This window comes from Amia ocellicauda, chromosome 11, assembly GCF_036373705.1.
Source record: "Amia ocellicauda isolate fAmiCal2 chromosome 11, fAmiCal2.hap1, whole genome shotgun sequence".
In the NCBI taxonomy this organism is placed as follows: domain Eukaryota; kingdom Metazoa; phylum Chordata; class Actinopteri; order Amiiformes; family Amiidae; genus Amia; species Amia ocellicauda.
The window spans coordinates 20,406,894-20,551,072 of record NC_089860.1 but is presented as its reverse complement, the minus strand read 5'-3'; the positions used below and the strand labels follow the sequence as shown (position 1 = coordinate 20,551,072).

The 144,179-nt window shown below is 36.8% G+C and overlaps 2 protein-coding genes across 4 annotated transcripts; one reads left to right on the top strand and one right to left on the bottom strand.

The window, feature by feature from the left end:
• Positions 1-66,116: 66,116 nt before the first annotated feature.
• On the bottom strand, positions 66,117-123,712 carry kctd16b (potassium channel tetramerization domain containing 16b). Its single transcript, XM_066716295.1, has 2 exons — positions 121,937-123,712; positions 66,117-66,568 (listed from the first exon to the last, which is right to left on the bottom strand). The coding sequence occupies exons 1-2, from the start codon at positions 122,778-122,780 to the stop codon at positions 66,117-66,119; spliced, it is 1,296 nt and encodes a 431-aa protein (XP_066572392.1). The 5' UTR covers positions 122,781-123,712.
• A 14,305-nt stretch (positions 123,713-138,017) lies between these two features.
• On the top strand, positions 138,018-143,869 carry yipf5 (Yip1 domain family, member 5). 3 transcript variants are annotated; one of them, XM_066716853.1, is made up of 7 exons: positions 138,018-138,123; positions 138,792-138,884; positions 139,110-139,193; positions 139,482-139,654; positions 140,046-140,191; positions 141,107-141,288; positions 141,815-143,869. In XM_066716853.1, the coding sequence occupies exons 3-7, from the start codon at positions 139,120-139,122 to the stop codon at positions 141,975-141,977; spliced, it is 738 nt and encodes a 245-aa protein (XP_066572950.1). In that variant the 5' UTR covers positions 138,018-138,123; positions 138,792-138,884; positions 139,110-139,119; the 3' UTR covers positions 141,978-143,869. The 3 variants fall into 3 exon arrangements, with proteins under 3 accessions (XP_066572950.1, XP_066572948.1, XP_066572949.1); XM_066716851.1 differs by having other exon boundaries at positions 138,019-138,123; positions 139,110-139,229; XM_066716852.1 differs by having other exon boundaries at positions 138,043-138,123; positions 138,795-138,884; positions 139,110-139,229.
• Positions 143,870-144,179: the final 310 nt, after the last annotated feature.

The window sequence follows — 144,179 nt, the reverse complement described above, 5'->3', positions numbered from 1 at the left end:
ACAAGTACTGTCTGAAAAGATGTGTCTTGAGTAAGCGCTGGAAGGAGGTCAAGGATTCTGCTATTTTGACTTCAGTGAGAAGGTCATTCCACCATTTAGGGGCCAGGGATGAGAAGGAGCGACTCTGGAGGAAGGAGAGTGGAGAGGAGGCAGAGTTAGTCTTCTGGCACTGGAGGAGTGCAGTGGTCTGTAGGGGATGTATGGAGAGACGAGTGACTGAAGGTAGCTTGGTGCAGTGTGGTCGAGACAGTGGTAGGTGAGGGTCAATGTCTTGAACTGAATGTGTGCCGCTATCGGGACCCAGTGGAGGGAGCGGAGCAGTGGAGTAGCCTGTGCGAATCGGAGTCAGAGAGACACCAGACGAGCCACAGAGTTCTGGATGAGCTGGAACGGCAGGTAGTAGATGCAGGCAGGCCGGCCAGGAGGGAGTTGCAGTCGTCCAGGCGGGAGAGGACCAGTGACTGGACAAGCAGCTGAGTCGAGTAGTCGGTGAGGAAGGGACGGATCCGGCGTATGTTGCTCAGGAAGAATCTGCAGGTGCGTGTCAGCGTGGTGATGTGCTGGGTGTAGGAGAGCGCAGGATCGAGGATGACTCCTAGATTTTTAGCGGAAAAAGAAGGAGAGAGTGTGGTGGATTTCAAAGGGATCGAGATGAGAGATCAGCAGAAGGTGAGGAAGAGTGGGGGAAAAAGAGGACATCTGATTTGGAGAGGTTGAGCTTGAGGTGGTGCGAGTGCATCCAGGCGGAGATAGCAGACAAGCAGGAAGAGATGCGAGAGGGGATGAAAGGGTCAGAAGAGGGAAAAGACAGGAAGATCTGGGCATCATCTGCGTGGAAGTGGTAAGAGAAACCATGGGATGTGATGAGGGGGCCCAGGAAGCGAGTGTAGGGAGAGATCAAGAGGGGGCCCAGGATGGAGCCTTCGAGTTTGCCTGTGAGGAGAGGTTGGGGGGTGGATGAGGAGCCTCGCCATGTCACCTGATTGGTCCGGTCGCTGAGGTAGGAGGAGAACCAGGTGAGAGCAGTCCCAGAGATTCCAAGATCAGCGAGGCAGGAGCGGAGGATGGAGTGATCGATGGTGTCAAATGCTGCAGAGAGATCAAGGAGGATGAGGACTGAGGAGAGGGAGGCGCCCGAGCACAGCTGAGGGAGTCAGTGACTGCCAGGAGAGCCGTCTCAGTGGAGTGAGCTGTGCGGAAGCCGGATTGCAGAAGATATGAACCCTCTGCTCTCATTCGCCCCCTGCACCTCCCACCTGGTTCTCTGCTCCCTGTATAAACCCCTCACTAACACTCAGTCATCATGAAGTTTTGTCAGTGTTCACTACAATTCCAAGCATTCTCCCCATGCCTTGTCTCAGCCTTGTCTTAGCCTTGTCTCAGCCTTGACCTTCCGCTTGACATCCCGACCACGACTTTTCTCTTTCCTTGATTGCCTGTTTGCCTGATCGCCTGACCCTTGCCCGTGACCACGACCTCGTCTTTACCTTACCACCAATTGCCCTGTCCTGCCGATTATCCCACCCCCGCCTGTCTTGACCATCCCAAAAGCACGGCAACTGGGTTCCCCCTAACAATAATTAGATTTAGATAATTAGATAATTAGAATGACTCAGGGAAATTCCTGAACCCTTTCTAGAATATCAAAGTGGCTTTCCCCAAAGATTCACAAAGAGAACAGCATTGTGACAGACTGCAGTTCACCAATGCATTGATTGTGTGGTCAACCTTCTTGTCTTACTTGGACAGGAACTGATTTTGTTATTTCATTGTTGTTTTTTTGTTAGTTTTCTTTGCCATACAGTCACTCATTTTATAGGATTTCCAGGTTGTGGGTCTTTTGTTGCAAGTCTATGTCTATGTCAGACCTCATATTAACAAACTACAGATATGGCGGAATTACAATTCTTAAAAAGTGGAAAAAAAGTTAAAAATTGCATGTTAACTTCACTGAAGCTGCCTACAGACCATTGTGCATTTCCTCTCATTGCTTGCTGATTAAATAAAGAAAAGAGTGTGCAGGTAGGTCAAATGATGTTATTGAACGTGATGGATAGATGGATGAAAGGGCGAATACACCTTACAGGGAACCCTGAGTCCCGGAGAACTGTCTTCGAACCCTATGAGATGCACACATATAGAACCGCACACACACACTCACACAATGTTAATAGGTTTCCCGATTAATGAGGTTTTGTTGTACTCTGATAAGGAGAAAACAATCTGTAAACCAAAGCACATTTAGGGAGTGGGATTTGCAGTGGCAAAAATGTCAAATGATAAATGATGTAGCAACCTAATGGCTGGAATTATTTCTCAGAATAAAGCCTCTGCATTCTATCATATCAGTACTTCTTAGGATCTTGAGAAATAAATAAATAAAACTCTCCTGAAGACAGTGAATGGGTAAATAGACAAAGGCATTGATGTGCTTTTTCTCATTTATAAGGATTACATTCTCATGTTTGTGTATTGATAAATCCGTGTCTAAATTGACACTGTTGTTTAAAGAACAATCATACCGCATAAATTGAGATTAATGCAATCTTTAGAAACTTCATTACACCTCCAGATTGCACCCTCTGTCGCCCTTATTATCAGTTTTTCTGGAACAATAATATAAGCCCTTTGCTGTAACAGTGGAGCCGTAATGATATATGACATAATTATATTTTTAGTATGCAGTCATGACTACAATTTAGTTCATGTCAAGGAAGCTAAATTATTTAGAAAGCCTAGCTAATTACAAATCATTTATTGGGCAAATTAATTGTTACTCATGAATCTACAACATGAATCTCTCTGAAGTAAAGACAGGTATTTCTAATTATGTGGTTTAAAGAATTTAAGTAACAGGCTGCTTGAAAACATTTAATTACGATACTAGTAAGACATTTAAAGTTTACATGGTTTTGATAGGCCAAGTGATGAGTGTTTTCTTCTTCTTATATATATATAGTGGTATGTCTATGTGTGTTTACATTATGAAATCAAAACTTTGCAAAATATTTTCTCCTGTAGTGAACTTGCTAAGCACTGCAAACATTGGCAAGCCAACAGGGGGGGTATTATGTTGATCCAGTGAATCCAGAGAAATAAAATCGAATTCTATAAAATCTCTTCTGCCTGCACTGGGAGCAATTTGAATCCTAGAAAAGCACTTGATGCTTGATTGCACTCAGCAAGAATGGCTTCGGTCTTTCCTTTTTCATGGCATATAACACTGAATTTCTTTTCTGCTTGTCTTATCTCTGAGCACATGCTGGTAAACAATATAAAGTTAGGGATTCAAAAGAAATTTGCTACTGGCTTGAAAAAAACACATTTATTTTCAAACCATTGCAAACTGTTCTAAGGAATTAAGGGTGTATATTGTACAGGGCAATCACTTGCAAGAGAACGTAAAATTGCTGTGGTAATTTTTTAAAGTTAAAGAACAGCTTTACATAATTCTTCACCTAGGAACAAACAGTGTTCAGTCAAAAACCAATCGAGAAATTGTATAATTCAAATCTATGAAGCTTAAAAGCTATGTATATTACGTGTATGTTTTTATTTATATATATATATATATATATATATCCCCCCCCGCAAAAAAAAGAATACATTCACTCTTGTGCATTCTGAATACATTTTTCAATATGTTGCCCCTCTTCTGTTTTTGAGTGACATGCTACGGGTAACTTATTCAGATGCCTTTTTTCCATTCAACAAAATGCATAATGTTCTCTGGAGAATGTGACCCCAAGCACTGGTGCTCAGATGTCCCACATGACTTTCCTCAAAGCGTGAGTGTCTGTGTCATAATGCTAGCCTGTAGCTGCAGTTCATATTTAGTATGTCTGATGCAGTCTATTTTTTCTCCCTTTCTTTTTTTTCTTTTTCTTTTTTTACTAAGGAACAGACACCAGCATATAGCCTTGTGATGTGGCGATTGAGATTTTCATGCAGCAACAGGGCTCTTGGCACACAGTGGCTAGCAGTGCAAGGCACAGACTACACTAAATATAGCTTTTTCAGTCAAAGTCAATGTTTGCCTGGAAAGAAAATGGAATTAAAAAAAATATATGCCTTCCAAGTAAAATTAATTGTTGAAAAAAATTTGAATAAGGATTGTTGATTTTGAAACTCAATTTCAGGACCTGTACAATTTATTCATGCTTTGAAAATAATTCCTGCTTGATGTACTTGAGTTGCAGTGCACTGCTTTTGTTAAGACCATTTCCATCATAATAGCAACTCAATTTAATGAACTCTGTTCATCAGCCCAGACCTTTGAATAGTTCATTTCCTGAGGGCAAATAAAATACATTCTTAACATTTCATAACAGTCAAGAAGAAAAGTACTTTGATGTGCAAAATCTCCATGTTACTTTCTGAAGTATCCGTATTCATATGTAATCAGGAAAGCCTAGAACATTATAACTTCCTAAGGACTTCTTAATATAAATTGCTTTTCATAAAAGCATTTGTTCTTTTGTCAGATTTCATGTGTAGATACTTTATATTTTAAAACAAATGTCCTAAAATCTCAATATGTTGCACATATTTGGATATTATGGAAAATGTTCTAGATCCAAAACATGCCAAGATGAAAATCCCTATTCTTCAGAATAAAGAACTGTATTATGGAGAATCTAATATACACTGAAAATTAAAACATGCTATTGAGGATTTTGGCATTATACTAGTACTACTACTATTACAAATATATATATATATATATATATATATATATATATATATATATATATGAACTGAATTACTGAATTTGAAGTAGGTGTGTCACTCAGTTCTATTTTTTTTGTTTTGTTTATCAAACTTAACAAGTCAGTTGAGAGAGGGTCATATGAAATGTTTTTTTAATTAAATATGCTTGTTAATATTTTATAAACCTTAATAGTCTATACTGTCAAAATGAAGTACCCTTTCAGCATGCACCTAGGTTTGAAAGGACATTTTGCATCTTTAAAAGCAAACAAGCCATTATAAATTTGTCATTGTTTGTGGCGGAGTGTTGTGTGTTTCGAAAGGCGTGTATGATTAGAATATACTGGCCGAACTTTGACGGTGTAGCCGGCATGATAGATGATGTATTAAAAACATAATTTGGATCTGCATAGACTATTCTCTTCCAAAGTGGTTCATATTCAATGCCATCTGTTTTCAAAAAGGGAGATTCGCTTTAGATCTGTGAACTGATCAGAACAGTTATAGTGGATGTAACGTGGATGCGAAGATGGCAGCTTCCAACCCTTACATTATCTGAGACAACATACAGATCTCTGGGAATGCCAGGTCCCTGCTGTGCATCTCGGTTCTTCATGGAAGGGTCTGTAGGCTCTTGTAAGGTCTGTACCTGTATTTCATTTAGGACATTTCCACAATACCAATGCACTAAATACACACACCAGCATCTAAGTAGTATGCATAGGCCCTCGGGTGATAAGTGGATGAAAGCAGTTTTATTCTATGTGTGCTTAGCATCTTTTGTTAAAAAAAAAAAAAAATACATGTCTCCTAATTGTTACACTGTAAGAAACATGCTATTTTTAACTCCCACGCATGTTGCATTGAAACAAATCTTATTATACCTATGATAATACAAGAATTATACTTGGAATATACTTAGTTCAGTGTTACATCATCTGCGTTAGTCAAGTCATCCACATTGTCACTCTGGGTAAGGGCTTCTGCTAATAAATAAATGAATAATAGTATATCTTCTACATATTCATTTATTTTTTTAATTGAAACATTTTTGAAAAGGATCTGTCTATCTCAAATCAAACGTCCACATCTCTTCTGATGGAAAAGACAAGTTAAGCTACTAAGCTATTACTGTCTAAGGTTTCAGTATGGCTTAAAATTGAACAATTAAATGGTGAAATGATCATTTACCTTGGAAAAAAAAAAAAGAAACAGCCAAACTGCACAGCCCATTACTCACAGAAATCACAAGAGGAACAAAAGTTAATGCAGCCCGAAAGAGAATGTACTACATTTATACATCTTTTAAGGTGTTTGATGCACAGAAATGGTTGCAGTGATGTGTTTAAGAATAAAAAAATCACATGACCTTGAGAAATTGCAGTCAATACTGGTGAGTATTAATTTGTATTATTTATCAGGGATTAAAAGCAGGAGAAAGACGAACAGGTTGCTGAGGAGAAAGAGAGAGAAGGTCTGTTTCATGATACAACTTGAGTGATATACACCTAATGCCTTCGATGATAATTTTTTCAGCTTTTGCCTCCGGGTCTGTTTAAAGGCATCACGGATTGCTGGGCTGCAACATTGTGGCCTGGGAGAGAGGAATAAAACTAGCATGCACTGAAACAGATTAGTCTGCCGGGGAAATGTGCAGTAACATGCACCACTTCACAGCACTTGCCCACCTCTCACACAGGGAAGTTAACATCTTAAATCTTACAACCAGTTGCTGTGGGGTCTCTGACTGATATAATTGAATCCCTCCTTTGTGAGTCCCTGCTTAGAGGTTTTAACAGTTGTTGGCTATTTTGTTATTAACATGCTAATTAAGCATGAAAATGTACTGTAAATTGAAACGAGAATTATGGAAATGACCATAATACAAAGAGAGAGCCCCAAGGGAAATCTGGCACTGCTAATTGCAGATTACACCCCTTTTAAAACTAGGTAACCTCCTATATGGAGACACTGAATGCTTGACAATACACCTCTGAAGGTTTGATCCAATTCAGAAACGCATTTCAGAATCATATTAAATGTTTAGTGCCGTCTTATATTCTGATGTAAGTGATTCGAATTAAACATTTACTTTCTTCTTCTTTTTTAACTGCAGGAGACGATAAAAAATATTTTAACAGGTCATCCGAGACATGTATTTCAATTATAGTTTGACTGCTAACTCATTATTGCTTACTTTATTATTCCAGAGCTCATATTAAATAGAGCAAGGTAGATTATATAATTGCCCTTACTTGTTCCCGAAACTGATTATAGACAAAGCTAGTTAAAAGCTTTTCCCCCCTGAAGCCACATAAATATATATCTCAATACAATTTAAATCATCCATCTTAGTCATCATTTGAAGATTGCAGAACATAGAAATATGTTTTTTCAAGCACATACTACAATCTGTTACAATCTGAATTTGTATATATCGCATGTGTATTCATTTCAGGACCCTGTTTATTGTCATGATAAAAAAAGGACTTATTGCTGAACTGAATATTCTGGGTGACAGAAAAATAATCGGCCTGTGAATGTATACCAAGGGAAGCTGGTAGATTGGCTGTGTTGTATCATTCAGAATAGTAATGAGAACGTCAACTCAAGTGGGTCCACGATGTCAAGTTCAGCGATTTGAATGCCACTAGAAAAGAAAAATAAATAAACTGAAAATGGAGATGCAGCTTTGAAGTCAAAATAGGCATGTAAAGGAATACGTTTTTTTTTTATTGTGGCTTAACCATCCTAATTTCTGCTGCTTGATCAGTTTAAATGGCACATAAAGTTGTCACAATTCACCCACACGATCTTAGCCTCACTTTCCCAAATTGCCCCTTCCGTACCTCCAGTGACAGGAGGTGAGTAGAAATCTTGTCACAGACCGCCTTTTAATGTTTGTAAGCAGTCAGGAATGCAGGAAGGCATATCTGCAAAGAAAGGAAATTTACTGACCCAAATGTAAGTTAACTGGTGTCTGCTATCAAATACCTTTCAAGCATTAGATCAGATCTGGTGTTAAAACAGGAAATGTATTTTAGCACATAAAAAATAGGCTGTTCATTTTCTACTCTCTCTCTCTCTCTCTCTCTCTTAGATATATATGGTTCATAAAGTCGTTAGGAAAGTCAAAAGATAGCAATTTTTCATTGAAATTCAAGGCTGAAAGCTAATTGGCTAAAAACAGGCCTGTAATTCAAGCAAATGTCACTGCAGACCACAGGATGACAAATGTAGTCTTCCTTTTAAGGGACCGGGCTTCCCAACAATGGAGATAGAATCTACAACATCAGTAATGAGTCAAATATAAAATGCACCGTTACTTAACAAACAACATCTGTCAGAATGTATAATTCATTCACCATTATACATTATGTAGCTACAGTACGGTGTGTGAGAAGTTATTTACTGTGTGAGAAGTTATCTCTGCACAATGTGTAATTATGTTGAAAAGAATGATAAGTGGGGATAAGTTTAGGTTTGTGAATAATATTTGAGGAAGTTAGTTTCCAACAGAGATACTAAGCTGATGACTTACATGAGTCACACTGCTCCAATAATAAAAGAACAACAACAACAACTCAATTATAATTTATTTGGTGAAAGTGTACACCACCCAGATTCCATAAACGAGGGAAATGTCTGTTTACATAATAATGAGCAAAACACAGGAGAACTTAATCGCATCCCCAGATGTAAAGAACCTCGACCACAAAGTTTTGTAGAACTGAGATCAGGCAAGTCTTTGATTTAGCAAGCCTCTTCTCTGTAGCTGCTATCAGTTAAGCTAAATGATCCAAAACCCAAATCCACAGAGATATGAACTATGTGCAATTATCCCTGTTAATTCTCTGTTTTTAACAGTAAACTGTCAATATCCATCAAAGGTAACACTGACCTATGGTGACACACCGCAGATCAATGCGTCGATCCTGCCCTGAGCTGTTGCTCAAGCTAAGGGCAGGATCGACAATTTAACACATCATTAACTGTTTTAGATTCCCTTTTATGTATAGATCTAAAACATACATACATCAGCTCCATAAAGATTTCCAACCTGTAGCATTTATGGGAAGAGTAATGTGTACATGTAGGCTGACCCCTCCTCCACACACACACACACATACATTTTTTATAGTCATGTGATCAATACAAAATTTCAAAAATGTCTCATCATCTCCAAAATTTGAAATGTGAAAGAAAGACATTAATCACACAAAACAGACAAGTGATTAACATTACTGGAAAATTACCTTAAAGCCCATGAACATGCCTGGAAAGCCTTTGGTGAGACTGGCTGGACGAAGGCACAGGGCTAAATGAGATTATAGTGATCTCCCCGGCCTTATCTTTGTGCATGGTTTCATTTAGTGCCTGTCAAACTGGAGATAAATTGAAATCCGCTGGTTTGGAGAGATTTAGCCATGCCCACATATCATTGTCTACACAGGTGTCACAAGGTATTTACATCTGAAGAAAGTTTGAGTGGGGGCTGGTTGGGTGGAGGAACAGGGATGCAACCAAGTGTGACAAAAGCTGCTGGCAGGGCTGATGTGAGTGTGGAAACGTAAACCTGCAAGAGCCTCCTGGCCTGTTCTGTGTGGGATTAAAGGCAAGGCTACTGTTCATTTGTCTTAATTAGGCATTGCCACCATGAATACTATAGCTGTCTATCCATACAGAGGAGTAATGGATAAAATAGTTAAAGACACCTATAGCCATTCCTGATAGTTTGTACACATCTTTGCACAAAGGGCTAACACTGCCTTCAAAATGTTGTCAGACTTCGGCCCACCTAGAGTAAAAGTAAACTGGGGAGGGAAGGAGAATCAGCCAGAAGGGTTTTACACTTGCAATTGGTAGGTCATCTCAGGTCAAGGTACTACCTAATGTACTGATTCTATTGGCTGCCACAAAGAGGCAGTTTTTTTTTTTTTAATGAATTCCAGATTTTCCAGGGTGTGTTTCTATGTAATGTTGGAAGTGGTAATAGAAATCTTCTCTCACTGCTAAGTATTAGGCGTCACAAAATGCAGGATCCCAACAGGCAACACGGTCATTTCCATACTGAAAACAATCAACAATAAACCATGAATTTAAAACGAAAACGGTACATCATGTTGTCACTGTCACTCTCCAATTAATACAAACCCTTTGCAATTACTTACATTTTGTGCTAAAATGTGATTGATGGCGTTGAAAATGAGTCCACATTAAGATGACAGTGAAATTAGTTTAGATTAATGAATGAACTATGATTTAGATTTTGTCTGAATGTTTCATTAACAACATTCACAAATTCCTGCATTTGCTACTCACTTTTTGTTCTGTGAATTTAAGTAACAGCTCCTCCATTTGACTCTTAAACCTGAGTCTCTAGTGATGCAGTGTGAGGAGTCCTGTAGGTCGTACGCATAATAAAATAAGCTTCAATCTACATGATCAGCATCTTATACTTTTAAATGTCAGTTCAATTACAGTTCATATATATATGTGTGTGTGAGAGGGGGGTAATTGGTAGCAATAGCGGCTGAAATGTAGTCAGATTTTCCACCATCCCCTTATAAGGTCATACAGTTAACTGACATCAGTTAATACTAGCTTAGCATCACCAGAAAACAATATTAAGATTTCAACAACAGCAGTTACCTTAGCTTCTATACTTATGAATATTATTACTATGTAATTATATATAATAAAGAAAATCATAATAAAAACTATTGGTTTGGGTGAACTGTGCTACAATAATCCTGATCATTCTACATTCATAGGGAATTTATATGCCCATATAAGTAACATATAAATGGAGCTTTCTGAATGATCCTATCCATTTCATTTTATATTTGAAAGCTTTTAATTTTTGCTTCAGTGCATCAATTAGTTCTGCACAGCACAAGGATAGTTTCATAACTATTTAATATGACCATATAAATTCTTCACTTCAAAATGCAATAACGAGAAAATAAGGAGAGTGTTGCGAAGCTTTAAATATATTCATTTTTTGTAAAGCAATACATGCATTAAATTATTACATATGCTTGAATATGCTTTCTTTTAATTGAGATGCTTTCCCCAAGAGATATGACATTAAATCATACTAATGCAGTCGCATAATTTACCAAATTAAATTGTGGATACATTTCATTTGAATCATTAGAGTATAATTATATATATTTTTTGAATTACCATTTTTCCTCTTGAAGTGCATGACTGCATTATTATGACTTTAATAGTCACAGATGTTTCATATCTCAACTTTACACACCTGGGATGTTTTGTGTTACCTGGCCATAAAAGACTACTATCATAATACTGCAAAACACATGGGTAAGCTATTAAATATGCTTTTCATTAGGCACTTTGTATGATTTTAAAGGCTTTTAACAGATAGTATGTCTGAGGAGCTCTAAATGACAAATGTGATCATAAAACAGCATTCACACTATTACCCTTGTGATCCCTGAAATGACTCTCTGAACCATCTATACTTTAGTCAATGAAAGTCATCCCGTTTAGAAAAATAGATATTTAATTGTGGTCTTCATTACCACAAAGAAATACCAAACACCAGCTAATAATGATATTAAAGATTTTTCAGTATTAAATACAGTGGTCTATTTCCCTGGTCAAGATTATTTAACATTAGTCACTCAAACTTCTGAAACACCTGGGTTACTGTTGATAACCCCCCAATTTTGTCAGTAGTATTTATCCATCTAACCATTATCCATATATTCTGGTAGGCAATTGTAAGTACTATAGTAATAACAACCAAACAATTGTACTTCCAGAATATTGTTTTGAAAGGTTAACTAAATAATGACAAGGGAATTTAATTGCTGGTTTAGAAACAAATGGCACCAATACTGGTACATGCAGGAGACTCAAAATGAGTTTTGAGGGAGCATTGCAAGTTACCAACAAGAACTGTGATTTTCCACCCCTACCTAAATTATCGGCCTATATCTCTGCTGCTTTCTGTTCAGGCTAGGATTTAATTGAGAAAAGCATGGCACTCTTGAAAGCGTATGAAAAGCCCCGACAGTATGACAGTGCTTCACTCTCACCTTCGCTGAGAATGCCCTGGTGAACCCAAATACTGTTGCTGGACTGAGTCACCCTCTGGTTGGATGTCCATTTACAAAACACTTTGCCTGTCAATTCGTTGGCGGGGAAAGGCAAATCGCAGTGCTCTTTCTTCCAGAAGAAGAGGCTTGGAACTGGGTGCTTCGCTTCTCTTCCTCCATCCCAGCTTTGTAAGTGCTGCTGACAGGGTGCAGTAAAGCAGCTGCAGGGGAACGAAAATGCACACAGGCTTTCAGCGCTCAAAGCTGTGCTGCCCAAATGTTAGGAATGTACATGGTCTGAACAGCACCTTGTGCAGTGGCTGGACTGAATTACCCTGCTCGTATTTCAGACACTTAAGACTTGTTTGCCCCCTGGCCTTCATTGGAAATGGCAGACTGCCACTGTTTATGCTTTAGGATATAGCTTCCCCTGAAGCTGGTCTTGTGGAAGAACTTTAATCTCTATGTTCTGCTAGGACATCTAGTCTCATCACACGGGGTGCTGCAAAGTAATAATGGGACAGTTTTTTGGAGTAAACACAATATACTGTCTCTGTGGCATTGAAGTGTATACAGTACCAGGGCATCTACTGTGCCCTATATGCTTTGCTTTTATTATTTATTGTACAGTGTTTTTATTCCCCCCACCCCAAAGGAACTGATGGTTGAATTTGTTTTGCCATTGATTGATTTAAATACCCACTGAGGATCTTAACATCTGCTATATTTTTGTAAGGCTTTTCTCAAGTACTATGATTTTAGCCTGGCCCCTCCAGAGGCAACCCCAACAAATGCCGTCTGCGCCCCCCCCGCTAGCGTGAAGGAAACCCTGTCAGCACCCACCCACCTCTTGCGTGAAAGATATACCATCAGCACCCCCCCGTTAGTGTGAACGACATACCGCCGCCCCCCACGGCCCCCCCCACCCCGTTAGCATGAATGAAATACCATCAGCACCCCCACCACCCACACCCCACGTTAGCTGAAATATTATAGAAACCCCCCTGGTGCCACCCCAAGATTTTCAGTGGCCCCATCTGGCCACCCCTAAGAAAATATTCTGGGGGCGCCACTGACTATTTTATCTAACAGAATCAAAATTCAAATGTATTTTATATCTGCATATGAAAGAGGTTCATGTTTGACACGTTTGGGTATTCATGTGAAATATTTGTTGCTTTCTTAAATCTCTGCTGCTGTGATTTCTGTTGGCCTTTCTCATTTTATTTTTTGTAGTGATGATATGTTTTTATTTAATGATTAATACATCTCTTTGAGAATTGATATTAGTTTTCAAAGTTCAAAAATAAAGTTTACAGAGATGCGGAATAATAAATATGAACAATGTCACTTACCTCTGAGTAACTGCAAACAATACATAGACTGACTTCATATCCTGACCACATCATAGAATGTGTTTTGTTTGTTTGTTTATTTGTTTGTTTGAGGGAACAAAATATTTTCTGTTATTTATTTGTACTATGGTGATGGTTATCAAACACAACTTAAACTACTCAGTGCGAAAAGACAAATCAAATCGCATGTACAAACACTGAAACAAATTCAGTTGTTCATCCACAGTAAAGAATGAGGGACTAGGCGAGATAGATTTGTACAAAACTCAACTGTCATTTTTTAAAGTCAAGATGGTCTTAGAAACTATACATGTGAGAGCAAGTTGTGTTCCAGCTATTAAGTGTATGCTTTAAAATAACATTAAATTGGTTTGTGTTGTATCTAAAGAACACTTTGTATATTACTAAAGTAAAAGTCCATTAAACTTGGTCCACCCAACCAAATATTCTGTTCTTGCATGGGAAGAACTGGGGAAAGAAAAAATCCATGGGAAATTAATTTAATGTAATAAACTGAACAGTGTAGTGCCATGTTCATAGTCAGACACCATTGTTCCACAGGTAACGGAAGTGTTTTCTTCATTTTGCCTGTGCTCCAAGACAGGAGGCTTGTTGTCAATTAAAAAGTAAGAGGGTACTCAAATGTTTTCATATATTTTGCTTGATTTGGTTCTTGATATTACTCTTGCGCACAGAAACCTGCATAATGTATGTTTGCACAGCTTTTAGGTCCCTTTCAATATTCACTTTCTTCTCATCCTGTGGTTTTCAATGCACTCATTCCTCTTGGGCCTGGGTTACACTTCACCACATAAAAACAAACTATTCCATCCCATATTCAGCACAGTCTCTCTCCTCTTTGAAAGGCGCTGAAGCCTCACGGTTAAATTACACCCACTGTGCAAGCCAACAAGCATGTAGTGCATTAACTCCTACTCACCGACTCCAAACTTAATTCATTTCAAAATGAACAGAAAGCCGCAGACAGTGGAATAGTCATTGATAACCTGATAAAGGGTCTGGATGGCAGAGGTAAATGTATCCTGCATTTCTTCCCAGTACTGTATTAGTACCCTCCTCTTGTGTCCGAATTCAAGACCAATGGACCAGGCTGTGTGCGTCTCTGAAGTCTGAACATTTTTTGATCTTCACAATGCTTTCATTAATATTCACTTGACAACCTGAAGAAGTGTCTGAGGATGTTGAGTGGAACATGTACAGTAGATACATGCAAATGTTCTCCTGGTGGTTCAATACTTGGGAATTTCCAAAGCGAGACACGGTAACACTTTATTTGCTATATATGTTGTTATTTTTCCCTGTGGTGTTTTTTGTTATTTGGACAAGAGTGTTTGGTTGTGTTCCCACACAGTCACATGATGCCCAAGGCTTGGTTCCATCTCTGTATTTCTATTGGCGGTTTTAGTTTCCCATGGAACAACACACATATCCTAGGCGGTCAGATCCTTTCTTCAGTTACATCCATGACTGTTCTTATTCCTTAAACAATTGAAAGGGTGCAAACATAAAAGAGGACACATCGCCAGTTGCTAACATTATTGTGTGTGAGTCTCTTGCCCCGCACCTCTCTCATTCTCTCTTGAAGATTGTTGTTTTACTGCACAAATCACAATCTTTGTTTTATCTTATATAATGAAGCTTATAATGTTCAATTCAATTAAAGCCATTAAATCTGAAGGCTTATGTAGACCAATTCATTGAGCCTGTTCCTACGTCTACAAGTTCACTCAGTTTGAATTGAAGAGTTATATGTATATAAAAATAAAAATAAAACCCTCCCGACTCTCACATGGGTGCCTATTTACTTTACTAGTAGCAAATATACTTCTACTTCATCATATTCTTTATTTGCTGACTATGAGGGCTAATTAAGTGAAGGCATTTAACATGTAGATTTAATGTGATGCATTTACGTTATGAAACTCAATTTGAAGAGCACTAAAGCTAATTTATAACACTTTTTAAAAGAGGTTCAATTAAATTAAAAGACCAATACAAAATTCTATTGGTATTCAATTGGTGAATGGTATAAGTTATGTATGACAAATCAATTTGTTTCATGAAATGCTCATAAACTATCAATTTATTCTGAGACATGTCTAAGATTCAAATTAATTTACTGCTCCTCAGCTTCAAGCGTGTTGTGAGGCTTTGAATTATCCACACCCTTTAACATCTCTGTTTGATTATGCAGCACTGCCATGTCCTTCATAGGAGCTCTTTTGTTTGGAGCGTTGTCCCCCCGTCCCCCCCAGAACCTCAAGTCACAAACTGGGAAACTAGGCACCGGATGTATTGTCCAATTATTGTAAAATAAAGTGTAATCAAATCGAAAATAAGCATATGATTTTCTTTCCACATAACTAGAAAATCCTTAGGTCTGAATTCAACCAATCAAAACTACTGTACATAACAAACCAGATACTTGATGCTTCCTTCTGGTTTACAAAATACTTTCTGATCTAACTTTTAATAAGTTGACCCACTTCTTAGGAGATTGAATGTAATTTTGCTCCATTAACCATTTGCTGGTAGACTTGAATGTTTGCAAAGTCCCTTTGCGACCAAGCTTGAGCTTCTTTGCACCAAATTTATTGTCTAAAATATCCTGGTTTATTGAAGAATCCATTAATCCTTTAGTTCTAACAAGGCCACCAAACAGCCCCACTGGGTTAACTTCCAACTCAATATAGGATTCACTAAATCAGCCATTTACTGCACCTCATCAAGGCTCTGAGTGAATGTAGAGGTAACTCGTCACACATACAAACACACCAGGAATGATAGACATATGAACATTGTTCCCCCCCTTTTTTAATGTATTCTGTACATTTAAATGGAAAAGGACATAAATGTACAGGCATAGAGAGACATTCTCTTTGAAGCAAAATGTTTTATCACCATCTTTTCATTTCACCCATTTTATTTTATGCAGTAGAACATGACTGAGAAAACAAACGTCTTCTTGAAAGAGATTAGCCGCCGATGTGTTTGAATCAAAGCAGCCACTCCTTTCAGTTTTCATTATTCAACAAAGGGAAACATGGATTTGCTTGTAGACAGAACTCTTTGTTGGCATCTTGTATTATTATCCCCATTAAGAACCAGAACTCTGTTATTCTGTTGAACATTTTAACTAATTTGTGTGTTTGGTGTATCAGCAATTCTGGAAGTAATCTCTGCCACGCTATGTCTTTATTCAGAATGACTGTCCGTTGTAATGTTACTCACAATGGCAGCTAACCTTTACAATTCAAAATTTGTACAAAAACACTGAAGGAAAAACTAAAAAATATGATATTGTGGTGTAACTGTAACATTGTGCTGCTTTAGGCAGTTGTGTGTATATTGTCTGTGGTCAATGGAGCATTTTAAAGGTGACTAAATTAACCTGGATTTAATGTATTAAGGGAAGAGAAACAGGAATGCTTGATACTCACCTGCACCTGTGCTTTCCACAAAGATCATGCCAGTTCTGCAGAACAAGTAATAAAACTCTTTGCATTGTAATTACCTTGCATGATAAATGTGTATTGGAAATCAATGTCAGTCCATGTGAAAAGCTACATCTGAAAAGAATGAAAAAGAACTCGAGAGGATGAGATGAATGAAGATTCAAATGTTACAAAGTAACAAGTAAAGACAAACATTGACAGACACAGATAAAGCAACTTTTCAATATGTCTAATACTATTTATTGTTGAATCTGGGCATTTATAAATAACAATGCTCTCAGATGTTTAAATCATGGTACATTATTTAGTTTTAGTTTTAGTTAATTTTAAAAGAACATTTTCTCTATCTGATTTTTTCTAAGGATCCAATTTACCAGATTAAGTAGGCAAACATAACAATGATAGGAGAAACAAATAGTCTGGCAAAGAAATCATTAGAAAGAGCGTTTTTAAAATGCTTTTGGGGAAAATGCTATTACATTTGCTACGGCCACTTGTTATGGTGTATATTGTATCAGTGAAGCTGCTGGAAAAAACCTAAATCACAAAGTTTCATCTCCATAGCTCTGCAGTTGATTTCATGTTATGCAGGGTTATTATGTAGTGCTATAAATCTCATGCTTCACAAATGTCAGTTACTCTCAATATTCAATTTTTTCCGCAGGTACTAAGCAAACAATACCTATTTATATTTCTCTTTCTGTGATGAGTTTAAAATTGGTGCTTTACATTGACAGATGCATTAATAGGATTTTAAATGTGTTACAGGTTCTCCTTCCCTATCAACGACTCTTGTTTGCCATGCAAAATGCAATGTTGCCTGTTTCATTAAAGTAGTCCTTCTTGTCTGACATATCTCCGTGCTGGCAACTTGGATAGACATCTTAAAAGCAAATTGCAATCGAAATTCTGAGCAGGATGAGATGCGAATTAGCTAGCTGTCTAGTGCAGTTCCATTTATCTCAAAATGTCAGCAGTCTGTGAAAGAAATTTTGATAGGGAGGCATCTGCTGTTCCAGATTAAAGAATTAGTGGGAAGAGAATTGAAAAGGGACAGGGAGTTTTTGAATAATGGTGCATATCAAAAAGGGGCAGTGGAATTTCTGGCAGGTTCAAGTGTATATACCGCAACAAAGGACCACCTTTCACAGCTGACATCTTGGAAGCAGCATATGATTTTCTTTTTACCTGATCAATTGTGATGCACTTGTGCAGAAGTGATTCCCTAAATGTTTATAAGATTTAATACCGAGTATTTACAATACAAATGGTTTATTACGGATTCTTCCTCGTGTGAAACCCTAGCCTCCAAAATCAGTCTCCTGCAGTTTTTTTTTTTTATATATATTTTTTAACCAGGAAGATTTATTTAAGATATTAGAAATAACTTTCATTCTTATCAGGGGCTTTGACATTTATGCATTGTCAGTTTTCATTCTAGAAGTGAACAATCTCACTTGACAATGCTCTCTCCTGCTTTGATCAAGTGTTGCCCATCAAAACTTCTTCGAACTAAATACTTCATCCCACATCTAAGGAAAAGTGTAAGGCTTCAAATCCACAGCATTAACTGCTTAGATTTTCAGAGCATGTCAAAAGTACAATGATTCTAATGATTAATGTTTCATGTTAGACATTTTTAGAAAAGCTGTTAGAAAATGACTGATAAAATTACAACATTTTGGAATACTAAGTATATAGCACAGAAAAGACAGCACAGTATATTTTATTGTATTATAAAAATATATATAGTTTAATTTTTATCTTTTTTATGCAGGGCAAAGTATTTAAACTTAGTAACCTTAAACACCAGAGTGGCCAAGGTTATTTTAAATAAAAAAACTATGCAGACGTAACCCCTCTGTAAAATCAGTACAGGGATACGCCTCCTGCATTGGTTAGTTTTGGCATAGAGAGCTTATTGCTCTATTGGGTGGACCTGTATGGTGCAAAGTGCTTGGCACTATCAATAACAATCATTGTATTTGTAAAATAAAATCACCACAATGAAGATATTTAATATTTTTCTACATTAAAATGTTCATAGGTAAAGCATGGACTAGTTTAGACATTAATATACCAAGAAGTAGACATTTCTGTACTCTTATTTCAAGATGCTGAAAATGTACAGTACAGGTTTGAAAATTTGTTTACTCAGAGGTTATCATGCAATTACAACTAAGGTCTAAAGATGCTAGACTCTGTGAATCTTATTTGTGATACATTAATCTGCAAATTTTGATTGCAGAACAAAAATTGCTTTCCAATAAATAAATTCAAGAGTCTTGCAGATATTATTTATTTATGTATGAATAACAAAGAAACAAATATATAATATACATTTCCAAATATGCCTAAATTAAGTACTGCACTAATCTGCACAACATTGACACAATGTAATTCCAGACCCACGCAGTTCTTATTACCTATTAGCATCAGGTCTATGCTGTATCAAGTTATGGAATGGAAAGATTTGTTGACTTTGATAGTGAATTATCCATATAGGAAAGAAATTGAATTCAGTGTAATGAATGACGTGTTCTATTGTAATTAATGCCCACACACACACACACACACACACACACACATATATATATAGCTTGAATTTTATTTAAAGTCCTTTTAATAAAAACTCTAGTTGCAGCATTACAGAGAGACCTGGGGACACAGCAGCCACCTCAGTGTGACAATCTCTAATAGCCTTCACAGAGCCCTTCCATTTAGAAACAGCTCAGAGCCATTCCCTGTGGGCTATCTAAAAAAACAGTGGAGAGGAGAGGGATGTTTGGGCATGGGCGGCATTAATAAAGCCTCCCATAGCTGTCATTCACCCTTTAGTCCTCTGATCTGATCATCAATCAATTGTTCATTGGGAATTCATAGGAAATGTCATGTCAATTCTCCGATAGCATAGAAAGATTGTGTACATTATTGAATACATCTTAAACAATGTGTGAGCTCGATCAGTTTATAATATGACATCATATTAGTTATCAAATACACTAATTCATCTCGGCTTGGGCTTCTTAGCACCACCTTGTGGAATGTCTGCTCCTGATGAGTTTTAAATGGAAAGGAGTTTGAAATCAAAACCTCCTGCTGCTTTAAATTATACATCTGCAGAACTAAACTAAATTAAACTTTAAGATGAATTAGATTAGTGGGGTTTAAGTGTGTGTCAATATGCAGTTAAATGACCAGAAGAGGCCTTTCTCGTATATTAGATGTTTCAAAACATTCTGATGGGACTGGAAAAGGGAAACACAGCTGCATTAGAAAGGTAACCCTCCTGTTTTAAATAGTTTTCCTCTGACATCCATGAATGGCTCAAAGGACAATTTGTTAACAAGCAGGAATGAATCCGGTGCAGTGGAGTGCAGTTAGAGCTCATCTGACTTGAGATATCCAGTAATAAATTGCATCAGATGTTGAGTGTTTCAATGCAATGGTTAAAATAACTAACAATCCAGACAATCCAGTCCTAGAATTGTATTATTTATATTGTATGACTGCCAGAATGAATGATTTCTTACATATTTTCAATCCAGCTGTATCAAGGTCTACAGAAGCAAGGTCTGCCAGAGAATACTTGTGATTTCCCTTTTTATTTAATGTAGGCCTTCCTTTTCTAAATGGCTAGTACTTATTAGACAATCTTCTCTCTCTGATAGCTACAGAGAATAGCTTTTTTTCTTTACATAAGTCAGTAACAATTGAGTGATTAAAATTCTTATCCTCAGCAGCTCAAAATCTGAATTTGTGATGGAAGTAAAACAAAACAAAAAAACTTCCCTGACCTGGAGTTGAACTCACCCCTGAGCAGACTGCTTATTTATCCTCAGTATTGGCTTTGAGGGGGGGGGGGGAGTTAATTGGCATTCATTAATACGGCAAGCAATGTGGTTCAGATCATCTGTTACGTGACATTCTAGAGTATACGTTAATGAAATATTGCAATGTGAAACATAACATGTTAAACACCTAAACAAGTGCCAAAAAATAATATTTCTTTTTAAGAAGATATAATGTGAAGCTTAATATAAATCTTTGACATGCAGAGTACAATGTATTTATTTCATATTCTTTCCATATTTATTTATTTATTTATTTATTTATTTATTTATTGAAAATTCAATAAAGTTTCCACCTAGAATAAAAAGTCTCTTACTGGTTTCTTAAAGGTTTCTTAGTGGTTGGCAAATAGATCATGAATATGTTTTCTGCAATGCACAAAAATAACTGCTAACTCTTGCAATGTTATTACAATTTGGAATGGCTGTATCTCAGTTTTATCTTCCTTTTATTGTTGTATTTTGTTTAAAGTAGCAAGAAAGCTGATGGCAAGAATACGTAATAAACCAATCAAGGGCACCATTATAAATCTCAAGTACAGCAAGGGCACAGTGTGCTTTATGAGGCTTTGTGCATGCATATAAATGTATACAAAAATCAATCAAGTACAGAGAGAAAAACAGCTGAGGAGTAATAATTCCTGACTCATTTTAGTAATGCACCACATTCATACTGGGTTGCCAACCAATTTTACTTCCTTAACGTAGTTCTGGCAGCCTTAAAGGGGAACACATTCCTAACATGTTTGTATGCATCTTTACATGTGGCTATAGTGTATAAGTAAGATTTATAGCACTTTTCCAGTGCGGTTCTGTCATTTAAGCAACTTTAAAAATTAAATTTACCAAATAATGGCATATGTCAAACTCTGGCGTGCATGCTCCTTCAGGGTTTCAGGGTGTGAAAAACTGTGTAATATATTCTTGCTTAAGATGCCAATAATATTATTCCCCAATGTTTTACTGTTTTATAATTATTTATTTTTTGGCAGATGTCCTTATCCAGGATACAAGAGAAAATAAAAGTGCAATAATACAGTAGAAAATTTAAAATCAGGTATAATACAATTACAGTTTCAAAATTACTGAAGTGCATAGCTAAAATATACAGGTAAGATAAAATACAAGTCATACATCCTAGATCTAACAGCTAACAAGTGCAGACAAGATCAACTGAAGTTATAGGTAAGAGCTAAAAGGGGCTTTATATAACATTATTGCAACAACAGTAAGACTACTATAACACTCGGTGTGGGAGGCTTATAAGCTTGTTCTTTTCTGTTAATTTACTTCACCAGGAGAGAAGAGATTCACTGGACAGAATTAAATGAAGCAGAGACCAAGGTACAAAGTACTACACCAAGGTGGTCAGTTAGCAAACTTTCAGTTAATTCTTATACCAAATGAAAGTGGACACCTTGTTTTCTAGATCACATGTACAGTGCATCCGGAAAGTATTCACAGCGCTTCACTTTTTCCACATTTTGTTATGTTACAGCCTTATTCCAAAATGGATTAAATTCATTATTTTCCTCAAAATTCTACAAACAATACCCCATAATGACAACGTGAAAGAAGTTTGTTTTTAATAAATTTGCAAAGATTTCAAATAAAAAAATAAAAAAGCACATGTACATAAGTATTCACAGCCTTTGCTCAATACTTTGCTGAAGCACCATTGGCACCAATTACAGCCTCAAGTCTTTTTGAGTATGATGCTACAAGCTTGGCACACCTATTTTTGGGCAGGTTCTCCCATTCTTCTTTGCAGGACCTCTCCAGCTCCATCAGGTTGGATGGGGAGCGTCTGTGCACAGCCATTTTCAGATCTCTCCAGAGATGTTCAATCGGGTTCAAGTCTGGGCTCTGGCTGGGCCACTCAAGGACATTCACAGAGTTGTCCTGTAGCCACTCCTTTGTTATCTTGGCTGTGTGCTTAGGGTCGTTGTCCTGTTGGAAGATGAACCTTCGCCCCAGTCTGAGGTCCAGAGCGCTCTGGACCAGGTTTTCATCAAGGATGTCTCTGTACATTGCTGCATTCATCTTTCCCTCAATCCTGACTAGTCTCCCAGTTCCTGCAGCTGAAAAAAATCCCCACAGCATGATGCTGCCACCACCATGCTTCACTGTAGGGATGGTATTGGCCAGGTGATGAGCGGTGCCTGGTTTCCTCCAGACATGACGCTTGCCATTCAGGCCAAAGAGTTCAATCTTTGTTTCAGAGAATTGCGTTTCTCATGGTCTGAGAGTCCTTCAGGTGGCTTTTGGCAAACTCCAGATGGGCTGTCATGTGCCTTTTACTGAGGAGTGGCTTCCGTCTGGCCACTCTACCATACAGGCCTGATTGGTGGAGTGCTGCAGAGATGGTTGTTCTTCTGGAAGGTTCTCCTCTCTCCACAGAGACACGCTGGAGCTCTGTCAGAGTGACCATCGGGTTCTTGGTCACCTCCCTGACTATAGCCCTTCTCCCCCGATCGCTCAGTTTGGCCAGGTGGCCAGCTCTAGGAAGAGTCCTGGTGGTTCCAAACTTCTTCCATTTACAGATGATGGAGGCCACTGTGCTCATTGGGACCTTCAATGCTGCAGACATTTTTCTGTACCCTTCCCCAGATCTGTGCCTCGATACAATCCTGTCTCAGAGGTCTACAGACAATTCCTTGGACTTCATGGCTTGGTTTATGCTCTGACATGCACTGTTAACTGTGGGACCTTATATAGACAGGTGTGTGCCTTTACAAATCATGTCCAATCAACTGAATTTACCACAGGTGGACTCCAATCAAGTTGTAGAAACATCTCAAGGATGATCAGTGGAAACAGGATGCACCTGAGCTCAATTTTGAGTGTCATGGCAAAGGCTGTGAATACTTATGTACATGTGTTTTTTTTTTTTAATAAATTTGCAAAGATTTCAAACAAACTTCTTTCACGTTGTCATGGGGTATTGGGGTATTGTTTGTAGAATTTTGAGGAAAATAATTAATTTAATCCACATCACAAAATGTGGAAAAAGTGAAGCACTGTGAATACTTTCCGGAAGCACTGTATTAATTGAAATACTGTGATTCGGCAAATCGTCACAAATACACACTTTTCAAGTATTTTTTATTTTTATTAACCTTTCATTCCATTATTTAAGAACAAATTCTACTGCCAGTGATGAGTTACAGTCTGTTATTCTAAGCTGAGTGTTTGCCAATTGCTAATTAAAAGAAAGCAACAATGCTGTGACTGGAGCAATACGTGGAACAGTACTGCATGGAACAGATTTTTTTTCTTTCTCAGTATTTCTGCATTACAACATTTCCAGTCATTCATCTTGGTAATACACATGCTGTCTCCCAAAAGGCATTTCAGTTAAACGATAATCATTTAAGTTAAATCCATCCACCATATGCAGGGAAAATCATTGCCAAGATTGATTACAAATTTTCCAATGCTTAATGACACATAATAACATTGGAAACAATACAACGAAATACAATGACATACCATTTAAAGTGCAAGAACATGTACAGATAAAATAAGGAGCAATAATGAGGAGCATCAAGATGGCGAGCAGATTTGTGCGAATTAGACATTTCCTTTCAGTGCCTACATTTCTTTTAAAATGAAATTATGATTATTTAGCAGGTTTGGTTCTGGTGCTTTTGATCTCTCGTGTGGTTCTCAGACATAAAAATGCAGCTAGAAACATTTTCAATAAAAAGAGAAATCTAGTCTTGTGTGACATCTGAATTTCAGCAAATGGATAGTTTACTACTAAATTATGCATGCAGGAGGATGTCAGAAACTTGCATTCGGCTCCTGCACCCAATACTAACAGAAGACGTTTTCACATAAAGTTAGAGCTTCCAGTTTCCAGCTGACAGAAATTGTTATTCTGTTGCTGTCTCTCATTATAATTTATAAAAATATAATAATATATATATAGATATGTAATGAAGAGAAATGTAAATCTACAATACTATATGTTTCTTTGTAATAGCTTTTAATTTTGTAAATTTTTAATCATTTCTGACCAGCGCATTCTGAAATGTAATGAGATCTGTCAGGCCCGAGTTGTCTCTTTGTATGTGGAATATGAATAGACACTCACATTATCTCTAATGTTGCAGATAGATATTGCTATTATGGGAAAAAGAAAAAGGCTGACATTACCCTCCTTTTCTTCTGGGCAGTGGTCACATTTCATTTTAATGTAGTTAGAGCTATTTGGCACTTTAATCAGCATGGTATCTAAAATACCTTGTTCATTTGTTTCTAGCCTTGCAACTGAAAAGAAAAATCAACCTTGCCCTATCTTTGGTATAACCCATACACCCAAGAACAAGGCAAAATATTTAAGGTCCTGGGATTAAATGTAAAAGTATGTGATAGATCTTGCAGGTGCTTTGATACTTCATATGACCTATTTTCTCTTAACTTTCCATCACATCTAAAACACCTGCCAGCAAATTCTGAAGACATTAAACTGCAATAAAAACGGAATACTGCAATCAAAGCTGAATTCAACCAAACATCCATGCGGTCAATCATTTATTTTAATCTTTTTGTTAATGCAATACAACAAGGTACCATCATTTGGGTGAATGGAAACACAAATTCAAGACAATCAATCAAGGTATGGTTGATGGTGTGAGTGGCTTGAGAATATGAAACCATTTATTAAAAAAACTCAATTTAGGAACTGTAAGCTTTACACTTACTATGATTCCTCATGGTAAACATCGATAAGGTATATGAAATTCCCTTTGAATCCCAACATGTGACCATGAACCGAGTTTTCAAAGCACGTTCATTAGCAGTTGCAAACACAGCTGAGACATGGAGTGATTATTGTATACAGGTGACTGTGGTTTCTAATCTGGTATAAGGACGATCAAGTGGAAATATTGACAGCTTTTCTCATCAAAAAATAAATACCAAAGGTTTGTAGGACTGTTTTTTACTCAGGAGTTAATCATACGCAGACACACTGAAAGAGATTCATACGCTTCCAACGTATAAGGCTCTAAAGCCGACTAGTTAATCTAGGATATGTCAAGTTTGCCGCTCACTCTTCCAGAACATAAAGGCAACGGTTCTCTAAAAGATTAAACATTAATCATTTGCTGACCATTCATCTGGAGATAACTAATGATATCTCAGCAGAAAGCTCCATTTCACACGTTCCAACATTGCAATGCTCATGATAACTGAATGATCTCCACATAACCTACACCAAGCATCTGAGATCTATTTTTCTGAGATACGTTATTTTGCACAGCAGTTGCAATCTCCTATCCTTTTCTCTCTTCCCTTCATATTTAAGAACAGTGTTTACTCATGAACAAATAGGGAAATGTTAGTGAACTCTCTCTCTGAGGAATGTAATCGTACTATATCTCCTTAGAAGAAAGACCAAGCTCTGAATTACTAGGTGTTTATGCTGTTAAAATTTCACTATTCAAAGGCTTATATATTTGTTTATTTTTCTCATACCTGAACTTTGAGGCAGGTTTCCCCTTCACATCTACCATTTTGTTTAATTTTTTATGTACAGGGGGAGAGAAAAACAATGTTTGAAATTGGGTCGTTGAAAACCACGCGTGTTTTTGTGAATTAGCTTCCTGAGCTGCAGAGGAACTGTTTACGTATTTATTATATTTTAGAATGGTTTCAAAGTCCTGTAAATTAGGTTAGGCTCACTTTTATTTCTTCTGTAGTCTGAAGTTGCAGTGAAGAAAATAAATTGTTATTTATTTATTTATTTATTTATTTACGTATTTATTTATTTTCTACCTGGGACCTCACAATAAAAGACACCATGGCCCTGGAGAGCTTTGTTCCAGGGTCTTTGTAGATGAATCAGTAAGCGAGTCTGCCTTTGCTCTCTGCCAGTGGGTGACTGTTTTCCCTCACTATAAGTAGGGTACCTTCAGGATGTCTCATCATCTAAAGACACTTCTCTCATAATATTTCTGAAACTTGTTTTGTTTTATTTTTAATATGTTTATTACTATATTATTATAATTATTATAACTGTGTGTGGTGTGTTGCATTCAATCGCTATGGAATCTTTCATCATTTTGCTGACTTTGATTCTCCTCACTGTGCGTCTCCCTTCTATAATAACTAATAAGTACTGCAAAGGAGAAGTATCAAGAATTCAACTTTGAATCTATTTAAGCAGTGTTCTGCAACTGGCGGCCCAGCAATATTTTTTTGGCCAATTATTTATTTATGTTTTTATTTATTTATTTTTCGTATTTCGGAGTGTCAGCACATCACCCCCCCATACCCCCCCCCCACCCGCTGTTACCAGAGGAAACACCGTCAGGACGCCAACTATTAGCTCAGAACAACATTGGCCAACCTAGTTGAACCCTGTATTAAAGCATGGACTTAAAGTATCTTTTGTTTCCTACAATTTACAAAGGTTTTATCAAATTATGGTTACCGATTCATTAATATAGGTTATATTAACAGTGTATTATGCTGCATTCATGATTTAGTTTTATTTTAACCTTTTAAAGGTGCTTTATGAACTTGTTTATATCTCAGTGACTGGATGTGACTGAATACAAATGTCAAAATTTGTTTCCAATGGCCCCAATAATTCAATTGATCATTACTGCACTCATTCATGTGTTTTTGTCTGCATTACATATGTGCATTTTACATATTGGTTAGAGTTTATCTTCATAAGAGTTTAAGATGTTCGAATTTAACATCCTAGCAGTTCTCCAAAGCCACGTAAAGACAATGATTTAAATATCATAGTACTCCATGTTGATTACATTTTATGCAACTTAATTCAATTATTAAGACATGCAAAAAGGTGAATTGATATGTTTGGGATTTGCCTGTTGTTCAAGTACTGTACTTCCAGAATTTCACACTTAATTTTGTGAAAGAAGTCCTGCAGGATATCTGCAAAAATCGTTATTTGAAACAGGCAAAGGGGGCTAAAAAAATACATCACATCAGCATATCTGTCCAAACACATGTGTTAAAATGATTAACAGTATATGTAAGGACACATTTGTAAGGTTGCATTTGGAGCTATACAGGGGTGGCCCACTTTTTACACATTAAGTACAAATTAATGTTAACAAATGCATAATTACACTGCTCTTATCAGTAAGTAATTATGAGTTCCTACTATGTTAATACACTGTAATTAGGGAAACCTATTGTAAAGTGTTACCAAAATATTTAAAGCAATTGATTTGTATTTTTATTTATTGATTTATTTATCTACCAAAGTAAGGATTTATAATCAACAGCATACTAACTCAGTCCTTGACGTAGCAACAAAGAGGATGGACTACATCAAACATAAATGTCTAAGACACATATTCTGGGTTGTTTTAATCGTTTGTGCAGACATGACATTTTCACGGAAAGGCACAGCACAATCAATCAAATTCTACATGAAAGAGTTGTCCTTTCTGAAGTAAAATCAATACTCTTTATCACCTAGGGGCATATGAAATCCTTGGTGAATAAATGTTCTGGAAAATGCTTTTGCTCCAAAATAACCTACATATTATTAAAGGTTGTTAGATAAATTCAAAGGACTTTTCTTACAATTGGCCTTCCAGGAGAGGCCAGGTTTGGCATTTCTAATATGAGAAATATAAATACTTCATGTTTATTTTATTTACTATTAACAGGACAATAAGAATGTCAGTCATGTTTTCAGTGCACTTTATTTGACTACACTATGATCATTTAGTGAACTACATCAACAAAATTGCTTCCTTTATATTGTCTGTGATGTATATGCATTGTTTTATATATACTTCGCCATAAGCGGTTCTGGTGTAATTGCTTATTCATTTGTAGGAAGATACAATTTTGTAGCAATCTACCTCTGAAGAATTAAACGGCATACAGAGTTGTTTGTGATTTATTGAAGGTGAGAGACAAGTCCATCAATCTAGTGCAAGTCCAATTAGCATCACTGAGAAAACCTTGCAAGAAAATCATGTTAGCCTTGAAGTCTCAAACATTTGAACATGCTACATCCATGGCACATGCAAATGCATGAAAGAAAAATAGCCAGCTGTATGTCTTTCTTTCAATAATACGTGAATTAGGTGCAGGTTAATTAATTAGACACTTTGCTAGTGTCATATGTAATCCATGTCCTGTTAGCAGCATTAATGAACACAAAGGAGATGTGTAGAACAGTAAAGAAATTCCAGGGTGTGTTTTTAGGACATCTGGTGGGTGGGCATGTGTTTCTATGTGTAGAGCCTACCAAACCTGTCAATCACGCATTTATCATCATCTCATCTTATATCCTCTACCCTGACCTGAATTCTTCATGCTTATCAGATGCACAGACCTTCTGAGAGAAAATCAATGGGGTTTATCAAGCAAAATTGTACTTTGCTGCTAGATTCTCCCAGAGAGCTTTGTGTCTTTCTCAGAACTCATTACTATGTTTTGAAATACATTTGTGTGCGTGTATGTTAGTGAATTTATATATATATATATATATACAGTGAGGGAAAAAAGTATTTGATCCACTGCTGATTTTGTACGTTTGCCCACTGACAAAGAAATGATCAGTCTATCATTTTAATGGTAGGTGTATTTTAACAGTGAGAGACAGAATAACAACAAAAAAATCCAGAAAAACGCATTTCAAAAAAGTTATAAATTGATTTTCTCTTAAAGGGAGTGCTCCTAATCTGAGCTCGTTACCTGTATAAAAGACACCTGTCCACAGAAGCAATCAATCAATCAGATTCCAAACTCTCCACCATGGCCAAGACCAAAGAGCTGTCCAAGGATGTCAGGGACAAGATTGTAGACCTACACAAGGCTGGAATGGGCTACAAGACCATCGCCAAGCAGCTTGGTGAGAAGGTGACAACAGTTGGTGCGATTATTCGCAAATGGAAGAAACACAAAATAACTGTCAATCTCCCTCGATCTGGGGCTCCATGCAAGATCTCACCTCGTGGAGTTTGGAGGAGGAGGAATGACCCCAAGAACACCATCCCCACCGTCAAACATGGAGGTGGAAACATTATGCTTTGGGGGGGGTTTTCTGCTAAGGGGACAGGACAACTGCACCGCATCAAAGGGACGATGGACAGGGCCATGTACCATCAAATCTTGGGTGAGAACCTCCTTCCCTCAGCCAGGGCATTGAAAATGGGTCGTGGATGGGTATTCCAGCATGACAATGACCCAAAACACACAGCCAAGGCAACAAAGGAGTGGCTCAAGAAGAAGCACATTAAGGTCCTGGAGTGGCCTAGCCAGTCTCCAGACCTTAATCCCATAGAAAATCTGTGGAGGGAGCTGAAGGTTCGAGTTGCCAAACGTCAGCCTCGAAACCTTAATGACTTGGAGAGGATCTGCAAAGAGGAGTGGGACAAAATCCCTCCTGAGATGTGTGCAAACCTGGTGGCCAACTACAAGAAACATCTGACCTCTGTGATTGCCAACAAGGGTTTTGCCACCAAGTACTGGTAGAGATGGTAGAGTCAGAATTTGGCGTAAACAGAATGAGAACATGGATCCATCATGCCTTGTTACCACTGTGCAGGCTGGTGGTGGTGGTGTAATGGTGTGGGGGATGTTTTCTTGGCACACTTTAGGCCCCTTAGTGCCAATTGGGCATCGTTTAAATGCCACGGCCTACCTGAGCATTGTTTCTGACCATGTCCATCCCTTTATGACCACCATGTACCCATCCTCTGATGGCTACTTCCAGCAGGATAATGCACCATGTCACAAAGGTCGAATCATTTCAAATTGGTTTCTTGAACATGACAATGAATTCACTGTACTAAACTGGCCCCCACAGTCACCAGATCTCAACCCAATAGAGCATCTTTGGGATGTGGTGGAACGGGAGCTTCGTGCCCTGGATGTGCATCCCACAAATCTCCATCGACTGCAAGATGCTATCCTATCAATATGGGCCAACATTTCTAAAGAATGCTTTCAGCACCTTGTTGAATCAATGCCACGTAGAATTAAGGCAGTTCTGAAGGCGAAAGGGGGTCAAACACAGTATTAGTATGGTGTTCCTAATAATCCTTTAGGTGAGTGTATATGTGTATATGTATATATACAGCTCTGAGAGACCACTGTCATTTTCTTAAATCAGCATCTCTACACGTATGGCAGCCATTCCATTCCATTCATATTTTTATTTGGAATTTTGCAGAAATGTTGTCAGTAGTTTATAGAATAAAACAAAAATGTTAATTTTACCCAAACACATACCTATAAACAGTAAAACCAGAGAAACTGATCATTTTGCTCTTATTTGTTTCCAGAGCTGTGTATAGATATATAGATAGATAGATAGATAGATAGATAGATAGATAGATAGATAGATAGATAGATAGATAGATAGATAGATAGATAAATATAATCAATCTCTGGGCATTAATAAAGTTAACATCTGACAAAACATTTAATTACTATTTACTATTATTATAACTCTGTGATATTATTCAAATAGATTACAGAACAGGAATGCCACTCAGGTTCTTTTTTCATTTGGTTGCCAGTTCATTGGTCCATGAATCTCATCAGGCTGTGTCTTGAAGTCTCCAAGGGAATCATCTCTAAATCTGGGAAGCTGAGTAGTTTGTTCAGGACAGCTGCAAACCTTTGTTTAACGCACTGACTCCAATTTTCAGGCCTTAAAGCACCTGTGCTTACTTTCCACTTCACCCTCAGATCCCTGTTTCATAGCTGAGCTCAGAGTAGTCCTTTTCAGCTGACATGTTCAATACCTTTCACAATTTCAGATACTTGATTGAAATCCACCTTGTAATCTCCTCTCTTTAAGATTCGGCTTAACTATTTTAACCCGTTTTATGTATGACATACCTTCCTGAATACAAAAAAATACATTAAAAGTAGAATTAAAGATAAATGGCTAAATCGGTATACAGTTCTTACAAATAATACTTCTTGCATGTTACACTCATAATGCAATGTCTCTCATCTGAATTCTCAGGTCTAACAGGAGCCTGAGTCAAATGTATTGAATAAAGCTCAGAAAAGCTAATAGAAAGCATTAGTGACTTTCATCTTGCTTTCTATTTTCCTTCCTTTGTGATTTCCCAAAGAATAGTTCACTTTTTTTTCAAGTTCCTTTTCCACACTGCCTTTGTCAATTATTTGGGTTTTATCACCATTATTTAAAAATCAACAGCTATTAAAAAGAATGAAAAAATTAGTAATTACATCCTGAAAGAGTTCTGCAGCTGTCAGTATGTTTTAAATTACCTGAACAGAACTCTAATTTAGATTCTGTGTATAGAGCAGTTAAGATCTTAGATAAAATCAATAGCTCATTAACAAATTATCATTTTGCCTACGTGAGCCAGCAGCTGTATACCAAGCCTGTTGATGTAAGATATTGGGGCAGCGCATGACAAGATGTTCTTCAGACAATAAATTGAACATTGACGAGAGACTGAAAAACAAGTGCAGACAACTCAGGCAGACATTTAGAACAACTGGGGGAACTACAGACTAGAACAGCTTGTTATTGGTGTTGGTAGTACTGTTACCGTTATTGTTGGTCAGTTAAATGAAATTGGAGAGGTTTAATACAATATGGTGCAGGGATTAGTGAAAAAGCTTATTTGAATTGCTGTTTACATTCAGTAGCATTTTGGTTCCATGTATTCCCCCTAAAAAAAATATGATATTGGTGACACTTTTAGTGTAGAGGTACACACATTTATAAATGTGTAATAACCAGATTTGTCAAAATAGACATCACTTACTACAAGGTTTCTCACATCCTGTTCTCTGTTAACTCACGGTTAGAAATATTATATAATTGCAATTTATGTACCGTAATATTAAACATTACTATTACATTTTAGGGCTGGCTCGCAGAATGGGACATTAATTGATGGACATTTTACATTATAATTAAAGTTAAAAAATATTATAGCCTCCACTGTATAAAATTTGTATTATTATTTTATTTATTTGCAGACGCCCTTTGCCAGGGTGACTTACAGTTTCCAAAAGACACATTTTCAAAGCATAATGAGTGCAGTAAATACAATCAATACAAAACACAACAAGCACACATTCTAGTACAAATGAGCTAACAAGTGCAAATGTAATAGAGTTAAACCCCAGGATGTGTGAAGGGGTGGGGTAGGGGCAGGAGAAATTACAGTAAATTGAAGTGTTAATAATATATGGGTAATCACGAGTATAGTTTAATTCAAAGTGTGATGTGAAAGATGAGTCGACCCAGAAAACCAGTGCGGAGATAGGATGGCGAGTGCATTGGGTTATACCATATTAAAGTGAAAAATATAATCTGCAAATTGTTCTAAATGAATTACCATAAACACATAGCGTCAACAGAAATATATAAAGAAAGACATATGAAATATATAAATGATGCCCCCTGCATTCAAAACATCAAAACACTCCACAATTTCATTATATAAGTGCCTCGTGGAATATAATGTACAAAAACACATTTCTGTTCTGTAGCTGATAGAACATTACTGCTGATATTACAATACAAACAAACCAGTCTGTAATGACTGCTGTTTTTCAACTCTTCTTTGGTGCTTTGGAACTGGATATGAATTATTGGGGGTGAAAAAAATACTTTATTTCAAGGGCCTGCTTTTGAAATTTGCATTGTACTGTGTAATCCCTGGCAACAGAATGAAGGAAAGACAATCTATGTATGAAACTGAAAGCTAGGAATGTGCTTGAAAATAATACAATCTGAGAGGTTGATGTTAAAGCAAATGTGGTAATTGCAATTGATGATATTGTTATACTGTCTGCGGTCAGTGTAGCCCCACTGTTCAGGAATACACTGAAGTGCTCTTTAATGAAGCTTCTGGCCTCATCTTTAGCTGTCATCGGCTACAGCTCGTCTCATCCTTTGTTTTTCATTTGGCGAAACACACTTACTTTGCTTGCAAGATCATTCAGCCATATCTCCCATTGTTGTTATTAATATCGTAACAGTGCCACATCTGTGCATTAGTATAACAGAACACCAATCTGCAATCAATACATTTAAGTCATCCTCCAAAGACTTAATATGGTATAGGTCGATTTAAGTGATTTAAATCCAGACAGGTTGATAGTCTCCAACGCAGTAGTTTCAAAACTTTGCTAATGCAGTTGCATCTATTCAGTTTAATGACTTCATTTTCTTTTCTTGTTTTCCATTACCCCCCACTACTGTATATGTGCTGCAGTTAAAGGCGTGCTGTGGGAGGAAGATTAATAATGATCTTTCTTGACAGACTGTTAGATTTCCTTTTTCTAATGCTACCTAAATGTGGACTAAAACCATGCATTTTCATGCTAATGCTATTGTTCATATGAAGATGTTGGATCAGCTGGGAAACGCAGTTAATGCTCGTTGTTTTTTGCATGTATTAATCTAGCGGCCACCAGTGCATGTTACACAAGATAGTATGCAAACTAACTCTAAATGATTGTATTAAATAAATCCTAAATGTTTTTATTCTGTACATTTAACTATCAAATATACCACAACACTCAGTCTCCTCACAGAGTTAATAAGGATGACTGTATCCTACTGAACTTTTTGAAGTTGTAGCCACTGTTTGATGTAGACAGCATGCACCTCCGAAAGTTGATCCCTGTTCTAAAAGAAATGAACTTAAGGATTGAATTTCACTTGTAACTTCTGCAGTGTATTATGTATCAGACAATATTTGCTGCTTTTTATTTTCCTACATTTCATACCAGACACAGGACAATCTTATCTTAAACTTTAATAGGAAAATACCCTCTGAATTGTACATGTTGTCAGAAAGGCTTCTTTTGTAAATATTTTGGATAATTGATGAGCATATAATTTCCAAAATCACAAATATTTGATACTATCCTAAGTAGGAAAGATCCACCTTAAATGGTTGTTATGAGCCAGAGCAGTACACTCTGTTATTGCATTGTCATCTTACGCTTGCTTCTCCCAAAGCCACAATGAGGAATGGCTGCTCAACCAAGGAAACCTCATCTGTTATGATGCCTGAAAATAGCTCACATTCTTTAATAAGGTGGGTTTTCTTTGGCTATTACTCTTCCTCAGTGGCATGAAAAAGAGCTCTTGCAGAATGAGCCTTTACTTCACATGATACACATATGACAACTTGGGGAATCACACAGAACTACAATTCTTTAAGTCAGTCTGTTTATTTTTGATTTTTTTTATGTTTGCTTTATAAACAAATTAGTAAGGTAATATGAATACATCAACATAGAAAACATCCTACTTTTTACCACAAAACATAATCAATAAAAATCTGTTTGTTGCCAGCTGAAGGCCACATTAATAATGTGCAGCTGTTCTCATTTCAGACTCAATTTTCACAGAAACTACATAAATATATAACTAGTATATTCTCCTCTCTAGCTCTCTAAACCCCTATTAACACACTCTCAATAAAGCAGACTATGTATATCTGTATATATGTATATATCCAACGAGGTACTGCAATCTTCACAAAATGTGACTTTTCAAGAAAGACACTCTGAATAAATCTTCAGTGCTAATCCCTTTCTGGGGAAACACGGCCAGTCTGGGTTATCAACAGACAAGGGAGAGATGATTATTATAAAACTACATTTTTTCATGATTACCTGAGTAGACAGATTTCTCTTCAGATGTCTCCAGATATTTGATATTTCAAGAGTCGAAGCACACCAAATATATATATATATATATATATATATATATATATATATATATATATATATATATATATATATACATAAAACTGGTATCCATAGCATATTGTTTTAAATACAAAATGTTAGCAGTACAGCCCACACTGGAAGGACCATTTTGTTGTTCTGATAATGCAGTGAGGAGGCAGATAAAGGTTAGGATTTGGAGAAAGAAAAACAAATCTGGCAACCTTTCTCTACTTTTCTATAGTGATTGCATGCTGCTGTCTCCTCCCACTTAATTAGCATCATCTTGCTATCATGTAAATGTGCCATTGAGTGGCTTAGTACCCTTGAAAATGTGTCATCTTTTATTTTGTTTTGTCAGTATGCCATCAGCTATAGGGTTAGGTTTCAGCAGGAAACTCTGCATTACAGTCACTTCAAGAGTTTTTCTCAGTGAGTATTCTTTGAAAACCAGACGCCAAGCCACAGAGGATAATCGTGAACAGGAAAATCAAAGCCCCCATTGCAGAAAATATAATGTGTGCTTTGAGTAATGCAAAACTATAATTTCTTATTCATGAGCCTGCCGACTTCTTGTCAGTTCATCGCTGGTCACTTGGGAGAAGGCCAGGATAAATGACTTGTTCTGACATTTGCTGTGTGATCAGTTACAGATTTGACCTTCTACCAAAGGTTTGGATTGGGTGCTCCAGGGAGTTAAGAAACTGTAAACATGCCTTGTGTGTGTTCTTCTAATATATCTCCTGAAGTATTACTCCATTAAATGTCAGAATGAAGAAATTTCGACATTCTTCTGCCTTCTTTAAAACAGTGCAAGCCAACAAGAAAGCAACACGTTGAAAGGTCATCATCTTAGCAAACATCAACGGCTACTTTGTCTCGCAGCCAAACCCCATCTATCAAAATAACATCAGCAGCAACAATAACAAAATACAAATAAGAAAATGTAGTTTTCATATGGAAAAAAAAAGCAATTAAGACCTTTTTAAGTTTTTCAAATGAATGAAAAATTAGGCAGCTTATTTATACACAGACAATAAATCATGTCATTACTCATCATCCAGCTTTGACTAAATATAGCCATGCAGGCCTTCCGCACGGTTATCAGCCACAGAGCAGTGAGCTTTATCTTGTTAAGCAGCCTGTATTCACTTTTCATCTGTGACAGAAACATGAAAGGGTGGATATTCCATGTTCATTTGCATGCTGAACAACACTCGCTTACTTCATTAGGCTATGCAAGTGACCCCATTGACCTTAGCACATGAAATGAAGGTGGCAAACTTGAGATTATCTGCAGGCTCAGTGAAATAATCATGTCATCTCACAATTATTACAAACAGCCCTTTGGCCTATCGTTACATCTAAGCATTACCATGATTTTAGTAAATCTAACAATGAGAGCTTCAAATCAGAGGCCTTCACATCCAGCAGCCATGAGTTGCGAACAGGGGGCTAATGACATCATGCTTGCCTGCAGGTGTTCAGCACAATGCGTTTGTGCAGATACTGCTTAGCACTGTATGTACAATGCATACTCCTCACTTGGAAGTCATTCCCTTTTCTCCTTGTCCACTTCATTATATTGTTTGTCATTTCACATTTATTCAATTTAAAATCATTGAAGCCCAGCTCTGTAAATTTAACATAAAGAGCGTCCTAAAAAAGCCACATCATTGACTTTTTAATCCAATCAGTAGGAATTGTAAACTGAACCACAAACCATACTTTATTTATTTATTTATTTATTTATTTATTTATTCAGAATTGCCAGTTGTGCTAATGCATCTCGGCTCTTCTCCATGTCCCCCGCCACTACACTTGGGGAGGGTGAGAAAGTATGACCAGGATCCCCCCAGTTCCCACCCATCATTTTACACACTGCAGGCTATACGGTCAATTTCAAACCTAGAAAACAATAGGTCACACAAACCTGATACACATTGTTGATTTGAAGAATACCTGTTTTTGATTCAATGCGTGTTTTAAAAAAATAATATAGGCGGTAAATAATACTCTCACTATCTCCTGCTCACCTTATAATTGCTCTCTGGGGAATACAGAAGACCAGTCAACTCCCAAAAAGCAAACACAAGTACAAAGTATTGAATTTCTCACTAATTACTTACCTTTTAACCTCCAGCAAGTTGGAATCAGATGTTAAAAGCCTGATTCCTGTATAATGAAAGTCTTGTTGAAGCTGAGAAGATTACTAGTGCACAGTATCATTCTTGTAATGCTCTGTACAATTAAATACTTTACTGCAGCATTTCTGAAATCAAATTCAGTTTTATGAACATATACATACGTTGACCAAATTATTTAAACATTCAGCCTCAATAAAGTTGAATGAAAGTCATAGAACTGCATTTGATAGTCACAGTTACTTGGAAGTCACAATTAAAATAAGCAGGGTCTATATTGTTTAGGAGTACAGAACAACCCATTATTTAGATGCATGCCATCATGGGATGGATTCCCGTATTCATTGCATGCTGTGTTTTTATTTTTTCATCCTTGGTTTGTAAGGATCCATAACTATTTTTCTGTTAGGTTTGCAGCAACCAGTGATTATTTTCTGATACATTGCCCAGCAACCCACAATATTTCATTCCCTTCAGTAATACACTTTCTCACTTTAAATTATATGTTATACCTCAGTGTTTAGTAGATGCTACTGCGCTTTCTCCACAGTGATGTTGATTAGCAACTTTGAGCAGTGATTTATTGCTGGTAGACTCTCTGGTCAGAATGACTTAATTGACTTTCTATACTTTTTGCGGCAGTTGGGAAAGAGTGTGTAATGGGGGAAAAATGATGAGACACAGGAGGTTTGATGGTAAATCACATTTCCCTTGAGCTACAAGAGCAGCTACAATTCTTGATATTAGAAGAAATCTAAAGCTCTACCATCCGAACTAAGGAAGTTAAAAAGCTGCTTGAGACCGTAGTCTTGCTTTTCAGTCCCTTAAATAATAATCTTTGTGCTTTTTGTTTTTTTGTGCAATTGTATTTGGAGATAATTTAATTCATTCATTTAATATTGTATTCAAACAACAACATATCCTATTGATGATTACACTGTGAAAGGATGATCTTCATTATCACATCCCTTGCACCTATTATGTGAATCTTAAAGATAAAGAGAGTTTAAATATCTGTAGTACCTGTCAGGACTCTCATCTCATGACCTTCTGCTTGTAAAGCACAGTAGTGATGCTTCTGCTAAAGACGAAGTTCTCTGTAAGTGGACTATTAGTGTGTGTCTACAAGCAGGCACACATCCCAAATGGCTGTTAGGTCAGCAGGGGTTTTCGTTAAAAATCTCCCCTATTCAACCACAGACTGGAACTGCGATCATGCCATGTCTAGGTTATCCTTGTCTTGATCAATTACGGAGATGCAGTGACATGTTGTTTTATTTCCTGGAGTGGGGAAATTCTATCAATGTGAAATAAGTTCTGTACATGTGAACTTTATAATGAATTCATTCTCGAAAGCAGACTCCAGCCAGACCCATTTTCTGATTGTTCTCTCTATGCTGGTCCAGGATTCTCACATAATCTAAACATAGAAGACCAGGGATTTAAAAGAAACAGCCTCTTTCATATTGTCCATTATGGTATGTTGTTTAAATTATATCCAAGATCTCTTAGATATCTTCAATATTGTAGGAAATAAACAAAATAACTAACCTGTATATATAGAAACTGGTATTCCTAAATAATGTTGTATAGAGAGCATATAATAATTCGTAACATTTCCTTCTCAATTTACCCTGCAGCCTTGTAAAAATGTTTTCACTTCAGTGAATGCTATCAAATTAACCCAAAGACCTTAAATTAGTTGTTGTATATTGCCTTTTCAGTTCTGCTTGATACTGTTTACGTTGAAAAACTATGTGCCCATTATGTGAAATTGCATGCATTTGATTTATTTTCTGGAAGTAGCATACTGATTTATGAATAAGAAAAACATTTCTTCATAAGTAGTACAGTGTGCGATGGTTTTCACATGATTGCCTGCACCGCATGATTGACTCCATTTTAGTTACCTAGGGCCAATCTCATGCACGCACTCTGCTTTCTGTACTACACCTCAAAGAGATACAAAGCCTCTAAATTAGAGTTTTAAATAACTTGGCTAAGTGTAGTTCTTCTAACTCCTTATGCAATTATTTGGAAAGAGGAAAAAAACTTTAAAAAATGATTTAACTTTGTTTTCCTTTTAGCACGTTCCTTTACTTATGAGTGGTGAAATTTTTTCACTCCTACAGTTCCTCAGTGTAGTACTTTACTGATGTATGTATTCATGCATTTCTTGTTCAAATACCAATAAGCCTTGCGGAAGCAGGACCCCATAAGTAAATGTAGGGACTGCGTTTGAAAATAACAGTCTGTTAAAACGTTTGTAATTATAATAAACTACATAAGACTTGTTCTCAGGTGGATAATACCAGTCTACAGTGAAGTAAAAAGGGGGAAGAAAGAAAATAAATACTGAGAAGCCTTTGACTTTGAAGCCTTTTCTATCTAACAATAGATGTTTCAGGACCATGCTAGGAGAAGAAGCACTGTTCTCCTTTTAAATGTACAAAACTGGTCTCTGCTTTAAATCAAAGCCCTTTTTAATGTAATGGGATAACTCACAGTGTCAGAAAAAGACATGCTTACTGCCCCCAGGTTACACATCAGTTAGCTATAGCTGCACACAAAGAACAATGCCACAACAGTCAGCAAGCATGCTGCTAGGGGATACATCAGTCTACCAATGTGCCCGAGAGATGTCCTAGAGAAAAACACAAAATGCAAAATGACATTCCAAAAAATGCAATGCTTCCACCACCAAATATGTAGGCTATTAATATATTTATTTGAATCTCCTTACCAAGACTGAGTAGTGAATGCTACCCAGGATTCTATTGTAACATATGGGGAAAAAATTGAAATAAATGTGTTTTATCCTTTGGAACATTGAGGCCATTCTACCCAAGATGTCAACAAAGTGGGTGGTACATTTAATTCTCTGCAGGGCGAGGAGGGATAATTGCCAGGAATAAGCCGGGATAAAATGAGGAAACAAGACAATTCCTCCCCTTTCTTTGTGAGCCCAAGGCATTTTTCTTATTAAAAATTGTACACATGGAGATTTGCAGTTATTTTCAGCTGCAACGGCAATCTTCTTAATGGTCTCTGAGAGGAAAGCTGGGCTCCTCAATGAGAGTAAGCTATTTGGAAACAATTTAGGGTGTGCAATTGAAAAAGCCATAGGCTGGGCCACACAGCCAAATGAAATTGGGTTTGTTACGGCACTGAAAGCCTCCAACAAAACAAAGGGGCCATGCTGAATAATTATGTCTTTCAGCGTCTTCTGGCAGGTGCTGCACACTGACGATGTGGTGGAGAAGGTTGATTATATAAACCTTGCTGAAAAGAGTTGTTTCAGTGCTACACCTTGGGAGGAAATGAACAGGCTAATTATTGGTTTTCCTTCTTTACGGTTCCTTTTTTTGTCGTCGTCTAGGGGAAAAAAAACAATACCAAACAACAAAATAAAACTAAAACAGCATCTCCATTTCAGATAGTGAATATATGTGTGTCACATCAAATCATTCTGATCTCATTGAGAATGCCAGTAAAGACAGGTGCAGATGTATTCTGTTTCCTTCAACAGATCCCCTTAGCATCATTACAAGTAACCCGTTGCCCTCGGTTTTACATCTCCATTTCCCCCAAAGCCATTCCAGAGCGCTGGTTCAGCTCAGTGAACGATGTTTTCCTTGGATTTCTTCAGGGACAGATTCAACCTGCTTGTAATGATAATAAACTCTTGTTATCCCTAAAGCTAACTCTTTCCCGCTCAATCAGATAGTAATTGATAGTAGATTTTTTTTCTGTCCCCTTCCCCCCTTTAAAAGAAATAAATACCTCAATAAATAAAATAAATACATAAATATACCATCATGATTTAAGTGCTTTCCTCGGGTTCTTCCAGAGTTCGGTGAGCTGCTTCCCATTTTTGTGTTAGTTAGTTCTTGTTGCATTTGCTAACAGTTACTGCTGGGAATAACATGTCAGTCCCTATTTAAAGACAAAAGAGAAGCACTATTTGGAGTAGGGTGCTGGAGGGTGTGGCCCTTTTTCCACTCAAATGCATGTAATGTTTTGCTGCTGGAGTAAATATGCTTACAAAACACAACCTTCCTCTCCAGCTCGGGACTCCAATGACATATAGCCATCCCTTACGAATCTTGCCAATTTTTTAATGTCACTTTTTTCTGTAGTGACATGCATGTTATTGAATTTTAGGTATTTCAGGACACAGAAAAATATCGGTATTTGCACTTAACTGTCTTCATTCCTCTAGTATTGTTTTCTGAGCAGAGAGTGTTTCAGATGTATGTTAGTCTTCTTCTCTGCCCTAGTTGCTGTATCTCATCTGGAACATATAGGCCTTGACAGGGTTTTGCTCCAGCCAAAGTGGAGCGCTGGTAACTATTCCCCCACCTTGAAAGGACCTTGATTTGAATAGAGGCTTTTCTTGAATGCATATGCTGTTTTGCCTTCATTAACTGGTGTCACGTACAGCTCTGATTTCTGATAACAGCCCCTGTACCTTGCAGCAAATCTGGAATAAAGGTAGACTTTTATAATAACAGGGTAACACTTTAGATTAAGGAGTCATTAATACATGATTGGTAAATAGTGTATAAAACGGTAAGGAACCATTCATAATTCCATTTTAAATGATTCAATAAACCTTTTCCAGATATGTTTGATCATTTATAATTTGAATTATGAATGGTTCCTAACTGTTTTATCAATTATTTACCTTTATCTAAAGTGCTACCATTAACAGGAACACTATTTCTAAGTCAGTCACAATTTTTCTGGAGTTCGACATTCAACTCTCACTCCATTACAAAAGGGTCCTAAATGCAGGCAGTAATTCAACTTTCCAGTTGACTTAAGAGGACAAGAAGCTGCAGGCGCTGGCTTAGCCTAACAGAAATGTCACATAGCCGGGAATGATTTTAAATGTCCACTTTACATATTTTGCATTTTCTGGTTTGGGGATGCTTCTAGAAAAGAAAAGGAACAGTGCCTTGGGTATAAGGTGTTCAAGGGTTCATTATATCCTCCAAAGCAATGAATAATTTAAATCAGAACATTTTAATCCAATGACAAACAAGCCTGCCAGCTGGCTGAAGTGAGGCACATTTGTGACAACCCATACTTCATAACCTTAAGGCAGTTGAAAAGGTGGAGAAATGACAGTTGGAGGAATTCTAGTGCTAATGGAGCTTGACAATCGCATTCTGACCTGCAAACATTTAGCAAAGGCGGGTCCATGTTTTGTATGCATGTATATATTCTGCAGAGGCAATCTAGGGGTAAATGTATAATTGTCAAATGCTTAAAATGAAAGACAAAATATCATTGCATTACATTCCATTGTGATAAGATGAACTATAATGCTTTGGATGGTCGCTGATTTGTATCAAAACATTTGTTTGCCAAGGGTCTTAGCCCCTGCACTTAGAGCGTGACTGTTTTCCTGAAGCAGTTCCTTGCACATGCAGTCTTTTATTAATGCGAGTCACAGCACCCAAACTTAGGAATCCACTAGAGGACTATCTCTGTGCAGATACCTTGAACTGAACCTGAACTCTAGAAATCCCACAAATTGCAGGCTCTGATTTGGCTATTGTCTAAAGGCCTTGAGCTTCATGAAACTTGTTCTGCACAGGGAGCAGAGCAGGGCATCCCATAAGCAAAGAGTATTCTTCATTCCAGAGACAATTGATGTACACAGCCTGTATCACTAACCAATGAAAACCACTAATAAAGCATTCCACATGATTGCCACAGCAGAAGGGGTTTTAGTTGTAATCCAAAGTTATTATTCACCTGTCTCTCAGATTGACATCTTTCAAAGGCAATTCGGTCTTTAATTATTACTACTGCAAATCTTTAAGAGAGACCTGCCTCCATTCAACAGATAGAATAACATGAGCATCTGCTATCACATTTTTAATTATCATAAAAGTGAAACAGTAAAAAAAAAACATTTAAATAGGTACTAAGCTAATGATGGGAAGTATCTGTAAATCTGAAGATATCATTCCAATTAAATGAGGCACAGATTTGTCCCGCAATTAGTACAGCATTCTGAGCATCAGGAGTTCTTTCTGGAAATGTGTTATCATTCTGGTATTATTTAAAAGATTAAGTCCCTAACACAGCTTTTACAACAGCTTGAATATTGAGTGTTACAGTTTGATTTATTCAGTGTTAGCCAAATGGTGATAATATTTAGAATTTTGTTTTGTTGACAAAATGGCTACATTCTTAGACTGGCAGAGACTGTAAATGAAATGTAATGCTTTGTGTGCCCTCAGTACATTAGAGAACTGAATGGGATTACTTTTAGAACTAGTTAATCGGCTATTTCCAGATGTCTTACGCGTACAACAGCTGCGTTATTGAAGATAGCAAAGAAATACATGTGCCTCACATGATTAACCAACAGGAACATTAAATCAACAGCACTTTATGAGGACTGCTGGGTCTTTCTGAGATGCTCCAAGCTATTGATTAAACTAATGCACCAAAGCTAGGCTCCTCGTGAATGAATTAGCCTGAAGAAAGTATGACATTTTCTCTGTGCTCATAAAGCACTTGCAAATACTAATTCCACATAAGCACAAGAGCATCTCACTGTACCTATCAGATCAATCAGCATCTGTGTGCAATAAGAGAGAGAAATAGGTGTGTCTCGGGGAGGATCGATTTTTTAAGCACAGCAGCTTGCAGGCTGACATTTACAATTTAACCGGATTTATTTCACTCAAGTATACACCGCAGAATGGAAGAACACAGATATAACAAAACCAAATTATCAAAAATGTTCAGACAATTGTCAAAATGTGAAGTATTTTATGAGTATCAAAATGGTATTTGTTTCAATAACATATATGTGAATTATTTTATTTTTTTATGTTTCTAAATGCATAATGTTTATATGTATTCAAATCCTATCAGCATTTAGTAAATCCACTTTGACTTTGCTAACGTGGTTACATCATTTATTTATTTTATTTTATTGCTAAATAAATGTCCTAGCAATATCTTAAAATATGCATCAAGACATTCTTTCTTTAGTGGTGGGTAATTTCTTTGGTATTTTAGCATTTTTTAACTGGCATTGTAATCTTACAAGGGATTGAATTGGCACAAGGTTTTCTTTTTCACAGTAAGTTGTATTTCAAATTGCCCTGTTATTCTCAGGCAATGAAAGTGTTTTGGACAGTACAATGTGCTTAAGTATTTTTGATGTGAATGGTTAACCAGGAGTAGAACGAGAACTCTTGGGGAGAGACATGAAGGCCACCCTTGTCAAGAGACGTGATTAACTGCAGAAAGGCTCTGAATGCTCTTCTGTGTCCTGTAATGCCCCCGAACAAGTGCTGCCAAGTTGGCAGAGTGAAAAGTCTCTTTCAAAATAGTCAAATATGTTTGTGTTATTCATATTATTTTCTCTCTCATTGCAGAAAATAATTTTTAAAAGCATATCATTTTTGTTTGAGTACATTGTTTTTTACTGAATCAAGTTCTGCTTAAATGTTGATGAATATAGAATTCTGAGAAACCTGTACAATAAGATGATGTAACCTGGTATGAGAAACTATTTGATGTATGATTACTCTACATGAATGGCACTCGGGGCACAAGCTCAGTAATCTAAGGCATGAAAGATGGATGTCGAGCTTCAAATGGCCTGCATAGTGGGAAGAAATAGAAGAAAGAAAAAACACTTTTATTTTGATAGACAGAATCATAAATGAAATCTTAAATCTGAGTATATATATATGAAATCTTATATATCACAATAGTTAAGCTTTAAATAGAACCTCTAATGTCTAAGTATGTTCTCCAACATATGTAAAGAAATAATTTCACTATGGTGATTCAATATTACATTATGTCAACTCCAATTAACAAAGCTATATTTTAAAACAATGTGACGTTAAACAGACTTGCTATTTAAATACAAAGACTATGTGATTTCCATAGAGTATAACCTACTTTTATATTAGTTTCACTTTTTTGTACTTACATGAAAAACAACTTTTGCTGAAATATATACTCATCATGGGCCAGAATATTTACATCATTGCTGCCTAAAGACATGAGAAAACTTAAGAAAGAAATTGAATGCTCCACATTAATACCCAGCAATATAAACATTTCTCATCTGAAAATGTCTTATTTGACGTTGTTCCTTTAGTCCTTTATGTCCATAGACTGCACTTTTCCCCAGTTTAATCAACCTGCCGACCGTCACACCCTCTAATCACACTCGAGCACATCGATAAGAGCTCTAACCCGGAGCGCCGCCACTGATTGGCGCTGTGATTCCACGCTCGCTGCACTAAATAAGACCACGCTGCAATTTCCATCAACAGATCACAGAGAGTCACACCGCAGAGCACAATGCAGGCCACCATATCAGTGTCCTCCAATCAATTTTCAATCAATCACTTTTCTAGTTTGCAGAGGACCTTTTCATAGCGAGAAGCCTTTAATATGCATAATGCTGCAGCGTGGCTTGGCAAGACATCAGTAAAGTACAAGTTAGAGAAGAGGCCAAAGTAAGGACATTTAGTTTTTCTGAGGTCTCTGTCCAAATTCAATTTTGCGATGAGTCACTCTGTATACTGTCAATCTCCTGGCTATGCTATATTTCCTCCCTTTCTGTTCCATTACCACAAGTTCGTCATCTCAACGTGGAATTTTACATTCTAGCTGAGGAGTCTGGGTATATGAGTCAACATGAGATTGGGAGCACCATTACTCTAAGCTTAGCCGGCAGTTTGAACTGAAAACCCACAGAATATATTTATTGTGTATTTGTTTTACATCTTGAATAATGTTTTGGTCAGTGATATATACCAGGAGGTATTTATATTTTAAAAGGATTCATCCTTTGGTTAATTGCTTATGCAAACATTTTTTTTTTACCTGCACTGATGCATACAAATATGAAACTGTATGTTGCATTATATTACCCAGACATAAGGAACTGAGGAAAATAGGTTGGGGAAAACATCTTTCAACTGGAAGAATGTATTTTTGCACACTGGCAGATCAAAGCCATTCTGTGGTTTGAGCCCATCAGACATCTATGCTGGCTGTCCAACTGAGAAACCTCAAGTAATCTTGTGCATCTTAAACAAATATTGCAGCTATCTTTAGACTCGGATATAAGGGCCTTTTCCTCATCTTTCCTACTGCTTTATTTGACAGTTACTGCAGTATAACGTGTAGTTGACTCACATAAGTAGGATCAAACTAGTCACATTTCATCCGAGATATAGGCTGTCTCTTTCCAAATGTTTTTTTCTGCGGTGGATGCATTTTTAATTTGTCTACTTATGTAAAATAAATTCCAAGGAAGACCACAAATCTTTGCCTTCATGGCACTGCCCCATTAAATTCCTTTTGAATCGATAATTCTGTGAAGGTATCCCTTTAAAAACTCTGATTTATACGCAAATATTCTCAGCTGGGAATAGCAGCAAACACCCATAAACCAATTATCTCTTCTATACCATTTTGGAAGCACGCTTAACGACTGACTTCATAGTTTACTCAGCTCTAAAAGCATTAGGACGGGGGATGGGGAGTTGTGATTCAGTGATAAATAACTGTCAAGCCAGATATCTAATCTGTGCTGAAATTCTTTAAAGGTCAATACCATACAGATATTGTGTGGCACTTGGGATCAAACAAAGCAGAGTGAAAGACAATGGGAGCATACAAAATAAAGCATTTTCACAAGTTACTAGTTGAAAATTGAAACAATATTAAAAACCAAAACAGAAGAGTCTGTTAAATACACACCTTGCTTGATAGAGAAAAACAAATGAAGACTGAAAAAAAAAGCCAAAGCTTTAACATTCATGCATTTAATAGCTAATCAAATAGCATAATTGTACATATGCTCCTGATATATAACCATTCAAAAAATGTGTTCACTGAGATTTTTTTTATCTAATCATGTATTTATTTAAAACTAAATCAGTTCAGATATTTTAGAGCTGGGAACAAAATGATTTATATTTTGTAACTTGGCACCATTTTCTTTGGCTATATCCTGGGAGGAATTTATTAAAGATTTTTAAATTATGTCAGTGGAAATGTTATTGGATAGGTATTGGAAACAATTAATTTTTTTAGAACACACAGCATGCTAATTCACAATAGAGAGCAATGAGGTGTCAAGGATATTATCTGAAATGTAACAGGGGTTTCCAGGAACAATCCAGATTTATATAGAGAATACAATCCCAGATTAGAAATGAATACATTCCCTGTGGGTTCTGAAAGCAACATCCATCTAACAATAATAACAGATTAAAAGAGAGCCTTGCAACAAGATAAATATTAAACAAACTGCTAAAGCTAATTTTTATTAGACTTTTCTATTTATTTGAATTTATTTGAACTTAATTGGGCATGGAATTTGAGAAAGCAGATGTGTTGAAACTACTCCATTATACTTCAGGTGTTATCTTTGCTTTGTGGCAGAATCTTCATCTTGTCTCAGCTGGTCCTGATGGTTGAATTGCTTTGTTCTCCACAGAAATCAGACTTGTCTATATATCAGAGCTCCATACCTCTTCCATACAATGGGCAATACATATTAGCAAAGCCCAGGCCTCTCAAAAACAGTTTCTCTGTACAGTCATAATATTGTGCAGATGGGGCTTTAATTGATTTAAGAGCTGTGGTTTTGTGTCATCTGATGCAGACATCCGTCCATTATAAAATACAGACTCATTGTGTTTTCTCCTATTTTAAGACAATCTCTGAATACATGGTGGATACTTAAATTGTTTTAATGTCTGTGAATCAATATAGTCCAGACATTAGATCATTATTCCACGGAACATTATCATTTAAGTGATACAGCAATATGGCTCTAGGTGTCGGATATAATAGAAAAAAATAAGAAGATGGAAAAAAAGAATTGGATACCATTAAGATATATTTAATCATTATGGGAAAATAGTTAAGAAAATGTCCTACTATATATGAGAAGCATTTTATGTATATTTTAAATGTATCTTGTGTAAATAAGCTGTGTCAGAATCGAGGATGTGAGACATTTACGGTGTCCATATTAGGATACTGATATTTCTGAAGCATGTGGTTGGGTTCTCTTGGTTTTGTGGTTTTCCAAGTGGATCTGACACCATTCATTTCAGTGTTACCATCTTGACCTCTTTACTTTACTGTTTGCAAATGTGCTAAAACTAAATCTAAATTTGTATCGATGTGTGTTCCTACCAAAAGAGTTCAGCTCATCCCACATCTTTCTTTCGATCTGTTGCATTTGTGCAGAGAGCCTTCAATGCTAAGACAACCAGATCGATATGCAAACTATCAGACCGTTCTCTTGTAAAGCAATAACAGTGGTACACTTTGTCAGTGTTACGGGAAAAAAGAAAAATCAAACTCATCTCAATATCACTGAAACGTTAAAACATATCTATCGTCTAGAGTCCCTTTAGCTGTGCTGTAACTGATGGGGGCAGGATGGTAATAACATGACTTCTATAACTACTCACCTCGGTAAAGAAGTATGGCTGCCAGTCCTGCTACACTGCAAAACAGAAGTGTGGTGCCTGAAGGAAACTGTGAAAAACAAGTGTGGGGATTAATAAGAGATCTTCTGGGACCCTGATTATAAAAGTTAAAATGATTGTATAGCCAGAAGCCAAATTGCAGATACATCACAAATATTTTACAAATGCACTAAGTTTTAACCTTCGGTTGTACTAAGGTAGTCATCTTTAACAAGTTGAATGCAGTCTTTAGAATGTAAATTATACTTATTCGGCATTTCAGCTAATGACATTCAGCGTATAAACAGAGCTACTTGACAACTGTGATGCAAAATTATTGCATGTCTTAAGTGCAGTGGGTAAGACAATGCATTCACTTATGTTTTATATCACTTGTAAAATGGTAAAACAACTATCAACAAAAATCACTAAATTCCCTTTTCTTTTAAAAAACAAACAGTGATATTCATTAACTTTGTACACTACGCATATACACCGATCAGCCATAACATTATGACCACCTGTCTAATATTGTGTAGGTCCCCCTTTTGCTGCCAAAACAGCCCTGACCCGTCGAGGCATGGCTCTGTGGCTCCGTGGTCCAGTTCTGATGCTCACGTGCCCATTGTATGTGCTTTCGGCAGTGGACAGGGGTCAGCATGGGCACCCTGACTGGTCTGTGGCTACGCAGCCCCATACGCAACAAACTGCGATGCACTGTGTGTTCTGACACCTTTCTATCAGAACCAGCATTCACTTTTTCTGTTGGATCGGACCACACGGGCCAGCCTTCGCTCCCCACGTGCATCAATGAGCCTTGGCCGCCCATGACCCTGTCGCCGGTTCACCGCTTTTCCTTCCTTGGAGCAGTTTTGATAGGTACTGACCACTGCAGACCGGGAACACCCCACAAGAGCTGCAGTTTTGGAGATGCTCTGACCCAGTCGTCTAGCCATCACAATTTGGCCCTTGTCAAAGTCACTCAGATCCTTACGCTTGCCCATTTTCCCTGCTTCTAACACATCAACTTTGAGGACAAAATGTTCACTTGCCGCCTAATATATCCCACCCGCTGACAGGTGCCATGATAACGAGATTATCAGTGTTATTCACTTTACCTGTCAGTGGTCATAATGTTATGGCTGATCGGTGTATTTTACACTAACAAGGACATCATCTTATGATTTATGAGTTGCAAAGATGGATAATATGTAAGTAGAAAGTGGGGTTAATGCTTCATGTTTTCAACTAACCTTTTGCACAATATAGGCATATATATTGAATATACACTCACCTAAAGGATTATTAGGAACACCATACTAATACTGTGTTTGACCCCCTTTCGCCTTCAGAACTGCCTTAATTCTACGTGGCATTGATTCAACAAGGTGCTGAAAGCATTCTTTAGAAATGTTGGCCCATATTGATAGGATAGCTTCTTGCAGTTGATGGAGATTTGTGGGATGCACATCCAGGGCATGAAGCTCCCGTTCCACCACATCCCAAAGATGCTCTATTGGGTTGAGATCTGGTGACTGTGGGGGCCAGTTTAGTACAGTGAACTCATTGTCATGTTCAAGAAACCAATTTGAAATGATTCGACCTTTGTGACATGGTGCATTATCCTGCTGGAAGTAGCCATCAGAGGATGGGTACATGGTGGTCATAAAGGGATGGACATGGTCAGAAACAATGCTCAGGTAGGCCGTGGCATTTAAACGATGCCCAATTGGCACTAAGGGGCCTAAAGTGTGCCAAGAAAACATCCCCCACACCATTACACCACCACCACCAGCCTGCACAGTGGTAACAGAAACAGAAACAGTAACAGTGGTGCCCGTCTGGCACCAACAACCATGCCACGCTCAAAATTGCTTAAATCACCTTTCTTTCCCATTCAGAAATTCAGTTTGGAGTTCAGGAGATTGTCTTGACCAGGACCACACCCCTAAATGCATTGAAGCAACTGCCGTGTGATTGGTTGGTTAGATAATTGCATTAATGAGAAATTGAACAGGTGTTCCTAATAGTCCTTTAGGTGAGTGTATATAGAGATAGAATCTAGATATTTTTTCATCTCTTGGGATCCATGCGATAGCTTCCTTTGTCCATCTTTGGTCTGTTCTTGCAGTGTGTCCGGGTCATTGCCTTTTTCAATGATGTCACATAACTTTGTTTGTTAGCAGACCCATTAATATGTATTTCTGCCTCTTCTTGTTATAATCTTCTGGTTATGTCACCAAGCATACATCTTTCTATGATTCATTGTTTTGTTTTGAGGTTTCTGTATCATTTTTGCATTTAGTGACCAGGTTTCAGAGCATAAGTGAGCTCTGGTAGCCTGCATTTATCAAATACTTTTCTCTTCAGGCAGTTGGGTACATTTCCTTTCGACAGCGTGCTGTATCTTCCAAATGTACTCCATCCCATTTTCACTCTTCTTTTGATTTCTTCCATAAGATCTTCGTCTGTGCTGATTTGTTGTCCAAGGTGGACATAATTGTTTGCTTCCTCAAGTATCGTTTTATCATAAAGCCATTGCTTGCAGCTGAGAGTTCTTGAATTTGAAGCTGCAGGTCTTCAGGTGTTTTTATAGAGTTGTCGATGTCATCAGCAAATCGTAAGTTGTTCTGCTCTGTTTATCTTGATTCCTTTTTCTTCCCAGTCCAAAGTATGGAACACTTCTTCAAGCCTTGCGAAGGGTTTTGGAGAGACATTCTCCTTTGTAGATTATGATCTTTCCAGTGTCTTTGTGGACACGCTTATTGTTAATATATATATATATATATATATATATATATATATATATATATATATATATATGCAATAGACAAAAAAGCAGCTGGTATGAAGTCTGCAAATTCTTGTAACATTTTGAGGAGATACAGATTTAATAACAGACAGTAATAACAAAGGAGACTACTTAATTGAGTTTATATATTAACTTTATATATTAAATTATAGGGTCAATTTGTTAAGAAAAGACTTGTCAGTGCACCATTACTTTTGCTCATACTGAATGATTGTCCTGTTAATAAGCAGGCTGGACTAAGCAGTCTTTTGCTTTGTATCGGTCACTACAGCTTAATTATAATAATTTCAGTTTATCTGAAGAATTGCTATTTTAATAATCATGTGCAACCAATGGTCATATAGTGGTACTGTAAAAAGGTCTAAAAAATAAATAAAAGGATAACACTATACAAAAGTTCTCCCTAATAAAAGTGTATTAACATAGTAGGTACTCAGAAACTACATCTTCATTATTCATAAGAACAGTGTAATTATGCATTTGTTAACATGTACTCAATGTGTAAAAAGTGGGCCATGCCTGGCAGGGATATAGGTTGTACTAACATATACCATTAATCATTTTTACACATTAAGTACATGTTAACAAATGCATAATTACACTGTTTTTATGAGTAACTAAGATGTAGTAACTGAGTACCCACTATGTTAATACACTAGGGAGACCTATCGTAAAGTGTTACCAAGAAAGAAAAAGAAAAGAAAGGGACAATTATGTATTTATTTATTTATTTGTTGAATGAATGAGGACAACATACCCAAACCAATAATACAGTGTAGCACAACTCAGGCTTTAATAAGGTTTAATTGTTCTTTCCCGGTTGAAAATGTTCTGCACGTTTTTCAAAAGTTGGCTGACAAGTGATTTTTAAATCTTGATTCATGTTGAATTTATATTTTAAAGGTAGAGAAAGTGAATTCATGATTTACTTTAAATACACATTTGAAAGGAGTTAATTAAGTGACCTGAACAACGTTTTAGAATTTACTTTTGCAACCTGCTTCATATAGTCCCCCTTCTGAAAACCACAGTGTGCATCTCTTCTGTTGTTTTGCATCAATGGAGATGGTGTTTTCTATTGATCCACCACAAAGAGTGAGATATGGTTCGCAGGTCAGGTCTACAGTACTGGAGATGCATTTTCTATCGATCTTTATGGAAATTGTTACTCGAAATGCATCACTGACATGTCTGAGAGGGAGAGTGCTATGGAACAGGGCTGATATAACACCAAGCAGGCATTAAAGCAAAGAACAATGCCAAGGACACTGGCTTTGATGCAGATAAACATTAATTAATATGCTAGATCAGGTAAATAACTTGAGTGCTTTTTACACTTATGCTCTGGGCATTTTTTATTGTTATTGCTGTGTAGTAGAAAACCGCTTGAAGAAAAAAGCCTAATGAATTATATGCCTGTTTTGGTTTTGAAAGGCTCAATATTTTGTACTTTCTGTAAATAAATATAAACTTGGTGTAAATATTGTAAGATTATGTGATTTTTGACAACTTTTTTCTGTTTAGAATCTACACTGAACGCTACTGGTTGATTTAGAAAACAACATATATATATATATATATATATATATTGTAATTACTCCCTATTTTGTTAAATGCCAACAATTATTAGTACACTGTGCTGTAGATCACCACTACTATATCTATTAATAGGTTTAAAAACAGCTTAAAGATTCATGGAAGATTTAAAGAAACACCTTGGAGCCAAACACTTTACATTGAATTGCTGTGACCTTGTGGTGCTTGTCAGACACTGCAGGGTTTCTTAAGAGCAGCTGGAAGTGTTTAGGTCCCTGCACTGCTCTACAATCAGGAGCTAGACAGCAGCTCCCCCAGTACGTGTAAGGATGTCCCTCTTACGGCCTGTAATTACACTTTTGGACAAGCATAGATATTTTCTGTACAGCTACTGTCTCTGGTACAGCGTAAACTAATGCGATATCAGTAAATGATGCAACAGTGTTAAAAATGAGGATGTGCCAGCCTCAGTAGTGATTAATGAAAAAGGAAAAGCACAATCTAGGTTGTTCAGGTGTACAGGAAACATCATAACCCAAATACTGCCTTAACATTATCAGAGTATCCTACAGGTGCATGTCATATCGTACTGCAGCTGTCTACTCTTCCAATGATACAAGACTAGAGGGTCAGTACAGGGACAGGGACATCTGTTTTTACCCACGTTAGTCAGATCCACACCATTAATGAAGAATAGAGAAACAGTCGATGTTGGGGAACAGGGTCTCCAGGGGCACCTGGGATAATTGCTGAGGCACCATTGTTTATACAGGAAGTCTGCTTCTTTGAGCCTGGCCTCTTGACATGAAATGTTTATATGTCAGATCTATTACGAGCAGACTGCCGTAAATATTATGGATGCCAGTATAAATAATATATCAAGATTGATGCAGATTGTCTACAGGGACTATGGACTCCAGCAAACTGAACTATAATACAAGGCCGCAGAGTTTGTTGAAGCTATCTACCACAAGAAAAGATTTTGGGATAAATAAACACTTTTTGATTGTTTGTTTGGTTTTGATCAATACACCTTCCAATATCTACTATATTTATTGTGTGCTACTATTATTATTTTGTGTAAAGACATTCCCGAACAGTCTGTACATTATATTAAATATAGAGTTATTACATTTCTAATTAGAAAGGGCAGAGCATCCCATATTTTCATGACTATGTGTGGTGGGCACTTACTGTTGCAGAAATCAACATAACAACACACAGATAGACTAGGTAAAACTGAGTGTAGTTGTAGTTTAATATATTTTACAGTTGAGAACTATGACGGCATTTAGTTCCAGAAATGCATAAAATAAACAATTTTAGTTTCTAATTCTCTACTCTGAAGGAAGCAAGACTAAGACAAACAGAGTGAGAGAGAGAAGGCAGAGAAAAATAGAAATTGGAAATACAAAAAAAAAAGTGTAATCAATCAATTCTGTTAACTGATACAAGGTGGTTTTCAAATCCTTTGTTGATCCACCGCTGTAATTGAGGATTGCAACTTAAATCTAGCAAGAAAGAATACGTCTGGGGCCTTCATACTAACGATAAAAAGATAAAACAACAATTTCTCAAATTTGCTTGGCAACTTCAGGACAAATATATGTGTATATGTATATATGTATATGTATATGTGTATGTGTGTATAGTGTGTGCCACTTCTTGCCAGCTGTAGTACTGTTAAACAATTATGCGTACTATTTAAATTATTCTTGTTAAATACACAGGCAACCTAGTTTAATTGTATTTTATTCATAATGAAATGCCACTATAAACACTTTTATCTATATACATTAACAGTAACAGCAGCTTTGTGATGGTGTTTTAATCCAGGGCCTAAACTTTCAGCTCCAGTGGATACCTTTGTGCTTTGCTGTTGTACAAAGAGGCTTTTAAGATGTTTACTCCTTAATATGTGTCGACTGCAGCGTTGGCTTTCCTCTAGTTGTGAAGCTATGATGATAAATAGCTTTTTCCCCAGTCCTGTTCTGACCTGACAGGCAGTAGTTAAGAAAACCTTATTTGCCTGTTCTCCTCCTCAAGCTCTTTAAACTGTTGTCACCAGTTTCCGCATTTTCTAGGGCATTAATGATGTTCTATGAAACAAGGCCCAGAGGCTCACAAGTCCCATTCATATGTGTGCTGTGTTGTTTTCTTTTTTTTCTTCATTAAAAATTATCTGTATGACTTTTTTTCTCTTCTGAAAAGGACAATTCTTGAACAATAATTCACCGCATGTGCTGTATTCACAACTGTGTGTAAAACAATAATATATAGATGGAGTAAGGAACTAGTTTTTTGGTCTCAGTTGTCACAAGCAGCACTGGATTATGTTTTTGTTCTTGTTTTTTGTGATTGTCCCCCCGCCCCGAAATAAGCGTTTTATAATTAAAAAAATGACACTCACTGTATGAAACATTCCAGCCAAATCGATCAATTTTCTGAAGACAGAAAGCCTAATTGTGTAGCAGATAACACATACAATCATTCAAATTGTGATTCAAGCATGCAACTTGGCAGAAATATTTATTTTAGGTCACTTAATGAGATATGAGTGATAGCCATTTCAAATTCCAATATTGCCATTTTCCAAGATGGCCACTAGATGACCACCAAAAATGCAACATTTTGTGATAGATATATCCAATTAAATTGATCATTGTGGTGATGTATATGTTTCCTACAATGGCACAAAACTGATTATGATATGAAAATGCATGTATGATGTGGTAATAACCTCTTACCTTCCACATGTGGCTTTAGGTAAAAAAGTATTAAACTGTTTTAGATCCACCCAAAAGAAAATCATGTTGTTGTTTTTTTTTCGTTCAATACTTCCAGTAAATTGTTTTAGAAATATTATTGGTAGATCTGAAGTTCTTTGCCTCTTGCTGTGGTTCTCTTCACTGCATCCAGAAGTGCTTGGAGTCGCTCTCTTCTGTGCCCTTTGTAGCGTTGTGTTATTGAACAACAATCTACAGCTTTGGTGATATTTTGCTGTTTTAACCATTTCTATTGTTAAACGTTTTTTTCAGACCCTGGTGAATTACTTGACGCCATGTTGAAACTTCATGTGGCTTGCACTGTTTTCTTAAAGAGTGACCTTGAAGGAATGTTCATACCAAATTTCATGCTTGAATCACCATTGTAACAATTCTGCCAAACAAATCACACTTATCTGTTCAACTATAAGTGCTGATTCATTCTAACTACTTTTCGTTTTTAACATTTTACTTCAGAAATCATAACACTGCTCTTCCTAAGTTGTCCAGAAAAGGGTGGAAACACTTCATTACTCAGCTAGATAGTTCCTTTTTTGTTTTATTTTTAAATTTGCTCATCTGTCCGGTCATGCTCATAAGGCCCAATTATAATAATCATATTGCTGCTGCTACTGAATTGCATTACACTACATTCAAGTGTTTTTGCTATGTGAAGGGCTTCCTCTGGAGGATAGACGTTTGCAAATCATCTAATCTGATAGGATTCTTCCGGGACATGCTTTCAAGAGGCAAAATCTGCAGGGCTCATAGAAACTAGTTTATATATTATATCGATCGTCATTTCTAATGCCTGTCACATTTGTGTATGGCACACCCTCTTATTAGTAAAGTAACCTTTTATCTAGTACAGTAAAGGAGATGGAAATGAATGTACAGACCCATGAAAACACCTGCTTTGTTTAAATTCTTTTTTTTTTATATATATAAGAAGAAAAAAAAATGTAGTTATTGTTTTTCAGGTTCACTTCTTAGTTTCTTTTCATTTTCATAGTCGGTATTATAATTATATCTTTCAGCAAGTCGTGGTTAATTGTTGCAATTCACAAGATAAAGTGCAATTTTTAAAAGCCAACCCTATCTTTAATTTCAGCACACGTACAACAGGTAGTCAAAGTAAAATCACCAAAGTGGGTTCACCGCAATCCTTTAATATCGTGACTCCTGCTTGGCAAAGCACTTTAATTTCCCAATGACTGACTCACCTGGATCTCAGTGGGCAACCGTACAAACACTGTACAGAGTCTTATCTATTTCATCTGCTTTAGCATTTTATTGTAATTTAAAATTCATCAGTCTGTTTAAGGCCAGGTTGTCATTTCAGAGCAGTTATCTTGCTGGATTTATACTCCTTTGTGTGAATAACCTTCATGGCATTTAGATTTGAAAAGTGAATGTATTTTATCAGCTTGTTCATATGTACTGATGCAAGGTAAGTACCCTTCCCACAGGGACTTTGCAGAGGATATATTGGAGCAGGGGCATAATAATGTGACCTGGAATTATTTCATACCCCCATTCAGACATCCATCTAATTGAACTCTAACAGAAACCAATTTGGAATTAAGAAAAAGCTTATGGAATTAATTAAACTACTGTGACAATGGCAAAAGATCTCTGGGAAGGAATTCCAACACAGAGAAGAAATGTAAAGATGATACAATTTACTTGCAAATGCAAAGGGGGTAAAACACAACCATTGTATTGTCTGCATGTTGTCTTGAATCCTGCTGTGTCAAAAGCAATGCCAACTTTATTTAAGTACATCTAGTCATCGATATGTCTCAACAAACAATATGTTTGTTTGCTAATCATTTGGAAACTTGGAAATAATTCATTCTATTTAAGTATCATATTACTTTTTATACAGTGAACCCTCTTAAAGCAATCCGGTTGTTCCAGTAAAAGGCTTTTATCTTTGTTGGCAAAAAAGAGATGCAATATGCTAGCTTTCCTAATTATAATATTGCACGCAATCTTTCTGGGATTTTCACAGATAGCCTATTACCAGATGTGAAGGTTATTTTATATTCTTTTATATTACTGTTTTGAGCCTAGTTCATTACCCCAAAAGCATAATTGTTTGTATTTCTAATTTAATTCCAAATTCAGAGCTTTAAAGATAAATTCTTCATGGACACATAAATCCATAACCAAATTAAGGATTTTCTTCAATGCAAGTAACTGTTTGCATATTAATTTATGAAAATCTTCAGCTTTGTGTCTTGGTTTATTGGTCTATTCACAGTTACATGCCTTCATTTGTAATGTTGTTGTTGTTGTTGTTGTTGTTGTTTTCGGGGGGCACAACAAAAATAAATAAGAAAAAAGGTTAGGCGTCGTCTGGATGTGCAAGGAAAGCAAATGTCTTTCAATATTCACTGGCTGCTGTTTCTCGTTTTCCAAATGAATTTGCTGTCATTTTCTGCAGCCTGTTACCATATGGCAGTACTCCACTGACTCAGACCTGTCATCTTCATTAACTGATGTCTTCCAAGCTTTCTATAAGAAAAGGAGAATGAAAGTGTCCAAATATCAGCTGTTTAGATGAATTTCATTTCAACAAAGTATAAAGGCATATCCTTTTCTATAGCCCAGTGTAGTAGGACCATTCTCGGAATACTTGGAGAACATGCAACAAATCTGCTTTTCATCTATCTATCTATCTATCTATCTATCTATCTATCTATCTATCTATCTGCTTTTTACTGTGTTTAAAACCTCACTGGAAATGGCAGTTCAAGTTAATGTTCTTACCCTTCTGACACACTTGGTATCTGTGACGTGAAATAAACAAGGGAAAACTATGTTTGGTGCTAAACAACATTTTCATACTGAGTACTCCAAAATACCTTTTCCTGCTTTTCATGCTGTTTTAATCTTGGGTTCTGGGAAGGCTCTTTCACATGGGAGTGTGCATAGCATGATCTGTATTTTTCTTCCTGCAGAAAATTCAGCATGCTCCCATAACAGCCTAGCCACGGTTTCTCCTAATGCAATAATTTAGAGAAAGACTCCATCGTCTAAAAATAGTCATAGCTAAGGAAGATGTTTGTTTTATTATTCATGCATTTCCAACTAGTCTTTCTGCTAAAAGTTTCATGAAGAATTAATATTTGTAACAAAGACAAAAGGGGTCTGAATGATCATTCTTTCTTATGGGTGTCTACATCTCAAATGAACCTTTTTTCCAGTGGTGTTTCTTAAAAGGAAAGATGTCTTTTGAAAGGGTAGAACTGAAATGGAGTTCTCACTTCTGTTGACTAACCTATTGACTACTACTACTATTGACTGACATTAGAAAAATCCCCCCCTCCATCCACCTTAAATATCGAATGGCTCCCAACAATAAATTCCGTTGTCATCGGATATCTCAGAGGTATCAGGTTGACGGTGGTATGAGTGAAAATAGATTCCTTCCCTTTAATCAGTAACCCATATGGCAGTTTTTCCCAATTAAATCACACACTGAAATCATCACTTCTACTGCTTTTCCCAAAGAAAGCTGTTTCTACTGTGTCTTTGGCCATTTACTGTTATGCAACTGAGAACAGATGCTCTTTAAAAAACCGAACTATTTTTGGTTGAGAGTTGGGAAAAAATGCTAAGCCTCAAGGAAAGAGTAGTTTGATTCCCTAACAATTAGTGTTTAGGATAATTTAGCAACTTTGGGTTTGGAGCCTCAAATTAAATTTCAAAGCATTACACTACATTTGAATCAATTAATTAATTTACTTTTACAATAGAATAATTCTCCCTGCTATCCCTGCATATTCCATTTCAATTGTTTTTTGTCTTCGAGGGCAAAATCATTAATTAAATACAGACAGGAAAGTAATTATGAACATCTATCAGGATTATATAGCTAAACTCCTTAAAGGTTCCTGCAAATATCATACAGGATTCCTTTAGAAAGTATTCATGGAAGATTATAAAGGACTCATTTCAAATTAGCCTAATGTACAGGATAAAGCAAATACATATTTATATGTTTTTCTTTCTTTTTAGTGTGGGATGAGCTATCAATACAATATCATTAAAATATCAAGAAATATCACCAAATCGTTTTTTATTATTTACGATAAAAAGTTTATTTATTTTATAATATTGTTAATGTCAGGACATTTTCAAAATTCCTATGATTGTATCTAAAGACATTTCTACTGAAGTAGTACTGTCTTTACCCAAAACAGTATACACCTGTACAGAAACATTAGCAGACACAATCCACATTTTGTGCTTATCTTTTTTTTAACTTTTTAACTTTTTTTTTAAAACATTGTCACACAGAAACAGACTATTAATCTGCAGCATTTCTTATACCAACACTAGACATGCGCACAACAATGCTTTGGGCCTTTTGAAAAATTAATAAAACAGAGCAACATTATCAGTTTTTGTGCTGGTCAAAGTTTAATACAATTTGTGAGTTCATCTTGTCATTCTACTGCAGTTACTTTAAGTGTTTACAGTTTCAACAGGTCAAGTGGGCAGATTAAAATACAGCATGAACAGTCACTTATACAATAATGCCCTGTTTTTGGAGAACCTGTGGTTGCCAAGCAGAATGATTAACACACAAGTCTTTGAATTTTTCAAGGTAAATTTACAAAACGATAAACAAAAACAAAAATAAATTATTTCAATCATTGGTTAAGTGATAATCTTAAGTCTCCATCTTCAGTTCAGAATGTTGTTTACCTTTTAATTATTCTAATAGTATAATCATTTAAAAAATCTAAAGACTTCTGACAAAAAAACTGTGACCAGACTACAGCTGTTAGCATTTACGACATAGCAAGTTAAACACAGATTTATAAATTCAACTGTGACTCCTTTATTTGCTGCAAAACATGTGAAAGACATATTTAACTGAGTCTGAATGACCCCGCTATTCAATATTTAAAGCTGTACAGTTATTTCCAGCTCTCTCCATTAGATTGATGTTTTAGATTTCCAGAGGATGCAGGCTTACAATACTATGCTTTTACATCAGATAAAATAATGTTTGTATAATAGAATAAAAGCAGTCATTGGAGTGAAGCTGACCTGGTTTTGTCCATACCATATATATATATATATATATATATATATATATAATATAAATTCAAGATTTTAGATATTTGTATATGTTAAAAAAATAAAAACTTCAAATAAATGTATTATTAAAATAATGTAGCTGAAATGTCATACAAGACTTTCAAAGTAGAGATGCAATACATGTTTGTACATATATATATATATATATATATATATATATATATATATATATATATATATATATATATATATATACACTCACCTAAAGGATTATTAGGAACACCTGTTCAATTTCTCATTAATGCAATTTTCTAATCAACCAATCACATGGCAGTTGCTTCAATGCATTTAGGGGTGTGGTCCTGGTCAAGACAATCTCCTGAACTCCAAACTGAATGTCTGAATGGGAAAGAAAGGTGATTTAAGCAATTTTGAGCGTGGCATGGTTGTTGGTGCCAGACGGGCCGGTCTGAGTATTTCACAATCTGCTCAGTTACTGGGATTTTCACGCATAACCATTTCTAGGGTTTACAAAGAATGGTGTGAAAAGGGAAAAACATCCAGTATGCGGCAGTCCTGGGGGCGAAAATGCCTTGTTGATGCTAGAGGTCAGAGGAGAATGGGCCGACTGATTCAAGCTGATAGAAGAGCAACTTTGACTGAAATAACCACTCGTTACAACCGAGGTATGCAGCAAAGCATTTGTGAAGCCACAACACGTTCAACCTTGAGGCGGATGGGCTACAACAGCAGAAGACCCCACCGGGTACCACTCATCTCCACTACAAATAGGAAAAAGAGGCTACAATTTGCACAAGCTCACCAAAATTGGACAGTTGAAGACTGGAAAAATGTTGCCTGGTCTGATGAGTCTCGATTTCTGTTGAGACATTCAGATGGTAGAGTCAGAATTTGGCGTAAACAGAATGAGAACATGGATCCATCATGCCTTGTTACCACTGTGCAGGCTGCTGGTGGTGGTGTAATGGTGTGGGGGATGTTTTCTTGGCACACTTTAGGCCCCTTAGTGCCAATTGGGCATCGTTTAAATGCCACGGCCTACCTGAGCATTGTTTCTGACCATGTCCATCCCTTTATGACCACCATGTACCCATCCTCTGATGGCTACTTCCAGCAGGATAATGCACCATGTCACAAAGGTCGAATCATTTCAAATTGGTTTCTTGAACATGACAATGAGTTCACTGTACTAAACTGGCCCCCACAGTCACCAGATCTCAACCCAATAGAGCATCTTTGGGATGTGGTGGAACGGGAGCTTCGTGCCCTGGATGTGCATCCCACAAATCTCCATCAACTGCAAGATGCTATCATATCAATATGGGCCAACATTTCTAAAGAATGCTTTCAGCACCTTGTTGAATCAATGCCACGTAGAATTAAGGCAGTTCTGAAGGCGAAAGGGGGTCAAACACAGTATTAGTATGGTGTTCCTAATAATCCTTTAGGTGAGTGTATATATATATGCACACAATTACCAAAAGTAATGGAACAAGCCTCCCTCCTCTGGATTTGCCCAGATAGGTTATATTATTTGATGATTCAGATTTTTTAAGACCACTATGAATGCCAGTAAACGTTACAATTTTATGGTTAACACTATGATTCCAGCATTGGTAACATTTTATGGTAAGGACCCACACATCCACCAACACTATAGCGCCATGTAAGCGTATCAGAAAGTACCACATTGATTATCCTCAACTGCCAGCTCAGAGTGCTGAACTCAGTTCAATAGAGCATCTAAATATTGAACAGGAACAGCAAACATGGAAGACCACAAGACGGTAGAAATGGAGTTGGGCCAAGCATGGCACATGATGTTGCTGGACATCTCAGAAAGGATTGGTGCAGCCTTTAAGAGCAAAGGTTAATTTTTAGTATTTGTCTGCTGTTTCAATACTTTTGGCAATGTTGTGTATATATATATATACATACATAAAAATACACACACACGCACATATACATACATAAATAAATAAATTATATATATATATATATATATATATATATATATACACACACACACACACACACACACATATATATATATATATATATATATATATATATATATGAATTCAAAGTGTCTTATGTAGCATTTATTTTCTTGCCTTAAAATAAAAAGGAATTACACACGGGGAATCAGACCAGCATATATGACATATATCCCCTGTTCTTCAGTATTTCTAATGGATTTACATATGCACCTAATAAAACAAAGGCTAATCAAGGGATATCCTTAAATGGAATTGTATCCATTCATGTTTTGTAGATGTTCAATTATTTATACTTACACGCCTAAATCTGCATCTTTCTTTGATTAATTTAAGGACAATCAAGTTACATTTAATTTTATATAACAAATCTGACTTTGCAGAGTGGTTGAAATTATGCAATTATTCTCTGTGCGTTATATTTAAAAATAAACATATTTTCTGTACCACGTCTATTAAACTCATATTAAAACATGGTATTTCATGGTAATCCTCACAGTGAGACTCTATTAAACCACATTAGTGCACATCATTTTCAAAGAAAGGAAAACACAGTTTGATAAAACTTTAGAAAACTTCCTCACTTATATATTTGTTGCTGGGGGTTATTGAGCTTTCGGAAAAGTGATAGATTGATTCACTGTAAGGAGGAAGTGCTTTCAATCAAGTCTAAACAGCACCATTAGAAAGCGGTCTTTTAATTTACCTCTCTTAAAACGTGTGCTCTCTCAAAACACGTCTGGTGGGCATTTTCTTAGGACATTTTGAATTAGGACATTAAGGAAAAAGAGACAGCTGCAAGAATAAACTAGAACTGCATATTCTAATCCAGGTAGTATCTGATTGTATTTTAAAAAGAGAAAATAATCAATGATGTTGTTATTGGGGTTATTTGCCATTTACACAAACCACTACTGTCATTGTTTATGGTGGCCCAGAACCCCTCCATTAAATGCTTCCTCATAATGAATTGCTGCACTTATATTATTATATTTATATATATAATTATATATATATATATATATATATATATACAGTACATACATACATGTGACCACACAAATTGATACATTGTTTAGTTAAAATGTAATTTCTAGTCTTGTTCAGAAATGCCTTAACCAGATCAGCATCACTCAATTATTTAATAAGTCTTCTGTGCACGTGACTCCCTTCACATGCTTTTTTCAGTATGCCTTGTTCATTTATTTTTCTTTCAAAACTGTACAGACCTCTGTGTTATTTTCCATGGGAAAAAACTGAACAATTTCTTACACTACACAAAACTAAAGCTTACTATACCACGACCAAACATGTTTCCACAAGAGTTCGAATCACTACATCGGTATTCAGTAGGTCCAGCAAAAGGTAAATAAATATAATAGGGTGGAATGACAATGATTCCAAAAGTGCATTTAAATGCAGATAATAGTATTTATTGTATGAGTAAAATAAATCTAAAGATAACATAAATAAACTCAATATCTATTTTAATAGCTTTTTTATATATATTGTCATCATCTTGCATTGCCCAATGAGTAAGTTTCACAATTTTAAGAGTCATCTCGTAATCCTGCCAATAGCGCCCAACAGCTGACAGTGCTGTCACACACAGTTATACACCTTTTGGAAAAATAAAGGGATTTGAATTCCAGTCTAATACCAGTTACCCTAACAAGAGTGTAGTAAACATGTCAGAAACATTATGTATACAATAACCACACTGGCAAAATTCTTGTAGTGCATTTAAGGTACTTATCATGGCAAAGGGTGAGTTGAACTGTCCATACAAATTAGGCAGTGTCTCTTACAGTCTTGTCATTTAAAAAAATAATTCAGAGAATCTCTGTTCACATCGTCATCCTTTGACCCTTACGAGAACTGCTGAAATGGAAGTTATTTTTCAGTCTTATCATTCATCAGCTCAAGAGTAAAAGTCAAAGCTGCACTATATGCTTCAACAAAGTTTCAACCAGGCCTTTGAGAATTTGGGCATGTTCAGTTTAATTTTCCAATCTTACCTGCGCACAAGCAGGCTTGCTGAAAATACGCATTTTTAAAGAAGCTGTGTCCTTTATATACCCTTTATACTGAAGAGAGTGGCATAACCCTTGTCATGGTTAACCACCTCAGAATTAACACATTTGCACAAGGTCCCTGACCGCAAATTGGATCTTCTCTCATCTAATCTCTAGTGCACCACGTCTTTAACCTTTGCCCCTTTCCCCACTGCTCCCCCACTGAATGATTTCACTGAAACCAGAACTGCTTCTGTCGGGATGTTTTCATTTGATTCAATCGTATTATTCAGACAGCTGTTGTAGATATTAAAACGTTGCTCTTCTGGGGTGTAAGGTACATTGGGCTTGTAATCGATGCCTACCCTCAGAACACTCATACGTGTGAATGAATGTTGTTTTTATGCTGTTCATTTTTATGGAATTGTTGTAAGGGACAATGCTTGCCTCGCAGGCTTTTAAAAGAGTAAAATGAGGGTTGTTACCAGCTCTCATGGAAATACACAAATTGCACACACCAGGCTGTGATAACAGACATTATTCATTTTTACAATTCACCCTTCATCATTCTACAAAAATGGTGAATATGCAGCAGCCATCAATTTCACATAAGCAGCTTATATTTTTAGAAAATGCATGGTTGGGACAAGATGAGTTATTTATAGAGGGTGTACATTTATCATAGACCACGATGGTATCTGAATAGTTACATATCTCTTGTCGCTACTGACATGCAGTAAAAGGGAGGGGTACCAAAATAATGAAATAAATAAACCAACAAATGGTAATAAATTAGCAGTAGAAGTAGGGGATATGGAAGCCTTATGTAAACTTGCACACCTACATTGTGCCCTTTAGTGCTAGACATAGATTGTATTAAAGAAAGCTGATAAATGAAAGCCATAAATTGTGCTTTCATGTGGAACAAGATACCCTGTGAGTGTAATTTCCAAAGTGAAAAAAATGCAGTTGCTATTCAAGCATTCCATATCCACAGAGAAATATTACTAAGAATGTAAGCTTGAGACAGTGTCTGAGGCAGTAGCATACATACGTACATTTAAACGTATATGTGTATGTGTATATGTTTTTCTTTTCTTTGTTTTGTTTATTGAATTTGTTGTGTTTAGAGGTGGTATTTTCTTAGAAGTTCAGACTGCCACATATATTTCCTCTCTGGGAACCTGTCTGGGATTTTTATTTTGCGGAAATCCTCAATGCATTTCTCCAGCTCTTCCTCGATGGTCAGTTTTTCCTTCGCGGGCTTCTTTTTGCAGACGTTGGACTCGCGGGAGCTGCTGGTCAGTGTCCTCAGCAGGTCACTCTTCCTGCGGAGCTCGGACTGCTGCAGCAGCTGCACTGGACCTTTCTTCAGCGGCCGGTCCAGAGTCTGTATGTTGGGCTGCCGAGTCACCGGACCACAAATCACTGTTTCCTGGGGAGAGCTGGCCTCCGACTGACTCTCCGAGCTGGAGGTGGAGAGTTCGTTGAAGGAAGTCCCGCTCTCCCCTTCCCGGTCTCCTTTGTTGTTTTTACAGCAACAGTCGCAGTGGGGGGATGCCCACCGTGATGGGCCACCTGTAAACAGATCACATGACGTGGTTATTAAATTCATGCCATCTTAAAGCTGGTAGAACATGGTGGTAACTTCTAAGTTGGCGTACAGGGGACTGAAAAGAATGTGATTTAGGTTGAGTTTGCTAGTGATCTGTGTAATTCAGGTGGTGTGAAATACATGAATAAAAAATCCCACTCCCCAGGAATCTTTGCTGCTGTGCCTGTGAGAACCAGGTTTGCTGATTTAGTTTGCTGATAAGAACGGTGTGCGGGAGTGTAATTTTATCTGACATTTATCAGACATTTGCCATCTGCAGAGAGTATTAAATCTGCAAGATGGTGTTTCAAACACAGCCATCATACATTTGCCAGATATTTACATTACTGTATTTTTGTCATTGTAAATATTTTAAATTCAGGATCATATCAATCAAAACGTCTTTGTATCTGAAATTGTACTCAACGTAAAAACCATGGTGCATTTTATGGTATCTGTTATACATTGTACCTTAGATATCAGTAATGTATGCACTTATGTAAACTAGCTATTTAGTAAGAAAACAAATAAATACAATATTAATGTATGTAATTCCTTTGTAAGCATTATAAAATAATACATAAAATATCATTTTACACTCTACTGAATTGATAAGCTGAATTATAATGTATTCCTCAAATGTGTTAACATATCATGCTAAGTTAGATGTTTACCTCAATTTATTTTTATCTTTTATTCAAAGAAAAAGCACACGATGTACAATTTAATTCCAATGGTATGAAATGAAGAGTGTTATGTTAAATGTCGCTGGCAGATTGTTTTCAAGGACTGAGTTGACATTTATGGCAAAACAAGATGTCCCCAGTGATCCATAATTCTGATGTTTCAATAGCCGAAGGGTTACTTAAAGATTTATAATAAAAAATAATAAAGGTTGCTTTGTTCTCAGAAAAAACTGCTAATCTGATATAAAAGTGACATGGGTAAATGTATTAAATAAAATGTATACACACACACACACATACACACACGCACAAGGGTTTAATCGAGTCACAAAGTGCTTTTCACAGTGGACGGCATCCTGGGTTTAGTGAATAAAACAGACTAGAGGCCAGATTAAATCAAAACCTTGACCCACCTGCTAATATAAAACTACAGAACTGTACTCAGTTGCGGCTTTATTTTTAGAAAGATGACACTTTCTTCTAATCAGAAATGTAACCACTATGATGTACAGGTTTGTAGTTTGCTATTAGGTCAAAGTTTTGATTTAATCTGGCCCTATGTATAAATCACGAGGCACTGTTAGCATCATGCAAGGATAGCATTGCTGAGACTTGTGAGCATAAATCTGCAATATCAATATTTTGTGCATCCATAAAAGTACAGATTTTGTTATTGGAAGCCATTATGCTTAAAACACACAGCACATTCAATTGCAATCATGCTATTTTAGTAATAAAACCAATGTTAATATTTTTATTTGCAATTGCCCTTTCCCAAATCAACTATATCAGCAAAGTGCAGTATATTCTTCTTTGCAGATGAATCCCATTAGAAGCCAATTCAGGTGCAAGTTACACTGTGATATTTGTGCTAAAGAGACTTTGAAGTTATCTTTAACCTGTAATTGGTTTAAATTCCAGGATATGTTTGTGTCATATGAAAATAACTGCAGTCTGTCTTATATAGACAATGTAATATGTCTTATTGTGTTAATCTATGAAGATAGCAAATAGCAAATAAGCTAAAAAGGGGAAACACACTGTCAGGATGTGTTGTGTGAACGTCATTTGTGATTTTAAGGTACTCCCATGTGACTGCAGTGTAGAGGTTGTGTGAAGTGGAAGTTATCTCACTATGTATACTGAAAAAAAAAGTTGGAAATTGTATGCGGTTGAAAGGACTCATGTTGGGGGTAAAGGTTAGGCAGCAACTCTTTAGCTGATAAGTACATAATACATACATCTACAGTCATTTTAAAATCTTTAAATTATTCTATGCTTTAATGAATCAATTAGCTACACAGACATGTTGCTGTTTACATGTGAAAAGTCAAAAGTGTTTGTTACAGCTACAACCATTAGGAATGGATATGCACCTTGAAACATGGAATTTGAAAGGAATATATATCCAAACCCGGTTAAATGACTGGCGGACTTTTAGGACCATTTCAAAGGTTCTGCTTAAATTATTGAATAAAGGACAGACTTGTTGCATATGGACTGAGGTATTTTTCACCAAGGAGATTCTGACATTTAAAATAACTTCTGAAGAAATAAAAAAAAAAACACAATTCAAAGCAGCTGAATAGTTTTACATGCATCTTCTTCTTTCACTCGGAATTCATGTACTTTTTTCAGTAACCCAGAAATAAAACAATAATTATTTTCTGGGTAAAGACCAAGACCGTTTTCATGTTTCACTTTCTGGTCAGGGCCCGGTATTATTTCTCATCCTTTCAGTTTGTAATCATGTCTAGAGCATAAACATGAATCCCCGGGCTATTTTGTATCATGATTATTTATTTTGTTTTGTTGTATGCTCATGCCCCTATAGCTGTCCCTCTAGGTATAATTTCCAGTTTTTCTCTGGCATAAGGTTTCGTTTTAATTACCACCTCTACCAAATGTAATCAAAATCAGTTCCCTATTGTTCAAAAACCAGTTATAGCCTGTCTCAAGGAAATCTTTATTTTCTTTTCTAAATCCCAATGCACGAAGGTGCCCTCCCCCCTTCATTTAAGCAAAATATCCAATTTTAAGGTAAACTCAGCCATTCAACATTAGCACTGGCTATGAGGAATTATGTTTAGAAAAGTATTAGATATTCCTTTGTTCTGTAGTACTAGTATTAATAGCGTTGTGTATAATTTATACCACAGTATATATTTTCATACAATTCTTTTTGATCTTATTAATAATGATGGCTATTGCTTTGCAGCCATGACTATTTTTCCCCACCAGCACAGCTGTTTATTGTTAGATATATTACTCTTGTCTTGTCCCAGTAGTGCTGTATTTCAGAAGATTAAAATCAATTATTTTGTCGGTGACCTCTACCGTTACACTTTTATTATTACATGTATTTATTTGTTTATTTATTTATTTTACTTTTTTATGTCATTTACTTGAAGTGTGCTATCCTCCATTTGCTACATAATTTGAGACTGCTCACTTTATTAAACCAGTCTGACAACAAAATAAATGACACCAGAAAGGCAAAATGGATTTGTGCATTGGACGTGACTCAAATGCTCAAGTCTGTGCTGGGCTTGTAATTTGATGTTTGTTTGTTTAGTTGTTGTTGTTTTTTTCCAAACCAGTAATTCCTAGCAAAGCTTTTTATTACTACCTACATAATTTAAAGTAATTAGAGTTCCTATGAAAATTATGCCACATGTTTTGTTTTATTCCTTCTAATTACCTCTAAGTGGAGTCAACACCCTTATTTTTTTAACTGCTACAAGAACTGCAGGGATTCAGAAACTGAAGCTGAAGGTCTTACTTGATTGATAAATATATAGGTGTCCGTGTCTGTATGCATTACTCTGGCTCTTTAAATGGATGCTTTAAATGGGATCTGTTCGATATGTCTTATAATAAATATTGAGTTTTGTCTTTAAAAGTATGTGTTTAATAGTTTCTGGAATTGTGTTCGATGATGAGTATATTTGCTGGAAATAACTTGCTAATGTAGTGAGTACATTTTAAATCAATTTTAAACTTTTACATTCACTGATTCATTAAAACAACTTTAAAACTTTAAATACATGAAAGAAAACAATAAAACAAACTTTTTTTGTGTTTGGCAGCGGTGGGAAAATAAGTTACATGGAGAGAGCAGTTTTTACTAAAGCTTTTGCTTTCTTTCATACACCAGGCCCTACATTAATTTATGACACTCAGTATATAAAAGGTTCCTTGATCGATGAGCCAGCTCGTCCTAATTGGTGTTTTGAAAAATAGGCTCTGACTCTGTAATATAGCTAAAGCTGTCTGCAGCCAATTTTCTTGTCTAAATAAAATTACCAAGGTATACCTAAACAGCAGTGACAAATGCCATGAATGAAATTGCATGTTGTAGAATCAACTTTGCCAGCAGAGCCTTTAATACAAATTCCTGCAGTGTTTTTCAGTACAGTGTAAAAAATAATGACACTGTCCACTGTGTTTATCTGAGTATTTATGGAACCCAACCAGGAAAAAGGACACCAATACATATAATACTTATGGAAGCATTTTTGGTGACAGGGTAATGTAGAAAGTCTGCTGTCAAACAAATTATAAATTTATTTTGTGATTGGTGGGTGGTTAGAAGTTACGATTTGGCTCTTGCTTTTCACTGTAAACAAAAGTATCCATGAAGTAAAATCAGGAAAAAAGTAAAATTCAAAAGAGATTAGATAAATAAATCCATAGTAAATATTGTATTTATTTTAGCTTTAATATACTGGTAACTGATTACAAGTAGAGAAAAGGTTGGTGTAATAACTCTTCTTAAAGGAAGAAATATAATACTGAGTGACAGAATTTCCAACTGAATCTTGATTTTCCCTAATGTCTTCCACACGTCAGCACTTGAGCCCTATTGTTTGTGTTCCACAATTGCACTCGATCCACTGTGAATCTCTGAGGGCCTGTATAATGTGGTCCTCAGTTATCCCAGAACACTGCAGGGTTCAGTGAAGGGCTGCCAACCCTGAACTGAGGTATTGAAAATGGAAAACTGGCCGTATTTCAAAGGGAGGGGAGACAAAACACCTTTCTTTTCGTTTGTTTTCTTTTCTCAGGCAAGGTATACATTGAGGTTGATCAGATGTTTAGTTAAATATTAAAGTGATGCTTTGGAGTAGCTGCAATTTTTCTTGGAGTCCTGAACTTGTACATCTGCAAGACAAACCCCAGATCCACTGATGTTCATTTGTTTCCACTGTCCTGTTCTCATTTGCATCTTTCTGTTAAAAAGAAAAGTCAACTTCCTTTATTTAATCTAAGTATTTTCACTGCATGGATTCTTTTTCTAAATAAACTCACTGTAATCATCAGATACTTCTCATAATAGGAAATCTACCTTCATTTCTGTGGAACACTGACAATTTACTGGAACAATGACAATTTACTGAATTCAGTGCCGATGCATTACACATTTGGCTTATTTCCTTGCTACCATCTGTTTTTTTATTTAACATTAATATATATTTAGATTAAAATATTTTCTCTCTTCAGTCCTAGTTCGGTCTTTGTGGTCACACAGTAATTGAAATTCTTCTGTTTCCTCACACCATCAACTTTAGCCAATGAGAAAACTCAGTGCATTATATATCATTACCATTTTGTCTTTTTTCCAGTTACCCAGAATCATTTCCATTATCTGGACTCTATCTTTAGTATTACATGTTTAATGCAAAACTCTGGGAGAGAAAAGGAGCAGATTGATGAATTCCTTGCTCATTTTACATGAAAAGCAAAGCTCACGAACTGAGACGAATGCCGAGAACCAGCAGTTCATCCATTAAATTGTCTTGATGACAATAATAATAATAATACTTTTGAATCAAACTCATATTTCTGTATCTCTGTATGTTTTTCTCTCCTGTTTTTACAGGCAAATTGCTGACATGCTGCTCACAAAACCACTCTTATCTTCGCACGTGTTTCTGGCATCGTTGCGCTGTTGGACACATCTCAGAAGAACAATTAAAAAGGAAAATAAATGAAAGCCAGAGCTTTGTTTTATTATTGCCAACATGTCTTAACTAGTAAGACAACAATAATTACACGAATGACGTCATGAAGAACACAGATTTCAGAACACGTTTAGAATTGTAATAGTTCCTATGGATGGGGTCAAAAGCCATTCTAGAGAGCTGGGCCATGATTTATTTATTTATTTGTTTGGTTGTTAATTCTGCCGTGAATTCCAGATGCCTAACAAAGGCTGAGCCAGTCTGACTAAACCTACCATGACAGGACGTGGAAGGACTGAGGACCGTGCTCATGATAGATAAGCAAGGAATCTGTATCTGGCAGGACTAAGTTATTTATTCACTTCTGACATCACAAGTCCCCTTGCAGTCAGCCTCTCTTTGTCATGTCAGGTGGTAGCTGTATGCCTGTCAAGCCAGCAGGGAGAAGAGATAATGTCATGTTAAGGCTCCTGTGAGAAACACGGCTCAGAACCTGTCTTTATTCGTTCCCATAATTTGTCCACGAGGGACCCTCAATGGTAACTCTTGTGGCGTGCTCCGCTCTGGGAGCTCAAATTTCTCACTTCCGTATAATGATCAGGGAGATCTCCGAGGTCTGCCGTGTCGAGGCGAACATAGGGATCCCCCTCGGCTGAAGCCGGACGCCGGTAACCTCCTGATGGAATCCTGCCTTCTTCTCTACATGGCACGATCCAATCAATGCAGCCCTCTGATCTATTCTTATCAGTTTGAGCACATACAACTGTTTTCTTATCTACTTATCTGTCTTTCTCTCTCTTGGACAATCAATCAGTGGTTGGGTCAGTGAGAGATGCAGATGATTGCTTTTGGAATGATTCAGTTGACAAGGTCAGCTCAGAGGCAGTGGAATGTTTGTGGACAGCATTAATCTAAATACCCCAGAAATACTGCAATGTATTTATAAAAGCAGTCGTGGCACTCAGCCTCTATGGAACATGGCTGTTTTTAATTCATTTCTGAAAGACGAAGGAGAAATGATTTCGCAGATTGGCTCTGTAGCAGAAGGGCAGGGCTTGTGAGGCCAAGTTTTCTGGTCTGAGGAGTTTTCATACTTATCTGTTCTTGTGTTACTATAGTAACATTCCAAGCGATGCACTTGGCTTCACATGGAGGAGTTAGACCTCCTGGTAACCTTTTTCCATTACAACGCTTTTAAAAAGGACAACTATCTCACAGTGTTATGACCACCACAGTTGTTTACCTGAATCTGTGAGTTGCAAATATGCAAGGAATTCCAAAGTATTTTTGACAGCAACCCATATCTCTGGTTGTTCAGCTCTTCAGTGGTTTACAGTTAAAGAATTTCAGTTCAAACAACCAATTTGACATGGGCTTATCTTGATTAAGACAATAGTGGAAAAAGCAAGGAATTATGAATTACAGTACACTGTAGCAACCATAACATACAGCCCACTTCAGTGAAGTCAAGGCCCCAGCATTTCATCCAAGCTTCCCACTATTCTATAATAGAGAAAAAAAAACATTTTGAGTTTTGAAGATACTATGGAAACTATTTTAATTTCATGGCCGACTACATAATCGAATACAGTTTCCTGGGACGAGCCCGGGCTTGAACTCTCTCAGCTACAGCTGCAGTGCAGACCAGCATAGCTAACATGCAGCTGCAACTTGTTCAGGCTATTAACCATTTTCCTGGGACTAGGGGGTTATTGTTACCCAAGACAGCGAAGCTTACAGCACGTGGGGATACATGTCAATCCGAAATGCTTTCAAGCTTTATTGCCATTCCAAGAAGAATGTATACAGCACATAGGTTAGCTGCAGTGTGGCAAGGGGCACTAGGGGTGAAGCTGTCTCACTCGATTAAACCGTGCAGGTGCCAGGGACCTGTACGTTGTTGCATAGCAAAGGAGCTGCAGGAGTTTCATACGTGTATCGATGGAAACATTGTCTCTGCTGTCTGCCGCTTTTCCACCTTCAGCATTTCCCTGTGGTTCTGTCACCTAGGAGCTGAGCTTCCTAAGATGATATCATTAGTGCTTAATATTACTGTACCTATGTATGAGAATAACACATACATTATTGGATATCTAGAGCTTCTCCTTGCCTGGAGATTCTTGCTATGCAATTTATATTCACAAATAATTATCAGACATATTTAAAAGGATAGAAATAAACACCAGTATAACCTTTATATTAAATCTGTTTAAACCTTATAGCCTTATAGATAGTAACTAGTACTATCCTTTTGCCCACACACAAATAATAATAATAATAATAATAATAATAATAATAATAATAATAATAATAATAATAATAGAATATAATAACAAAAGTTGAGAGACTGAAATACATATCCCAAGCTTGATATTTGCTTTCCCCTATTCCATTCATGTTGAATTGCAGATGAGGTCATGGTAAATGAACAGAGCAGTGGGGTTGTAACTATATTCCGCTGCCTTCGGCAGGGATAACAGATTTGCAATAATATTCCTAATGAGACAGAAAAGCAAGTCTCTGCTGCTGTCTTCTGGTGGCTGCATATTTTAGTTTTAAGCAATGTGGTTTATGTTAGGTTAGATGGGGCATGTAGGTCATTCTGTATATATATATATATATATATATATGGAAATGTTATAGCATATGAGCTACCCAGAAAAGGTGCAGGTACATAAAAAAGTATGTATGAAATAATACTAATTCACCTCATTGGTATGATGATACTAATAATCATGATGATACTAACTAATAATGAAATAAACATGAAATCATATTTGTTTCAGAACCTCTGTATGTTGATCCATATTATTTTATCTTCATAAAGCAGTAAATGCAGAGTGTATCAACAGCTCTGCTTTTTCTATATCCTCCCACAATAACTGTGGGACCAGAAAGTCAAAGAAATCTAGGCTTAGTATTGTTCTGACTCCCACTGAAACCCACACTCTCTACAATGCTGAAAAAACATGGTGCCTAATTGTGCACTCCAGTATGCAGTTCAAGATATTAAAGAACCTTTTAAGGTAGTGCAGTATTTATTGTTTTGTACATTTTCTTTAAATCAGTTGCCAATCATTTTCCTGTTTTTACTCACCATTAATGGCAATATATTTTTTTCTCATTGTACCTCCAGGCACAGTTTCAAACTGCATTAATGGAGAGCAGCCCAGAACTAAGTACCTGTACAGTACAAACTGCTGTGCACTCTTAATGTGCTGGCAGATCTGAATTCATAAGAACCATTGAATGAAAACAAACTAAATCATTTTAATGAGGGTAGAGTTAGTTGAAACCTCACTGTTTTATTTCACAATGCTGGGGTAAATAATTGGTGCGATTGATACATTCTTAAACCTTAATGAAAGTAAGAAAAGGTGGCCTTTGTAAAGCTCAAATAACTTAGCCTTTATTGGAAATAATTATGTTTATCTGTTGTTATTAGAATTTTTGTTTGTTTGTGTGCTTGGTTTGCTTTTTATGTTGGCGGATTTTTAATCCAACACTGCAGCAGTTATAATTGAAACAGTAAACTCACAGGTACTGGAGTACTATTTGTTCAGTCCAGGTAATTAATTATTTCTCAATGTGAGGTTCAAAATGAGCATCTTTTAGACCTTAACCGGCAAAATGTAACAAGCTCATACTCAAGGTAGACACTCAATGCTTTGCCCAAGTTAAGTTTTTCTGAATCAATTTGCACTACCTTTGAAACAAATGCAGGTTATACCAACTGACTTTATTACCCCCTAAAGTGTTATCAGAATATTAACATTATAGAAAAATAAAAATTGTGTGAGGAAATAATTTTGTATCTGCCAAGGTGCCTGCCACATATGTTTGTTTGTATTTAATACTTTTTAAATTATTATAAGTATGACATATGCCAAATAAATAAAAAAGTAATGAGACTTTGCTTGCCAGTGATGGTAATCTGTATGTAGTTTTTGCTATGGACAACATGATTGTCAGTTTGGTTCGTGAGATTTAGGACAACAGTGTACTATCTGCATTAACTGAATTTTCTTTTGAGGGCCTCTAAGACTATTAATACAATCAAGCCATGTTAAAAATCTGGGTGTGTGAGACAGTGGTGCAAGGAGATAAAAGCAGATTTGATTTTGAAGGCCCACTCAGAGTTCTGACCTCAATCCCATACAACACTTCTGCAAGGAACTGGAATGGAGAATCGGGACAGGTCTGCAGAGACCAGTCCCTCTCATTGAACAACATTCCTGAAACAATATATGAATAGGATTTCAACAGCCATTAAGCCCTACAATAGGTCTACACCTTATTAAATACGTTGTAAAGAGCTGTCTTTGGGTATGTATTTGCAGTCCCAAATACTGCTGCTGACATAGTGCAGGACAATAAGCGTGAATTCCACAACTAAACTGTGCAGGTAATTAAACTTCTTGTCACTTCTTTAGCTTTCATACTTCTGTGACCTTGCAGCTCGGTGGGACACTGTTACCCACTTGACTATAATGAGGAGTGGCCGTTATGCTGTGTTATTTTGAGGAAGTGTCTTAAACCAATAAATCAGAATAGCTTGTGCTCTCTGCTGTCATGTGTCAGCAAATGAGAAAATATTCTCTAGGACTTAACCCCGTGGACCTGATTTCATACAGCGGGAGGCCTAATGTTACTGTGTCAACCTGGAGAATGACCTCTGCCCACATTAGTGACACAACTAAGGAAAGAAGGGAACTATGAAATAATTGCAATACATAAGCCACAAGATTTACTCTGGTAGCTGGCAGTGTTTTAATGAGGATAAAAAATTATATTGCCTGCATGGCCTGTAAAATAATCCACAAACAACAGCATCTGCTTGTTGACATCGGAACTTTCTCAGATTGCTATCGTTATTCAGCTCGGCTCCATTCTACTCCTGCTACACTGAAAATCTCCAATTTATGTCATCTATTTGAGATCAGCCAAAGATGCTTATGAAGCTACACATATTGGCATTGGCACTGGCAGTTTTATTTCTTTATCTGTATTGCCATGGGCGGAAAGTCCTGACACTGCAATTGCTGCTGTTGCTGTGATAGATTGCAAAGTGTGATAAAGAATGTGACAGTAGCTGAGCTAGGGAAACAAACAAACAAACAACAAGAGCAACTACAGGGGAAAAACTTTGAAATCTTTGCAAGTGCAGTTTTACTAACAACGTAAACAACAGAGCATAAAAAGCATCGGCATTTTGTAAGACAAAATAAAAGCGGATGTGCACATTTCCTTTTGCCACTGTAGAGGTGCCTTCTTCTGGTTTTCCCTTTCTGCCAGGTCTCAGATCCTTTTCTCAAAGGGCATATGAAGGTGGGAACAGTGGAAATTGTATCTGCTGGCATCAATCATACCAATGAGGTGAATCATTTTTTCATATAATGGATCTGTCCCCAAAGTAGGTGTTGAAAACCTACTGAAGTCGTGCTGCCCTGCAGACTCCATCTTTAATCTAGCCAATTAGTCCACCTGACATGTAAAAGTCCAGCTGCCCTCACTATTTCTGCCCTCTTGTCAAGGGAAATGAAAAGGAGAGGCAGTAACAAAAGCTATATTATTATTATTATTATTATTATTATTATTATTATTATTATTATTATTATTATTATTATTATTATTATTATTATTATTATTATTATTATTATTATTATTATTATTAGAGCAGTGGTTAGTTCTCTGGACTCTGCCGTGAAGGGTTGTGGGTTCAATCCCAGGTGGGGGGCACTGCTGTTGAGCAAGGCACTTTACTTAGATTGCCCCAGTAAATACCTAGCTGGGTAAAAGTAATATGGTATGTTGTAACAATTGTAGGACACCCTGGAAAAGCTCAGACATTGAGCATATTTACATTTACCCTTTTTTCCAAGGTCACTTCACTTGATTGCATACACCTGAGTTAATGTAGGATTGCTATTACATGGGGTTGGACAGTTATCCAACCAAGCTATACGAGTTATTATTTTTTACAAATGTTCTAAAAATTCCTAGATTTGTTTTCCACTTGGAGGTTGTGGAGTAGGATGTGTAAATGAAAAAAATAATAATAATGCAAAAAGAACAGATCAAAGATGGACAAAATAAGCTACCAAATCGATCCCAAGACATGAAAAAAGACCACCACCGAAAACATGTGAAGATTAACTCATAAACCTTGCAGGCATGACATGGAAAAGAGAAGCTGTAGAAGTGGAAGTGTCTTCGGGAGGCTTCATTCCAGCATTGGATCAATAATGGTGATGGTGATGGTGATATATACAACCAAAAACACACACACAGTATGGGACGAGAGGAGGATCGGCCATAACTTGATATTTGTTGGCTAGAGCTGGGTTCAGGTTAATATGTAAATAGACAGAACCCATGCATAGCCAACACCAGCATTTAAAACTACACCATTTTGTTATACCCAATACAAACTCAACCCTAACACTAATTATAGTTTAGGTTTACTAGGTAACCAGGTAAGTCCAAAACAAAACTTTACCCTAGTCTGAATCCGAAATGTAAACGCAATGTAAAAACGGCTAGGGTCAGGTTTAAATAGCCTTCAAAACATAGACCCAGTGTATTAAAGTACATCCCACTTCCCCTGATGTAATTCCATATCAGGACTAGAGCTGCCCATTCCCAATCTAAGACAAGCTAGTAAAGGTCACATTATAGTTAATCAGTAAAGGTAAAGGGGTCTCTTACATCTGTTTGTGTGAGCATGTGAATTGAGGAAGTGTTGTTTCATATGCATGTCATTCAGTTGTATAACCATTTAAGAACATGTTTGGGAAGAAAATGTTTGCAGTATCACTTTCCTGGGTACCTTGTTCCAAAAATGTACCTTGTCTCATTTAGGCTTGTCTAAATCCCTGTGCTTACTGAAGCAGGCACAATGTATACATGATCAGATTAAAAAAACAACACTTATGTCCCCACATTTATTAAATTATATTGAACTCACTGCCCTAATCCTTCCCAGGCTACTTAAGTCATTGTATGATTGAACCAAGCATGAACACGGCTTTAGCTGACAGCACACAATTGTACACGTGTTATCTACTTTGAAGAGTGTTTTCCATTGGGAAAATATACGAGGCGTAGCTTTTGCATGTGGACACCTGAACTCCACTGCAGATGCGGTGTCAAGTCATTAAGAATGAATAAGCACTGGAAGAATTAAAAAAAACGTTTTTGCCTTGTAGCTATTCGGCACAAGGTAGCTGTTTTAAACATGAAGGCCCCTTCTGCACAGAATGCAAGTGTAGCTTGAGATTCAAAGTGTGCTTGGAGAAGTCTTTAAACCAATTGCACGATTCCTCCGTGGCTCATTATAAACAGTGTAAGCTATGTAAATGAGGAAGTAACTTTGAGGATTCTTAACAAATTCATATGATGATATATGGGTGCGCACCTCAAAATTTGAAAACAGTATGCTAATTCACAGATAATTAAACCAAGTGTTTATGAATGTGAGTAGGGGTATAAATAGCATTTATGTGTGTGTGTGTGTGTGTGTGTGTGTGCTGCATAAGGATACTTTTTTATTCAAACTAAATATTGGGTCTAATTGGGTGAGTTTTTGTGTTTGTTTTTGAAGCTGAATGAATCAATATCATCTTTCAGATTGAGAACATAAGCGCTCAGTTTGGACATCCTCGTGGTCACAAATGAAGAATGGTCTAAGTGATTTTCTGAACCAGTCAGCATTGCTTAAACATTAATGTTAGTTCCTCTGTGAATATATAACTGAATATACTTAAACTACTGTAAGGTTCAAAGATGTTTCACCCTGTTATTTATCAAACTATGGTCCACTGGGCTCTGACACTGAATTACAGTACCTCCACTCTCAGATACTCTACTAAATACATGTTGGCTTTTGAACAATTAAAATATTTTTCTTCAGTTTGATTACATATGTTTTGGCTTCAGGGGTTTACAGAGTATAGTACGGTAGACAGTAGACTAATATCTCTTCCTGTTAGGCAGGGGTGTTTAAAATTAGAACAGTGGAAATGTTTCTAATTTTCCTTTCCAAGACTGTAAATAAAAAAAAATAAAATAATTGGGGATTGCTTGTCAGAAGCTGTCTTTCTGCAGTTCCTGAAGATCTCCTCAATATTGCCATCTTATTTTAAAAGTTTCGGATGTCAGCCTCTTCATACTGCACTCACTTTGAACTGACAAACAACATCAAACCCGGCCCCTATGGTTTGCTGGGTTGGAGCACTGAGAATTCAACAAAGTGCTTATAATTCCGGAGTGCTTACGCTGTAAAATTACATTGACAGTGTAAGAATAAAAGAAAGAGAGGGAGAAGAAAAAAAACAATACTGTTTTTAGAGCTGGATGTTTTGAACTACATAGATGTTTCCCCAGTTCCTGTTTGTCTCGGGGTCTGCAGAATCTCACAGTAACTCAGACCAGTTGTCACAGGACGCATTGCTCTCTGACTGTCTCTGCAATGCTACCGTCTTTAGTCTCTCAAATAGGACGTATGCTTGGAGTCAGACGAGATGGCCAAAACAAGGTTATGTGCCTAATGGTCAGCACCTGTTTGGTAGTTTTATGTTGTGTATATATATACAGGGGTGGATCTTAAGGATTTTTGGCACTAGCCAGCTGAAGTGTTACTAGCCCTGTTTGTAACTCTATTTACAGAGTTACAAATAGGACTAGTGGTTTAAATTAATGTTTTCTATATAAGTTTCCTTAACATTCCCAGTATTCATGTTAAGTTAGTCTGTGAGTAGCAGTATTTGAATCAATGACACAACAATATAACTACTATAAATATATTCTAATGCACAATATTATATAACCACTTAGAATGAGAGGACAATTTTGTAACTGTAAGTGACCAAAGAATATCCCAACAAGTGTAAATTGGCAAAGTAATATTATGAGAATACAAGGTATTACACAAAAAAATATTTTTAATATTATTTAAATACTGCATATAAAAGAACATATACAGTGCACAAAAGATCATTGGAGCTGACCTCACATCTGTGAAGGATGTACGTATTTACATACATAAACACTGCTCATTGCCACACCAATGCTCTTGCCATACTCCAAGACCCAAACCATTCTGGGAATAAATTGTTCTCTCCGCTTCATTCTGGTCGAAGGTACAAGACCATAGAAAGCTTGAATGGACACCGGTGTTACACTACCGGTCAAAAGTATTTAATTCCACGTGTACTCTTCACTGTTGTGTTGTTTGCCAAGTGTTTGGTATCCCATGAAAGCTGAGACTATCACTTCATTTTAACTCCTGTTAATTTCTATGTAACTGAATGAGGAAACAGGAAGTGATAACCTCAGCCAAAATACAGGAAGTCATTTGAAGATATCTTGAAATGATTTGCAAATATCTCTAAATGAACAGAAGTCATTTAAAGATATCTCAAAATGATTTGCAGATATCTCTAAATCATTTAAAGATATCTTCAGATCATTTAGATATATCTTTAAAAAGCACCTTATTAGATATCTTTAAATGGTTTGCAGATATCTAAATGATTTAAATACATATTTAAATGATTTAGAGATATCTTTAAATAATTGAAGATATCTTGAAATTCATTTAGAGATATCTCTAAATGATAATTTGGCTTGCCATACTTCGTTCTACAGCACTCTAAAATGATTGCCATGCTAGAGATTCGACTAGCCAGCTGTCATTCAACTAGGTTAATGAACCCCGCCTCTTTATAAGGTGTACTGATTATCAGGGGCTGATCATCATTTTCGCTCACGTCTCATTCTACACAATACACTCCATTAAATAAATCGCGGCTCTGATGGACTAGTGATCCTGAAATTAGACTTGCCTGAAATGTAAACTACTTGCCTGAGGCGAGCTTAATTTCCAGCCCTGTATATATATATATGTATACATGGTTATACTATTCCTTGTGAAATATTACATCTTTGTTGTTTCTTTGCTGGTCTAATGTATGCCAACTTTAATAAATAATGTAAAATAATGTTTTTCATGGCTTTCTTGTACCACTCAGCAAAACAGCATGACATTTCCATCCTGAGCCAATCTGAAAGATTTTGCTAAATGAGAAATCTGAAAAAAGCTGAAAAAAAGAAATGTTGAACAAACACAGATAACTGAAACCATCAGTGGACAGAGACCTGACACGTTTTTCATTCTTCTCTTAACCTATCCCTTCAGCTGTAAACCTTTCCCCCAGTAGCCATTTTCACAGACATATTTTTTCTGTATAAAGAAAGAAAATTTATTTTCTTTTGAAAGGTCCTCCATGAAAACCATCCACAGAATGTTACTCCATGAAGCTCTTTCAAGGAGCAAGCTTTTTAGGTTTTCAACAACCAAAGAGAAAATTTAATTCTGTCTTATGACTGAAATGACAATCATTTTTGTACTTCTACTTTTTAGTTCTGATGTATGTGTGTGTGTATGTGTGTGTATGTGTGCGTGCACATGTTTTTGATCAATTAAACAGGGCAGAACCAATCACAGAGTCAGGGGCATGGGGCAGCTGTGTTGGAGACACTAGTTCTAATTCCCATAGTTCAGTGATCAGGAAACTTGCTTTCAGGAGGTGAATCACTGCATTATATTTTAATAGCACTTCATGTCTGCAGAAAGACATAAAAACCCAACAATGGACATCTCAAAAGGTGACTATGTCAATGTACACATTTGCTCTTCACAGGCGGTACCTCTAAAACTCACATCACATCACTTACATCACAGTTGTCAATGCCCTGTATATTATTACCCAGTATCTCTCAGTATTACCCCTCCAGTAGGCTCTGGCAGAGATCCTGCTCTGAGACTTCTGGGGGCTATTGCAGTTTATAAAATGATGGGATATTGAATAAATGAGTGAATCAATTAATGGGATTTTTTACACATTCTACTTTTGTGTAGTGCTTCACATAGCGGGGTAATCAATTTTAGGAGCAATTGCATGATGGGAATGAATGGTAGCAGCATGGCTTTGGCCCTCTACAGTCCTCAGGACATTGGTAACCAGGGAAGAGGGCGTGTTTGGCAATGTCACCATTTTCCAATGCTTTAGAACAGTGACTCTAACGTGGAAAATCCTGCCATCTGCCAACAACATGGTTTAATAAGAGCCGATGCAAAATGGAAGATCGTAATGTGAGACAATGTCAGTATGGTCAATTAGCTTTTTCAGCCTCACAGCTGCACAGCATGGTGAGACTGCCAATCACTCTCTCCAGAGGAGCCTTATCAGAGACTCTCAACAGTGAGCAAAGTCATGTTTATGTGAATCGAAAGCCAGCATGAAAGAAATTAATCAGTGATAGAAAAGGCTGGTTATTAGGCCCAGGCTCTATGAAACATCTCAGCTGCACATTTAGCCATGAAAAGGATTTTAAACCAGTGGTGAGGTTTCCTCAACACCCTTTAATCAATCCATTATCTGTTCTCATTCATTTATTTAAAGTTTTAAATATATATGTAAAAAACTGCCTGCTGCAGAAGGTGTGTTCTTAACACCAAGGTAGTAGACATTATTATTTTTCCACATATGGAGATAAGGTGGTAATTCATTCATTCATTCATTCATTCATTCATTTTTAATTATTTGTATTATTTATTTATCAGTTTACACAAAATCTCACCCTTTCAGGCAGCTTGGCAGTCAGTTTACCCATATCCACTTTGCGAGCCTGCAATAACTTAAAATCTACAAAGATAAAATAATCTGTTATCTAAATTATGCAAGTTGCTCATTCGGCGATGGATTAACTGAAACTGGCAATTTAATTTTTTAAAAGCCTGGTTTCAGAGTATTTTGATATACTTAATTCCATTTAGCATCTTTGTAACATGTTTCAGAGAATAATATGTAATTTATTTTAACATTTGGACTTTCGTTAGACAGTTATAAAGGCAGATTTTAAAATTAGAATTGCTTTATTTTTGTATTTATTCTTTTGGAAATTACTGATATAAAGATTACACCACTACAAAGGTTAAAGCACGCCAAAGTATAACCTTTCCCTATTACTGATTTTAATTACAACTAAAATAAATGCATGCCCCTTGACTCATATTGGTGACCCATAGTTTTGCACACTCCTGCTTCAGTACAATTCACAGATATCGTTTTGAGTTAATACACATCTTTTTCATGATATCTGACGTTGCAAACAGCCCTTCATTTGGAAGTTCAGATTGGTGTGATAAGTTGAACATACTTCAATGTACAGTAAGTCTGGGGTAGTCCTTCTAGATGACTGAAAAAAAACTATTTCTGAAAGAGTTATTTTTATCCTCTGCATCATCATGCTCTCAAATATGATAGCTAGAAAAAGAAAAACTCCATCAAAGTAAACCAAAAGGGTATAGTCAACTTGAACACATTCCAGTGCTTTACAGTTTAATAATGCAAAAAGCAGTGGTATCTGAAAATAAACGTGCCTTGAACATTTCATTAACTATTATATCTAGCATATACAGTCAAATAATTTTATTGTGCATGGATACATTAATTTCTTAAACAGTTTATTTCATCACATTGCTATTATAGATGATCTTGATGATTTATATGAATAGTTTGCAGCTCTATATTACACATCTTTTTTACTGTATATTATATTTTCTATTACATTACGTGGGCAGCTCTGTCCCTGATTGGCTACAAAGTGCTATCTATCAGGGGGAGCTGATTGGCAGATTGACTGCCATGAGAATGCAATTGCATCTAATTGGTCAGTCAGTCAGCCTATCAGAAACGTAGGGAAACACTTCCAGCCTTATTAAACACCAAGGAGTGTTTGATCGAATTGCTTTTATCCCCGGTTCTGTTTGGTAAAAGTGGCTTTAGGGCATATCATTGTAAGTTATTTACTTTCTAATGTATGTATATACATGTAATATTAATAAGGAAAGTATATGTTTAAACCCTTTAAATAAAATGTTTTTAATCAGACAGTTTAACCCAAAACACGGACTTGTCATGGAAACTGAATGGGAAAATCTTACAACTGTTATCAATAGATTGACTGTAGATTGATTGCATTTGGGAGTCTGCTTCAAAAGATTGGATGCAAATTTAATGGACCTTTTAACTGCTTAGCTTTTTTATTGCAATATTTTAATTGTTTTTTGTTTTGTTTTGTTTTGATCATATGAGATGTGCTTAATGAGGTGTTTTCAAGCAGAACTGATGTCTTTCATGCAAAGATATTACACACATGAAAGACCAGTTTTAGGCCCATATCATTTTAGGAGACCTGCACCTCAGTAGCATTATCAGACTATCAGAAGATGGAATTAATTTGTTATTGGAATGGTGAATAGACTATACACTGCTGAGACAAATTCTCTCTTCTGTGTGTGATTTTATTTTTATTTTTGCAAAAATATGAAGTACATGTTAGTTTTACTGCTGCTTTTATTTGAAGTTTTATTCAAGAGCTTTTCAATTGGTGACCTAGATAATCTAAATCTTAAATGTCGATGACTGTTAATGCAACACCAGTGATCGCTTCACCATTAAATTTCATTGGAAAATAAATAAACTTGCATCAGAGTATCATTTATTATTTTTTAATTAGCCAGCTAAAGTATAAATCTGTGTCACACATAATGAGCACACTAACAGTTATCACCTACATTTGCATAAATCCTTTCAAAAATGTTGATCTAACATTGCAAACATCTCTACAAATATGTTGGTCTTTCAAAGAATTAAAGAAGAGAAAAAACATCCAGAAAACTCTCTGCAGTAAGAAAAGCCACATGATAATTCTAATACTAAAATACAAAAATAAATTGTATTAATTTACCAAGGACAGTAATATTACCCAATCCCATATCATGTAGGGACCTCACAGGCACAAATAAAGATAATAAATGTGATTACTGAGGGAAAAATAAGTAAACATCATACTGTTCAAATGTCTTCAGTCCTCATTTGTCTTCATCTATGACATGTGATAGCCCTCTGCATTATATTATTTTGGGATTATTTTAATGTACAGTACTGTGCAAAATTTTTAGGCAGGTGTGAACAATTATTTCAAAAATAGACATGTTAATAAATTATATTTCTCAATTAACTAAATGCAAAGTGAGTGAACAGAAGAAAAATCTAAATCAAATCCATTTTTGGTGTGACCACCCTTTGCTTTCAAAACAGCATCAATTTGTCTAGGTACAGTACACTTGCTCAAAGTCATGATTAAACAATTATACCAAACAGGTGCTAATGATCAATTCAATATGTAGGTTGAAACACAATCATTAACTGAAACAGAAACAGCTGTGCAGGAGGAATAAAACTGGGTGAGGAACAGCCAAACTCAGCTAACAAGGTGAGGCTGCTGAAGACAGTTTACTGTCAAAAGTCGTACACCATGGCAAGACTGAGCACAGCAACAAGACACAAGGTAGTTATACTGCATCAGCAAGGTCTCTCCCAGGCAGACATTTCAAGGCAGACAGGGGTTTCCAGATGTGCTCTCCAAGCTCTTCTGAAGAAGCACAAAGAAACGGGCAACGTTGAGGACCGCAGACCGTGGTCGGCCAAGGAAACTTACTGCAGCAGATGAAAGATGCATCATGCTTACTTCCCTTCACAATCGGAAGATGTCCAGCAGTGCCATCAGCTCAGAATTGGCAGAAAACAGTGGGACCCTGGTACACCCATCTACTGTCCAGAGAAGTCTGGTCAGAAGTGACCTTCATTGATGACTTGCGCCCAAAAAGCCATACCTGCGACGTGGAAACAAGGCCAAGCGACTCAACTATGCATGAAAACACAGGAACTGGGGTGCAGAAAAATGGCAGCAGGTGCTCCGGAGTGATGAGTCAAAATGTGAAGTATTTGGCTGTAGCAGAAGGCAGTTTGTTCGCTGAAGGGCTGGAGAGCGGTACATGAATGAGTGTCTGCAGGCAACAGTGAAGCATGGTGGAGGTTCCTTGCACATTTGGGGCTGCATTTATGCAAATGGAGTTGGGGATTTGGTCAGAATTAATGGTCTCCTCAATGCTGAGAAGTACAGGCAGATACTTATCCATCATGCAATACCATCAGAGAGGCATCTGATTGGCCCCAAATTTATTCTGCAGCATGACAACGACCCCAAACATACAGGGAAAGTCATTAAGAACTATCTTCAGTGTAAAGAAGAACAAGGAGTCCTGGAAGTGATGGTATGGCCCCCACAGAGCCCTGATCTCAACATCATCCAGTCTGTCTGGGATTGCATGAAGAGAGAGAAGCAACTGAGGAGCCTAAATCCACAGAAGAACCGTGGTTAGTTCTCCAAGATGTTTGGGCCAACCTATCTGCCGAGTTTCTTCAAAAAGTGTACCTAGAAGAATTGATGCTGTTTTGAAGGCAAAGGGTGGTCACACCAAATATGGACTTGATGTAGATTTTTCTTCTGTTCACTCACTTTGCATTTAGTTAATTGATACATATAATCTATTAATCTATTAATATGTCTATTTTTGAATGCATTCTTACTTTATGGCATTTTTTCACACCTGCCTAAAACTTTTGCACAGTACTGTATATAACATTCAATTTAACACAAGTGTTGCAAATCACAGGCTTTGGGACGGTGTTCCCTCTCTCAATAAAAAAACACAAGGGGGTGATCCAGTTCCTTCCACAGAAAGTGACATACATAGACATGTTACCTTCATCAAATCCATTCGAAGGACGGTCAGCACAAAACGTTTAATTTCCAACATTGCTTACCCATTTCAATCGTGTTATAGTATAGCTTGTTGCAAAGAGTCAGCGCCTAGGGCACAGGGGGGATAAGTGCTGTGCTCTTCTACCATGGCCTCAGACCCCTTGCCTATCGTGACACTTCATTAAGCCCACAGTAAAGCTCTAAAGCTCTCGCTAATAATCTTTATATTCAAATAATAACGCCATAGTGGGCAGTAAGGCCAGCCAAGGTCTCCTGCTTTTAAAAAATTCCCCTGACTTTTCAGCAGAATATATTAGCATGAGAAGCATATCCCAGATTATTTAGCATTATCCGTTCTTCAAGAAACGGCTTACCTGATGACCCTATTAATCACAGCTTTCTTTGCAGAATCAACCTTTTGATCTTGGTTTCAGCTTTAATATTATTGATTTGTATTGTGTTTTGTAACTATTACTAATAATAACTGGAACCCGTGGGGTCTTGTAATGAAAGCCATATGAAAGTGACTAATTTATTTTCAGTATTAGCAAAGCATAGTTTTCCCTATTCATGAAGAAAAAGACCACTGCAAATCAAACAGACATGATAATCTGAACATAAGCTAGCATCTGTTCTTCTGCTAGAGCGATGTCTTAACACATTTGTGTGTGTTTTCTTTTCTTTTCTTTATTACTCCTTAAGGATTCTGAGACATCGCCATTCATGTCCCACTGTTTTGGGATGCGTATAATAGATTTGATTAATCAAATACTGAAGCCTTTTGATATATTTTCACCACACATGTAACAGAATTATTTAGCAATCTTCAATGCAAATGTAATTAATGTTTTTTGTTTGGTTGTTTTCTCCCGGAATTAAAAAAAAAGATTACAGTTCAATCTTTAAATAAATCCCTGTGATATGTAATTAATCTATTTTCAATAAATGCAATACACATTCATTAATGATATATTTAAATATATCTTGAAAAAAAACGTTTTTATTTTTCTTACTAAGCAATAACTTGAGAATGGTGATTCGACCATTAAAAAGTCTATAGCTTTTTTTTTTTGAGGGGGGTGGGTGTAATCGTTGGAGCATATGTCATCTTTCATTGTTTCTCCTGGGGGGGTTGTAAAAAGAGATTTAGTGTACCTGTGTTTGTGGAATATTTTCTGGAGGTACTGTGTTGGCAGAGGTTTTTATGAAAGAATAAAGGCCTTGCCATTGAACCGTACTAACTTAAATGAGAGAACATTATTATTCTACAGAAATGAGCCAATATAGCATGTATGAATGGCTCCACACGAATGATGCACAGAGGTTTTGTAAGAATTGAGCATAATTAACTGCCACATTGTGTTGTGATCTCTCCTTTCCTTCTACATAAAGCAGGCATTTCAGTAAAGTCCACTAAATGTTCAACTGTAAACTGTGCTTCTCTTGATTAAACTTCTCTTTATTTAGGTCACAAGCTGAAACTAATTCAAATCAATGGGTTTTAACAAGTGCTGATTTTCAAAGCACCATTTCATTTACTTTGTTTAACTTTAATCATACTTGCTTGCACTTTAAAATCATACCAAATCAATTACATTGAAGGTCAGAATGCATTCAGCTGTGAATGGAACAACCGGTATTCTTCTTAAAAACGATTAATTCTGAGCAATTTATTACACTAATGTGTAACTGAAAACAAAAGAGAAAGCAGTTGTAATATACTTCAAATAAACGAGTCAAACAATAGCTATACAAATCTATATTTTAAACTTAGACCTAATTTTTCACATTTTTTCCAAAGGGTTTCATTCAAGGTGAAAAATTTCCTTTAATAATTGAATGTTTCTTTTTTTAGTTAACTTCCATGAAACATTAAGAAAACTAATTTACATTGTGATAATTAGACGTCCTGAGATATCATTTATGCCGCCTTTTCAATTTCCCTTTTTTCAATTTAATCATTCATTTTGTAAATTTACCAAATGCTATATTTCTTAATGATTGCCGAAAGGGTTTCAATAGAAGGTATTTCATTGTTTCCTATTGTTTTCTATTATAGAGCCCTGTCTGCAACTGCATTTCAATGCATCTAACCCCAATGAGGAGAGCGCTCTGCCTTAAGGCACCATCTCTGTTCACACTCTGGATCAACACCTTCAATAACATGAAATCAAATCAACTGCTGTTTGAATAAAAGGTTTGCTTCATATGACTTGTTCCCTCAGGGGGTATATGTAAATAAATAGGTTTTCTAAAGTTCAGTTTAACGTTGTCCAGTCAATAAAAACCTTATGTTTAAAAAGAAAATATATGTACCTTTTCCACACCTCTCCTTTCTCCATATTTTTAGAAAGTTTTCAAATAAAAAATACAAATAAAGCCAGTTTAGCAGAAGTAATAACATAATTATTATTTATTTATTTGATGGTTGCAATTATATATACAGCTCTGGAAAAAATTAAGAGACCACTGCAATTTTTTCTTAAATCAGCATCTCTAAATGTATGGCAGCCATTCCATTCCATTCATATTTTTATTTGTAATTTGGAAGAAATGTTAGCAGTAGTTTAAAGAATAAAACAAAAATGTTCATTTTACCCAAACACATACCTATAAACAGTAAAACCAGAGAAACTGATCATTTTGCAGTGGTCTCTTAATTTTTTCCAGAGCTGTATATATATATATATATATATTTTAACTTAAAAAAAAAAGTAAATTTAGAGAAATTGATCAGAGAATAACTTTCCTGAATTTAATTGAGCAGCACAGTAATATATGCAAGTAAAATGGCTCCAATGGTTATATACCAGACACCTATGCCATTTAAACAGTCCACCTGAATGAGATTTGTGAAACCCAGCCCTTGGTACAGGGCAAATGCAGTGTTTTAATGCTATATTGTCATATTTAGAGCTAAAATGAGCTTATTAAACAGATTGTTAAATTAAAGGGTTTAGTCCAAGTGATGGATTGCTAAAATGGAGCAATAAGCAATAGACAGTATAGTCCCTGCAGCACCAGGATTGGGAACCTGTGCTCCAGGCTATATTCCCCTTGTAGGGCGGCCTCATTTGACAAGGATTGAAGATTTGTTACTGAAATGTGTATACCATTGAAAATAACAACAAAATTAAGTGCCATAGTGGCTCATTCAAAACTAATAAGGGCACATCTATTTTGTTGCTTTGATTGGGCAAAACAGTAATATATACAAGTTTTTAAAACAATCTGTATGTGAATAAATGTTTTATTTACAATTTTACTAACAACTTACTTACAACTTGATAACAAACTTTTAATTTATGTTAGTATTCCAGCATAGTCTTTGATGGAGAGTTTTGAATAATGGATGCAATCAAACTTTCCTCCCATGCAGAACTCGTGCGGTGTGCAAGAGTGAGGTTCCTGCTTAACACTTGCAGAATACAGTGTGCTATGAATATGTCACCGAGCGCTAATGTGGCCAACTGGGGAATTGCACTGTCAAAAACTATTTAGCAAAGAATCCTCCTTCCAGCCTGAGGCCTAAAGCTTTGCCGTAGAGAATGTGCCTTTTTTATTTTAAATATGGAAGACGACAGCCTTTTAGAGATGTCTCCTCAGCGTGGCTCCAGAGAACTAGACCATATTGCTTCCTGTTCATTACATATATATATATACACTCACCTAAAGGATTATTAGGAACACCATACTAATACTGTGTTTGACCCCCTTTCGCCTTCAGAACTGCCTTAATTCTACGTGGCATTGATTCAACAAGGTGCTGAAAGCATTCTTTAGAAATGTTGGCCCATATTGATAGGATAGCATCTTGCAGTTGATGGAGATTTGTGGGATGCACATCCAGGGCACGAACCTCCTGTTCCACCACATCCCAAAGATGCTCTATTGGGTTGAGATCTGGTGACTGTGGGGGCCAGTTTAGTACAGTGAACTCATTGTCATGTTCAAGAAACCAATTTGAAATGATTTGACCTTTGTGACATGGTGCATTATCCTGCTGGAAGTAGCCATCAGAGGATGGGTACATGGTGGTCATAAAGGGATGGACATGGTCAGAAACAATGCTCAGGTAGGCCGTGGCATTTAAACGATGCCCAATTGGCACTAAGGGGCCTAAAGTGTGCCAAGAAAACATCCCCCACACCATTACACCACCACCACCAGCCTGCACAGTGGTAACAAGGCATGATGGATCCATGTTCTCATTCTGTTTACGCCAAATTCTGACTCTACCATCTGAATGTCTCAACAGAAATCGAGACTCATCAGACCAGGCAACATTTTTCCAGTCTTCAACTGTCCAATTTTGGTGAGCTTGTGCAAATTGTAGCCTCTTTTTCCTATTTGTAGTGGAGATGAGTGGTACCCGGTGGGGTCTTCTGCTGTTGTAGCCCATCCGCCTCAAGGTTGTACGTGTTGTGGCTTCACAAATGCTTTGCTGCATACCTCGGTTGTAACGAGTGGTTATTTCAGTCAAAGTTGCTCTTCTATCAGCTTGAATCAGTAGGCCCATTCTCCTCTGACCTCTAGCATCAACAAGGCATTTTCGCCCACAGGACTGCCGCATACTGGATGTTTTTCCCTTTTCACACCATTCTTTGTAAACCCTAGAAATGGTTGTGCGTGAAAATCCCAGTAACTGAGCAGATTGTGAAATACTCAGACCGGCCCGTCTGGCACCAACAACCATGCCACGCTCACAATTGCTTAAATCACCTTTCTTTCCCATTCAGACATTCAGTTTGGAGTTCAGGAGATTGTCTTGACCAGGACCACACCCCTAAATGCATTGAAGCAACTGCCATGTGATTGGTTGGTTAGATAATTGCATTAATGAGAAATTGAACAGGTGTTCCTAATAATCCTTTAGGTGAGTGTATATATATATATATATATATATATATATATATATATATATATATAAAATCAGCTGTCTAAATCGGCAAAATCGGATTTCTTTATAACTGAAAAAGGACACTTGTATGACAAGCTTTGGCTTATCCTTCCTTTACAATCTATGCCATTGAAATTACTCAGTTCACATCTGACACGGAGCAGAAGAAAATGAAATATTACATGGCAAAAACATAATATCTAGCTGCTTACATACTCTGCTATGAATGTAAATATATATACTCTAAATAGTGATACATGTATATGTTTTCACTTTTTGAATAGCTGCAAAATATTGTTTTTCCATTTTTAGAGATGTTAGGAATATATTTTGCTCTTATTATACAGGTGGTAATAACTATTTGTTTTTTGGTTCGTGTGTAATACATATTCTTCCCACCTTTTTCCTTTTAAAGTTTTTTTAAAGTACTGGATATAATATGGAGACAACCATAGGCATAGGTTTAGGGCGGATGGGTGGGACGCACGCCCTCTAGTGTTGAGAGAACGTTAAATTGTGCCCCCCAATAATGTATGCCCGGCTCCATAGGTGTAAGGGACACATCCCTGCCAGTATTGACAGCGTCCTCCCCAGTTCTGAAAGAATCCTACGCCCTTGGAGACAACACACAAAACAAACTAGTTATCTGGGGCAAAAAAAGATGAATACTATGTTGCTCACATGAGTTTCCCTTAACATCATTGAAGAAGGGGACTTGCAGGTTCCTTCTCTTAACTTAGCAAATATTTAATAATTTAATAGACTGCACTGCCTTCTGTGGATGATAACACTGCTGCTGCAATGAATAATTTATGTAGTACTAGTCAAAAATGGATTTCTCATTCCTGTATCCGTACTGCCTAGTCGCTGTCAAGGTCATTTATGCTAAAACTCTGAATTATGTGTTTTTGAAGTTTTATTTATATATTGTGTTTTGTTTATGTAATAATGTTTTTTTGGCCAGTGTTTATGTACAGTATATTTAGGGTAACTAGTTTTTACTTGCCAAGAATCCACCATTTGTACAATCTTCCAATTTCACGGTATTCATTACTATGATAAAAAGAACAGAAAGAAACTAATCTAAACTGCTAGAGGTCTAACATGGAATCTCTGCTGGCAATCTTACACTTCTGACAGCTCTGCATGCTGGCGTACATAGTCAGTTACTGACAAAAATACTGTTGGCAAACCATGCAGTTGTTATCAGCAGGCTTCAAGATCAAATGTCTTAGGCTTCCAGAAAGGTTCATATGATTGGTCTAATATGCATATAGATTTTCTGATACAGATAATTTATGGAACTATATGGATGGGTCTTTTCCATGGAATACTGGAGAATGGTATTAGGCCAGGTGCACCAAACATTTGTACCCCTACCTACATGGTGAAAGCCAATCTGGCATTCATTAGAAAGCCTTGAAGCCCCAATATTGGTCACTAGAAATCATCAGGTTGGATTGGGAAACTGCTAATGAAAAACAGCGTGTCTTTATTGACCGGCTACATCATTTCCAAAGTGTGCCATTCAAAATAAATAAATAAATACATAAAATGTCTCAGGTTACATTAACAGCCCCTCTGGAAATGTATAGTTTAAACAATTTGCAAAATTAGCATACCATACAGTCATTCAATTCCTATTTACATAACTGATCAAAAGCTTGTTTGAAGTCAAGACTGCCATGCCCCGTTTGTCAAAGACGACATTTGCCTGTTACCAGCTTTTTGAATATGAAATTAGAGTGGGGAGATGAAGACCTCAGTGCCAGACAAATTAATCAAATGTACAACAGGAGCACAGAGTAATTACTGGAAGTCTTCTGCTTGTTGCATTTGTAGTTAATGTTCCAGTGGCATTCCAAAAGGTTTTATTTCTTCTGCTGCCAGCCAGCTCCCTACCCCTATCTCTAATCCTCATCTCGAATCTACACTCAGTATTGACCCTTTGGTCAGTGATTCTCAGCCCTGATCCTGAGGACCCATGGGGTTTCTGGCTTTTATTACAACCTCTTAATTGATTCAAATTATTGAGCTCTTAATTAAACTATATGCTTAATTAGCACTTTTCTGTGGCTTGTTTTCTTCCCTCAGTCCTCGGGTTCAGAAATACTGCAGTGGGCATGTTGTTACCAAGACCTTCAGCAAACTATAGTCTATCTGTCCGATTATCTGTCTTGATTATAACTGTTGCCCTACTGAATCTGTCTAAACAACTCTTAACAGGATATCAGTGAATTATGTAATAATGACAGTGCATCAAACATATGCAAAATAAGCACTGTTAATTACTTATGGACAATGGTTATATACCAGACACCTGGACCACCCGAATGAGATTTGTGAGACCCAGCCCCTAGTACAGGGCAAATGCAGTGTTTTAATGCTGAATTGTCATATTAAGAGTTAAAATTAGTTTTAATTAAGGTCTTATTAAACAGATTATTAAATTAAAGGGTTTAGTCCAAGTGATGGATTGCTAAAATGGAGCGATAAGCAGTAGACAGTATAGTCCCGGCAGGACCAGGGTTGGGAATCTGTGCTTTAGGCTATATTCCCCTTTTCAAGTAGGGCGGCCTCATTTGACAAGGATTGAAGACTAGTTACTGACATTTTTAAACCAATGAAAATAACAAAAAAGCGATGTGTAATAGTGGCTCACTCAAGATGAGTAAGAGCACATCTCTGTGCTTTTCCTTGCTTTAGCTTAAAAGTCATGCCCTCAGTATCACTGAGAGATCAGATTCAAATGTATAGTGTGGACTTTTATTCTGTGTTCCGTGCGCTGCCTCATAACTAGTGTAATCCTGTTTTACAATTGCACTCCCAGTGGGATGCTGGCCTGTCGCATCACTGACTTCACCTTCTCTCTGAGGTGTAGATTTGTTTTTGTCTGTGGCACCAAGAATAAGAAAACCACTTGTCAGCTGCACAAGAGAGCATGTCTTCACTGAGATCTGCACTATAGCTCTGACCTCTTATTAGTTAATGAAGCATCATGTATAGGTCCTACGCACATTTTATACACAAGACTTTGAAAAGGAAAGTGATTTCATTAACATCAAAAGCTCATGTCATTGAAGGAGCAGCAATGCAAAACGCATATTTTGTGACCGATGCACAGAATATAAATGAATTAATGACTTACAGCATAATAACCTTTTCAATGGTACAGGAGGCCACAGCAGTTTATATTCCTTTTAAACACAACTAATAAATCTGTACAACCACATCACATATGTAATTTTGTGACTATGTAAATTGTTATTAATACATCTATATCAACCCCACATCAAATTCCATTAACAAAGACATGCATCACACATTTGCTTTAATCTCTCCTAAACCTCTGCCACAACAAATCAGATTTGTTGACCACCATTATCACACCCTAAAAAGGCGTAATACAGCATTTGCAACCCCAGAAAATGAAATGCACATTCTGATCTTAATTGCATATGAAATGATTGTTAAACGCTTCTGACTCATATAATGCCTTTGTGAGGGATCTGGTATGCTAATATGACAAACTCCCACAATGACAACATTTTATGCTGGGAGAATCCAAGCAATATATATTAAATGTCAATAGGATATTAACATATATAAGGTTTTCACAAACAGGAAAAGCAAACTATGTGGTTATAAAGCAAGAGATAGTGGCCAACTCACCATTCCTGAAAAGATAAGCTTGTCAATCAAAAAAGAAAAAAAAGGGGAAGTAAAAAGGGAAAAGATTGAACAAAAGCTGACAGCCTAGAGGAAGTTCTATCAATAACCAGTTATAAACACACTGGGTGATTTTATCTATTATCCCAGCTGCTAAGTGATGGAGCCAGAAATGAGATAAGCTGCCACCACACCCCCTCATCACCTCTCTCCTCAGTGTAGATAGGATAGAGATGAGAGCAAGGAGAAGCCATTACCCCCCCCTTCGCTGGAGCAGCCGGCAGCAGTCACTCGCATGTGATACAAAGCCACAAACGGGGCCTTGCTATTGAGGTAATTTGCTCCATTAAAGTCATTAGTATTTGTTAATGCAATTATTTTGGCTGTAGTCCTAGATCTATACACATACTAATTATGGCTGATGATCTGGAATTATATATATTTTTATTTTTATTGTTATGTGTTAAAGTGCTCAAAAAAATAGGACTGCACTGTTGTCAGACTCTCGCTGAACTGATCGATGTCCGTACAGAACTCTTTCAATGGAAAACGAGGGACTGGGCTCCCTGGCAAATATTTTCATGTGGAAAAATGTCTTGCCTTCCTAATATGCTGAACATCAGCAGGGACTGTAGAGTAGGCCTTTTGAGGCTCCTTTCATCATATATGCTAATGGCGTTTGGTCTTGTTTAAAGAGAAAAGCCCACAGCCAGCGCTTTTCATCAGCCAAACCCCCAGTCGTGTCGGATGAATCGAAAGACTGCAGCACACGACAAGGAGTTTTTATTTTCTGACAAGTACTAAACAAAGACATTGCCTTAGAAAACCTCCAGTAGAGATGCAAATTGCCTACCAAGGTTGAGGAAACAGCAATGTTGACCTTTGCATATGAAACATGTCTTAATAGTGTGACCAAACAGATCTATGTCATAGCCCCTGTTTTTTCTCTAGCCTGGCGATCTTTATCTTTACCTCCTCATGGTTCCAATCAAATGCTGCCAGTCCTGAGGTTTGATGTAAATGTTTTATTTCATACCAATATGTTATTGAAAACACTATTCTTTAAAACAAAATGGTCACAGATTTTTTTTGCGGGTCAGTATAGCGTTTTTTTTTACCCTGACCAACTATTTTCTATTGAAGCCCTGTTGGCAACAATAAAAGGCTTAAAACCGAAATCTCCTCTTCAGGGCTCCAGAGCACCACTCCCGGAAACTCTTCTGGTTTGATGATGCAGCAGATATCTCTGACAGTTTGTTGGTTAGTTTAACTATGTTAGAGGAAGAAAATAATCATATAGTTCTATGCAGCTGGCAGGTTAAAATTACTTTCTGCTGCTCTGTTGGATTAGAAAATTAGAATTATGATGGTTGAGTTACTTCTCTCTTGAATGTCAGAGAGGTCAAAAAAGAAGGTATTGTTTTTGGAAGTCGGCATCTTAATTTACTTTTATATCTGGTTGTAATTACAACGGCACAAAACAGACTGTATGATTTTGATGCAGTCAACGGTATAATGAGGTCAGAATTTTGTTAAAACCTATTTGAAACACTACCATTTGTATAGATAGATAGTGAAAGCAGGATAAACAGAATAAATAAAATAAGAATATCATGTTAGCGTGATTATGGAAATTGAAGTATATGTTTTGCTATTGTTGGAGGCTTCTGATTAGAATTAGAGTGTTGCTATTGTTCTGTTTTCATTTTTCATTTGCAAGTTTGCTCCTGGGAACTCAATTCCAGGGGTTGATTTAAAAGAAGTGGAGTAAATATTTAGAAATTATATAAGACATTCTGTAACAGCATATTCCAAAGTGCTCTGCACCAATAGTAATGGCACCCAAAATACTGCAACAACAAAAAAATAAACTAACTCTCTTCAAAATAAAATGAAATATAAACCATGCAAGGAGACTAATTATGAAAGCTATATATTAACTGATAACCTAAAAACACTAATAGGAAATGCCCTGATTCTGACCCCTGAGGAACACCACACAACAGCAGCTGTGCAATAAAATAGAACAGGGTATCATAAACAATCATGTCAAATACTTCAATGACATCAAGTAAAGCAAGAAAAGACAACCACTAGAATAATCAGACCTACCTCTGCTGAAAGTCAGATTTGTATGGTTCATATAGGCCTAGATCAGTAAGAAGTAAAAACTCACATATTTCAGAAATCACCACACACTCCACAGTAGGGTGGAAACAGGCTCATAATTTGATACCAGTCCAGGAGTCGCAGAAGGCTTCCTTAGAACCGGTCTCATTATCGGTGGGCTGCAGAAGGCACAACTCCGCTATAGTTAGAACTATGGGTAATATTAGCAATAAAAGGGAATGAGTGAAATAATCCATTGCAAGAAGCCTAGTGCTGTACAAATGACAGCAGAAGTAGCAGGATCAAGAGAACATGAGGTAGAATTCATTTTGAGAACCAATTTCTTCCTCCTCCATCACAGAAATCATTGGAAAAAGGCAGACCTATAATGACAGCAGGAGCTCTTGATAAAGGTGATCTAAAACCAGCTGATAAAACCGGTGATCTAATATGACCTTGTCTTGGAAGAACTCCAGAAAAGCATTATCACTGTATCACCAACGATTCTGAGTGACAGAAGGAAACACTACATAGTTGGAGTGAATACTACACAATCGAAGCACAGACTGCAGGCATGCCAAAGCCTTTTTGTTGCACACATATGCTATGAAGAGTGAACAGGAGCACATATACTTAGGAGCACAAACACAAACACACCCAATTCAAATAGAAATCAATGCCCCGTAACGCCCTTACAATAAGCACTGGCTCTAACTCAATCACCAATCTTGCCGATCATATTGAGGAAGTCGCAGCTGCACAGTTCAGACATTCCAACAAATGTTAATGGCATTCTTGTGATGTCTGCTCAAAAACCTACTGATTTAAATGCATTAAGAAAATCTGACGTATAAACTGGGATTAAGAAAGCTGTGGTTGACAATTTTTTTGTTTCCTCGTGTGACCAGGGCCTGAGGCAAATTGTACACTCTTTTCCATTCCCTCTGTAGTCTGGCTTTGAAACTGACTGCTGCAAAACCAGAGAGCGAATGTCAGTTGTGTGATGTAGCCGGCAAGCATTCAACTGCTGTGCAACCTTAACTTGTCAGAGCTAAAGAAGTAGTTGCCACCGACACTCAGAATTGTTGATCCTGCAGGGAAGCTGCCAAACAACAAGAAAACACTGCATTTGGACAGATTCAGAATAGACCTGGCAAACAGAACAAGCTAGCAAAGGCTAGATATTGCTGATGGGAAATAACCGAGTCTCTTGAGCCCACCGTCTTTTCTTCTAACTACGTTCATATTCTGGACATGCCTCTGCTCAGATTGTGATCTCGACACAGGGGGCGTTTGAGCATAACCACAAAAACCACCATCTTCCACAGGGTGTGCTTTTGGGAGGTCTAGGATGGCAGTAGGAGCTGTCGGACTGAGGGACATCGGAAGAGCAATGAAGTACATATCTGAAGTACATATATATTTGCAATAGTGGGAACAGAATTCGGAAATAGTGTTTTACACTGTGTATACATATAAAAATGTATGACTGTGTGTGGGTGTGGAATAGATCCGTCTCATCAACATCTGAACTGGCTAACCTGCTGCCTCTGATAAACACAAGGAAATAAAAGAAAAGGCTCTGTCAACTTTGCAAATGGGGAGATCGGAGTAAGTCAGTCGATGATGTTCTAATTTGTGAATCTGTGAATGGTGGAGAGCAGTGTCTAGAAAGCACTCTGCCCCCCCAGAAATTCAATCACCATCCACTTTTGTTGTTCACGTGCGGTAAGCGGAGAAGGGTCTTCCGTGGAGAGGGGATGCAGTTCAGACTCCAAACATCCCTTTCGGATGAATGCTGCAGTCTTCTGGGGATGGCTCATGCACGCCAACTCCATCTCCAATAATAGTATCATAAAACTTTTAAGGTTTTCTCTGTAAATGAGCAGCAAGAGCTTTTAGTTTTGAGTTTCAGTGCAATGCATCTGCTGAAGAGTGACAACGGAAGCAATGCAACTGATGGCTGCAAGGAAATCCAGCATTTTCTTTGACATCATTTTGTTAGCTGTGCATAATGTAAGCTATATGTTTAAGTCAAGGCATATGGTTGAAGTTCATTTGATTTGAATGGAGCACACAATTCTAAGGGTTCCTTTAGTGGTAGGATTCTGTTTCAACTGAGTTAAATAGATGTGTTGTGTTTTGGGAATAACTTAAAAAGTGTGTGGTTGGCTTTAATTGGGTCTGGCTATTGTTATGGCTAAAAAGCAGGTATCATACCAATACATCCTTTCACTTGAATGAAGATTACATTTTAAAATATTGTGATATCCAGAACTATGTGGAGAAAATCATGGGACCCCTGTTCATCTCTTGAATTGAAATTGAAAAATAAACTTGGTCTATTTCTGAATTCTCACCAAACATACACCACTGACTTCATAAAAGAACACATTTGGTCTGCAGAAATACAGCTTTGATAGTCCATCTATTATTGTCACCATATGGAAATCATTACCATTTTCTTTATCAATTTCTATGGGGCGTTGGAGTGCTTAGTGATACCAATGTGTGCAAACAAACCAATTTTAAATAGGCAGAGGCTGTCGGACTATGTATTGATTGTTGCATTTGTTGTACATCCCGTGGGAGAGTTGGGTAAAACTGCTTTCTGTAATGCAGAGTTCTTTAATGCTCAGAAAGCCATAAAGTCAGGAGAGCAGCTCTTCTTTCATTATCCCACCCATTAATTTAAAAGATGACTGCAAACGTAAACAAGTTATACGAGAACAGCACTGCAGACGACACAGTATCTGGCTACCCAGCGGCGGGTAGTTGGAGTAGTAAAGAATAGTAAAAGGGACTATTTTCTAGTGGGAAAAATAAGACTTTTCTGCATTCATGCCAACAGCAATATATTTTCAGTTGTAATTTCATGCATATCCAAAGGCATCAAAAGTGATGAGCTCAGTAGCTGTTAAAAGAGCAATTACAAATTACGCTAATAATGTGTGGGAGACAGCAACAAAAAAAAGAAGAAAGAAAAGCTAGTTAAAAATGCAGCCTTTACTAAACTAACCTCCTGGTATGCTGATAATAGTCCCGTTTTATGTTGTTGTTGAATTGTAAGCCATAGCTGGGTTTATTTAATTATATTGAGAGCAACTGTGCACAGAACAAGACAGTTTTCTTTTTGTCATGTAACCAGCGCCCTTGGCTCAGTCCTCATGTCCTGTCTACAGTACAGGAGAAAAATGAAGACACCAAGGAACACAGCTGGGGTGGCAATGCCTGGCTAATGCAGAAGACTTTTCTTATTACTATTCAGAAGAGCAGATACAGTCGATAATATTGATGCAATGATGGTACCTGCGGTCTTACACTTCATTATGCAGAAGAGCCTTTGGGCTGACAGACACACCCGCTAGTCATGGCTGTCAACCAGAGCAAATTGGGGAAAATGTGAACGTGCGCTTTGAACCAGCCAGTTCTGCAGCTCCAAGCAAACACAAATATCCACGGCCTCACTAACACGTCCCGATTTACATGAGCAATTTAGAGCCCTCGAGAAGACCCTCCTAGTTGACATTACCAAGTGACAAACCACATTGACTTCAGCACTGGGCCAGGTTGGGGGACAGACGGATAACTGCTTGCTTGATTGCTGCACTGTGAACGCTCATGAAAATTCAACTGTGTAAGTGAACCGTTGCTTTGAGCTATCTGCATATTAGTGTGCAGCAGAGAGAAACACTTCCACTTGTGTGTGTGTGTGGCGTGCCAGACCTCAGGTATCTCTGCAGACAACCAATATAAGTCTAGCACTCAACAAATATATTAATAGCAAAGAATATTTTGTTATTTATTTAATTTTTTTGCAAAAGCAATATTCAGAACAATCACACTGAGGCCAAACGAGCTGTTTTCAGCCATCGCTGCAGGCAGACACCCCAGCAGTTCATTTCTCTCCGATGCACAGGATTAGAACCTGCTACATTTTCAAGAAATCACACACTCTTTGTTTTATAATAACCTGCCCCATGTTTTACTAAAAGAAAGAAAAAAATATAATAAAGGAATACAGTATATCATTTCAAACAATATCTTAATCTTTGAGTATTTGAATTAAATCAGTTATGAGACACACCCAACTAATACAAATATAAACCCCAGAATTTGACAGTATTTTATTTCCTATTTAAGACAAGCCCCTGCAAATGGAAGGGGGCTTGGTTTGAAATGTGTACATTGGGTGGTGGGTCAAAGTTTTGATTTGATTTTACTTTGCAACTACATGAAACACAACCACACACACACACAACCTTGGCTGTAGAATATTTATTATCCTTGACTCTAGTCTATAACTTGGTATTCTGCTGTGGTTGCTGGTTTATAATATATGGTGGGAAATGAACCCAAATGCTTCATAAATTCTGGCAATAAGTGGTGAAGTGACAAGGAGGACCTCAGTCAAATGTCTCTTACGGTTAATATTTCAAGGTGTTCCTGCAATACTATTGGAATTTAAATATAGCATGAATTAAATTATTTAATCATGTAAGGCTAGCCAGGATGTGTCCCGTTAACATCTTAACTTCCTGTGAAAACTGTAAGTTGCCCTGGGGAAGGGCGTCTGCTAAGAAAGACATACATGAATAAATAAACAAACAAATGAGTGTGATGAGTATCCATACCATACAAACATTTAAGCTATATAACAGGGCACACTTTTGTGTGTTTATGTGGTATATGTTGTATAACGTTTGACTTCAGATCCACAAAGCAGCTTTAGGTTTGTCAGGAGGTGAGGTTTAAGCTGAACTGACAGACTTAGCACAATAAGAAAATTGAATGTCAATCATCTCCCCAATGCAAATAGACACGAACAAGCAATCTAAGAGTAGGCATCCTTTTGAAACTACTTATTAATATTACAGCTCAGGCTCCTTTGCTATAAGCTCATTTTCTCTATGGTATATGAAATCAATTGGTGTATTATGGTCTCTTAGGAAACAATCTTTACCGATAATTTTAAATGAGCACAGCAATGTTTCGCAGGGTTTCCGAAGATTAATTAAATTGCCAAGATGAATTAAACCCGAGACGTGTTTTACTCAAGAGTTCTTAATGGTGGTTTATTAAATTACTGTTGCATTACTATGGTGTTTATTACATTTCTGTGACATCCTGTTTGACACACCATGTTATGAAATGTACAGGGTTATATATATATATATATATATATATATATATATATATATATATATATATATATATATGTATATATATAGATATTTAGATAGATATTTTTTATAAATTTGTTTGTAGTCTAATTCAAAAGTTATACATATTTTAAGCCCTCAGAAATTTTGCTCAATAATGTCAAAGGAGGTTAACACAATATATTAGTGTCTTGGTTTATGCTAGTTTTTTTATTTATGATTATTTAAGAATGTATTACTTTTATATACATGGATACTTTTACCAAAATGTTTAATTCTCAGGTGCCTTCTATGTTTTTTTTTTTTTGTTTAAATTTTGACCCAGGAGGAAATGTATGTTATAGGGGATCATTGATTTTATTTTATTTTTTTAGACAGGCATACTTTTCTTCAAAAAAATCAATCTACCACTCTGAAATAACTATAACATACAATATAAAACCTATTAATTATATTTGAAGTAAATGTCATAAAGACATTACCATTGATATAGAAAATGTAGTCAGTTTTTCAATAAAAAATGTGTAACCCCTTTACCTTGTCAAAGCCAACAGTTCAGATCTTAAAATGACATTTGTAAAGATCTCTAACATTTCAGATGCCCACCATCAAAAGACATCATAAGAGTATTTGTTCTCAGTGCAAATGTAGACCTGGCTGAATATGAACTGTTGACAGACCACATAGCACCAATAACTCTTACATGATTCCAGCCACACAATTTCCAATTTAATTTAGTTGGAAAAATAGTTTTCATACTGAACTTCTTAGAGAGCAGTGATCTTGATTTTGAGATCCAGCTTAAAATAAATCTCCACACCTGAAAAACACAAACACATCCACACAGACCCTTCGCTTTGAGCTTCACCAAATCTAAGTTCATTTTGGAGAAATTTGTTTAAAGCATGAAAGCATTTTATTGCATTTTCTGGAGGTGTTATATGTTCTTTCATGGGGTGCACTTGAAAGACATGTAAGGTTAGGACATGCTGAGGGTTACGCTTGAGGAAGGGATTTATTCTGTCCCTTGTGATCTGTACTGTTTACAATAATTACTGAATTTCCTTTAAATGGGCTTTTCTTGAAAAGGGAAGCCAGCGGCACTTAAACAATAAGTCAATAACTCTTTTCTTGTTCACCTGCCATGGACTGCTGATATAAAGTTACATGCTTTACTGTAAAGATTTGAGAGAAAATATCGAGCTAAGAAAACATAAACTTAGTCATCAATCATTTCCAAAATGCCTCCTTTCCACAAGTTGACACCACAATACTTTAAGACCACTACAGGTGAAGTTGGTTCCATACTAATGAATCTGTTAGAAGTTTCAGTGGCTCTTACTGGGCTCTGTGGTTTGTGGCTAGATATTCCTGCCTTGTTAGTTCATTCCTTCCATGTCACACTGCACTGGATAAGAAATTAAAAAAAAATAAAATAAATACAAATATTGAAGTAGCAGACCACAAGGTTAATTCAATATCTCTGGATAACTTTGGTCTCATTTGAAATTACTTCGATGCCTTTTTATCTTCGATCCCCAGTACACCATTTTCCACCTCTTGTACCAATTTAAATATTACAAGCTTTCTTCTCAAGATATTATCCAGGATTAATGTAAACTATATCCCGGGATTATGTACCTCTGTAATGTTTCCTTTCACATGACAAACTTTGTGTGATTGGGATCCGGCATCTATTCTTTCTCCTACGTTTTTGGATTTGAAATATAGTCTCAAAACATAGGAACTAATTAATTCATAAACGACTTAAGAAGTGTTAAATAAAGACACTCTCTGAATTAAAACCATTATTGTATGTAATAATTTTAAAACAGCAGAAATCAGTCCTTTATATGTAGGTGCGGTTTGTACACTCTACTGATTTCACAGAGGGGTTATGGCACTGAATTCAATGAGCCCCAATTCACTTACAATAATATCAAATATATATTCACTTTTGAAAAGAGATACATCACATTCTAGTTCAGAATCAGTTTATACAGAAATAAATATAGATTAATGGAGTATAACATATTTTCATTGAACGTGCTCTGTTAAAGTTAAGTAACAGTTTCCAGACACCCAATTCCTTTATGGGTCTCAAAAGACCCTTATCACCTTCCAAGTCAATCAATAACATCCTCTTTTCCTGGGGAATATTGAATTGAATTACAAGGCTTATGAATCAAAGTTCACACCATGGCATCTCTTATCATTTTCCACAGATATATTACAGATCTGTTTCTAAGTGGGGCTATGCACTTTCCTAAACAGGCATAATGAAACACTTGATCAGAAGGGTAACATTTAAATGTCTCGACTAATGAGGGCTCACGCAAGACATCTTTGAAGTTTCCATTTGCTATCAAATCAGGATGAAGCGATACAAAAGCTTGGGAACATTGAATATGCAAATCTCTCCTAACATCACAGCTTCCACATTCCTTAGGAACAACATGCAGTATTTACACATTTTCAGTAAAGGCAGATTTAAAGCCAAAAGATGTCATGATCAGTTGAACTGCATAGAATTTCACATTTTAATCTCATATATCATTGGTCTGCTCTCTGTCTAATCATCATAGGCTTAAAAAACAAACAAACATTTACTTAAATTATACATGTACTGTCTGTTCTTGGCCTCGGAGCAGTATTTAGCAGACGGAAACTGATTTCATTTAGTTATGTACAGATCACACCGAGGTTAACAATGTATGTGTAAACCCATCCCTATGATAATCGGGTTTACATTATATTATTGCATACCATGAGAGCATGGTCAGTTGAATTTGTATCACTGAGGTCACGTGCATGTTTTATTTCATAATGTATCAATCAGCATTTTTTTGCTAAATTGATTCCATGAGCCTCCAGTTTCAGACAAAGAGCACAGGAAAATGCAGTGGCATCATAATCTAAAATTAGATGCATCCAAAACAATAGGCTTTTACTATATATTATGGGGAGAGAATGTGTAGTTTGTAAAGCTGTTGCTGGTACAGTCATCTACAGCACTGACATGCAGCACAGAGTTCACATTAAATCACATGGTTTCTGTTTTAATTGCTTGCACATATTCAGCTTGGTGGGAGGGGGAGTAATACAAAAATCAGTAAGCACAGCTCAGTTTGTAAAGGTGAAAATAAAAGTTATGCTAATCATCTTGACAGACTTATTTTTGGACTTCAAACAATGTAATTTTTTTTTGTCATTATTCTCGGATGTATTCTGTTGCACTAAAATCTGATTTCTTTTTATATTCACGTCCAGAAACCAGCTAAAAAAATATCAGCTCTGCAAAGATGTTCTTAAAATATAATTCAGCTCCTTGTGATGATTGTACAGTCGCCCTTGTAATATACATAAAGCTTTTCTCTCTCCTGTTATTAACACACCAGTACATTGCAGCAAGTAGATAAAGCCATTGGTTTATGAGTTACACTGATATCTATAGCACAGATATTTCAATATTTTAATTATTTTAAATATTTTCACTGCATTACCGTATTCCACGGGAGAATGAAGCGAGCTCCACATTCTGCATATGATTTCAAGTCAGACTGATTTATGTCATGTTTGCTTCAGGGGATTTCTTGCTTGTGAAGATTATGAGTTACAGCTTCAAGCCTGTATCCTAATGTTAATATATTTATCAAAACATCTGCATAAATTTACATGTACACCTTTTCTTTTCTTATTGGGATAAAATGGTAACCTATTGGTAATTTTATCTAACTGCTTATGACGATAATCACCCACATTTAAAAAAAAACAACATCATCAACATTATTAAGTTCTAGTTCAAGTAAAGCATTTAAACCAAGTTAGGTCAGACATCAACAGCAGTTTTGTCACTGTATCACTCTATCTATCTATCAATCTGTATGTTACATTAAGTATGTGGATGTATGTTTGTGTGTGTGTTTGCGTGTTTGTGTGCCACATGATACATAAATATATATTAAGTTTATGTTCTGGGGAGTGTAGCTGTGCTCATTAGTGCTACCAGGAGCTGCAGATTCATAGCTGGTCTACACCTATAAAGACTTCAGAGCCAGGAAGGCAATTTGAATGTAGAATGAAAAATGAATGAAACTTAATTACAACATACAGAGAATTTAAATCTCTTAAATGAGAATGAAAAAGCCCTGCTATGAAATGGAAACATAAAGTAAATTGAAGCTATTGGGGCCTAAGCTGTTTTACAAATACAGCTTTTAATGACTGAACATGATAAAGAGATAAACAGATTGAGGATGCACATGTCATTAGACGGATCTACAGATGTTTTTATTTGTTTTATGTGGACTAATTACCACCATTAATTAATCTTCTTTGAATTTACACGAGTATACGCTACCGGTCAAAAGTTGTAGAACACTCCCGTTTTTCCAGTTTTAAGATGTTCAAGTCCAGTGAATAACCTGAAATGGCATAAAGGTAAGCGGTAAACTGCCAGAGGTTAAAAAAAAAAAGATTATGTTACCAAAAACTGAAATATAATGTACATTTCAGAGTTCTATACTGTGTTACTACACCCTCTTAAGCATCATTATTTGGCAGTGTTTCGTGCAGCTCCTAAGCATAGAAGTTACACTGTATTCCTACAATGCACACATCGTTTGAAAGCTTATTCTCTTGGCTATCAGCACGTTTCATTCTCAAACACATCCGATTTACAGTTTCCATGTCCCCTACCATCATTCAGAGCCCGGGGGGGAAACACGCAGTCTGCTACCGGGGGGGGGGGGCTGTCTCATTCATATGGTCACAGATCACTCGGTTTCTTTGCAAATAGGCTTGTTTTGTTCAGAACAACCTAACAATTAATCCAGTATATATTATTCTATCAAACACAGACAAATTCAGATCCAATTATGTAAAATCATTATGTATTAGTTTTCCATCTTGACATTTTGAGCTCTCTATGGGTGTGTGTTGCTTCCCCCAAAACATAGATGGTCTTGTTTTGATCAGTAGACTGTCTGGTTCCAGAATATGTCATAATTGTCAATATTTTCTGAGATTTTGTCTTCCTACTCAGACCAAGTATCCCCCCCCCCCCATTTCAGAATGTGGACGGGGGGGTGGTATAAAAAACATATTTTTCACTTCAAAGAATGCTTCACATCGTTAGAAAGCTTGAGAGTCAGCAAACATCACAACAGTGAAGAGTACACATGGGATTAAAGAGAAGCACACAGATTTGGTGCCCTTTTAAGGGTACACGAGGGGTTTGTCATTTTAAGGGGTTACATTTTGTTAAACAAAACGATTCCATGATTTATTTTTTAACTCCAATTGTTTATTTGCTCTATGCAGTGGCGGTTCTAGACCCTTTCAACTGGGGGGGCATGGCTGGGGCCATGGCTGGGGACGATTATTTGTCCGAGATTTTGGTGGGGGGGGGTGTTGATAGTGTTTTGTCCACAGTACTAATTAGGGGGGCCACAGGGGGCTTGCTGTCACTCAGAACCAGAAAAGTTCTATGCTTTAATTTCAGAGTACATTGAGACATTAAACTGCGTAACTTTCAACAAAAAATTGAAAAATGTAGTGTTCTAAAACTTTTGTATAGTTTAAACACATTTTTAATTGTATTTGTTTTATCTTGACTTAAATGACCACAACATACAAAGTGTGCGTATATATTATATTATATTCTACACTGGTCTACACCGTAATGAGCAGTAACTTCACGAAATCCTACTATAAAAACTCTCCTGTCATGTTGTCATTTCCTATCTTATTTGAATTAAGATTAAAAAAAAAATCTCTCATGGTTGTTTAAGAACAACAGCCTTTTCACTTTACATCTTAATCAACAACTACAAATCCATGTCTTGCAAGATTTGGAAAACATGACATCTTGAGCTACATTCTGCACAACATTTGATCAATATTTTCCTCTGTAAAGTACAGCCTCTGTGCAAAAGAGTATGTTGACTTATTTAATAATGCATTTATTTCCCAAGGGTTTAGAAAAGGCTTACAGAACACAAAACATAGCTTGATTGCACACTGCACATAATCCATTTATCTATTGTGCATTAGCACTTTTTTAATCAATAACAAATATATAAATTGCATTACAAAATGGCAAGTAGTATAACCTGTGTTAGGATATTTTTTTAATCAGTGCAAATGTTTTAAAAAAGAAAAGACAAAAATCTTCAAGGAAATCTAGGCAAAAAACTAAACAAAGTGATTAAAATATATAATGACAATTTCCTCTTATTAGTTGTGGAGAGCAGCCCTAAAGTGAAACAGCTTCATAAAAATGGCACACTTCAAACAGAAATCAGTTTGTGGTAGATTAACTCGGCAATCAGTACAGCTGTGTGCTCGTGGACTGAAGAGATGTCAATCAGAATACTATGGCAAAATAGCGATGAGAGTGCGGGACGGGGGAGGGGCTTTCAGATGCATTTTACCTACAGGGAGACAGAACATTGCCCCCACTGAAACACATGGAGATGACACAATGGACGGCAGTGCTGAAGTGAGATCATTAGATGAAAAAACATTGCTGGAATATTCTTAATGAGAGTAAATGAGCAATCTAAGGCTCATCCTCATAATTTTTATTATCATTGCAAAATCTGTCAGCAAAAGCAATCATTGAATCTGCATATACATACATACATACCTATATACTGTATGTGTGTGTGTACATACAGTGCCTTGCAAAATAAATCAGACCCTCTCACAGTTTTCACATTTTGTTGCTTTATAGTTTGCAGTCATGACACTTTGAAGTAGCCATGAATGTTATATACACAACCTACTGCACACATTCAAAGCAAAAACTAGCAAGTTAGCAAAAAAAAAGCAAGTAAATGGAGAATTCATATGAAATAAAAACGGAAAAGTCATGATTGCATAAGTATTCAAACCCTTTGGTGTCGCAAACCTAAATTAATTCAGGTGCACAACATGACCTTAAAAAGTTAGTTGAACACTGTGCAATAATATTGGTTCTCATGATTTCAGGATAAAAACTCTCTCACCTTAGTTACATAGTGAATTTCAAGCAAATACTCAACCATAAAGTCCTTTCTCTTATTTTCTTTAAAACAAATTATCTGTTAAATATTATATACATACAATGCCAGGTGGACAATCAATATAAAGGACTGAATGCAGGTTGAGTTAGTTTAGTCTTCTCATTCAATATACTTCAGATTTAAATGAAGGTGACATGTATCTACAAAGAACTGCTTTTCCGTTATTCAAGACAAACCCTTTATTTCTTAAACATGTACCAGTTGTGCCATGGACACGCTGAGTGCTGTTCTCATCTTCTGATTGATTGTGACAAGCTGTATCTTTACCTCTTCTGGTCACAAGGGAGGCAGGAAATCGGTTGAGACTATTGAAAAATTGACCAAAGCTAGACAGGTCTGAGTCTCTCGGCTATTTTGATGTCATGAATTGATTTGAAAACCTTCCGAAAGTTTGACAAATCACTTGAGAAGAAGCAGGGAAGCACGGAAGGAGAACTATGCTGAAGAGTTCTATCTATTCTTATTTCTAATGAGTTAAAGCGTAAAACCTGTGGCAGCACACTTGAAAGAAAAACTGTAGAAATCTCTCAGTGGAACATTCTCTCTTCTTATTTTCTTTGAAAAGATCCCACACTGAGGTTATCACAGACCTGCCCTATTCCTCAAGCCTGTCATTTAGAAGCACTGACTTCTAAAGAAATTCCCACATACCACTGAAAAGTGAATTCCTCAGATACTTTCTTTTTTCATATTTCTACTTCACATCACCTGTTTTGAACAAGTGTCCAGCTTAATGGCCCTAGAAATAAATCCCTGTAGAGTCAGTAAAAGAGGCAATCAAGCAGCAATAGTTGCACCTGTATGTCGTCCTCAACTATGAAGCAGAACTGGCACCAAAAATACTAAAATCAACTAGGAGGCTTTGGAAATGCAGAGGGAAATAATTCAATGGAGCCCATAGACAGAAGACAAAGTGCATTACTATAATTCAATCTAATTTGAGTCAACAAAAAGTTTATTTTCTTTTTCTCTTTTCGAAATGTTAACTGGAGTTAACATTTTGGTTAACAAATGATGCAATGGGATTATGCAATGTCTCCTCAGCTAATTATGTCTCTAATTTGGTTATTAATTTGATGTCATCCTTGACTTAAAGTTGGATTATGAAGGAAATTCAGTGGCTACCATGGGAGAAGTGTGCAAGACAGAATTAAATTCAATATCCTGCTAAGCGGTCAATCAGAGTTTGGGAGCAAGATGAGGCAGAATTGAATCGGTATGTTTACCTCATAGTTTTGCGATGACCTCTGCAGCCGGCAGGATATGCAGAGTCTCGAGATACAATGTGCTTCGGGGTTTAATAACTTGGCAAACACACTGCTTGAGTCTGCCATGCTTTGGTTTCAGGACATTCATTCCTCCTCGGTTCTTCTGACTCATGTTTAGGTTGTACCCATAAGGAGACCATCAAGGTTTCCAGATCAAAATCTCAGCACAGCTGCCAAACGGGTCGAACATTGAATGGGAGATATATTTACTGTTGTAGATATAGTCAGAGTCTAGGCCTTATATAGAGCTTGTTGGTGCCAAAAATGTTGATCTGATTTATGATTGCATGCATGGCAGCAGCATGAGTAAATTCCTTAACACCTACACAAAAGTCTGTATTTAGAGGGCTATTCTTTTTCAACGCTACAACTCTTTCCTCACCATTTCCGAGTGCAGTGGATTATTTTCTACTGCAGTTCAGCCCTGACAGAGGCATGCACATTTCTGGCAGCTTTGATGTTCACTCATACATAGATACATATATGTCTTGGGTCACTAAGTCTGTTGGTACGTACTTTTCATTATTTGCGCAAGACAGCGTTAGCTGCAAGCCATTTTTCACGCTCCAAGTGACATCAAGTAACCCAATGTCTTTAATCTAAAATTCTAGCAAGCATACATCTTTAAACATCCTTAACTATTCTATGCTACAGCTATTTAAAGAGTGCTGAGAAATAAAGCAGGTCTTGCGGTTCGAACAACCAGCATTACCTGCATAAATAACAGCAGCTACTGTGTACGTGTCCTGCATTGTGAGGAAATAAACGGCCCTGGTGCTGTTAGTTATTCTGACCTAGAGTAAAATCAAATGTTCTCTGCTCTTTATGATGAGAAAGCTTTGCATGATATTTTATTTCATGTACCCCAGATCAGATTGATCATTATCTTCGTATGTGTTTGTGTGGTAGCACCGCCATTTTTATGTTGGATCCCGGTGGTTCACCAAGATTTGAACCAGTGCCGCTGCAATGAAACCAAAGCAAATGGTCTTAACAAAAGGCTGTACAAAAGAAAATCTAGTCCCGGAGTAGGGTGCTGACTAATGCAAGGGAGAGTTGATTCTGTCTATCCTCTGGGCCACTAAAAAAAGAAGAAGGCATGTTTGGGCACCAGATGTTATTGTGAGGTGGTAGTCTGGGTCCTAGGTCAGAAGATCGTAGACCTCATTCAGTCCGAGTCAGTAGCCAAATCGGGTTCTCAATGCAATCTTTCCATGCTTCTTTGTGTCGTCCACAGTTTCTGTAATATTGTTGCATTTAGTGACCAGGTTTCACAGTTTCAAAGAGCTATTTTACTCGTTGTTAAGAATCAATTTGCCATCCAGTTTCTAAAGTTGATTAGCATGGAAAATAGGAAGATAATAGCTCAAAGTTAACAGAGCAAGATGCCGAAAGATTAAAAAGTAGTAATGCATAACAAAGGAACACTGTACAAATATTAATTGTCACAGATTAAATCTAAGGTTGATGGATTTTGCTATTTATCCACTTGCTTTTTGCTCCACTGATAAGCAGAGAGAGCCTTTCACATCTGACGCTGAACTGCTCTTGTGCATGCAAACCTTCTGCCCTCGTGTCTTGGCTGTGGGACAGAACAGACTTCTGTCAGGAGTTAAAAACTTGTAGCACACTTATGAAACATGAGTTGTTTCTATTCCTAACCTCTCCACTGTAATAAAAAAGGCACTTTATGGACTGCATCTAGTTATTTTCAGTGTATTTCATATATATTTTCTGTTCAGTGCTTTCAGTACAGGCCAGGTCAGTTCAACCCTGTGACCTAGCTGTCAATATAACAGTTACAAATACTAGAAGTACTGGCTTTTTATTTGCTTCAGGCTTCTCGTGTCCATCCATTGAAAAGCTGTATAGATCAAGGCTTTAATTTAAACTGCATACAAGTTATAATATGTGTGGGTTGGTTTATGTAGTTTATGAGGACTTTTAGGTTACAAACTGGTAATTACAAGGTTATTATGCAAACACGGTGGTTTATGAGGACATTGACAATGTCCCCATAATTCAAAATGCTTAAAAACATACTAAATTATGTTTTTTTTGAAAATGTAAAAATGCAGAAAGTTTTTTATGGGGGTTAGGTTTAGGGTTAGGGTTAGGGTTAGGGAATAGAATCTATAGTTTGTACAGTATAAAAGTCAATATGTCTATGGAGAGTCCTCATAATGATAGCAGCACCAACATCAGTGTGTGTGTGTGTGTGTGTGTGTGTGTGTGTGTGTGTGTGTGTGTGTGTGTGTGTGTGTATGCAAACTAGCTTCTTTTCATTACACTATAACCATGATATGTTATGTGAAGAAATTAGATATTCATGGAGATAATCTGAGAACATGGACAAATCTCAGATCTGGACTGGAAGTGCCAGTAACAATTACAGTTTATCTAAAGTTATGAATGATGGCTCTCTCATGTGGGAGGTGACCTTGACTTTCATTACTGTCCTCACCTCAGCTTGGGATGTACTGTAGTAGAGTAGTATGTACAGCCTTCATCAACATGCTCTGCGGCTTAAATAATGAAGTAAATTAAATGTTAATATCAAAGTTTTCCTTTAAAAAGATAGAAAAAAATTCATTTTCACAATGTATCACTGTAATAACAACTATGGCCTACGGTAAAAGGTATTGGATCTTAGTTTTTATGGTTTAATTCTAAATTATAATGATTATTTCCTGTTATTTTTGCTTTGTGTTCGTATTGTTGTTTGGCACCCCATTCTAGCCATTGCAATTCATCTGTGAGAAGGCAGACACACATTAGCAGGAGGCTTGAGGCAGCCTTATCACAACCTCCATTATGTTGACAAGAGAGATTGCAGAACTCTGGCCACAAATATTCAATGTCTTTTTTTCCCCCCTCTGTCATTTTTTCTGGCGTTGTTGAAACTCCATTAGGAACACAAATCATTCATTTCAGAGGCATAATGAAAATTGCACATTTAAATAAACTTATGAAACTATGCAGGGAATATAATCTCTATTTGGGCACACTTCATTTTGCCTGGGTCCATCGCACAGATTCTTGTAAATGACAATGGGAAGAGCTCATTTTTTCTTGTGTAGAAGTCTACATACAGCATTTTCTTTTTAAAATAAGGAAGAAACAATAATATAACAGCTTTGTTATACAACATGCGTTCACCAAGGTCCCATGGTAATTACTGAAGTCCCTCCCACTTTGGGTAGTATTCTCTTTTTCAGATAAGAGAATAATGTAGTTTAGCATATGAGCAGTGTTAAATACACAATACATCATGGATATATGTGAAAAGCCTTACCATAACAATTATTTTAAATTCACTGCAAACGGGTTTCATATTTCATATTTGCCAACAACAAATGTATATTGTTAAGAAAAAGTAAGAAAAAATAAGAAAAAATACAAATTGTGTTTGGATCTCAAATAAAATAGTGTTCTAATCGTGCCCACCCAACACAGAAATATTTAATATTTTCTTTCCTGTCTAAACTAATTGCAAATAATCTTTTTTTTAGTATCTCCATGTTATATTCACTTATGTTGGTAGTATATCTGGCAACACACTGCACATTGATATCCTTGGTATGAAACTATTTACCAGCCACATTCATTTTTGTGTGGGTGGGCTTGTGAAAAGATCCTTTACAGCTCAGAGATTAGCTGCAGAATGAATCAAATAGGTTCACTAATTGTATCAGGGTGTCAGATTAATTCTAATAATCTCTTATTGATAATCATTTTGAATTCTCTAGTGGATAGAGAATAGGTGATATTTAGAAGTATTGGATGGCTTTCATAATTATAAGACATTTTGGCATTCACATCAGCTAGTGTTCAATAGAACATTGATCTCCTTGTGAAAAATAAAAAATAAATATAATACTGGGATCAGAGAGCAGTTATGTTTTTTGTTGTGTTTTTTTGTAGTCTTTAATCATGCATTTTCTGTTTCAGCCTACTCTACAGCAGTGAATTTGAGGTTGCAGTACACAATGCATGTCTGACTTTCTGCTTCTGTAGCTTTGAACGTATTCAATGTTTTATTTCTACCTTATTTGTTAGCTATTATCTGCTCTGCTGCAGTGCACTCTTACTAGGACTTAAGTGCCTCGATAGACTTGCACTTTTCAAAACGAAAGGCCAGTGCTGATGAATTACTGAAATTATGACTTGTAATCAGATTTATTGATTGAGAGAGACTAGGGGCCTGCAAGCCAGGAAGATGAGACCGCCCACCGTGACTGGTCTTCACTTTCAATTCCCAATTGTTACAAAAATCCAGCTCTGACAACATCCTGGGTAGCACATCAAGTGGCACGCATGAGAAAGTACTCATATCTCAGAATTATTTGTAGAAGGTTTCTATCTTGTCTTGTCTTTCTTGTTTCAGTTTATTGTTTTTTTGATTATCTCTCTTTTTTTTTCCTTCAATACAAAGTGATACTTGTGGGATCGTGTGTGGTAATCCCGCCAGACTGTACCAGCTGCAGCCATTGAATACAAGCTGTTAGAGCTGTCACATCTCAATCCAATCAATGATTATTAGGTAACAAAAGAGGGATTTGCAATTCATATATCTAGAAATGTAGTTTACTGAATAATTGAAATGCTTCCAGCTGATGATGATGATGGTGATGATGATGATGATGATGATGATTAATAGTATTATTATTATCTGTAGACTTTTGTGAATTGATGCTATGCTTCTTGCACCCACAGTATACAGAGGCGTGCTCTTTTGCTGTCAATACCATTTCCACCAGTTTATCTTTAACTAAAGGCCTGTCCATGTTTTTGAATGAGTCATGGCCTGGCAGCATCTTATGTATTACCCTTATGCAGTTCACGTAAACACAGTTTGCTGTCACTTTTAATTAGGACTTGGACCGACCGTTTAGCAGGGCTACACATGCCATTAACACTTTTTCATACATTAACAACACGTTCATAAATGTAAGCCTTCCACACTATGTAAATCAGGCTGTAAAGTACAGTCTTATGTAAGTAGCCAATTATTCTCTATTAAAACAAAATAAAATCTATAATTACAACATAAACCATACCATAAGCATCCATTTGCCACCCTGAGGCCCCAGCGTTTGTTCTAAACCACAGAGCCAAGGATTCAAGAGGATTCAAGAAATCGCCTTATTGAGGAAAAAAAGAGGTTTGGCAAGTGATGATGGCATGATTTACAGCATCTTATTTGTACACTGGACTGAGTCCTCTGACTGTCACACTGAATGATTAATTATCAATCATTATAGCTATGCAACAAATTGGTAAGTAAGTGTGCCCACAGGGGAATGTGCTCCACACAGCAGCAGTGAGGATGCACTGAAGCCTGTAAAAGGCAAATGGTACACGACACCAGGGGTAAAGATAGGCTGGTGGTACGTGGATCAGCCAAACAGAAAGTGAACAAGAACCTGTCATTTTGTTCACTGGCTTAATGGTTTGCCCAAAAGCTCAGGAAACCTGATTGGATTAAATACAAATCTATTGGCAGAAACTATGAGCTGCCTTTTAAAGGCCTGGAAACTTTTTCAGTTGCCATTTTAATTTGTGTATTTGTTTATATGTGCAATACTAATTGAATCTTGAGGTGTGTTCACTGCAAGTCAAAATAATTTGTTATACTGTACTAACAGAAAGACACTGTGTGTGTCTGAAATGTATTTTAACACCTCAAAATATAGTGCTACATACACCACAAGGTAACAGGCAAAATGCCAAAACATGTAGATTTCATCTGTTGATTTGTGTATTTATTTTGTGATTTAAAGACTGAATGAATACAGGATGACTCCAAAAGGCAAGAGTGGAGAAACCAAGCAAGGCTTCAGGACAACTTTAGCTTCTGCAAGAAAATAGGAGTAACATATCAAATATATACACTGTATGCATAAGCTGGGGCTCAGTATCTGTGGCTACATCAGTGTTTTCATGTATGCCAAGAAAGGGCACATCTAAATGCCAGCTAATCCTCCTACATGTACCAGTGCATAATTTACATTTAGCATATTTTTAAATGTGAGTGAAATGTTCTTCATACTTCTGGCACAGTACATTTCTGCCCTGTTTACCATTGAAATGGAATGCAACAATATGATTCCATTGTAGCCTAATGTTGCATTCATCCTAGTGATTTTGTTCAGCAGAAGACCTGTCATCACAAAATCCTGACAGACAATCTGCATGTGTTCTTTTGACATTCAAAATACAGAATATTTATAGTATATATGCATATATATATATATATATATATATATATATATATATATATATATATATATATATATATATATGCATACATTAGTTACATTATTACAAATAATCAGAGATGACATGTTCAAAACCTCTTCTACCAAACATCATTCACTTTCTTTCTTCTCACCACAGGCTATCATATCTTCCCTCACTCCCTGTTCCAATCTCATGTTGTTTAGGTGTATACAAAGTCTTCTCCCATTGTACTGGGCCTGTCAAACGTAACTGCTGGCTGCAAATAGTTTGTTCCGTTTTCCAAGTGCAAACCATGCATTGCAAAATGGAACACAACGTTTAAATGATATCAAATCCACTAAAATGAGAAGCCTTTGCACAAATGGACCATCTCTAAAGTAGTGTTAGCAAGGCCAGAAAGTACAGCTAATTTAAAAAATGACATGGCAACCAAGTCATTAATAAACCATATGCCAGCTCTGTCCCCAGTCCTCTAAAAAAAAATATTGACCCACCAACTGTATTTTCTTTAGGTTTTCCAAGGGGACTTATTTGGAATTACCAACAAAGTGTTTTTTAATTGGCCATATGGTGCTATATCTCTATCATGTGTGACACCAAAGAGTGAAATGAGGATCTAATGATGAGGAACACTTTTTAGCCAAACTTTGTCATCAGTCTAGGCAAAGTACTAACTGGAGCAATAAAATGTGTAGGAGAGAGTTTAAAAAAAACAAAATAAAGAGGAAAATAATTTTGCATATAAACATTTATTGAGTCTAATTATTATTGCATGTAGGGCTCCAAATAAGAACAAAAGAATCATCAAAAGTGTTGAAAGACAAAACTCTGTTAATAAAACATTTCACATCTCCAGAAGCCATGTTACCAATGTTAGTTATTATAAGATATGTTAAAACATGTGTAAATATGTGCAGAAATCTTTTTACATTTCTATGGATTCAAACTGTACTGAATATAGTTCACACATAAACTCTGGGGCTTCCTTTTTAAAGAAAATAACATTTTGTAACTCAATATTGGAATGTGGCTGTGCATCTATATTCAATATTTTAGTTTCAGTCACATAATTAAAAATGTGCTCAGAATAACATATTCAGGAAAGTGATTCAGAATTGAGAAACTTATGAAAAATTATGTTTTGAGGGATTATGAACTGTAGACATAGAATTGTCTTTAATATACTGTACCTGAAGACTGTTGTTATTTTAAAAAATGTGATAGTTTAAAGGGTACATTCCCAAATATGGCAGAAGAATGAACAAGTTATTATTCTGTTCATGTTGTAAAATCAAACAAACACAAATTTGAAAATATTTGCATTTGCTACACATAAAACCACAAGATTACAAATATACATGTAAACAAGTAAAACCTTTCAACCTTCTCTTTAATCTTTATACTTGCCTTCTTCCCATAGGCATGTCTAGCTATTTGTGGATTGTGAATAGATTTTGAAGATTCAGCACCATCAGTAACAGTAATACGTACAAGGAGGCACAAAAGTTTGGCTACTGATGAAAATGGTAGACCAGTATGTGGCATCATTCACACTGAACTAAACAAAACTCAAAAAAGGATGGTAGTGAAATTGGGCTGTAATAGAAGCCATCATACCAAAGACATATCATACAGAGATCCTGCACAGGAGGCAATTGTACTTTTATTAAGAACACAAGTGGTAACCCAAGGGCCTTGAAAGTTCAAGTACAAATTAATAAAACCTGGCCTATCTATGTTCTCTCTGCCTCATATCAGATTAAAGTCTATTTTCTGCAACCCTGACCACCTTCCATTTTGAGCTGTATCTGTGGCCTGTGTGCTGTGTTGAGCTACTGCACATAGGTGCGAAGGTGGGTGTGCTCTGGCCTGCATTTGTTGAGTAAAATGTTTTACGTATTGTAAAAATGCCTCAACTGTAACAAGAAATGCTTTATAAATGTATTGTATGATATTAAATTGCATCTGAAATCATAACAATACACATAATGCACTGCATTATTTCAATAGAGTCTGAAAATTAAACAAAAGCCATTGGACAACTGGTTTACAATGAAGACCATTCTGTCACTTCTAAAGAGAGATTAAACCCACCAGGAGAAGTCTAGATAAGACTTGAGAGAAAATGTATATTGCCACTTCATTTCTGCCCTATTCAACCACATAAATGAGACCATTTTCATTAAATGACAAATTCTGTACAAGCCACTTTACTGTCATGTAGTCAGTTGCAACTAAAATTATGTTATCTTTACTTTTTGTCCCCCTCAAAACTGAGTTTGTATATTATTCTGCAAGCTGCCTTTTATTTACATTGGACAGAAGAGAAAAGCTAATGAAAAATGTTTAAAAAAAATACACAGACCAATCTCAAAATGTTTAGAGTTTTGTTGCATAATAAAATATTATGAGAGCTATTATTCAAAGAACCATAATTCTGCCTGCTGCCGCTAAAAGGGGATGAAAAATTTCTGGAGCAACCACTCCAATTGCAAACCTCAAGACTCTTTAGCGAGAAGTACTACATAATCACTTTTCACTTTCCAGTGTAAGCAGGCAAGAAAATTGAATATTTTTTGTTGCTGTTGTTGTAAGATCATTCAAAAGCTATTTACAAAAGCTAAACCATCTAGAGAAATTCCTGCAAAACACAATACCCACAGTATCAGAGTCTTTCTACTGTCCGGTTTCTACAGTCACACAACATTGATATGGGCTTAGGGTTCCAGGAAATTCAGTTTTTCTTATACCTTTGTTAAATGTCAGCAGATGCAGAGGTCAAAAGAGAGCCACACAATGGTGTAAATATCAAAACCTTCACCCGAAAACAGTTGCAGTATTTTATATTCTTAGTTGAATTCCTCACACAGTTTATATCATTTTGTTTTAAAAGACGTAAAACAATTAATTTGGATGCAGGCTCTATCATTATAAACTCATGAAGTTACACAGATACTTGTTTTATTAATACTTGAACAACTATCATCATTACTAATCTTAAAATGTGCTTCCATCATTTTATCTCAATCATGGTACCTACTTGGTACATGGTACTGCCAAACTAGAATTAGGTTTTTCTTACAGTAAGAATATGGAACATGTAATGACAGTTAAAAGCATGTATCACAGTAAATACATATCAAAGTATGTGTCACCTACTATAGAACGAATGAATAAATGAATTTATACAAATATACATATATACATACCCCCCCCCCACACACACACACACACACATATACACACATACGTACATACATACATACACACAAATCAGACCGCCCCAAATATGTTACTAACTCTTTTATAGTTATAGACTAAACCTCCGGTCAAGTGTGCCGCCTAGTGGTAGCTCCGTTAAAAGAAAATAAATTAATAAAAAAAGACTGAATGGCTTTAAATCATTCTGGAGAATATAAAAATGACTGTACCTTCCTTAACAAGAATAGCTTGAATACCATTGTGATGTACACAGGTTTTACATGCTCCTGAGAAGCAAACGGGTGTTTGTGGATTACATCATTATTAACCCATGTATAATAAATGAATTGGCGCACACGCAAATCTGCATGTGCAAGTAGTAGGGGGGAAAAAAATCCGTTGACTTACGGTAGAAGACATATTCTGTGTAACTGGACCAGATCTTGTCCTCTGTGTATTGATTGACAAAGGAAGCCGTCACCGACGAGTTACAGGCGACCATCTGGAATCCACACTCGGACAGCATGTCAAAAGCTCTCTCCAGGTGCTTGAACTTCAGATAAAACCTGGACGTGTATCTCTCTGGGGGTCGGTCGGGGTCCCTGCTCTCGTTTAAAGTGTCCCCAAAGACCTCTTTCGCTAAGGCAATCCTCCCACAGATCAAGATCCTCGGCACCCTTCTGAACTTGGCATCAGTTTGGCTCTCTCTGCCCATGGTGCAGGACCCCCTGTACCCCACTGTAATGAAACCATATTTCCGATCGGCTGGCACCAGTGATGATGGCGGGCATATCCGCTGATCGCTGCCTTGGGAAGCCTCTTCGAAATCACTGTGGAAAAGGTCATCTGGGCTCTGCTTCAGGTCATCGGGGGTTAAGATCTTCACCAGCTCTGGCAGTTGGAAGTATTCCGCTTCCCTCTTTAGCCTGCCTTTCTCGGGGAAGTGGTCAGGTAGGACGACCTGCTTGTCTCTGAGATAGTCTAAGACATACCGAAAGAGAAACCCATCCCTGTCGAGAAAGTACCGGCCTTTGGTGTCCCGTGCCAAGTCGTTAGAAGGGTCCTTCTTGGCGGAGAATATTTTTCCCAGTAGGGAATTGGGGATGCTGATTAAGGTTGTGTGGCGGGTGAAATACACTTGCCCACCCACATTTAGCTCCACAACCTCCGGGAATGAATTCTGGACAGACCCTGGATCTTTGGTCTGCGGGTAAGTCCTACAGTTCCCACTCAAGGCCATTGTCTCAGTCATGCACACAAAAATTTTCGAGCCGGTGTCTACGCAGAAAATAATCGGGATTTTTCTCTTTTTTTAAGTATAATACCAGTAGTTTTGATTAACAAGCCAGTGCATAAAAAATTGTCAAAGCTGATAAAGCACCAGATGCAAAACAGTCCTTGTTACAATTTTAAAAAAGCGACACATTCACTTACTTCCCCGAAGTAATCCTGGGTATGTGATTAAAGTAATAGTACCAGTGGAAATAAAAAAAGAAGCATCAAAGAGTGGAGGTTTAAAAACTGTACAGTGAATTGAAGAGGTGTTCAGACGTGTAAAAAATGCTGTAAATCAGTACAATTGTATGCATTGTTTAAAAACAGGCATCAGCTGTTTTTCTGTTCTCCCCCAGGAGCAGTCGAGTTAGGATAAGACAGGGGAGGAGAGCTAATTTCATAGTGTGCCTCCACAGCAAGAAATTAAGCTGACATATAATAACTTACAAGCCTAGTGTTTGTATATGGACATATATGTATATATAGGTTATATGTTGTTACGTTTCCAACGCCAGCTTTAGCTATATGCATAAATCCTCACCTCAGTCAATGCAACGTTTGGTTTCACATATTTCCTCATTTATTTCTTCTTATTTTAAATCCCGGTGTTCTTGTCTAAGTTCGTCTCAACTTCATCAGTCCTCAGGATGGGTAAGACGGAGCACCATTGGTATTCCCAACTTCTTTGGTTTCTTGGAGTGATGTCGCTGATCTTGAGGTGTCACAGATAACTTCAGAGCAATATCATTCATGTGACGCAGTTTCACACGGAATTACACCTTTTGAATTGCCCGAAACTGAATAAAGTTGACCTGTCCGTGGCAATCCGTTTGGCCAGTTGCTGGGTTTGCGGGTAGGAGCGCAACTCAGCGAGGAGAGAGTGTGAGCAGAGGCGCTGCTGCCTCCGGAGCGGGGTGGTACCGAGTCAAAACGACTCAGCTGATGGTGCTTCAGCAGTGCAGGGAGAAACCATCCTGGGGAATAAACTCTTACATCATCTTAAAGGAAAATGGCATCTGGTATTGCACTGCCTCTTCCTCTCTGGCTTTCAAATGTGAGCCTATTAGAAAAAACAACAACAACAACAAGAGGAAAAAATAGAAACAACGCAACCACCAAGGGAGTAGAAAGGCAACTGAAAAGTTGTATACATCAGCTGCACCAGGTTTTAATTTGAATCCTAAAAATTGCAGTTATGTTTATTCGTGTCCATAATATGAGAAGCTCTAACCATAATCATGCATCATTTAAAATAAAGGCATGAATTGATGTCTCTTTCGGCAGTTTGTTTTCTATATATAGCCTACACTTCCCAGTTTAAGGTGTTACAGCTCAACTTTAATCTCGATTTAAGGGTGCTATGGTTCAACATTATTGCACATATTGAGATACTTGCTATAGCAAACTTTAAGATTTAAGATCAGAACAATGATGTACATCCTCTACAGAAGGCAAGTAAAAACGACACACTACTGTTTGCTCCACCCGGTTATCCGGCATTTCAGCACCAAGGACAGCGATCTGCTTTTAATGGCATTTCCTTCTTTTAAACACATTTGTTTTTTTATGATTATTTTTAAGCAAAAAAGGATTAGGCTTTCAAGTAACCAATAAATAAATGCTTTATGAGTGAATGCTACACTTTGCTTCATGGTGTGCATTAACAGAGGATGTTATTTGAAACGTATTAAGAGATTTAGTAAAGTCTTAGTGGTATATATGTTGTATGTTTTTTTTTTTTTTACCTATGACTTTCAAACCCACTCTACCTGTATAAAAAATCAATAATAATATCAACAAAAGGCTCACTTACTGCAAAAGATTATCCCATACCATGCAATATACTGCAATTAAAATAAACACGCTGAACATTAAATCACGTGTTTTGTGAGAAGGAAACTATCCAGAAAGCGTGGGTGTTCAAATTATAAATCTAATATATGCGTATATATAATCCCATCACTCTTTTAAAGAGTTTTCTTCTGTACAGACTGTTACGGTATTTTCAGGTTTTACACCAAAGTACAACTGAAACCCTTACCAAGAAAGTTCCCTGAAGCGTGTCAAGCCAGCAGATGTACAGCCACATTTGCTATTATGAACAATTCGTCCAGTATTTCAATGCATAGCACTATACGAGTTGAAGTCACGTCAGAAAAGAAGAGTTCATTTCTGCCTGATCTGATGGGAGTTTAGAAGTGGTTAAGGAGGTGAAGGGTCACACAAAGAATATTAATACTAACTTAACTGTTAAAAGTCCTGCCTGTTTTTCCTTTTTTAATAAGAGTAATTATTTATTGCAAATAATAAATTCATAGTTAACTGCTGCCCAGAAATGTTTAATTACTATCGTCCAGTTCTCGTCCAATTAATCAATTATCTAGAAATCAATTTCCGTATCTCCCTTCCTCGCCGAGAGAAGAAGGGTTTCTGTGTAAGAAAAGAAGAATCATTTGTCCACCTGCCAGTTATTTTTAAAGTCGCTGAGTACAGTCATTTATAATACTTTTATGTGGCCCCCTTAAGCTAATAATAGCTGCAATTCAAATCACTGTCTCACCGTTTTACCCGTTAGAGATGAGGCAGAATCTAACGTGGTGCAGCCAAATACCTGGTTTTACATTAAAACAAATCTACATGGTTAGTTTTGCATTAAAGTATTTAACCAACAAATTAAAACTACAAAGCATTATGTTTATATCTGTTATATAAACTTAAAATATAGGTTGAGGTGAACCCAAGAGGACCGCTCTGTCTATTGGTTCCCATCTCAGTCCCATTATCACCTGCTTACCTGAACGTTTTCCAGGGTTTAAGAGCTGCAAAGCAACTGGCAAGGTTGAAATAAGACAATCATTAGTTCAATTAAAGTCTCAATTAAAGGCATATTAGGAAGGAAAACTAAAAGACACACGTTTTCTGAGTGCTGTGGGTTTACGGGTTTCATTACATAAGGTTAGATTTTTCTTGGAGCTGATATGAAATGATCTGAAGTGATCTGCCATCAATAATACACCGATATTGAGCAGATTCTCCCAGTAAAATATATTAATATACAGGGAAGGCTGGCGCAAAAGGTGCAAGCATCTTCATTTGCATCTGACACACTTTTGATCGTTATGTAAACTTCTGAGAGTCGTCTGGAATATTTCTTGCCTCATATTTGTACACAGTAGATGCATTTACACCCATGCATGTATGTCAGGTGAAGCGTTTTATTCGAGGCTTCAAAAGCATTGTAGTAATTATAGACTCAGATGCAGATTTAAAATTGAGGTGTAATTAAAAATGATTTCTTACTGAGCTGATTTCTCATAAAACAGACTTTCTCACATTTAACTGTAATACATTGGGGCATTTTAAAACCTTCTTGAGAGCAGGAACAGGACTGTAATCAATTTGCAGGTGACGACATGATGTTGTGATTTTAATTTTAAATACCTATTATCTTACCACTAGGCTAAGATTTTTGGACATTAAGGAGGATAGAACAAATACTTAGAACCCCACTTTGTGTTAAAGGTTCCAGTATGATTTGTGTTGTTAATCCTGGTCAACATGTCTTTATGAAGAGTTCATATACACTTGGAAAAAAATAGAAATCAATGTAAATATTGTCACTGAACAGCTTTGGACTAAACAGTTTTGATCACTAATGGAGTTCTATTGGTGTTGTGGTTTTTACTGTCTATCTATACTATCTATCAATACCTAAGCCTGACCCTCACTACTTTTCAATATATCAGAACTAGAAAATTGTCATTGAAATGCTTATCTGTATGATTTGATTATAGCATTGCATTAGACAGATTATCACAGTAGTTTATTTTTCTATTTTAGATAATTTTAACATGCTGCGCTTCTCCTTCATTCGGAAGTCTTAAGTTGACATGTGTGGGTTACACAGTTTGTACAGGTTGGGTTAATGAGTATGACTCCACTGAGAGCTGGTGTGTGATGTGGTAGAAAGTTATACAGTAGTGGAGTGCAAACAGCCTGCTTACTATATTTACAACCTATGTGAGCAAGTTAATTGACTATTTGGTATGACAGCCAATGACTTACTGGTTAATGGATTTGTGTGCTGGAGGGGTCAATCAAAAGCTCTAGGCAAGAAGGACATCCTCCTATTACAGACATCATCCATCATAATACTTGATAGTATTTTGAGTGTTTCATCTTGAAAATATGCTCAGCAGCTGCAATATACTAGTAGGCAAACTCCAACTCCAACAATTGGCAAAAGAGTGACTTCATAGGATTTAAATGACTTATCTGTGCTAAACAGTCTCTAAAATGGGCTACTTTATGTAAATCTGACAATTAAAAGCTGAGGTAGATAGATAGAGAGATTTTTATAATAACCTTCATTATTTAATCTGTAGATGGATAGATAGATACATATATAAATAGATAGATAGTGCAAGGCTGGGCTATAGTAATTACATTCTAAGCATGATTTTGTTGTTGTTGATTCGCTGGAATGAAGAATGCAATTAATGCCATAGAGCAGGAAATTACAATAGTTATAATAAAGAATTACTGTATATGTGTCACGTGACTGCCTAGCATCAAGGGTGCCATAGTGCTCTAATGGAATATTGAGTATCTCTTTAGACCACAAATTGGTGGTTTATTGACTCCACCCCTTCTGCAGCCCCACTGTAAAAGTACATCAGGCTTTCATGAACCAGAAAAGAAAAACATTTTATTTTATGGTTAATCTATCCTCATTCATCAAGCAAAAATAGCTCTCAGTATTAGACGATGATAAAGCAAAATGTTTCCGCCATGTCACTTACATATACAAAACGCTCTCCCCAACTACAAAAAATGTTAAAATATAACATTTCTCCATCTGATGGTCTGATTTTTTTTGCTTGGTTCATATTCAGATGAGAACAGAATGTGCAGGAATCTCTGTGCAGTCATTTGTAACTAGGCCACTGCTGTAATCATAAATAAATGCATGGCATGTTTGCACATGTTATGCTTTTTTAAAGCTGCATGGCAAACCTACCATTTTTCCCCACCCATCAGCTAATCCTGCAAGAGTATACACGTTTGTAAAGCTGAACATGAATTTCAGGGAAATATAATGTTGTGATTAAGTAGAACAATAAAGATTATTCGCAGTGATGCTGACAGTGTGCAGAACTTGAGATCTTCCTGCTTGCTCTTTTATGTAACATATTGACTCTTTCTTCCAGAGTTCAGTCTATAGTCATTACCTCTCTGATCCTCATTGCGTAATATTTATGAGGGCTTTTGCTCTGATAGTTTTGGGATATCTTTTCCTTGACTGTTGTTTCAGGATTTGAATTACAAGTATACGTATCATGGCTTCAAATGGCTATAAAACACCACATGCCACAGTATTAAGAGCAAAATACTAAGATCATAAGAACACAAACAGTGATAACTTACATAGGCCACTACAAATATGTCCTAAAACACTTGGTATTTAACCATCTTCATTGCACATGCTGGATTACTTGTGAAGACAAGAAAAAACACCTACAGCTTATTAAAAACTCAAAGGTAGAGAATGTATGAAAAGCCAGTGACACACTGCTAAGTCTTCAGGCTACACAAGGTCTACCCAATGAGGAGGAATTAACTCAGCTCCATATGTATCTACCAGTCTTAGGTTAATGAGGTCTGCTTACTCCTTCTGGTGAGTTTGTTTCATTTTTTTTTTTTTTGTATTGATCAACACTATCCTGTTATTTATAATTCTCACTAAACTCTGCCTCTGGTGTAGAAAAAAACATAGCATTGTGCTCTAGGAGCTGCTTGGTGATTTAATCTTTTTTTGGTTATGCATTTGTAACCTCTGATGGCTTTAAACCTGATATTACTGCTCTTTTCCTCAAATCCTTTACCACCACAGGGTTGGGTCATGTATCTTCCTACCTACATTCCCAGAGGATGTGCCACTGCTGGAGATTATTGGTTGAAGGCTTGCTTTCCCTTAAACTGAGCAGATATTATTTGAGGCTGGTAGCTGGTCTGATGTTTTGTCTTCTTCTTATGGTTTTAGACTGTATTATTCTTCAACTGCTAGCAACAGAATGAGTGCCAGAGTCCAGCATTGTTCAGAAATATCTGCCACCCTTTGGCGGAAGTTAAGTAAAGCAGAAGCATGTGGGCACTAATGGAAGTGAAGCTAAAAGTGCTTGATAATGTTCCGTGCTCTTTCAGTCATCCCCTGCAACCTTGGCATTTAAATATTCATCTGCTTTACGTCTAGCTTGCTGGCTGGCTGGCTGATTGACTGTCGGCATTTCAGTTGCCCTTTCTAATATGTACTTCTGTAGGTATGTGCATCACAGGAGATTCCATTTTGTTGTATGTAATGATTAAAATTATTTCAAAAGGGGGGAAAAAGCTAATATTTGTTCTGTTTGCAAGACTGCAGCGTCAGTTTAGAACAATAATGACAGAACATTTTTAGAGAATCTAGGGCATCTTTATTTATTCAAGAGCTGATGATTCATGATGATGATGTTGACGATGTTGAATGGCTGAAGTGTAAAACATGAGCTATTTCAGACTCTCCATCTTAACTGTAGGCCACATACTTCAAGAAACAATACGCAATATACACTGCAGCATATCACTATATTTTCCCATTGGTAATCCTGACAATTTGTGAGAAACTGCTAGAATGGCACATCAGTGTCCAAAGCTCTGTGTTGAAGACAATATGTGTGGATTGAGCTGGGATTTTCTGATTCTCAAGCAGATGGATTCTTTCTGTAAAACTAGAAGTTAGCAACAGGCACATCAACACCAGTTCCCAAGAAGCTCATTACAAATGTATATCTAAAAACGTTTTAATAGAATTGTGATTTACCAGGCCACAATGGATTTAAGATAACCGCTGGCCCACAAATGCACAACTTAACAGTGAACGTTGTGTTATGTAGATTTCCACTGTGTCTTAAAGGGGAACTATTGCATTCCCTTAAATCATTGGTTTGTTTGTAATTATGTGTTTGTGATTTTTCTGTTTCATTCTAATCAGATAAATCACAGATGCTTTCCATACAGATATACAGATATACAGAAACGTAATTTTACGGACTGTGAAGATCATACAAGAAGGTACAAGACAAAGAACGCTGAAATGTCCTTTAAATCATCAAAAGTTGTTTAAGATGCATTAGAGATGCCAAAGGGAAGACAATGGGAAGCAGTGCAAAGAACACAGAAATTATTTAAATGTATAGGGAAACATAATGAAGCTATCACAGCAGCACATAGCTGACCTTACAAGTATCAAAACACAATATAACACTTCCAGCTCACAGTAAGAGTATTGAGCTTGAGGCTGTGTATGCGAAAATGCTTTACACACTTGAGTTATAGCTGAGAAGAGGTATGTGTCTCGTAGAAGCAGACAGAGTGTTTCAGAATCCTCTCCAGAAGTACTTGGGTTCAGCAGCTTCCAACTCCTTTCATACATCTTAGTAATAGGTGTTTCAGGATTATCACACGTTAGTGGCAGTGTTTGCCCATGATTATATGTTATAAGGAAATAGTTTTAAAACTTTCCAATAAACTCTTATTGCAGCCTTATCAGAGTTACAACAGAAAGCAATTGCCCCATACTTAGAGGTAATTAAATCAACCAAATCTGGGATATATAAAAACATACTAGTATAATACAGTTCTTTGTCTAAATATCTCTTGCTATTGCTATTGCTTTCTTCTTTAAATACAATTTAGTGAAACATACTTATAGTGTATCATTTGCATTTGAAAATACTAAACACGAATTCTGAAGTCATGTTCAGCAAAAGAAATTCAGCCGCACTTAAAAAACTTAAATACATGTACTGTTTCCACATGCTGCCCCTGTGCTGCCATACAATAACTGGGTAACTGCTGTTTTCTTAAGCCATCATTCTAAAGTAGGTCTGCCACTTTCCCAGGAGACACTGCAGTTTAACGCAAAACACAGCACACATTTACAAATTGGCAGGCTTTCTCGGAACAAAACTGTGTGGCACTGCCAGACTGGTTAAGACATCTGAGTAGTTGTCCAAATGCCAACAGATCGCTGGAACTAAGTACCTGGCCAATTTCAGAAATCGTGTTCGAAGGCTCATGCAGGTATTATATTAAGGTTGTGTACAACTGTGACTGTTGACAGTAGGAAAAAACTAAGACGTTATCAGTAGAAAGGACACAACTGTACAACATAAGAGTGTGAATGAAGGGGTGAATTTTTGTGATGGTTTTAAAGTGAAAACAAAAAGGCTAACAGTACAAGTTAAAAAAAAAACTGTTTTTTGTTTTTGTTTTTTTCTATTAAACACATTGTAATATGTGCCATAGTGGTGTGATTGTTGGTCGATAAATTAAATGTATTTTATATATAATCCTTTTTATAATGACTTTGTGTGTGTCTGTGTGTTTTTTAATTCATATTATTAGCCAGTTATGATTTGACCTTTAATTGCATAGGTTAGAAAGGTTATGCTACTTTTAATCTTCAAGAATAACATAAGTACCTCTTACATTTCCATTAGAGATGAAATTCTGTCACAAATTGAAAACAACAGCCAATGTTATTTTAATGGAAGAAACCTTAAGGGCAGTCTATCAGTGAGAATGGATTCATGACCAGTGCAGTGGCATTACTTTGACCCTGATGATATTCACTCTCCAGTTTATATACATTAACATTAATTGCCTTCTACAAGAGAACAGGTAAATTACACTGCTGCATGTGTAAGGTTAGCTGGAAATGGATGGAGCTTTTGCTTCCATTTAAATGCATTCACTTCTACATGTTGTCTACAGATTGCCAATTTACAGTATTTTACATAATCCAAATGTCTTCTGTCCATAGCAGGCTTCTGTTTTAATTGAAGGTGTGCTCTTTGAGGAATTATGTGAAAAGCAGAAGTCAAGTCAACATCGTGAACTTGGCATCATGTGTGTCCGCCTCCCTGATTGAGCTGATACTGCCTGCAGTCTCTCATTATCACAGGATGCCTTCCTGCCAACACATGTGTCGTCTATAGCTCTGATGATATGTAGCATACTGGATATGTTCCGCAATTGCATTTGCATTGTACCTGCTTGGGGGAGATTGGAGATGTCTGGTCAAGACTCTCCCTTATTCACCTTCGCAGCTGTATCCTGAAAGAGTTGTGCATGTCATTCGAGATTTCCCATTTAGTTTGGAAGAAGAAGAGTAATATTTACTATTGTAATCTCCCCGTATTCCTATGTCGGAATTCTGATGCTTTCTCTGGGATGGATTTATGGAAGTGTTTGGAATACTGATTTCTATATGGCAACAGCTACGGTCGCCCCATTAATTTGGCTTATTGTGCTGAAAAGGTGTTGCTAAGCACCAGTATCGCTCCTGCCAGGGGAGAGTGCTTGTAGAATTCTAACGCTGGAGATTTGTAGCTATCAGCTAAAAGAGCTTTTCTTTTTCTAGCTCACTATTGAATATCACAAACCATTTCACCGGGATTTAAGATTTCTCTCTGCATTTTCTAGGAGTTCACCTGTGATCTATGTATGAGATGTGTACCCAAGTAATTGTAACATTTGACACATTTTAATGTATTTTCTTCACTGTTATGTTTTTGGAATGATCTCATATACAGTGAGGGGAAAAAAGTATTTGATCCCCTGCTGATTTAGTACGTTTGCCCACTGACAAAGAAATGATCAGTCTATCATTTTAATGGTAGGTGTATTTTAACAGTGAGAGACAGAATAACAACAAAAAAATCCAGAAAAACGCATTTCAAAAAAGTTATAAATTGATTTGCATGTTAATGAGGGAAATAAGTATTTGACCCCTTCGACTTAGTACTTGGTGGCAAAACCCTTGTTGGCAATCACAGAGGTCAGACGTTTCTTGTAGTTGGCCACCAGGTTTGCACACATCTCAGGAGGGATTTTGTCCCACTCCTCTTTGCAGATCCTCTCCAAGTCATTAAGGTTTCGAGGCCGACGTTTGGCAACTCGAACCTTCAGCTCCCTCCACAGATTTTCTATGGGATTAAGGTCTGGAGACTGGCTAGGCCACTCCAGGACCTTAATGTGCTTCTTCTTGAGCCACTCCTTTGTTGCCTTGGCTATGTGTTTTGGGTCATTGTCATGCTGGAAACCCATCCACGACCCATTTTCAATGCCCTGGCTGAGGGAAGGAGGTTCTCACCCAAGATTTGACGGTACATGGCCCCGTCCATCGTCCCTTTGATGCGGTGCAGTTGTCCTGTCCCCTTAGCAGAAAAACACCCCCAAAGCATAATGTTTCCACCTCCATGTTTGACGGTTGGGATGCTGTTCTTGGGGTCATTCCTCCTCCTCCAAACACAGCGAGTTGAGTTGATGACAAAGAGCTCAATTTTGGTCTCATCTGACCACAACACTTTCACCCATGTTTCTTCCATTTGCGAATAATCGCACCAACTGTTGTCACCTTCTCACCAAGCTGCTTGGCGATGGTCTCGTAGCCCATTCCAGCCAGTGTAGGTCTACAATCTTGTCCCTGACATCCTTGGACAGCTCTTTGGTCTTGGCCATGGTGGAGAGTTTGGAATCTGATTGATTGATTGCTTCTGTGGACAGGTGTCTTTTATACAGGTAACGAGCTGAGATTAGGAGCACTCCCTTTAAGAGAGTGCTCCTAATCTCAGCTCGTTACCTGTATAAAAGACACCTGGGAGCCAGAAATCCTGCTGATTGATAGGGGATCAAATACTTATTTCCCTCATTAAAATGCAAATCAAGTTATAACTTTTTTGAAATGCGTTTTTCTGGATTTGCTTGTTGTTATTCTGTCTCTCACTGTTAAAATACACCTACCATTAAAATTATAGACTGATCATTTCTTTGTCAGTGGGCAAACATACAAAATCAAATACTTTTTTCCCTCACTGTAAGGCTTTGGGAGATTCGAGAACCGTGATTTATTCCAGTGACACAGAGGGTGTCATTCCCACTTAGGTGACAGGAACCAAAACAAATATAATTATTTTAAATGGCCACTGAAATTGTTAAAGTCCATTGACATGTACATACACTGAATATCTTCACATGGACCTACCATAAACACAATTGACAGGCAAAGCTCACAGAGAAAAAGCTTTTATTATTGCTGCCCAAGAAGAAGAAAAAAAAAACATTTTAATTATGCATGTTCTCCTATTGTGAAAAAAAATGCTTGCAATTTGAAATTTAAAATGATTTGCTGTGATGAACTGAAGTTTCTTTGTTGAATCAAAATGCCTTTTTTTGTCTCATGATGCCATCTATACAGGGGCTTTATAATTATGTGCTCTAATCCTGGCCACCGAGGAATTCTGTAGCTGCTGGCAATAGTTCCACCAGAATGACACATGCCTATGGCAAGATTGTCTTCATAAGTCTTTAATTACTTCCTCTCAAAGCCGAGGTCACCTTTAGTCTAGCTGGTTTCTAATGGCATGACTAAATCGGAGCTGTTTGACAGGTTCCACAGGGTGGCCTCAAACTCTCCACAACTGTCTGAGGAGAAATATACTTCTGGCTCCTGAATACATTTTAGTAACTGGCTTTCTCCCAAATCTGGCTTTGCTAAGTATAGTTCTGGAGAGAGAGAGAGAAAAAAGGAAAATAAAACATTACTTATTTATTGGCATGCTGTTTCGTTATAATAGATCTGAGTTAATGTATGAAAGAAAAATAGATTTAAAGCAGTATGAGTAAGTAATAGGATTTAATCTGGGAAGCAGTCTGAATATAAAGTTCAACATATTGCATTTTTAAGAATACCTGTTAGCTCCTGTGCTACTGGGATTCTGTACAAGGCTAATGTGCACATAACTGTTTCCTTTTCTCTGTGTTGATTTCTTCCCTCATGATGTTACCACAAACATTTAGACACATACATGCACAATGCTGAGCAGAACAGGTAGAAAGGCATTTTCTAATGATTAAGACCAACAGCTTTTTTCACACAAAATGGTCCAAGTAAAATGCTTTTAGTTTACTGAGGAAAAGATCAATTAAATGCTCTGTATAATCCACTCATCTAGTACCGCGGTAACATGGGATGAAATGAAACACTTGAGGAGAGAGCAATTATCTTTGCATAACAATTCAATGACCCAGATTTTCTGTTGCTCTGACAGATTTCAGTGTTCTCTCTCAACACAGGGAAAGGAAATGCATCCATCTGAAGTTTAAACATTCTCAGACATAAAATCATTTTGTGGTCAAGGAAGCATTTAATATGATTCAATTGTGTTATACCTGATTGATTTACATTTTATCTGTGAAAACAAACAAACAAACAAACAAACAAACAAACAAAACAATTGCAGTAGTCTCAGCTTCATAATGTGTCTCAGGTGATTTAAACAGCTTGAAATGTTATGCATAACTAAAATCAATTTGAATTTCTATTACCAGTGCTTTTCTTTAGAAATTTACGATCAACCAAATTCAGCATTTTTGTATTTTCAAAACATTATCATAATTGTTATGTTATTTGATGTTGATACTTCTCTTTTTTGTTTTTGCTTTGATTGTTTGTTTGTTTGTTCTAAACTGTTCTGGTATAAATTTTGGAATACATTTTCTCTGTTTGGAATTATTATAATTTTTTAATACTTTCTTCTGTCCTTATTTTGTGTCATTGTGTAACATTAAGGGGAAACTTTAAAAAACATACTTAACTACAAGATATCCAACATGAAATGTATGTTTTCTTCAGTATAAAATTGCAGACTGATTTACCAAAGCTTATAATTTTGCCTTTTGACACTTTTTTCATCAAAGGAGAATCTATAGTGAACTACGGTCCTCTCCCCTGTTGATCGGCACCTCCTTTTTAGTTAGACAATTGATCTTTTGTATCTGCTAAAAAGTCGAAATTGTTCCTTGCCTGGGTTCCCTGAGACGTTTGTCTTTGTTAGCTCAGCTTTCAAAAGAACATCAGAAAACAGATAGCCTCCGTGGGTGTGTTCGGTTTTCCTAACTAATGAGATCTGAATCCCACCAGGAGTGTATTTTTAGCAAGACACATCAGACGGCCTAACATCTAAGGCTCTCCATTTGTGAAATTGGTTGTAGAAAATGTGATGGTTTTTGCTGAAGACAAGCAAAGATTAGCATCTTGAGATTCTAATGATATGCATGGTATCAGGCCCATTGTAGTATTTGCAGGGGCACAAACTTTCCTGTCTCCGCTAAAGCTAGTAGAGAGAACTCTGTGAAGGCAAATCTATAACATTGATTGGCACTCACTCCATTCCTTCACCTCTAAGCAATAGATGATCATAATCATTTGTACACCAATGGGAAATAACATTTTTAATTGAACAAGTTCTGGATGATACCTAAACATGACATGCCACTTTATCATCTCAATACAACAATAACAATGAAATAAGTAATGCAATTGTTCTTTCCCTTTATAAGCAATGCAAGTGCAATGCAATATATGAAAAATAAATCCAACATCGTGAGAGTAGACAATCACAAAACAAGTGAACAATCACAAAATGACAAATAAATGAAAAAAATACATTATTTTGCAATACCCCAGATCTCTAAACATCTGTACACCATTGTCTTCTTGGCACAAGTGTTCTTCAAGCAGCTGCTGTATCCATTTTAATTGATTGGGAATAAATAGTTACCTTAGAGCTCTTAACCATTGCAAAAACATTGCATTGCAAGTTTTTTTTTTATGTATTTATTCATATTTTTTAAGAATAAAACAAGGGGGAGGATCCAATTTCATGAGCCAGAAAGGGGTCACCATATTGAATAGGAATTGTTATGAAACGCAATTCACATTTAAGGAGAGCTTTGCATTTGGAGGGGTCTGCAAAACCCACACCAGTTTGCAGTCAAACAGCTCACGTTTATTTATGATTCTCCCTAATATAACAATAAGACTAGCTAGCTCTCCTTGCAGTGGCAGTGGGTGGCATAGTTTCTCCACAGGAGAGAAATGCATGGCTTCTCACAAACCATAGTCTTATGTACTCCTCGTGCCCCTAATTTATTCTCCGTCTCACCCCAAGGATGCAGCCCAGCTCAGGCAGTGACCGCTTGTGTTAACGATGAGGTGTTTTATGGATGATCAAGGAGAACCCTTTCCTCAGACACTCAGCAGTGCACCTTGCTCAATATTCACACCCAAACTGGGTATAGTCAGAGGAATATATAGTTGTCCTTTGCTATCCTAGACACTATTGAATACATACAATAGTTTGAGGCCAAAGGGAAAGACATTAACATTTAAACAGGCATTAGCCTTGAAAAATTGAATACCATATCAATAAAATTAACAAGAAAATTCTGATAACACATTTGTATCACTTTTCATGTTTTAGGCTACTTATTTTGTATTGCTTGCTGTTTAACATAAAGCAGATTGACTGTTAATATGACGTAAATGATTAATCATCCCACATAAATAATACAAAACATATTAATTTAGTTATTGTAAGGGTGTAGATATCCTATCAGGAATAGAAAAAAAATATATATATATGCATTGGTAACAATCTTTCATGTATTTTTTCAGTTCTTTTGGATATATACGTTAAAAAAAAGATGCTTGGGGATCGCTTCAGGACAGCAGTTTCAAGCCATTCCACAGATTCTCCATAGGATTCCATAGGGCTGACCAAGGAACCTCACAGAGACAGGTTTTTGTATTCTGAAATCATGAGAACCAATATTATTGCACACAGACAAAGGCCATTCATTTGTGTGGCTTCATCAGGCCGTTCTGTGCACCTGAATGAATTTGGGTTTGCCACGCTAAAATGTTTGTATACGTATTAAATCATGAATTCTCAACTTTTTATTTCATATTAATTCTCCGTTTACTTGATTTTTGTATCAGAACGTGTGGAGGCGGTTGTGTATACAACATATATGAATTCCCACTTCAAAGTATCATGACTGCAAGCTTTAAAGTAGCACAATGTGAAAACTGTCAGAGGGTCTAAATACTTTTTGCAAGGCACTGTATGTGTGTGTCTTAATTAGTACGTACATGAACTTCCAATTATTGCCATTATGTGCTGTGAAAAGAGGTTTTATACAAGCCTGGCAATACATATTTTGAATAAATCTACAGATGCTTTAAATTCGATATACTCCTCCGCCTTTAGGGGGCGATGTCTGTGAACCAGAAGACCCTGATCCGATTCTAGAACACCGAGAAGTCCCGCCCACCCAGCAACACGTCAGAGTGACCCGGAAGAGGTTCCTTTATGTTCCTCTTGACACGTAGCAGCAGAGCTGGAAGTCTATATTGAAATAGAAACGACAGAAAGGTGAGATAATACTTTGAAACATTATATATCTATATCTTATTAGTATTATCTGTGGTGCTCATATAGTAAGAACATGACATCCTACCTCAAATGTATTTATTTACCCGAGTGGTATTGTGCTTACACTACAGCAATAGTACATTGTAGTTTTTACCACCTAAGTGATTTTTTTTATTTTTATCAGTGACATGAAACAAGACTGTAATCAAAATGTTGTATTATGAACTGTGGTTTGTTTTGCATTATATTAGTGTCCGATGTGAGACTGAAAGTGTTTCCAAATGGCTTGAGGAGAAAAGAGGAATTGTATCTTTTGCATAGCGGAGTCTCAGGACATGGATAGGCATGTAATAGTGTGTAGGGGGATATTGTAACACTTTATCATCTAGTTTGGGTTGAAAAAGTAGTGCAAGGTTTCTGGCGATGACAAACATAACCTGGAATTGTATATTTTGTGTTGATTTCACGAATTGAGATCAGTTTTAGCCAACGTCTTAAATAATAATAATACATAAATAATAAGATCTAAAGCAGCTACTCGGGTGTAAAATGTCACGTTGACAGGTTTAAGTTTTTAGATGCTGAATTTCTCTGCTGATTATTTAGGGGTGTATGTCTTTGTTACTGTTTTATTGTTGTTGTTTTATCTCTCAACCATTTAATTGCAGCAGATACATTTCTGAAATCAGCTCTTCTGTGTGGAACGACCTGGGACTGAGGGAAAGGCGTTTATTTGCACACTATTGTACAATAAACTAAGGGTAAGCAAAAATACTTATTATGTTTTCTTCTGTAGATTATTGTACACTTCATGTTTAGATCATACTTTGAATTATGTTGCATGTTTTACTATTTCTTGGAAGCCTTTTGCACCAGATATAACTTATATATGTCCATAATCAGCACTGTGAAGAGAGGGTATCTGTATGACAATGTTTCATATAGTCTTGACCAATTTCTGAAAATTGTCCATCTTTGCTTCGCAGGCTGTTGGAAATGTCAGGCTTTGACAACTTCAACACAGACTTCTACCAGACCAGCTACAGCATCGATGACCAAGCACAGCATACGTACGATTATACTAATTCGGGCGACCCATACAACAAGTATGTGGCCTTTTAGGTCTTGTTCAGTACTCGGTTCAGTTATTAGTACTGTATTTAGCAGGTTGTGTACTCTAACTAATACATATACTTGTACTGAACTGTTCTGGGGTCTTGCGGAAATCTAAAATGAGATTAAAACTCTTCCTTGGCACCAGTCTTCTTCTAAGTCATGCTGTCGACTCCTGAAATGCCTCATTCATTTTTAAATAAGTAATAAAACCAAGTTTGAATCTAATTGTGCTACTTCCTCAGGCCCTATGAAAACTATGACTATTCTCAGCAAGCTGGCTACGCAGCTCCAGGAATGATGCCGCCACAGCAGGCGTACACGGGTCAGATCTACCAGCCAGCCCCGACCTTCACGCCAGCCTCTTCACAGTCTATGTACGGCAGCAGTTTTGAAGATGAGCCCCCTTTACTAGAGGGTAGGTGGAATGAAAGCCAAACCCTTCATTTACAGTGTTTCGCTGCTGACATCTTCTCCCTCATAGGCAGGCACTGTGGGTGTGAAAGTGGGAGAGGTGCAAATCTAATACAATTTCTGCACTGTAGGATTTTTATGGTGTTTTCTTAATATGTATAGGTTTATATTTGATTGTGGCCTAAACCTCAGCTCGGGTGACGTGTTGTGTACCATCTAGTGCAGTTTCATCCAAATCAGTTATGTAATGGTGTCAGTACTCAACATATTTATTTTCTACATCATTAAATGAATTTAACGATTATGTAGGGCTCACATTTAATGTTAAGAGATTACGGTTGTTTTTATTAGTGTTTGGTGTTCGATAGTAATTTCCCTTTTGTGTCCCTATACAGAATTGGGAATCAACTTTGACCACATCTGGCAGAAAACCCTGACAGTGCTGCACCCTCTCAAAGCAGCAGACGGCAGCATCATGAATGAAACAGACCTGGCTGGTCCCATGGTCTTCTGTCTGGCATTTGGAGCCACTTTATTGCTGGTAGGATTTATCTTCAACCTTGAAATCCCTCTTTTTCTCAGAGCATACACATCTAATTGAGGGAAATCACTTTGTTTCTAAAACAAACCAGTGAAAAAACAAGCAAACTTCCAATCGATTTGGTTAAAGGTTTTGTTTCTGAGCTTTGTGCGTGTAAGGCTGTGACTGAAAACCCTTCCGAGTGCAAAACAGATAAGTTAATATGATTTAAGATTAGCTAGGTTTACAACATCAAATTGCTCCAGTCCTCTCACTGCCCCCACACTGATGTTGTACTCTTAAGTATTACCCGTTAATCAAATTTTTCAATTTTTTTCCCCAGAAACCAGTAGAAAAAAGTAATTAGTCTCTGAAATAATGGCCATATTGCTCTTAATGGGAAAGGGGCTTATCCCTCCAAGTTTTACTACTGTTTAATTATAGACTTCTGTCTGTATTGATCTGTATTTGAATGAATTGGAAGTGAAGATGTTCTATTGTTTTATAAAACATAACCGATTCATTTTGGCTCTCTTGTGCGATGCAATCAATATGATTTAAGATGAAAGTATTTTCGGGCTCAGAGTGCAAAACTATTGGCAATGAGTGTTACCACTATAACTCCAACCAGTTTCAGATGGTGCTGATATTTTACTGTGGTTCACTGCTCCTTGTTAAAAAAAAAACATCTGAAGGTCTGTATTTATTAACGTTGTGTTAAGCAGCCTGTCCACAATTTCATAACACTTGCTCCTGTTTATTCTTCAGCATTTGTGAAATTCAATAATTAATTTGTGATTTATTTAGACATTCTTATAACCTAGTCTCACCCTAATATGACTCGTAGATTTCTCATCCTTCTTGGCACCTATCCATAAACTGTGATGCCTCTTTTAAAAATTGCTATATACGTAAATGATTGTGCTCTTTTTTTAGGCTGGGAAAATACAGTTTGGATATGTATATGGGATCAGCGCGATCGGCTGTCTGGGAATGTACTGTCTGCTGAACTTGATGAGTATGACGGGTGTCTCGTTCGGCTGTGTGGCGAGCGTCCTGGGCTACTGTCTGTTGCCCATGATTATTTTATCTAGCTTCGGCGTGCTGTTCTCACTGCAGTAAGTATATGGTTGGGTAAATTGTCAAGAAACAGTCATTAGTGTCTTTCTAGACTCATATTTGAGTATCAACGAAGTGAATATTTTCAGCTCTCTGAGTTAATTTAATCTGGAGCACATATGTATCCCATCAACTTGAATGTGTTTGCCTGCTGTTAGATCTTTTTCTATTGTGTGGTATTCATGAGCACATTTCCCAACAAAAGATTAGTAAAATCAATGTACAGTTGAAGGACTCTGATGGTGGTATCTTTATAGTCAACTGTGGTTAATTTGCTGAAGTTAGAAGGAGGATTTGTCTTGAATAAGCTCTTAATTTAAGGACCCGCCCCATGTCACATTCTCCAATGCATTGTTTTGTTACCCCTCGGAAGTATAAATAACATTGTTATGCTAAATCTGTAACATTTTATTTTGTTGTCTTGTTCTCCTCATAAATTAACTCGGGGGTATTTTGTGGACAAGCAAACATTTGTTTTTGAATTGTTCAGAAGTCACTAATCGGACCGAACTTCTTGTGTTGCAGAGGATTGATGGGCATTATTATCACGGCTTTCATCATTGGCTGGTGCAGTCTTTCCGCCTCCAAAATTTTCATCTCTGCTTTAGCCATGGACGGACAGCAGCTCTTAGTGGCATATCCCTGTGCGCTCTTGTATGGAGTTTTTGCTTTGATTTCTGTCTTCTGAACTATGTTTTTTTCATTTGATGGACAAAAGAAGAAAAAAAGAAAAAAAAATAGACAATGTGCACCCATCATAAATCCTGGCATACATTTTTGCACATTCCACACCTTACCACCAGAGGGATCAACAGAAATACGAAAATATGCATATCTGGCTACTTTTCACTTTTCTATAGGACTTCAGGATTCTGACACAGTGGCAGCCTGCTTAGTTTTCTGGAGTAATACTGTGCATATGTGAGTGTGCAGTGTTGCTATTCCATATTTCCTGGAAAAATAATGTGGCCTTTAGCATTTTGTTTTCATAGGTACTGTTACCATATGAGAAAATTTATCCTAATATGATTTTATGTCATAAAAGTAAATAAATCCTTATTTTCTTTAACCTACTGTACATATTCATGTCCCTGGCATCAAATACTCCTGCTTAATGTTTCTGTAAAACTGATGGGATTATTTGCTCACACGTTGGTGATGGTGGGCATTTGTACAGTGTGGACACTATACATCTCTTAGTGGTAAGATTTTGTTCTGGACTGGTTTATGGATCTGACACTGAGCCACCCCACCCCACCCTCCCAAAATGATATCGCCAAAGCTCAGTAATGTAATGCATTCCTTTCCTTGGCATGTTTATTACTCAGGTGTGGCTCCATCTAGGCAGTACATGGTCTGTGTTGAATAAAAATGTGTATGTTTATATTTGTGATAATTAGTCTGGTAAGAAATGCTACAGGACCTACATTGCACTGGGATGTTTATCTCAGATTTTATGCAGTTAATTTCAAGCTCATATTAAAAGCTTTTCAAGAGCGTTTTGAACGGCGTTTGTCATGCTTCAGCATTACACACACACACTCACACACACACACATACATAGACGCACACGTAGGCATAAATACACCTTCCATTTCACTGTACTGTACATTTCTAATCAATGACCAATCTGTTACTACAGCAGTTGCTTCCAAAACTGTTTTTTTGCCCTCACTATTTTGTCATCATCTTGTTTAAGCCTGGCCCTTCAAGTGTCATGCCTGTATAGTGTCAGAAGTTTGAATCACTTGTGTACTCTTGTAAGTGGCAGGCAAGCTGCATGCTGTCGGTCTGGGCCTTCCTAAAGCCAATGAGAGCACTTGTTTGAGAGAAGCAGAGGTGCGTTGTTGAATTTAACCAAGAAGAACAAGGGAATGCTGTTACTGTTCACACACAGCTGGAGCTTGTTGTGGCATGGTGTTTAGATGAAATATCTAGTACCAACAATCTGCCACCTCCCTCTGCAGTCAAACTGAGACCTGTGCGTTGTTGTGCCAGGCCCCTTCCCTCCCTCAAGTCACTCTCACCCATCATCTGAACATGGTAATCACTGCGCTCTGGTGAATGATGAATACCACCAAAAAGAAGTTTATTTTTAGAAAAGACACCCACTATCATAAAAGTATTATAGTAAATAAGTAAATCTTGTATTTGGAAGTTTAGTGTCTTTTTTTGTTCGTTTGTTTTCCTTTTCATAGTCTATTCCATTACTTAGTGAATTATATTAACTTCAATTGGTAATGCCTTGTTTACTGTTATTCCATTGAAACAAGATTTGGTTGGCACCATCTTTAATGCTGAGTTTACGATAATCAGTCTGAAGGGTTCATTCAGATCTGATCGGCCAATTTAAAAATACACGGCCTGAACTTGTGGGTTGTTTCTATTTTGTATAAAACCTGTTAGAGCTAAATATCTTTTATCTTTTTTTTATTATTAAATGAAAATTTCCAATATTGGAGAGGAACAAACACTTGAGTATTTATATACTGTATAATTTGTTTTGTACATTTTAAGTCTTGAAATCTTGTTCTCTATTGTCATATGAAACTTGCAAATAAACAGTGGGGTGTCATGTTATTGTTGTGATCTTAGTTTTCTTTTTGAAGCCAAAACGAATAATGAAATCAATTCAAGTATTAATTTGTGGAAGCCATTTTATCTGAAGAAAGGATACAGCTGTATGTATATCTTAACTGTTTTACAAAATATCTGAACGACAGAGCGGATGAGTTGTGGCAATGGAAAAAAAACACATGCAGAAACTTGTCTCTAATGGATCTCTTTTCAACGAGGCCATTTTCTTTCTCCGCACACTCCTTAAGAAGTTGTTTTAGAAACTTTATTACATTTTTTCCCATAGAATAAAAAGTAATTTCAGCACCAATAC

Coding starts and splice junctions, on each gene's coding strand:
- kctd16b (XM_066716295.1), bottom strand. CDS start 122,780: ATGACTGAGACAATGGCCTTGAGTGGGAACTGTAGGACTTACCCGCAG. Junction 66,569..121,936: donor CACAGAATATGTCTTCTACC/GTAAGTCAACGG, acceptor ATCTGTTTACAG/GTGGCCCATCACGGTGGGCA.
- yipf5 (XM_066716851.1), top strand. CDS start 139,120: ATGTCAGGCTTTGACAACTTCAACACAGACTTCTACCAGACCAGCTAC. Junction 139,230..139,481: donor TCGGGCGACCCATACAACAA/GTATGTGGCCTT, acceptor CTACTTCCTCAG/GCCCTATGAAAACTATGACT. Junction 140,192..141,106: donor TTGGAGCCACTTTATTGCTG/GTAGGATTTATC, acceptor CTCTTTTTTTAG/GCTGGGAAAATACAGTTTGG.